General features: G+C 44.6%; 1 protein-coding gene across 2 annotated transcripts; it reads left to right on the top strand.

Annotated features, from left to right (window-relative positions):
* Window positions 1-26,553: 26,553 nt before the first annotated feature.
* mpped2a (metallophosphoesterase domain containing 2a) lies at window positions 26,554-103,784 on the top strand. Of its 2 annotated transcripts, none has more exons than XM_061737907.1 (7): window positions 26,554-26,899; window positions 28,826-29,111; window positions 53,780-53,961; window positions 63,547-63,772; window positions 98,665-98,780; window positions 100,411-100,524; window positions 102,037-103,784. In XM_061737907.1, the coding sequence occupies exons 2-7, from the start codon at window positions 28,999-29,001 to the stop codon at window positions 102,153-102,155; spliced, it is 870 nt and encodes a 289-aa protein (XP_061593891.1). In that variant the 5' UTR covers window positions 26,554-26,899; window positions 28,826-28,998; the 3' UTR covers window positions 102,156-103,784. The 2 variants fall into 2 exon arrangements, with proteins under 2 accessions (XP_061593891.1, XP_061593901.1); XM_061737917.1 differs by lacking the exon at window positions 26,554-26,899 and adding an exon at window positions 27,505-27,644.
* Window positions 103,785-105,301: the final 1,517 nt, after the last annotated feature.

Raw genomic sequence — 105,301 nt, 5'->3', positions numbered from 1 at the left:
GGGAAAGGCAGCCGTACACCCTGGAAGTCCATAGGACAGCCACTCATATAAACACCAACCGTGTACACTCCCATAGGTGATTTAAAATCACCAATCAGCCCTACATATACTAATCCCTGCTGGGATTTGGACCGGCAACCTTTTTCAATGCAAAACATTGTTAGATGCCCAGCCACCATCTACCTCCTCTCGAAACACTGACTTTGCAAATATTGCAAGTTGCAGTCGCATGTGCTGGCTGAGGTAATGTGAAAAAATTCCATATCGCAGATTCTTTAGCTCGCTCCATTTTGAAAAGTGTAGAATTCCGCACGGCGTGCTGACATTACGTGACTAGCGCGTGACGACACTCACAGAGCACACATAGAATTAGAATGGAATAGATCTGTTCATATGGATCGGCCCATTGTTACCGATACCCGATCTAGAGTTTTTTTCAATATCTGTGCCGATACAGATACCAAATATCGGATCGGTGCATCCCTAATAGTGATGTTTATTTTTCCATATGAAATTAAAATATATTCCATTAATTTCTTTTATAATCCTTGGTGGGATTGTAAGAGAGTATGCTGGATAGATTAACCTGGATAATGATTCAATTTTGGTTAACAATGTTCTACCAAACAACGTTAAGCCCCTTCGCAGCCAGTTATTTAAGGTTTTTTTTTTACATTTATCAATCGTTTTTTGAATATTCTTTTTTTGGGGCGCTGAAGGGCCATGAGTGTGCCCGATCAACGCTGCTTGCAGCTTTAACTGCTATATATATTTCACCCTCGTCCATCTTGGAGGATCTGCTAGTCTTTCTTTTAGTTTTTCCCACAACATATTTTGTTCTATTTCCAAGATGTCTCCAATGAGAAATGTGTTTTGGGTTGTGGGGTCTGACCATGGCTCAGCGGACACCGTTTAGTCTCCCAAATGGGTTTTTTTTGACACTTCAGGGAGGACTCTGTTATGAAGGCGGTCTGCAGACGGACTAAAGCTAAAAGAGTCGATGCCCTTTCACCGCTAAAGGTTCACGGGTCTGAGCTGCCAGTGCTGAAGTGGACGCTAACTGGTGTGTATGTGTGGGCATTTCAGTGCAAACATCAATGGAGCAGTGAGCAGAGTTGCTGACTCTCATCCTTTTTGTGCGCCGTCTCATCTAGCAAGATAAAAGGTCAATTCACTTTAATGCATGTCGTGTAAAAAAGGAAAAAAAAAAAAAGAAGAGGAGATAATCAATTTTACTGATAATCATGCCAAGATTAGCCTGCTCGGCCCTCCTAATTCCTCTCCTCTTCAATACAAGGAATCAGTCTGGTTGGTCTGGATTTGACTTCGATGACAAGAGGGCGGTACCAGCGGACGCAGAACAGACAACCAATCAGAGAAATGAAGCGTGTGACAGAGCAGAACGACTACCAGACTAGTATCAGGAACCAACATGGCTGCAGTGGTGTAGGAACAGTGATGAATGACTGTTGAAGGTTTTGCAGGGAAAACTTGATCCACTTGATCCAAAGTGTCATTAACAATCCTGCGGCTGCCCTGGATTTTTAACACTGCAGTTGTTACATAAATCCCTCTCCTGCCCTGCTGTGACTGGCTCGGTACGTCGAGGTGAGTCGAGGTGAATATCTAGAGTTACCAGAGATTCAATTTACAAAACACGAGCTTCACATAGCAGCTTTTTATGCCATTATGGTTATGAGGAATTGCAATTTTCCTTGAACTAAATATCAATAGAAAAATGCAGAAAACTGCAGAAAACTGCAGAAAACTGCAGAAAACTGCAAACACATTTCTGATTATTTTGCTGCACATGCTCGGTATTTTATCTACAAACACACTCAGGGTTTTAGATTTTACTTTGATGACCCAAATGCATGTTTCAAACATGCCAGGTCCACATTCATACCGGATATTATGATACTTGCAGTGTGGACGAAGGATGGAGAGCCTCAGTTTGTGCGGCTGACAAAAAGCATTAAGTCGTATTGGAATTGTGCCCACTGGAACTTTCTGAACGCGATATGAGACAGTTGAGTCTGGATAGAGAGGAGGTAGCGGAGGCTGGGTCCCTGTCAGGTGACGGATGGTCAAATAACATGTGAAGGATAACAAAACAACTGCCTGAGGGGTCGTGTCAGGTTAGCGGCGGACAAAAGACGCGATGACTGGTTAGCTGAGTGCACGGAGACTACAACCCTGATTGCATAACAGAGGCAAATGAGTTACGGGGAATCAGAGAAATCAAACTAACTAGACCCTAGTTGGCCTTTATGGGCAGACTGACAGATTAATGATGAGTGGACTACACCCTGCAGCAGGTTGGTGAGGAGTGATGAGTCCCAGGTGTGCAGGTGACTCCCTGCCCTGCTCTCTGACAGCACAGCCACATCCACGCCATGAGACAAATGGAGAGGGACGCAGGGCGAAGGGTTTGAAAGGACACGAGCCACAACACAGACTGAACCAGCTGCAACCCAGAAAGATCAAAATGTCCAGAAAAATACATTCCTCTACAGTCTGCCAGTAGTTCGGTTTCAGCGGTGCGGTGGATGTGCAGAACGTGCCCCAGTAGGCCCGCTACGGCTAGAAAGGCCCGTGAAAGATGAATAGCATGTGTTACGCCTCCTTTTGCACCAAATGTGTTGCACTCGCCACTGGGTTTGCAGCTGCTCAGCAAAACTGCAGAGTACAGAGCAGAATAACTGGAGTGTTTCCAAAACTTCAAGCTTGTCATTTTGTTGTTGACTGGCAGGAATCTCGGGGTTTCGTTTAACCCAGACTCTGTCGTGACTCGTGACCACCTGTGGTTTAATCTGCAGCTAAAGGTTGGCTTGATCTCAGCTTCTGTGTCCTAGAAATATGGGATCAAACACATGTGTCCTATCATGTGTGTTTGCTAAAACTCAACGTGGGAAAGTTTTAGCAAAAGTCATTTATGTACAGTAACAGAACTGAGCAGATATTTGGCCCGATACTAGACTTGTAGTTTGGTCTCGAGAACATTTTTTTGTGGTCTTGGTTTTGTCACGGCCTTGACAGTCTTTGGTCTTGGTCTTGTCTCGGTCTTGGGTCTCTCGGTCTCACCAGGTCTCGGACTCGGGTAATTGAGATGTCATTACACACACCAAGGTGACAGAATCTGGTGATCACCAGTTCTTCGGTGTAATTTGGCTACTATAATGGTAAATAAACCAATTTCAAGTCCATAATTATGTGTTTCTTTAATACTTAAAATTCCATCTACAAATTAAAATTAATTTAATTCAGTAACATTTACTATTCATTAGACTTGTCTTAGGTGGAGGGGGGTGTTGGAGGCTGGTTATTGTATTAGATGACTTTGGGACTAGTTAGTAGTCGTGTCAATCTTTAAAAGCCCTTGAGTCAATCCTCAAATAGTGCAGAAATAGCGGTAGTGCAGTTGCCACACATATTTGATCTCAGCTAATTGTTGAAAACATTTATAGTGAGTTCAACATCAGACGTCCACTTCTCTGTGTTATTGTACTGCACTTGAATACAACCTCATACAACTATAAGGACGCAACTAATTTCATGTAAAGCAAGTTTATGTAACCTGGCTTTACTCACAGAGCTGAAGTTGGGAGGGTTTGATGAGAACACACATGCAGGGTTGACTACTGACTACGACAGGTTAAACCTCTGCTACGAGCGACTGCAGGTCCAGCAGAGCTCAGCCGGGCCTCCTTTCAGCTCTGGCAGCACTTGCTTAACACGATGTTTCAAAGCACCTCCTTACATGAGGATGTTTGGACGGATTTGCATCCTCTGCCGGTGGCGAAGAGCATCTCTGAATGCAAAACACCGGATCCTGCAGCGTGGGAGTGAGAGGGGCAGGGTAACGGCCCGGGCAGGCAGGGGAGAGATTTGTCCGTCAAGACTGTGGTTGAAAAAAGGTAGGCGTGTTCCAGCAAGCTTGAGCGAACAACTCCAAAAGTCCCGCTGCATTGCTCTGGCGCATTCACACCAGGATAGTCCTGCGTACCTGTGGCGAGCCAGAGGCAGCTGTGGTCAGCTGACCACATATTGATAATCCCTGCAGCTCCTCACTACTCTACGTCTGCCCACGACACTTTTTGAATCTTTTTCTTTGTTTACCTCTGCGTCCCTCGTTGCAGCGCATTTTTTCTCTGCCCAGAATGCACTGCACTCGAGGTCACTTCTTTGGTTCACTGCATAGTCTGTTTATAAATCGAGCCGCGCCAGGGTTCACTCTCAAGTGAGCTGTAACCCTTGTTTCTGGCGGACCAGAGTTTCGCCTGTTTGCTCCATACCAGAGTTCGGATGAGCTTTCACACCTGCTCAAATGAATACAGGGAGACGAACGTCGGTCCTCTTAAGGTGGACTAAGCACCTCAACTTAATATGTTGCTGATGTTAAGGTGGATCTAAGTTAATCGACAGTGGAATCGGCCCGGTCTGTCCATTGCAAGAAACGGCAGCGTTAGCTGTGACATGGAGAAGAAGAAGCGCTCTCTAAAGAAAAGCTTCCTCCAGGCACAGCAGGGATCACCACCACGTTGTCACATACCGCTCTTGTTAATACACCGAGACACAATGTCAGCTTTGTGATATTTCCATCTGCGCCTGAATGGATGACTTGTTGTCTGAGTATTCATCCGCTTCAGCACATCTCCAGCTCAGAGCTACGTGCCGTGGATGTTTGTTGAGATGAATTAACTTCAGAAGGCAGCGGTGCAATCACCGCTTTTGTTGTGAAAGGGCCTTGTTACCACGAAAGAGCCATAGTGGAGAACAGAGGTGGTGTTGCCGGGTCCAGGTCATGGTTCCCGGTCCAGATGCCGTCACCCAGAGTGTCAGGTAAATATTTATAGCATTATTGATTAGCCAATGCAAGAAAAGCAACTGAAGATCGCATGATAATCCTGCAAAAACAAATCACAGCTTTTCACCACATCTCACATCTACCACGTCAATTGATGACATCCCGGATGGGGCGTATCTCTGCAATTCCAGCCATCGTACCAAAGCATAGACAGCTGCTGGTCACACGATGGCAGGGGAAGGACAGCTGACAGGACTCACGGGCAAGCAGCGGCATGAAATGACTTATAAATGCTTGTACATGATGGAAATGGTTACGTGGCGTGTTTTGTCTCCTTGTGGTTTGTGTTATGAGCGATGCACGCGTGTGCCATGATTAACCTCCGTATAAAAGCACAGATAAGTGAAGTGTGGTATTGATTGTGGCGGCCATCGCTGGAATCTTGGCAGACGTGAGCGATGAAGATACTTTTGGGAGCCGAACACAGTGTGACAAAACAGTCTATTAGTACATACTCGGGTCGAATTCCCCGACATCTGTCAGGGAGGCTGGAATCAGACTCCGGAACGGATGTCCAGCCGCGGAGCGATCGCCTATCACGCTGGAAAAAAGCAGCAGCAGTCGCTTCTCTTTTGCCAGAATGCTCTTTTTAATAGGAGCGCTGGATGTGGTTGGAGAGTTGGCAATTTTAATTCATTTAAATCTGTGTTTTGACCCGGAGCTGAGGGGATGAACTTTGGTTTGATTCAGACCAGTGTTAAGCAGTTAAAATAAAATAAAAAACATTTTCGGACATGCAAGTGAAATTACTGTGCTGTTTTTTTTTTTTGTTTTATGCTGTTTTTTTGTTTTATTTTGTTTTGTTTTGTAAAATTGTCTTGATCGGCCATTTTGTATTATTATTTCTGTTTTACTTGTTCATATTTACGTTATATATCATTTGCATGTTCGGAATAAATCACTAACTAACTAACTAACTAACTAACTAACTAACTAAAAAAGGCACCAGAATCAGTACAAATTATATTTACCCACCCAGTTCTAGTTTTACGTACGAAATAAAATTAAAATCGGCCCAATCCAGCTACAGCAAACGAAGGCGAATGTCAACGCTGCTCAATAACTCGGAGTCTGGGGTTCCTCCTCTGCTGGGTCATGTTATCCAGAGCGTGATTACCTCAGCAGCCAGGTCCATACCGGTCCTGCTCTCAGGTCTCGCTCCTCTCACGTTCTGCTTTGTTCTTCTAATTATTAAATGTGTTCCAGGTTAGTTTCGGGCAGGTTTTCCACGAGTGCTCTCGAGTTCAGGCCCAGAAACTATGAAATGAAGACCTTTTTCCCCAAATCAGATGAGATCACTTGGGTATGGGAGAGAGCTTAGAGAGCTGAGCCGCTGCAGTCGTGTAGGCCGTCTCAGTTGTTTCTGTCTCTCCATGTAATCCCAGACCGACTCCAAGAGGGTGAGATCAGGCCTCAGTGGGGGCCACGCCATCTGTTGCAGGACACTGAAGACCCTTCTTCGTGTTTGGGATCATTGTCTGAATATCAGAATAACATTTTCGGGCCTCATCTGACACCTTTTGAACAGCTGACAATTTAAGGCAGCGGTGTCGCTTATAAAAGTACGAATCATTTTAACCTGATGTTCAAACTAAAATTCAAAGAATACTCTCATTTACTTCATTTCCTCGGAGGGCGCTCGGCTCTCTCAGCCGGGCGACAGCGGCGAGATGAAGGATGTTTGAGCAGAAGGAGAGCGCAGAAAATTGACAGACACTGAAACGAGTCACACAGCAACAATCAAATGGGTTTTGAAGCAGTCGTGAGGTAAAATTGAGAGTCCCAGCATGAGACCTCATCGCCTGGGCTTTCAATCACGGTCGCTTCCTATCTGTCTTCTTCATGCACAAGACACACACACGCTCACACACACATGCACTACATAGAGAATGACACTGAAAAGCTTCTCTCTCACACAGACACACACACACACACACACACACACACACACACCATCCCCATCAACTTTCCCAGCAGGGAACAGGGCAATGAAACACATCCCAGACTGTCGTTCCTGGCTTTCACACACACAGACACACACACAGACACCTTCAATGCATCTGCTTGGAAAAGCTGCAGCTACATTCATGCACATGCATGCACATGCATGCCATACGGAGATGCAGCGTGCTGCAGGAGGACAAATACCGACAACTCGAGGTCTGAAACGAAAATTGCAAATGACTCGCTGAGGTCATTCAGTCTGCTGGAGAGCACGAGTGCACACGTGCTCTCAGTTTGCTGTAAAGCATGCAAAGATGAAGCTTATATGTTGATCGGTTTGTGTTTTGTAACTGTTTCTTGTAAGCAGCTAACAAAGTCTGATGATTAAAATAATCTGCTCCCCAGAAAGACTTGCAGGAGCCACAAATGGACGTGTGGTGTAAACTGGAATTACCTCTTTTAATGAAATGCTGCTGCTTCTCAGTTTTTACTGTGGGGCTAGAAAAAGAAAAGAAAAGAAACTGAATTATGTTTTTACTGAAAAAACAAACAAATACAGGGATGTTATGCACAATAACTCAAATATAACACAGCTGTAAAGCACTGGAGTGCAAATAATAAAAGTTCTACTTCATATCACTGTTACAATGTGGGGGGGAAAAGTCTGCCATTGATCCATTTTAGATACATTTTGAACAGTGTATTGTTACAGATTGACAAACACATTTTCTTTGAGCAAGCGACAGCAGAAAAGCTTCATCAGATGTGCTCAGTAAAAATAACACATAGATGAAAATGTGCATCTCCTCCAGTTATTGGAGTCCCTGCTGCTCTCTTTCCCCACATTTACTGAGTATTTCTTCTTTGCTACTTAAGCAAAAATAAAATCAGAATTCCTAAAATAGCTGTAAAAAACAGGGTTCGCCATCTTAAGCGCTGGTGGATGTTTTTCTTAAGGAAAAAAAGTCAAACTAGATCAAAGTATTTTATGTCTCATTTTCTCCACACGCTTACTTAACAGCCATGCATGACGTGGAAGGAGTAATAGTTTAACTGCAGAGTATCGTCAAAATTCCCTCAAGAGGAATCTGACAGATGGGGTCATGACATAAACAAATAGCTGCCCAAACTTTCCTGATTACTGAATTTTCTTTGTCATAATTAGTTGCCGACACTGAGTCAGAAGTCAGTGAGTCACATTTCACAATCTGAGACTTTCCATCGTCTCCACACTGCCAAGTTCATGTCTGTCCGACCCAAATGTTTCACACTTCATAAACTTTAGGCATTGTTTTTGCTTTGATTTGGTGTATTTATTTCCCCACTCAGGCCCCTAAGCTACATAGTTTACTTTAAAATATTAAACACTGACTTAGTTAAGGTCAGGAAAACATGGAAAATAAATCCTGTCACAACTTCAACCTGATGTAACTCCTGGATTTCCCCCTGTTTTTTCTGAAGTATAGAAATGTGATGCAGATGATGAAGAAAATGATCTATTGAGATGCACTTGTTTAAACATTCAGCAATAAAAAAGCATCTTATCGCATTTATTGACATCTTTATTGTGCAATAAGATGCTTTTTGATTGTCAGTGCAGTGATTTCCATCACGGGAGGCTCAAGGATGCTCCATAAGGTAATAATAATGATTTAGGATAATAAACAAACAAAAAAAAGAATATCCCCTGACATGTGGAGTTTGGGCCCAATACAGTTTCACTTTAAGCCAACAAAATATTTACACCCCTAAAAGCATCAATGAGTGCAGCACAGCCTTTTTGCCTCACAGTGAAAAGGTTCCCAGTACAATCCCAGCCGGGCCTCCGTCCAAAAACAACACATGCTGGGTTGACTGATGATTCTACGTAGTCTGTGGTTGCCTGTCTCGTCTGGCTCCACGGGGGCCTGGGATGAACCAGAAACCTGCCCAGGGTGTAGCCTGTCACCTATTCAGTGACAGCTGAACTCCAGCACTCCCCAAGACCATGAGAGGAAATGAGGGATCCCTGGAAATGAATGAATGATAGAGCCACAACAGTTTATTTATTTATCTGGTGGTTGTTAAGCAGTTTCTGTTCCTGTGCTGCTGGATCTAAGTTAATCTGTTTGGTTTAGATACTGTAGAACAAGATCCTTCTTGACAAACTGGAGAACTGGGTGGGGTTATCAGGTTCAGTTCAGATAATATCTTAAATGCAGGAACTTTGTTTCCATGGGTGAGAATAAATCTGAGCTTGTTCCATGACTTGTGGAGTCCCTCAAGGGTTGATTCTTGGACCACTGTTATTCACCCTCCTCATGTTTCCCCTGAGTCAGATCAGACATTACAACAATGTTGTCACCACAGCTTTGCAGATGACACCCAGGTTTACTTGGCTCTTCCACCAAATGACTCTGGTCCATTAGACTCAGTCTGTCGGTGCTTGCAGCGTGTGAAGAGCTGAATGCTTCAGTTAAACCACAACAAGAATAAGCTGTTAATAAGTCTAAGCTGCTGTCCAGCACGAGTCCAGAGGGCTTAAGATAAAAACCCAGGTTGGAAATCTTATGTTTTACGCTGGAGTTTACGTTTTATTTTTGTTTTGTTTTATTTTTAAGATTTTTTGGGCTCTGGTGGCCCTTTATTCAAAGTGTACAGACAGGAAGGCCGAGATTCAAACCGGCAACCGCTGCAGGAGGACTGTAGCCTCAGTATATGAGCCGCTTGCTTAACACACGGCGCCACCGAGCGACTCTGGAGTTTACGTTTTAATGGAGTCGGACCTGAGCTCCACATCAAAGCTGTAGCTAGAACATTGTTTTACACCTCAAACAAATATCCAGAGTCAGATCGGATGTTCAGAGCAGATTTAGGGCCAATCCCAATACACCCCCTACTTTCTACCACTAGCCCTAAAAAAGAAGCCACAGATTTTAGGGCACTTGAAATCTTCCCAGAGTGTCCCAATACTCTCCCTACTCCTACTTTCAGCACCACCCCTAAAATCAGGAAGCTGAGAGCCAAAAGCTTTTTTAATTTCAGCTGTAGCGCTGTTAATATGGCACTTTATTAAGTTTTAATATTTTTTCAGGCGTAAAAGTAACCATTAAGATCCCCAACTTGGGCTCAGTTTATCCAAATAACGCCTGTTAAGAAATTTGGTCTGATGTTTTCGGCGATGAGAAGAGCCGCCGGTCCGGGGCGCAGCAGCAGCAGCAGCTCACGTACAGACGTGATCGCCAGGTCAACCTGCACCGTCGTCCCGGGGGAGAAACCTGCAGCTCTGTGGAGAATTACCGCTGGCTGAAATAAATCATTTAGGAAGATAAATGTTGGTTTAATAGATGAAATCTAACAGTTGTAGCTACGCCTGTTTTGAAATTTGCTCCAAAAATGTCGGGATTTCTGCCTGCAGGCTCGGGAGCTGATTTATGGGTCCGCGTTAAATCGACGCAGAGCCTACGGCGTAGGGTACGGCGTAGGGTACGGCGTAGGGTACGGCGTAGGGTAGGCGTACGGCGCGTGTCGCCGCGTAACCTACGTCGTAGGCTCTGTGTAACGCAGAACCATAAATCAGCCTTTATTCTGCGAGGTTTGTAAAAGACAAACGAGTGATTATGTACATTCACTGAGTGAATATTATGAAAGTAAAATACATATTTCTCGCTAGAAATGTAATCAAAACGCATTTTTATGCAGAAACTAACTCAAAATATTGATTTTATTCACTAAAAAATAAGAAATGTCCGCCATGTTTTGTTTTTTTTTTCGGTCCGCAAATGACGATGAAAAGCATTCTGGGAAATTTTTCTGGCCCTAATTCACCTAGTGAGCATCCGAAAACCCTCGATCCGTAGGGACAGATTCATAGCCACTACCCTTGTTTTCTTCACTACCTCTAGGTGAAAAGAGGAATTGGGACACCACTACCCTCATGGGAACGCGCAAAATTTAGGGATGAAAGGTAGGGGGAGTATTGGGACAGGGCCTTAGAGAAGCTCATTCATGTATTATTTAATGCTCTTCTGTCAGCTCTTCCCAAAAAAACATCCAACAACTTGACGTCATCCAGATCGTTGCTGCCAGAGTTGTAACCAGAACCAGGAAAACTGAGCACATCACTCCTGTTCTGAGATCTGTACACGGGCTACCAGTTAGCTAATAGACTTTAACGTTGTGTTGTTAACGTACAAATCTTTAAACAATATGAGGCCAGAATACATTTCCGATCTTCTCGTAGTATCTAGACCAGGTAGGACTCTGAGATCAGCTAGTCAGCTGGCAGAACCACGAATTAGAACCTAACAGGGTGAAAATACATTTAGCTACTAGCTACTGCAAGCAGATGGAAAATCATGCCTTTTTCTAGTCTAATTTCACTGCACTGTTTTTACTCATCTATTATAAGCTCTGTTTTAGTCCTTTACTATCTAAATGTATTTTTTGTGATTTTTTTATAGAATAGAGAATATAGAATATCCTTTATTTTCTCCCTCAGTGGGGAAACTTATTTGTTGCAGCACACACATATAAGGGAGGGGTAAAAGGACTGAAAAGTCAGAAATAAAAAATATATAAAACATACAAAGATACGTATAAAATATGTATAAAATATGTATAAACAGGGTATGAACAGTATATACAGATGAACAGTGCAGAAAAGCAGGTGGAGTGTGAGGTAGATATTGCACATCTTAAGTTATTGCACATATTATTGTCTGTTGGTTCATTTAGGTATTTTTTGTGTTCTTATGTTCTTTTTTCATCTTTCCTTCATGTCAATGTTTTTGTAAAGCAATTTGAGCTGCCTTTGTGCATGAAGTGTGCTATACAAATAAAACTGTCCAAATTCTGAAACATCTGGTTAATGTATTTAGTTTCCACTAATAATCTAAAGGCTGAATTCATACAAAAGCATCAATGTGAACCTGAATTACCTGAACTGAATTCATTGGCATGCATGAAATTAGCCCAGAAATCAAAGTCAGCGCAGCGATGCTCAGTGCATATTAAAGATCTGAATTTTTCAGTCTGGATTGTTTATTTAATCTCATCTGTTCGGTCTCTTCTTTACAATTTTTTTTCTTTGCTGTTTCTCTCCACCGAGTGTCTTCCACTCACTTCCTTTGGCTCTCCTCCATCTCTGAGTTCATTGTCTTTGAACCGAAGCCTCTGCCCTCTTTCTGTCACTGCGTTTTCCGGGTGAGTCTCAGTGTTTGCAAATTCAGCCCTCACTGTCTGACCATCTGACCTGCTGACATGCTTTTATCCACTTTTTATTCCCTGCTACCGCTCTCGCTCTCTGCTTGAGTCTCAGAAACAAGTGTAGCGCTGTGCCGCGTGCACACATACGCTTCGGGAGGAGAAACAGTGTTTTCACCTTGCTTACATGCTGTACATCAAGCACATAGGATGTTAAGCCATTAACATTTTAGAGATACGGTTGCTAGAGGGGTCTGGGAAAAGCTACTAACGTCTTTCTGGAGAGAAATAGGTGCCTGCACACTGAATAAACCCTCCGAAATATGACACTACATGGTGCCGTGCTCTGGTCACGTTTTACTCTCATTTAAAATTTAAAAGACTTTATTTTTTGGTTAAAAGGTCAAACTTTTGAAACATTGTTCACATTGGTTCAGCTGCTCTGCCACTTACAGGATATACTTTTAGTAATTCTGGCACTTTTTAATTTCTGCTAAGCCTTTTTATCCATGGCACTGTTAGAGTTGTTTACATAGGCTGGGCTTTCTATGAACCGTATTTGTAACAAAAATCCAGATGAAGAGGAGATGTTGAGGCAGTTGAGCAGAAGCTAAATGGAGAGTGAATAAGTTTCTTCTCTGAATTTCCGTGGGAATAAAAGATCACCGGCACATAAAAAAGAACAGCTTGGAGACTGGTGAGGACAAACTGGGACTGTTAGAAGTGAGTACCGTGTTTTTATCTCAAGATGTGGCTGTAGTTGCATGTTTTGGAGTCCAAACAACAGACAGAGCAGCAAGACTAAAAGGAGGAGGGACTGTGGACATGTCACTGTGAAGGAGCTTCTCTGGGTTCCCATATATGGGGTCATAAGTGTTAGTTTACCTGCCAAAGCCCTGTGTAACCTCATTAGTTCAGGCTACAAAAAAACAAAACATCAAATGCATTCGTGGAGATGTAAACAGCTTTAAACCATGCTAGTGGGGCAGCATAGCTAAGCTATTGTGCATTTTGTGATACAAGCAACAAATTTGGCACAAATGTACATTGACATATGGCGAACATTTTCAGATATTGAGCCACTCGGAATTCTCTCTTCATGTCCGCCATATTGGAATTCAAAATGGCCGCCATTTAAAATCTAAATTTGCGCTTATCTGTGGATCTAAAATTGCTATTGACTCGATTCTGGTGCCAAAATGTATGTTTTGGGGGACAAGGAATCCAATGGTAACAATATGCATTGCATATTTTTTAACCACTGAGCCGCCATCTTGGATTTCAATATGGCCGCCATTTGAAATCTTCATTTTTGTTTATCAGCGGGTCTAATGCTGCTATTGACTTGATTCTGGTGTCTAAATGTATGTATTTGGGGGCAAGGAATTCAATGGTAACATTATGCATTGCGTATATTTTATAGATATAGATATATTTATAGATTATAGATATTGATGCAGTCCATCTTGCACGTGCTGCACACATTGTTCGCTGTCATATATTCGGAGAAGCCAAGACCTTTACAGGATTCCCTGAAGGGTGTCAAGAAGAATCTGTGCCACCGTTGCTGCTTGCACTAGTCAACATGATTCTCGAGGGACCCAGCATCAAGGACCAGACGAAAGACACTAACCCTGCAGTAATTACCGCAGCCCAGATACTGAAGTTCAACAGCGTCAAACACAAGCGAACTTGTGGCACGACATCGTCCACCTGTGTCAGACACAGTGTTGCACAAGAGACCTCACTTCCAACATACATAGGGATGATGTTGCATGCACATACACGCAAGAAATAATTAGTTGACAGACTTTCACACCTTGGCTTAAGCATCTCGTATGACAGAGTGCTCCAACTCTCATCACAGATGGGCAACCGTGTCTGCAAACAGTTTTACAGAGAACAAGTGGTCTGCCCTCTAAATTTGCGTGGCGAAGTGTTTACAACTGCCGCTGTAGACAACATAGACCATAACCCCAGTGCAACAACATCAAAAGACTCCTTCCATGGTACCGGTATTTCTTTAATACAACATCCTTCTTACACTGGTGAAGGTGTGAATCGGAGCATCGTCGTTGCCGGAGAATCTGGAGATGCACGGTCCAAGACTGTCGCCCCCTTGCCGCACTATTATACTGACGTACCCCCGTCTCTAGCAGCATCAAGGGGTCGCCTGTCACAGCTGCTAGAGTAGAGTCATTGGCCAGAGGAAACTTCCAACAGCAGACTCATGAAGAATACCAATGGCTAGGCAATGTAAAAAAGGTCATAGAAGATAAAACTGGTACAGTAGACAATGAAAACACATCTTGGGCTGCATTTCACGCTAGCTGACAGCAACCAAATGCTGGATGCATCTGCCCCACGTCACTGCTCCCACTCTTCATGGAGTGTGCTCACACTGTAGCCATGATCCGCCATTCAATGGACGTTGTGAAGAATGCTGTAGAACACATGAATCCTGGACAGACACCAGTGATCACCTTTGATCAGCCACTGTTTGCTTTGGCCAAGCAGATACAGTGGAAGTGGCAAGATAGTTATGGTGAAGACCACATAGTGGTGATGTTTGGTGGTCTCCACATCGAGATGGCGGCACTGAAGACACTTGGGGACTGGCTGAAAGGAAGTGGTTGGGTGCAAGCACTGGTGCAAGCTGAGATTGCGACAGCAGGGACAGCAGACTCATTCTTGTGAGCATCTCATGTCTTGCGCACTAGAAGAGCACATCAAGTGACTGCAGCAGCACTGTACATCCTGCAACACCATGCCTACAACCGCTTCTGTTTGGAAAAAACCAGAGAAGCAGAGGACCTTCCCGCGTTTGAAGACTGGTGTTGCCAGAGACGAGACAACATCCCCCAGTTTCGTTACTGGGCAACTGTCCTGGAACTAGAATTGTCGGTTCAAGTCTATGTGCGTTCTCTCAGGCAGGGATCGTTTATGATGTACATAGATGCTCTGACAGATTTGGTCCCCTGGTTTCACGCACTAGATCATACCCACTATGCTAGGTGGATACCAGTGCACCTGAAGGACATGGCCGAGCTAAATACCAAACACCCAAACGTAGCCAGCAAATTCAGCGAAGGTCACTTCACGGTTAAAAAAACGCAGAGGGTGTTCTCTTCAATCCCAACAGACCAAGCACATGAGCAGAGTAATGCCTGTATCAAAGGAGACGCGGGCGCAGTTGGGCTTACTGACAACCCTAGTGCCCTTCGTTGCTGGATGGTTGCAGGACCAGAAGTTGCTAGGGTGATCGAAGAATTCCAAGATGGGAACCAATACTGTAGACGGCAAACAGCAGACACACGCCATCATGATCAGACTCCAAGTGTACAGGCCTCATTTGTGAGAGATGTCTCATCTCTCGTTGGTCAGCCGTTTTCAAATTCAATATGTTGGCTGATTTATAAAGATACACAATGCAGAATGTAACCATCGGATTCCTTTCCTCCCAAAACATACATTTGGACACCAGAATCGAGTCAAAACCAGCATTAGGCCTAAAGATAATCGAAAATGTAGATTTCAAACAACGGCCATTTTGAAATTCAATATGGCGGCCTATTGATACAAAATATGCGATGCAGATTGTTACCATTATATTCCTTGCCCCCCAAACATACATTTAGACACCAGAATCGAGTCAATAGCAGTATTAGACCCAAAGATAATCGAAAATGTAAATTTCAATCAACGGCCATTTTGAAATCCAATATGGCGGCTCATTGGTGCAAAATATGCGATGCAGATTGTTTCCATTAGATTTCTTGCCCCCAAAAACATACATTTAGACACAAGAATCGAGTCAATAGCAGCATTAGACCCAAAGATAATTGAAAATATAGTTTTCAGATGGCGGCCATTTTGAATTCCAATATGGCGGACATGAAGGGAGAATTCCGAGTGGCTCAATATCTGAAAATGTTTGCCATATATCAATGTACATTTGTGCCAAATTTTATGCTTGTATCACAAAATGCACAATCCTTTTGAAATTTTGAGCTAAACCGCCCCACTATGCCTCTTTCTCTGACTTTCAACAGTTTATTAACAGCGTCTTGTTCTTCTAATGTTTTTTTTTCCCCTCTCTGGGGATAAGTATAAGTATAAGTAGTAAACATCTACCATTTAATTGTTTTTGTTCTTTTTTTTCCCATATAAAAGCGTTGAGACAGAATCTTTACTCCTTCTAATGTGATTTAGCCCACTACAAACTCATTAAACCATTAGGTTCAGGCGGTCAAAAGGAAAAAAGAACATAACATACTCAAAACTCAGCTGAATTTATCTGACAGCAACATTCTTTAATTAACTCTTCTACATTTTAATATTTCCATTATTGGGAGTTCTTTTGGCAACACTACTTGAGCACAGAAATATTCACATCTTTAGTGTAATCAGTTATATGTTCATGCGAACGTTCACCCTGGTTCATGGCCAAACGTGAGATAGACCCGAAGCCAGAAACATGGATCATTGTTCTCTTGCAGATTCAAAATGTACCGTTTTATCGTGATATCCAGGATGACTTTAAAGTAGGTTCAGTGTGAGGTTTTTTTGTGCCTCGTGAAACATGTTTCTCTTCTTCCAGCAGAGTATATGCTCCTTCACTGCTCAAAACATGGCAGCTTCACAATTAAGACTAAAAAAATAATTGTAAAATTAGAGGACACTTTCACAAAATTCCTATTTTTATCATTTTTAAAAGCCATAAACCACTTGAGGGACATGAGTTCAGATATAAATAAAAACCTGGTTGGGTTTGTGCTACGGTCAGTACGGTTACATGCACATCTAAGGGTGCTTTCACACCTGTCCCGTTTGGAGCAGTTGTTCCGGAACAGGGAGCGTTTCCCCCTAAAGATCGGATTGTTTTTTATATGTGAACACAGCAATCACGCTCGGATGCGACACAAAACAAGCGAGCCGAGATCACCTAGGAGAGGTGATCTCGGCTCGCTTCCATTCCAGACCTGGAGCGGTGCGTTTTTTTTATTTGGAGTGAGAACATAATCGACACAGCAACCAACACAACTCCATTCATGTGTATGTGCGGCCGCGGCGCAAGGAGAAGAGTCGGCGCAGCCTCCACCACCTTCTCTCCTATTGGACACAACTTTCTGTCTTCTCCCTTCTCTCTTATTGGACATGCCGAGATGTCGTCACAGCGCGGCACGGTGAAATTAAAAAAATGTTCAATTCGGGCAGGCAGGCAGGCAGGCAGGCAGGCGCCGCCGATGACACACAATGAACGGGATCGCCGGCGGCTTTGTGCCCTGTGAAAGGGGTTATAACCATTGCTGTTTTTCCCGGGGTACGGAAGAGGAAACTCCTTCCGCGTTCAGTTCTGACCATGGAGAGAACAGCTGGTTCACGCATGGCATTTGTTAACAGCTTTGAACCGCTACAGACACTTGACTTGTGAACACAAACCCCACAAACAAAAAACGAAGCAACTGTATCGATTTAGCCCCTGAATCGGAACAAAACAAACGAGCCACAGGTCTGAAAGAACCCTAAATAAGGATTAAGGATTAATAAATTAAGGATTTAACAAGCGTTTCCGACAAATCCGAGTATACATGCATTAGGAAGACAGACGAATCATTGAGTGAGGTGCGTTCGACCCCGCGACGCTAGGTGGCGCTACACGCTCTTACACGTCGGCATTCTTCTGGTTAGTTTGAACAATTATTAAACAAACCTCTTCCTACTAGGAGACCCTGCGTATACACTCACGATCCACTCAACACGTCCTCGTCCTCTTCTTCTACTGTGCTGTTGTCATGCCGTGACGGTTGTTATTCCCGACTCCGTGGAGTCCCAGGCCAGTCACTAGCTCTGCGTTATCTGGCTCTGATAGCACGATTTCAAGAGCTCCAGCTGGGTTCCACTACAGCCCCACTAAGGTGTATAGCTTTTAAAACTTTGATATCTGTCGGACTAAGGCAGTAACTCGACTTTCTCTTAGTGCACTTAAACGTACTGATTGATGTGTTAAGAAACTGAAATATACCTGGTGTGGGGTTTCTCATCCCATCTCGTTAAAACGACTTTGTTTTAGAGAAAAACTAAATACAGATGACAGAAATTGTTGCAATCTCACAATTTCTGAGTCATATTGAGAGATTTCTTGTTTTGAGGCAGTGTAGAAGTCTGTGCTGCACGGTAGGCAAGAAAAAGCAGAAACAATAAACCTCTATGGTTAAATTCAATTAAAGTTGCCAAATGACTGTAGAAATGTACAAGTATGTGAACGTATAAACTCAGTCAGTGCAAGATGTGAGAGATGCAAACTCCCTCTGCTTTGGTTAGACGAGGACACAACATAATTAACTTTAGAAATTTCCACTAAACTGTAAAATATGCAAATGACACACCATATGTTATAAATAAAACAATTACAACATGATATATGACCTTCATCATTAGCACTATGACACTGGGATATAACCGGTGCATGTTGAGGCTTTGAATAGTGATGTTGTTTATGGACTTCTTGGCAAGCAGCAGCGATAAAAAGGGAGGAGGATTAATGGAGAGTGTAGGTGCTGGGGTCGCCACCTGAGACGACCGCCAAAACGCTTGGACAGGGCGGCCGAGGCCCGGGTGCAATCCGCCGTCGTCCTCCCGTGAACTTCCTCTAATAAATTAGCATGATTGAATGTGCAGTCACTCCTCAAGGAAGGCAGTGTGACTCGGTCTTCCTATTTATACGGCGTTTCCCACACATGCACAGCTGGGGAAGCTGGGGCCCGCGGATCGTACCGAATGGTTGCAGGGATCTCAGGGGAAAGTGGAAGGATCGCTTTATTTTTACAGTTTATCATTGCAATGAGAGAGACAGGCTAAGGGAGCTCTCTCCTGTGAGCCTCGGTCTCGCCTTTGGCATAGAAAGTGAGTCTGCTTATTACTCAGTCCATCACAACACAGCAGGAGAATGGGAGGAGAATTAATACACTCGGCTTTCATGCCAGTGTGCGCTTTTCTGCGCCATTCTTCTGTCTCTGACTCCTGCTCTCCATTTGTCTTCAAGCTCCACTGGACAGGAGCATTTTATGTGCTAATACAATTAACCAGTATCTAGATTTGATTGTTTTCCTTGTTCCAAAGCCATAATAAGCTGGTTGGTGATGGTAAAGATAAAAGAAATGGGGGGAACTCCTTGAATCTTGAGGTAGTTTTCAGTTCTTTGTCCTCGTTGCAGCTCGAGCTTCAGAGTGCTGTTGAGGCTCAGGGGCAAACACTTGTTTGTGTGCACGTCGGTATCCACAGACGGTATCCACCCCACAAGACCCTCGGCAACAATCAATCTGCCTCACATAAATCTGAATGACATTAACATTTAACGAAAAAAAAAAAAAAAGGAAGAAAAGTCATCACTATGTTTGGTTTGGGCATCTCAGACGGGAAGGCCTCCCTTTTATTTATCCACATACCGGGCAGCCAAGACGGGCTTTGCCACAGACGGACATAAATCTGCGCAGGTTAGAGCCAGTGAACCGCCGCAGCCGCCAGGTTAAGTGAAAATCACCCCCCGCCTCCAGAAACGGCTCACACTCCTATTCCCCACTCCTATTAAATATGTGTCCCATTTTTACCTTATTTGGATGGAAAGTCATTTTACCCTCTTTTATAGAAGGTCATAAAATATATAGTGTTTTTGAGCGCTCTGCATAACATTTACATTTTCTATTGTATAAATGTGATCAATGCGACACGGAGTTGAATAAAACATTCATGGCAAAAGCCATTTCTTCTGTGACATTTGGTCCCGTATCTATCATCAGTTTTCTATAATGCAGCCAGGAGAACAAACGCTGGTCAAATGTTTAAATGTGCCCCCGCCACATAAAATTTAAAACCCCGCTTTCACATTAACACCCGCCGGCTACAAGATGGAAGTGCTTTTTTTTTTCCTTTTTTGTGCAGATAAGAAAACAGTCAAATGGGAAGGACTTGTGGGGCTGTTGTGGCAGTGGGGGGACGCGCTGATGGGTCCAGGAAATTGAAGCATGTCAGTAAAATTACAAAAAGGCAGCTCTGCTTCAACCCGGCAGACATGTAAATGTGGTCTAGCCCCTCAGACGAGTCCGTTATGGATCGTCCCACGCAGCCTTTTCTCATTAAAAAATCCCATCAGTATATTAAAAGGTATAGCCTTGGCACTAGATTTTTTTTTTCTTCTTTTCCTCCTGAATGATTTGATTTGCTGTTGAACTCAATGATGGGCTAACATTTCAGTTCTGTCATTAACCTTCAACAGAAAATGTTCTTTTCACTCCGAGTTCTGCAGAGCGATTTTCACGTGTGCAGTTGCCGTGGGAAGCAAACTCCTGCACACACTCGGCCAAGTCTGCAGAACTACTTAAGATGGAGATGCAATTTCTGGCCTCAACAATCACTCCACAAACAGGATAAGGAATTGTTATTATTTGTGTGTTTGTTGATTATTGTAACTTACTGTAGATGACGACCAGATCAGATTTAATGGAAAATTTATGAGAGGTGTTCTGAAACCAATACCAGCACCCGAAACACCCGCCGATACTGCTGAAAATAAGGACATTGGTATCAGAGATGTACACATGTAATTATTATAACAGAATCCCAGTTGTTCTTGGTTGCTCAAAAAGCCACTCCTGCAACTACTGCAACTACCTGTTGTGAGTTACCAGGACCTGAAGTGGCGGAATAAGGGATATATATATATATATATATATATATATATATATATAATAGTTGGACTGAGCTTGCTACCATCACATCAAAAAGAAACAATTTCATTAAGGTAAAGGGAAACTCTGGAGTTTTTTTCTGAAAAGAGAGAAATTCCCCAAAGAGAGACAGAAACTCAGAGGAAAATATTCCAAATTAAGGTGTTCATTTCTATGCTGATGATGCTGTGTTCTTTGTTGTGCAGCACCGAGTGGTGCAAAAACAACTCTGTTATCTGCAACCATGGTCTCAATGCACACAAAACAAAATCCATGTTTTTTACCTCTTAAAAGATTAGGACTGTCTGTAAACATTTAAACAAGAAATGGTCAATAAATTTAGTTGGTATCTACTTTTAAATACCGGGTGTGTAGGATTTTTTGTTGATGGTTGCTTGTCTGGAACATTCAGTTTGTTGTGTAAAAAAACACTCTTATTAGGGTTTTATTAAACAGACAAATATTGCTTTTCTTTTTTTGTGAAACTGGTGGAAACAACTTTTTTTTGCCTCTTCTTGACTACGGACGTGTGCTACATGTGAGTGATTCGAGTGTTTGATAGCTGCATGTCCTTGTCACATTAAATGAGAAATGAAGGGCTAAATTAAAAGAAAGATAATAAGAAAAAAGAATGAAAATAAAAAATATCACCCTGTACTGATGACCAAAGCCCAGGAACCAGAACTGTTCATCGTACCGATCAGGCAGGTTTAACATGTAAGTCATGTGATGATGACTGAGCTTGCTCCGTCCAATAAAGACGTCTATAAAACAGAAGGAACTGCAGCAGTGGTTGACCTCTGACCTTCTGCTATTTTGTTACACAAATTGAACCGTCTGAACCTCATTAGTGTCTGTTCTGCAAGCGGGACAAATGGTGTTTACTCTGAACAAGACGTTCAAAGAGCAAATAATCCTTCTTACATGTATTGCAGCAACACCTCTTGTCATCTTCCGTCTGAAGTGCTCTGTCCTGTCTCTTGGAAGCTCTTTCTGCTCTAAGTGGTCAGATAATTGGATAATTGGTTTTACAGAGGGAGGTTTCATTGTGACAACGTTGAGTAAAAGAAGAAAATGCCAGGCTACAAATTAAAGATTTCAGGCCCTTTAGGAGCAGTGTCTCCTGTAAGAGAGAATACTTTTGAGTTTAATATGTACAAGAAGCAAAGTGATTCACAAAATAACAGATAGAATGATTAAAAAATAAAGTATAGGACCTCTTTAAACAGACATAAATGGGTTCACCAATGATAAAATCATGCATTTGAGTAAGTTTGTTCATCTCAAGGACCTCAAGGCCAACTCTCTTCCTGTCTTAGTGTATAATTTGGTGATGATCAAGATCCTGTGTTTATACCCAGTAAGCCAAGTAGCAGGATTTTCCCAGTTTGGAAAATGCGCTGCCCCATTTCAGGTTTTGTGATGGACTCCCACAGGTACTCATTAGTATTGTTTACTTGTGAACCCAAAGGAGCCTTGCTGTCTTCTAATCACAGATTTTACAACACCGTCTCCACTCAGGAACCCGTTTCCCACACATCTGTGATCTTGATGGGAAATATTCCAGGTCAACATTTGGATTCCTTCACTGAGGACACGTGCATGTTCAAATAAACAGTAAAATTATCCACTCAGTTGCCTAATTTACTGTTTTTGCATCTACATCAGGGTTTTCCTGATGCTGTCTGTCCCGACCAAGATAATCAATTGGGTCAGCATGCGTTTCAGTTTACAAACAGGTTCAACGTGCAGCGATCAAAATATTGACAAGCACATTTGATTTCACGGAATAAAATCAAAAAAATTTTTTATCATGCCATACTTACTGTCAAAACAAAAAGAAAAAACATATGAGGACGCCGACAGAAGCTGCACATATCAGTTTCACCATCTCCGGGTTGCCGTGCTGCAGACGATCCTCTGGCTGGCCTTCATCTTCCTTTTAGTGAGTCAGTTATAATTACTAATCTTAATAAGGCATAAAGGATATTTAAGGTAACTTGCCACGTCTGATGTTAATTAATTTTCTTTTCCAGTGGGTACAGTAAATGATCAAATGACTGGATGCGATAGAGGAGCATTTTTCACATGAGCTTGTGAAATTGATTTCACAGGCGTGAAAGTGCGTCTGAAAAAGCTCTGCCACCTTTTTTTTTTTTCCCCCAACGACCATATCATGGCCCATGTATTGCAAGAGAGCCTTTCCTGAAGACCTAAGAGGCCGCGGTGTTACGTGATGGTGGGTGAGATTCATGACATAAGATGGGGGCTTCCCATTTAGGGCCTTAAAAACAAACAATAAAATCTTCATCTGAATTTAGACTGACTCAGACTGGAAGCCAGTGTAGAGAATCCAAGACCTCTGAAACGTGAGCAGTGCTTTTAGTTACTGTCAGTATTCCTGCTGCTGCATTTTGAATCACTTTCTTCTAGAAATGCATGGATGACTTTTTCAGGACCTCAGTGAGACGGTGAACATTTGAGTTGGGCAATAATCCTTAATTGGTAACAGCTGCTTTTGACTACAACCAAGCTTTTGGTGTGGGGTTTGAAATTGAAGGTACAGTAGTAGGTGACCTAACTTGGAGACTAGGAAACTGTGAGATTAAGAACGGCACCAAGGATGATAACCTTGGTTTTGTCTGAGTTTGGTTGCAGGAACTTACTGGTACTTGACATACAGCCTGTAATGTCTTCAATGCGGTCCAGCAGGAGCTGTATTATGAGATGTTGGTGGAAGATAGAGCCGTGTGTCATCAGCATAGAAGCAAAAACAGATGTTGGATCTTGGGAGCATATAAAAACAGAATAGTGGTCCTTGAATGGAGCCCTGAGGGACCCCATAAGAGACAAGCACAGAATATGTAGAAAACTGGCTTATGTGAAAATGATAACTGTATCAACAGAGACAACTGTAAAGACATAATACCTCTGTTTAATGACTTAAGTTGTTTCCAGGGTAACTCAGTCAAAAATGTATTACACATTGATAAAGCAAATAAGTCATTAATCACAATTTGGACACCAGCTGCAATTGCACTAAGTATTGTTTTTACATATTGTTCACATTTAATTTTTGCTGATTGCAAAACAGTGTTACTTTAGAAAAAGTGTTAACCATGAACAACTATTTTCACATTACCGGTATGTGTTTTTGTGTTTTTCTAACGTATCTACAATGAAATAATGATTAATCATAAGCAGGATATTGTTCAGGGGCTCATACCAAATAGGTGCACGTATGTTGTAGTAAATACTTTTTACGGAATGCACTAGAAATGGGATTTGTGAGGTCTTGTGGACCCTGGGTCGCGAGAACTTTGTGAGATTGCCTAATCTCAGCTAATCAGCTAATCAGAAGACACTTAAATGGCCTTTGCCTGCAGCAGAACGCTCTTGTTTTCCAGAACTATCACCCTTTGTATTTTTTTAATCTAAAATAATGAATGTCTTTTAAGGTTGTGCAGGGTACTGTGCTACTCTGGAATGTTTAAAGAGTAAGATGAAATGGCAGGAAGTTTGCAAATTGTGGCATCTTTAAATAAAGATAGTATTTAAAATATAAATGACTTTAAACTATCTAAAACAGTGGTCTTCAATCCTGGTCTACTGTCCTGCATGTTTTAGATGCTACCCTGCTTCAGCACACTGTGATACAAGGAGCTGTGTCAACAACAGGACTGTCCAGACCTTGATAACAAGCTAGAGGGCCAGGGTTGGTGACCACTGATCTAAAAGGTTTCTGGTTTGACTCCCAGCAGGAGTGTCTCCGTGTTGGGTTTGCATGTTCTTCCTGTACCCGCCTGGGTTTTCTCGGGTCACTCTGGCTTCCCTCCACAGTCCACATATATATTAGGTTCATTGATGACTCCAAACTGCCTGCAGGAATGGGTGTTACCATGTGAGTGTTAGCATGTGGCGTGTTTGTCCCTATGTGGCCCTGCCATGGGCTGGGGACTTGTTCAGGGTGTACCCTTGCCTTTTGCCCAAAGAGAGCTGGGATAGGCTCCAGCAGATCCCTGTAACCCTAAACTGGAATAAGCAAGTACAGATAATGAATGGGAGGATAAAACTACAATCACATTGTTAAAAAAGGGTAATGTTTTGTAGTTAATTGTTAATACCTCATGAGCCACGTTACATGATGTTTTTTAATTCGGAATTAATTATTCCGAATTAAATAATTCAGAATTAAACTATTTTCCTTCGAGTTTACATGGAAATAGTAATTCCGAATTGAAGTTTACATGGAAAACACATTTGATCGGCTTTATCCAATCCCGCTTAAGGTCAGGGGGTTGGGAAGGTTCTGATTGGATAGGGGGGCGGACGTCTTTACTTATTTACGTCTACCGGAAGAAAACAAACTTGCTCGATTAGCAACAACATGGAAGAGCACATTATTAGGATGGCTACAACTTTGAAAAGCTCACAATTTTTATGTTTTCTGCCATCTGTTCTTTTAATTATTTCCAGGTCCTCCAAGCTATTTATTAAATAAATGGTCTCTGCTCTTGACCACCTGCTGTCATCTTGAAACTTTGTTTGGAAAACAAGCCCAGCGCAGAATATAAGCGTCATGGCGACAGACGGGCGAGGGAACGAGCAGCGCAGAAAGACCGGAATTAATTTAAAGAGGAATGAGTTTATACATGATCGCGGAATTATTCTATTCAGATTTAAAATCAGAATAAACCAGCCATTTACTTCGGAATTAAGTTTAATTCGGAATGGCCATTTTCATTCGGAATTAGGTGTTTACATGGGCTGCGTCCGAAATTGCATACTTCCACCCTTATGAGTAGCAAGAACAGTATGTAAGATTTTTTAGTGCGTCTGAAGCATTAGTGCGTACACAATAGTATGCGATATCCATACTCATTCCGGAGAAATGTATTAGTATGGATTGATGGACACTAGCTAAGCAGAAACTTCCAACAATGCAATGCAGCGGCGTTTGGTTGCTAAGTGCTGCGCAGATACGTATATAATAAATATAATATTAAGTATAATATTATTGTATAATATTAATATTATTATATTCATATATAATAATATTATATAATGTCATCTTGTTTGGGCCAGGATAAACCGGAAAGAGCGGAGCGGTGCTGCTACTGCTGCTGTGACAGGAGTTGTTACCATGGTAACAACTCCCCCTCCCAATGGCAGGAAGTGCCGTGTGGCTCTGAGTAGTACGTCCCAATTAATGCATACTACTGATATTTACTCAAAGTGTGCCTAACTTAAGTATACATTGAGTATACTGTTTAGTATGGCATTTCAGACGCACCGATGGTAATTTTTACTCATATTAAATCGGATTTAATTTTTATTCTGAATTAAAGGGGAATTAAACTTCCCATGTAAACACGTTGATGGTGAACTTGTAATGTCAAGTCAGGACTTTCTCAATGTGTTCAATTTGTTATTTTCATTGTAAATAAAAATAGCCTTTTTTTTAACCCAGAAGAATACATTTACTTATATGCTCTGATATGCAGTTTTTGTTTTTTTTTGTAATATTAAAAAAGTCAATGCATGAATGCAATTATAATCTCCATTGTTTAGTTTTAGATTTATTAGAGATGTGGGTTAATTTCTAATTAATCATCCTGTGAACCATGTTATCTAATTACCTGTTACAAATGACCATGAAACGCGTTTATATAACTAATTATGCATTTGGACCATGAAACTACCACTGAATAGCTCATTTGTATTTCAAGGCTAATGAAAAAGTTGTAATTTCCGAGAGGAGACTGAACGCAGCAGCGGAGAGCGGGAGCGGGGCTGGGCGCGCTCCCGCGGCTCCTGCTGCGTGTGCCCGCCGGTAGGTGGAGGGGGCTGAGCTGCTGCTCTCTGACCCCAGCGGCCGCTCCGCTCACTGCACTCTCTCTCTGCCGCTCAACGCTGCCTGGCTCTCCCTCCTCCCAGGACCAGCCCTCCCGCTCTCCAAGAGGCTGCTGCTTCTCTTTCCGCAGGAGCCAGCCGAGGTCCCGCCGAGGTCCCGCCGGGTCGAAGGTTTCGCCCTGCCCGCCCCAGACCGCCTCTACACCGGGCTGCCTCTCCTCCGCTGCTCCGCCGCCGCCGCATGGACCCGCGGAGCTCCGCGTAGAGGGCGACCCCGACCCGCTCACCAAGCCCCGCCGTGAGAGGAGAGGACCGAGCCGCCAAGGTACAGCCGCCGCGGAGCCGCCTCTCCGCCGGCCGGGGGGAGGCGGGGACCGGAGCCCCGGGAGCACCGGGGCAGACACCGGGGCACAAACCCCTGACACAAAGCCGTCGGTGTGAAGGTGGAGGCGCGGGAGCGCGGCGCGGGGGCGCGCACCGCCTCCTGAGTGGGTCCATTATTTAAAGAGCAGAGTTCAGATCAGCACCTTGATCCTGGAGCTCTGCAGGCGGCGTGCATGTGCAGGAAGGGTCAGTCTGGTATATAGTATATGCATATATCTATACATATAGATATAGATATATACATATCTATATCATATATATATATATATATATATATAATATATAGTCTATGCACAGACTGCCCTGACTCTCTGTGCATGTGTGTGTGTGCAGCTACAGCGTGCTCAATAAAAATCCATTCCCAGCGCACGTTTAGCCGGCTAGGCTAGAGCTAGTGCAGCTACTGTATCCGGGAGGAGAGATAGAGACAGACCAGCAGGAGGAGGGTTGAGCTGCACACATGCACCCACAGCATGCAGGCACCGGCGCACACGCCGAGCAGGCTGCACGGCTGCACAGCCAAGCTCCCCGGTGTCTTCGGCCTACATTCACCAGGAAGAGAAGCTCATTTGCAGAAGTGCAGGCTGTTTTTATTATTTCCTCGTTTTTAGGAGCGTTGCAGGCGTCTGCTCCAACTTCTGCTTGATGGTTGTGCATCCATCCCGGGTTAAGGGGAATACATCTGAGTGAGTGTGCAGGGTGAAGTTTGGAGCTGCTCAGACTGGGTTTCTGCTTGTTTTATTGTAGGTATGAATGAAATCAGCCTCTTTTTTTCCTTGAATAAATTTCCCAGCATCACAGGAGAGCCACGCAGCTGACCCAGAAAACATCAATCAATGTGAAAATGGGGCAGTTTTCAGTTCAGATCAGGGTTTGTTTGTTTGTACTCAGCAACAGACCCCCCTCCTCACAAATCACAGCATCCCAGACTTTAACAATCACTTGAAGTGCATTGTGGTTGATTTCTACTCAAAACAGATGACAGACTTGTTTAATTGAGGGTTGTTTTTATTATTTATTTTTTGATTTCCGTCCCTGGCTGTGGCGTGCGGCTGCATCAGGGGGTCTGGTGTAAAACGCCCGTCAAAGCCGCAGCAGCCACTCGGCTACCGGTTAAGGAGGTCAGACAGGGAGGGAGGCTCCGGCTACGAGGACGGGGAGGCAGGGTGAGTGATGCCGAGCTGCCCTCGCCCTCCTCGCCCTGCAGCATCTCAGCAGCTCCTCCTGACATATTTTCAGAGGGTGCACGTCGTGCAAATGTGCCACAGCTTTTCGGCTGGAAGATTAATTGTTCCGAGTTCATTTCAGAATTGGAGCAGCAGGCGTGGAGTAAACAAGTCTGTTTGATTTTATTTTTTTTTATTTGTGTGTGTGTGTGTGTGTGTGTTAGGGCTGACTGTTGGGGGAAGCAGAGCTCTTTCATGTGTGCCTCGTGAAGAATTGCTTGTCTTGTTGAAGTCTTTGCAACAGTTCATCACCAGCTGAGTGATTTTTGCCTGCAGCCTCCAATTTTTTTATTTTTATTATTATTGTTATGCTTATTTAAAGTTTTCAGAGGTCATACTCACAGCATTTTTTTTTTTTTAACACCTGAACATATTACTTTGCAGAAATCCATCCAGAGTTACAGATGTCTTTAGTTTGTGAGGGAAAAGTTGCACGCAAACTTTTTTTTTTTTAATGATCTGAGAGGTTATTGTTAATTTATACTTTTGCATCTCTTGTCTACATGATGCAGTTTTTTTTTTCCGTGGATTTCTGTGTCTTTATAAAAACTCTGAAAGGCTTAATTTCATTTCATTTGACAGACGATGCGAGAGTGTTGGGTTTCGCTGACGTGTGTGTCTCCGTGTTCCCGTTGTTGCAGGCTGCACCGTCTTGAGTCGTGGTGACTCGGTCGGCTGGGTCGCCACCGCTGCCCCCCTGCCGCCGCTGGGAGACTTCTTGGGCTTTTCTGAGCGGCTCTGAAGGATGACCGCTGCACGGCTCGCTGCTGAATCCCGGTGAACGAACGGCGTCTCATGTCCAAGCGGTGGAAGGATGGCTCATGGCAAAGTGACCATCGCGGTGGACGAGTACAGCTCCAACCCCACACAGGCCTTCACGCATTACAACATCAACCAGAGCCGCTTCCAACCTCCGCACGTCCACATGTGAGTCCACGCTGATGCACGGGGGGGAAACTACACAGCTGACCTCAGCTGCACGCTCTTTTAGACGTAGCTTTCTTATATATAAAAATATAAATATATATATTCTAGCAGTGGCATGGCAGCATCTGTGTCCAACTGGACTCTCAGCAGTCTGACCAGCACTGATCCAGCTGGACCTCCTATGTTATTTTGTGCTTGTGTTCTCTCAGATGTAAGTTGCTTTGGATAAAAGCGTCTGCTAAATGACAGTAGTAGTAGCTGGTTCTTGTGTTCTGGTCCGGTTTCCTATCTAAGGTCCTGCCGTGTCGGGTGTTGTGTCTGCACCGCGGCGTTGTGTTTGCTTATCAGGCCGGTTTCTTTTGGCTTTCATGTGCTGGTGCTCCCGTTCTCATTAGTGGGTCAAGGCAGCGCGACCCCTCGACCTTTGTCACGCAGACACTCATCAGAGCGCCACGCCGCTTTCATCCATGCACAGATATGATCACGGATCCGCAACACGCCGCATGCTTTCTTTCAATTAGAGCGGTTTTGAGCCTTCACAAGTGTTTCCGCTGATTGTCTGTGGTGGTCTTCTGCATTTTTATAATTGCCGTTTGGCGTCAACCTGCGGCGGGGTCAGGAAGCGAGCTCTGTTTGTGTTTTCATCTTCGTTTCATCGTCTCTTCAGCTGAGCTTTGTCTGAGCCAGGCTCGTTGGATTTGATCGCCTTAGAAACACAATGTTTCTGGGAGAAAATACTTCAAGGTGGAGCGACTGATTGATCAGCTGTCCAGTCGATGGCGGCTCTGGGCCGACGCCTGAGGACGTCTGACAGATTAACAGAAAACAGCGTTTGAGGGCAGCTTTTCTTGGTGTATTTCCAGTGACGTACTTTTCCTGCAGATCCAGAGAAGTTTAATGGTTCTGACTTGTATTTCCTTCTGATCCTCAATAAAAAAAGAAAAGATTCAGTATTTATTTAAATCATATAAGCAACATATTTACACCAAAAACAGGTTCAGCAGATTAAAATGGAGCAGACTTGCAGTAATCTGATTACTTCCAGCAGATTCAGTCTTCACTAAGACCCCTTGATTAACCCATTAATTTATTTATTTAGATTTATTTATTTATTAATTATTCCCAAAACATGTCTTTAAAAAAGGGGCGGGGGGACGGCTTTGTCATATATACAGAATTTTATTTATGTATTTTTTTTAAATTAATATCCAAACTCTGTTTTGCTGCTTTTGTTTTAACTTTGTTAGACTTTAATGTTGAGTTTATACATCATTTTAATGTGCCAATACAAGCTGAGCGGTTAGTTATTATTGTAAGGAACAAAAAAAACAACAGGATCTGTCACAAATAATCAAAGCCAGGATTTAAAGATGAATCAAACAACTTGTGAAGCTCGTGTAGAGTTGTTCCTGCCTGTTGGTTTCTGCTGCTTTAAAGCGATGGTACGCTAGTTTACATGTTTAAGTTAACAGTCCAAACTGGTATCGATACGCAGCAATAACATCAAACAGTAAATGCAGATTTTCCGTTTTCAAGCATTTGAACAGAAAATTGTGGCGAAGCTCGAAGTTCAGTTTACAACTTTTTTATTTCCCGTCCGCTGTGCAAAAGTATCTTTATTTTTTTTATTCCGTTTTTCATTTTTTTGCAGACGTGTACTGGTACTTCTTGTTGCTCAGTTGCAGAAGCCAATAAAAATGAGCCTGAACTCTAATGGGACGAGCGCTGACGTCACACGTGAGGCGGCGTGACGATTATCCGGGCTGCCGTTTTTAACGTCCTAACAGCGCCAAAATGAGCCCAAGCAAATTTAGAGGCCCAATCTGGGAGAGAGACCTGGATAAACCAGATAAAAGAGGCGTTCTTGGGAAACCCCGACATAAACTGGAGCTCGGGGGAAGATTTGGACAACATTGTGAGAGTTCTGCAGACTGCAGGGCTGGAAAGTCTTTAAAAAACAGATAAAATCAGCTGTGCTGCGTCTCCTCTGGCAGCACTATTGTCTGGCTGTTTATGCCGTCCACCTGAAACACAAAGGTTCCCACAATTCAGTCTGTTACGCCTTCATGTAAACAGGCTGACTTCAGGGAGATGGAGCGGTGTGAACGGACACGCCGGCTCTGGCCTTCCTCTGGACTTGCAGGGGGCCGCGGCTCCGTGTTGCGATCCCTCGTCTCTGAGCAGCGCTGCCAGAGGCTCGGGTGCCAGATAGGAGACGACGTCACCTTTCAGCTTGTGCTATGTCAGTGCTTTTTTTTTATTTAACAGTTGACAGCGGCAGCTTTGAATCAAGCCAAATGTTTCAGTGTGAGTGGAGGCTGACGCCAGCCGAGCGCCGCGGGATTCAGCCGAGCGCGGCGGTTTGACGTTGGATGATCCCCTCTAAAGTTTTATATTTCTCTTCCTACAAGGCAAATAAAGCAGCACATTATTCTTTAGGCTCTAATTCCCAAAAGAAAAAAACGCCCTCAAAAATCTCCTTTTTTATTATTGCTATTATTATAATTATTTTTATTATTATTATTATTATTGTATCATTATATAGAAATAAACTTGCCCTGCCTAAAACAGACGAGCGAAGTGGAGAAAAACCCAGTGATCTTCATCTGGCCACGGTTTTGGTTTTATTGCGGATGAAATAAAAACAGATTACGGACGGTGTTACTTTAAGGTTGTGGCTGTGAAAATAGTCGCCGTTAAGAAAGGGATGTATTTAAACAGCAAGACAGAAGAAGCTTTAGTTGCACAGAACTGCTAAAGGAAACTTTAAAAGTCTGTAGTAAATGTGCAGAAATGTGGTTAAATCTTCCATAAACCTGCAACAAACAATCCCAGTGTTTACCTACTGAGTTATTGCAGAAGCATAGAGAACCGGCTCTCTCTGAGGTTTTATCAGGACCAGAGAGGCTCCGTCAGACTAGACTGTATAAGAAGAACTGGAGAAAACCGCTGTGATGTCACCGGTGATGCAAATGGGTCTGGACCACAGTTAGCTGCTTTAGCTGACTCAGTTCATGCTAATTTATGATGCCGATCAGTGTTGTCCAAACATCCCCATTTCAAACAGGGGGGGGGGTCTGTCAGAGCTTGAACGAGGATCAGCAGATGATCTGAGCTGTTCGGGGAACGGCGGCTGCTCCCAAGTCTCTAAATGTGGTCATTTATTATTATTTTTAAGTCGCCAAATAAATTAATACGCCGTCACATTTGTTCCTACCAAGGATTGTTTCCACTGGCAGACGAGTGAGTTTCCATCGAGCGCAACGGCGTCCCACACTCCCGTTTTATTTCCCTTGTACGGTTCCTGGCAGATGCGCACGTCGCAGTGACATCACCGATATCGGTGGTCGACGGTTGAACAGCAGGCTGTAATTTCTCCGCGGCAGAGAAACCCGGCTCAGTAAATCTCGGACTTCCTCGGGGCGCTCAAGTGGTCTGGTCGTGTCGGGTGGGGGGGTTATTTATGCTTTATTCCTGCTTCATTTATTCTGTACAGATAAATCGTCGTTGTCTTAGCTCATTTAAAAGAGTAGATCAAGTTCAGTTTTTGCACATTTCTCGGAAACATTTAATACGGAACCACATTTGTTTGCTGCCATCTGTTCAGTTCACGTTCTTTTGCACATTAGTGTGTGTGTGTGTGTGTATGTTTGTGTGTGTGTGTGTGTATACATACACATATGTACACACATATATATATATATATATATATATATATTTATAATTTTACTTTTTATGTTTTTTCCTATAATAATAATATTAATAATAATATGAAAATAGTAAAGGGAAAAAGACGTCTGTGCAGGGGTGCATGTCTGATGGCACATCTTTGCCCGTATCGTGCGTTCTCGCTGTGTTTCCTACTTTGATGGCGTTTTGGCGGTAAAGTCTAGTCGGACGTACCGGAGCTGCGGGGCCCCTCAGCAGATATGTGTTTGGATAAATACATTAGGCTGTTTCCTGGCCTCCACAGAGCCTGCAGTGTTTTACCCTGTCATTCTTAAACTCAGGCTGGGAACCCTGCACACACACACACACACACACACACACACACACACACACACACACACACACACACACACACACACACACACACACACACACACACACACACACACACACACACACACACACACACACACACACACACACACACACACTCGGCCCATCCCCCACCTACGTTTTAGTGCTTATAGAATACGAGCTCTGTTGGAGGAAAGTAAAGGCTTGTTTAGGTTTGGGAGATAATGATCCGACCCGCTCGTGGTTCCCCTCTGCATTTGCAGCATTTCGGACATAAATAAAACTGTCGTTTCTCTGGCGGCGGAGAGAAAAAGGTGATAGGGTTGCCCGCCTTTTGAAATATAATCCCTGCTCCAACGGTTTTTTGTGTGTGTTTTTCCTCCCCGTGAGACGGAATATTGAGATTCCTCAGATGGGGCACAGCGGCAGCTTTTGTGTAGCGCGGACGGTATCGGTCCCTGAACCGCAAACGAAAACATGCATGCCCAGCGCGCGCACACACACACACACACACTCGCACACGGTGGCAGAAGCGAGTGCTGTGGAACGTGACCCTGAAGTCAGTGGGCTTTCTTCGGACCGCGGGACGTCTCTGTCTGCAGCGAGCGACAGATTCAGCCCAGCTCTGTTTGTGTCTGGTTTATTTTTCTGCACCGTCTGTATTTTTTTTCCCTCCCTCTCTCTCTCTCTTACTCTCTTTCTTCGGCAGTGCTGGTGTCGCCTCGTGAAATGAAATGCTCAGCAACTTGGAGCATATGCTTCCAGTTGGGACACTAATGGCTTTGAGTCCAGCCGAGCGAGATTTGACCGAGACACGGGGACGAAGGCCCCGAGACGAGCGGGGAGCACTGAAACCGAAAGGACGCTCGAGTTTAAAGATCGCAGATGCATTTTAAAATGTCTCAAATCCTATTATGGACTACAGGAACAAAAAAAAAAAAAAAACTAGTTTGCAGCAGAGCACATCTGCAGCGTTATAACACAAGCGGTTGAGCTGAATTGTTATTAATATTTAATTTCTTCGGGGCGTGCTCCGTTAGTGTTTCCCCGCGGAGCTGAAATCTGAAAGTTGTGCATTTAACGCAGGCCGAGACATTAAGCTATAGGAGCCGTGTAAGCCACCGGCCTGCGGTGGATGGAAACTTTCATACATAAATATTTGAAAAGCACATATTTGACCATTAATTTAACCAGATTCATTTCTGAAACACAGTGTGGTGATGATGTTTTCTGGAAGTACGATGTGCTCATCTAACATTGGTACTTATAAAACCTGTATTTCTACAGAATGACCCAATAGTCAAAATGAAGTCCCTGCCACTTATGAATTCAATTATAAGAATGTTTCATACATTTCTGCTCGATTCTGGTGAAAAAAGAGAAAGAAAAAAGGTGGGGATCAGTACCAGCTGTGTGATCGGCACCAGCTGTGTGATTGGTACCGGTGAAGTATTAGTTTTCTGTGTGTGCCGGTGTGAGTTCTCAGGCTCGGTTCTGGTGATTCCCCTCAGCGGCTGTCAGGCGTTCTTGGTTTCCACTTTCATTTCATTTGCATTGTGCAACCAGTCTGGAAAAAGGCGAAACCTGCGGGAGACAGAAGCCGAGCGACTCGCCGCGGCACGTTGATGTAAGGCCGTAATCAGAATAATGTTGGGTCGTAAGGTTTAGTGGGAATGTTGGACTGTAAACAGCAAGTTTAAAGGATTTAAGTTGAGGATTTTCTGAAGCAAAATGTGAAGCTTTAGCTCCTCCCTCCGGTGAAGACACGCCCCCTTTTTATGTGCACAAGCAGAGCGCTTTCCCCTACTGGCGATTCCTGATTTTAGGGGGGCGTTGTGGGTTGTGTCGGCTATTCTTCAGGTGGAAGGGTGGAGGCTGGATCCCCAGCTCTGCCAGATATTGATCCCCACGTTCCCTCAGCACCGCTCACACGGCAACTCGCACCAGCTCCCTCGCGGGCTGCGTCTGCTTTACCTCCAGCGATCTCGGCACATGACGTGTCATCTGTGTCCGTCACGTTGATGTCGGTGCTGGTATTTTAAATGCGGTGGAGGCGATCTCTTCCTTCTCGGTAGCGTAGGCAGAGTTGCCAGTATGGGCAGAAATATGTGCCACTAGAAACTGAATTTGAATAATTTATATTTGAATTTGAATTGATCAACTTGAATAATTGCATTAAAAAACTGAATCTGAATCACATAATCTGAATTTGTATTGTTTAATTTGAATCATTGCATTGAAAAACTGAATCTACATTCAGTTCTCACAATTCAAATTCAGTTCTTGCAATTCAATTTCAACTTTACTGTGCCAGACATCCTGGTAACAGCAATCGAGTGCAGATACAAAGAACTCCTTTTCACATCTATTTTCTTTCAATGATATAAACGACTAATGGGAGCTAGATATTTCGAAACCTATTGTGTTTTCTCCATTCTGTGTAAAAAGTGTAGATTTATATTTTGCCGTTTTGTAGAAAAATGTCTGCTGAGGAGTGTGTGAAGATTTGCGGCAGTTCAGTTCAGTTTCTAGTGGCACATATTTCTGCCCATATGCCAGCAGCAAACAGGAGAGGGAGGGCATTAGTTACCCTCCCTTTTTAATATGTCTAGTTTGTCTAGTTTTTCCTTTTGAGGTTATCAGTAAAGTCATTCCCACTCCTTCCTGTGTCTGGTTGTGGGTGGGAATGCCACAGGACCAGGAGTCCTTGTATACGCTCTTGTGGTCAGATTAGCGTCATGTTTCTGGACCGTGGGACCTGCAGAAGAACCCACACAGAAACGCCATGGGTTTTCCACAGGTACTCCAGCCCCTAGTGTGACAATCTCAACCACAACAGTTCCTAGTTCCCCCTCGTTTGATATATCAATAGCACATTTTGCTCTATATAAAACAAACAAAATCTTTCACTCGTGACATTAGCTCATCACATTAATGTATAATGAGGTGACACACACACCACCTCCCAGTTTTCTAAAATAATCCACATTTAACAAACTCCCCCTCCTCCAGATGCCTTGTTAATTATTCCTGCCCTCTGAATAATTGAGCAGCTCGTAAGTATGAATCATTTAATAGTGGCTCCGCCAGCGTCCAGTCCTGGTTTTTATTAATGAACTCACATTTTGTTTTCGTGGCATAGTCCGCCGCATTTTCAGATGTGTTTTCAAGTCCGTCTCTGCACAGTGGCGGCAACTTTGACCGCCGAACTCAACCCGCCGTACACGGACGCGATAGATGAGTTTGTTTATGGGGGGGGTGGACGTTCAGCGCGTCGGATCACATGACGGGGACCCTTGTGTGGTGACGGGATAATAATTAGACAGGACTTTCCATCTCCGTGTTGGTGTTCGCAGCTGTTTCTTCACTCATGTGACTCCATTTTCAAGACAAAACGGACTGTGTCTCCTCCGGGGAGGGACCCCGCTCTATTTCTATCACGTTGTGGGAACAAGTTGAACCTTGTTTAAACAAACCTCTGGCCAGTGCTGGTGGTTTTCAGGGAGAAAATGCTCCTCGGGGCACCGAGGGCGATCGCAGAGCAGCACTTTAGCCGGCTTCGTGTTTTCCTCTTTGAACCTTTCTCTAATTAATTGATAAATGCTAAATGTTGTTAAAAACATGTATATTTGCTGTTTAGATTTCTAATCTCCTCCTTTAAAGGGGACGTACTTTGAGAAATACTGTTCTGTCCTTAAGTGTGAGGCTGCAGCATAAGATAAGTGGATCCCAGAATCATCAATCACGGCGTAACGCTGCGAAGGTCCCGGTACGGGCCGAGCCCGTCTCTGACCATCGCCGCGTACTGCCGTCATGTTAGCTGGAAGCCGGTGGATGTTAATCAGCCTGATTATCCTCTCTGATAACGTTGGCTGCTCCAGCGGCCGGTGGTTGGCACGGTTACCTCGCCGCCAGAAGGTCCCCGGTCCGGTCCTGGCTGTGAGAGGCCGGCTTGCTCTCCCCGTGCGTACCGGTCCTGATCAGGAAGGGCGTCCGGCTTCAAACGCCTCGCCAAGTCTGTGTGTGGGCTGCAGAGCGCCGTTGTGGCAACGGTCGAGACGTGATTAGTTTTATCTGTCCATCCATCCACGAACTCCCTCTTATCTGAGAGATCTGGTCTCCGGGGCAGCAGCCCGAGCAGCAGGGGTCAGACCTCCCTCCCCCCGCCCCACTAGTTCCTCTGGGGCCTCTTCTCCTCAGTGCAGGGCATGACTTACAGGAATCCTCCCGCTTGTACCAGTTTGACTTGTTTTGAGGAAACAGTGGCACTTTCTTTTTCACGGTTGTGAAAGCACGACTTTTTTTGATATACGGGTACGATCCTGCAGAAACGCCTTCCTCCTCCATCATCTCCGTCGTTCACACGTCGAGCTACACGTTGTGATGGCAAACACCCCCCTCGGAGCAGCAAAGACCGGTTTGACTGTGAACAGAGTTGTGTTTTTATACGATGCTCCGACTCTGAAAACGGGTGTGATCGATTATGTAAGCTTACCACTCGCTGGGGAAACATATTCGGTTGTCTGAATTAAATACCAAATGAACTACTCTGCATTAATACAATCACGTTGCTTTGGTCGCAGCCGCCAGTCTTTGTTCAGACTTGCAGGGTCACGTGACATAAACAGTGGACTTATCCGGCCTCACCGCCTTTATTGCCGCTCGTGTTCACACCATCCTGCGTTAGCTTTATCTTCTGAAGTCGGTTAAGTTGTAGCTGTCATTTCCCCCCTTCGCTGTTAATACAAACTGCAAAAACAGCCCTGCTACAAATAAGCCAAATTCCTAAATCTAGTTAAATTTACTATGAGCAAAAATATCTGCCAACGGAGTAAAACCACCAAAATAGTCTTACAGAAAACGGTCTTATTTTTTTCTTTCTTTTTAACTTTCTAAGAAATCAGTTTTTGCAGTGCAGGAGGAAAGGTTGTAGTTGGACCCGGGGTGGGAGATTATCAAAACATATCGATTTAATTATAAAAATGATTGGCTCGGGAAATGGTGTTAAATAAAGACATGGTATGAGTCTGGTGGAACGAGGCTGCGAACGCTGCGTTTCAAGGGCGACGCAAACTCGTATTATTGATCTCCTCTTCTTGAGGATCACTTTCTCGTTCCAATATTTCATCATGAATCACGCCAATGTTAGAGAAGGCCTCTGCATAGAGTCACAGGTTGGAACCGCTGGGGAAGGTGGAGGTTCAGATGCAGGTTCAGGGTTACCGGTCCTACTCTGAATGAGGGACAGGGACTCGAGCCACGCCCACGAATTTAGTTTTATTTCATCGTCAAACCCGAAGAGCGTGTTTTCAGGGTTGATCGCCGCTGGAGCGGAGCAACAGCCAGCCGCCATGTTGGACCCTCTGAGGGCTAAATGACTTTTCTACCATTTACTGTAAACATCTAATATAAAGAAGGTTTCATCTTAAAAAAAATTGAACCAAGATCAAGGTGATAATGAACTTTAAAGGTGACGCCAGCCAGCGTTTTGCGGCGTTCGTGACGCCCCGAGAGCTTCATGTCACCGCTGCCAGCACACACGGACCCCTGATCTCTCTCGTTTTTAGTCTTTCTGGTTTAGTTTTTTAGTAACAGGAGCCGCGGTCGGGCTTCAGCCCCGTCTGGAACAAAGAGCCAGTCCCCGTTGCGTGGACTTTAGTTCCCGTCGGCCTGCCGCCGCTTGCCGGCGGGAGCGGAGGGGCTCTTGTAACAGGAGAACCCTTGATTAAGTCCCCCGTCCACCCCTGACCTGCTGCTGGAGCCTGGCGGGACGGAGGTGCTGGAGCTGATGGCGGCGGCGGTCTGGGTTAAGCGATAGTTGACATTGGACAGGTCTCCCTCCTTTTTTTTTTTTTTCTTTTCTTTTTTCTGTCTTTAAGAGTAGCTTTTGATGTCTTTGAGATTTTGGCGCCTGGAGCCGGGCATAGCGGGGCACAATCCCCTGATGATGTCACTTCCTCTTCCAGATGAATCAAGTACAGCACGCCGAGCCTGCAGCTTCTCAAGATGACAAGTCCTTTGTTTATGCAGCTTAAAGAGCGTTCGGTTGGCTTTCACTGGTGACTGATTGCTGAAGTCACTTTTTTTCTCTTACATTCTTCTCTCGGCGGCAATTGTTGTGATTCGTGTCTAGTGGCCGTTTGTCTAAATCATTTTTTTTAATTCTGGTTGGAGACGCACCAACTGCTCGGCCGGTGGTTCCTCTGACGGCTCAGACAAGACGGCACTGAGAAAGTCGTTCATTTGCATCGGCGCAGGATAACGTACAGCCAGTGCGAGAGCGAATCAGAGCGCCTGTCATGCGTCCAGAAACGTAAAAAGCTTCTCCGGTATCGTGTCACCAGATGTCGTTAACCCGGTTTTCGTCCCACGCTCCACCAGCGTTGTAATTGGCTCTGAAACGGACGGCTGTTCGTCTGATGTCGGCTCGGTGTCCACGTTACGTGGGATCACTCGGTTTTTATTAGCGTTGCATCAAAAGTACAAGGATGACCCTTTATTTTAAGATCAAGGTTCCTGCTGTCCTTTGATGCACTTTGGTGTTCGGAGCCGAGTGAAAAAGATGAGGGCTGAGGGCCTTTAATCGTACCAGGGATTTATTGTAATTTCTTCTCATATTTGTAGTGACAAAGAAGAGGATGGGGGAGGGGGGGCTGTAAGCTTCTGCAGAACTGGAGAAAAAGTTCTTCATGGTCAACGTTTTTAATACGGTTGAACGTGCATTTTTGTACCAGTTCATTCAACTAAAATGCCTCAAAGGTTCAATGTTACCAAAATAAAAGCATGAAGGATCTCTATTCTGTGGTGAGAATAAAGGCTCGCCTGCATTCCTCGGTAGTTTTGGGCGCCATAGAAACGGCGTCTTAACTTTACCTCCAAATACCTTCATACCTGAAAACATCACTTTTGATTATTTTATGTATTTTTTAAGCGTGCTTTGTGAGTGTCCAGGTAAACACCACGGCGCTCCGGTTTGCTCTGCGGGGAGAGGGGGGGGGGTCGCCTCCGCAGCCTCTCTCCCATCAGCCCTGCAGCCAGGCTGACTGTCAGCAGCACAATTAAGGGCTGTGCCATAATGAAAGGGGCATTAGCAGAAGCAATTTATTTCCCAGCGCAGCGCCGGAAGGTTCCCCCGGCGCTGATATTCCAGCGCCGCCTTTGTGTGCCGCCACGGCCCGGACGGGGAGGACACACAAGCTGCAGGAATGGAGTAAAAGGAGAAGGGGGGAGGAAGGGGGGGGGCGCATCTATGCACAAGGCCATCTTTTAACACACTTGGAAATTAATTTAATAAAGAAAAAAAAAAGTATTTCTGTCGATTTGCTTTTTCCTGCGTTGGAATTCTGTAAATCTGCTTCAGCGTTGTCATTTTCTTTGTGCTTTTGTTCCATTTTCCCTGTCGGCTATTCTTGCTTGCGTGTTGGTGCATCCACCTTTGCCTTCGCTTGTGCACCAGCACCACCAGCAGCTGCAGCACCACCACCTGCAGCACTAACATCACCAGCACCACCAGCAGCTGCAGCACCACCACCTGCAGCACTAGCACCACCAGCATCACTAACATCACCAGCAGCAGCAGCAGCAGCAGCAACCCCCTCTCTGTTATTCCTGTGTTCATTCTGTTCCTCTGAAGTTTATTGAATTAGCGCAGACAGCTGAAACGCACCAGATAAGAGAGGCGCTCTGTGCTTCTCTGGGAGAAACGCTTTTGCAGCGTGGAAGTGAGTGCACGCGTGTGCGAGCGAGAGACTTCATAAAGAAGGAAGGGGGGCAGATGCAGAGGTTATGGACGGAGGAAATGGGGGGGGCGCAGTTTGTGTTCTGATGATTCTCATGAAGCGGCGATAACGACGGCGTGCGTCTTGTGAAAATGATTAACTGCTTTGACTCAGGTTCAGCTGTGATTGTTTTAAAATTTCCATTCCTCCAGCGTCCTCGCCACGTAAATGTCAGACTCAGTCAGGCTGATAAAAAGGGATGAAGCGCAGATGTGCGTTTACAGTCATCTCTGAGCCGGACTGTTCTTAGGTCCGATAATCAGATGGTTCAGTTTCCTGAGGCCGGTCACATCCTGAACTTAGGGTCACTACTCTTTACTCTGTTCAGTCCATCACAGAGAGGAACACAGTGGTGAAATCATTACATGATGATTCATGTATTTGGAAACCTTACAAGCAAGATTTTACCAGTTTATCTGTTATTAGAAACAGAAAAAAGCTTAAATAAACATTAAACGAGACCCTTCTTAACTAGAGAAGCATGTTCCTTCATCAAGGGCCGAAGCAGCTTATCGGGTTTGTTTTTTTTATTGTTGTTTTGCTAACAAACGTAACATGAGGGCGCCGTTGTTCAGATGTAGAGGCTGTGCTTCATCCAGCAAACGTGTTTTTGTGATCATGTCTGGAAAGTCCTTCAGCCGGTAATTAACTGACCCCTGTGACGTCGTCCGGAGCCAAAAACCTGCTCCACACACAGAAGGATCACATCCATGAAATGAAGCGTCCCAACGGTTTGCTGGATGTTAATTTTCCTGGACACGTTCAGCTGCTGGCAACAGTGAACTTGAGAGTGCAGTATTTTGTGAATTTGTCCTCCAGCGTGTGAAATGTGGGAATTAGTCATCTTACAAAGATAAATTCAGTTCAGCAGCTTCCTTCCGACCCTGGAGGTTTCAGGTGGCTGGCTCCTCCGCCGCTGATTGACAGGACAACTCCTTTAACAATGGAGGAACATGAGGGAGGAACACGAGGGAGGAACACGAGGGAGGGCTGAGGAGCAGCAGCTGGAGCCAGGTCCTTCAGCAGGAGGTGCAGCCAGATCCTTGTCTTCAAGTTGTCTCTCCAGGGTTTGTCTCAGCGGATCATCCGTTTCCATCTCATCCAGTCTTCTGCATCTTCCTCCGTCACACCAACCAAATGCATCCTTTTACACAACCTCCACATGTTCTCCTGCCTGAAGGCTCCACATCCACCTCCTGAAGCACCACCTTACACCTTAAAGTACCACCCTGTACCTCCCTACCCCCTAAAGTACCACCCTGTACCTCCCTACCCCCTAAAGTACCACCCTACCCCTTAAAGTACCACCCTGTACCTCCCTACCCCCTAAAGTACCACCCTACCCCTTAAAGTACCACCCTGTACCTCCCTACCCCCTAAAGTACCACCTTACACCTTAAAGTACCACCCTGTACCTCCCTACCCCCTAAAGTACCACCCTGTACCTCCCTACCCCCTAAAGTACCACCCTACCCCTTAAAGTACCACCCTGTACCTCCCTACCCCCTAAAGTACCACCCTACCCCTTAAAGTACCACCCTGTACCTCCCTACCCCCTAAAGTACCACCCTACCCCTTAAAGTACCACCCTGTACCTCCCTACCCCCTAAAGTACCACCTTACCCCTTAAAGTACCACTCTGTACCACCCTACCCCTTAAAGTATCACTCTGTACCACCCTACCCCCTAAAGTACCACCCTACCCCTTAAAGTACCACCCTGTACCTCCCTACCCCCTAAAGTACCACCCTACCCCTTAAAGTACCACCCTGTACCTCCCTACCCCCTAAAGTACCACCCTACCCCTTAAAGTACCACTCTGTACCACCCTACCCCTTAAAGTATCACCCTGTACCTCCCTACCCCCTAAAGTACCACCCTACCCCTTAAAGTACCACTCTGTACCTCCCTACCCCCTAAAGTACCACCCTGTACCTCCCTACCCCCTAAAGTACCACCCTACCCCTTAAAGTACCACTCTGTACCTCCCTACCCCCTAAAGTACCACCCTGTACCTCCCTACCCCCTAAAGTACCACCCTACCCTTTAAAGTACCACCCTGTACCTCCCTACCCCCTAAAGTACCACCCTACCCCTTAAAGTACCACTCTGTACCTCCCTACCCCCTAAAGTACCACCCTGTACCTCCCTACCCCCTAAAGTACCACCCTACCCTTTAAAGTACCACCCTGTACCTCCCTACCCCCTAAAGTACCACCCTACCCCTTAAAGTACCACTCTGTACCTCCCTACCCCCTAAAGTACCACCCTGTACCTCCCTACCCCCTAAAGTACCACCCTGTACCTCCCTACCCCCTAAAGTACCACCCTGTACCTCCCTACCCCCTAAAGTACCACCCTACCCCCTAAAGTACCACCCTGTACCTCCCTACCCCCTAAAGTACCACCCTGTACCTCCCTACCCCCTAAAGTACCACCCTACCCCTTAAAGTACCACTCTGTACCTCCCTACCCCCTAAAGTACCACCCTGTACCTCCCTACCCCCTAAAGTACCACCCTGTACCTCCCTACCCCCTAAAGTACCACCCTGTACCTCCCTACCCCCTAAAGTACCACCCTACCCCTTAAAGTACCACCCTGTACCTCCCTACCCCCTAAAGTACCACCCTACCCCTTAAAGTACCACCCTACACCTAAAATGTCACCGTACTTTCAAGGTACCATCGCACCCCTTAAAGTACCACCATGCACCTTCCTAACCTTCAAAGTACCACCCTACCCTTAAAGTACCACCCTGTACCTCCCTACCCCCTAAAGTACCACCCTGTACCACCCTACCCCCTAAAGTACCACCCTGTACCTCCCTACCCCATAAAGTACCACCCTGTACCTCCCTACCCCCTAAAGTACCACCCTACCCTTTAAAGTACCACCCTGTACCTCCCTACCCCCTAAAGTACCACCCTGTACCTCCCTACCCCCTAAAGTACCACCCTACCCCTTAAAGTACCACTCTGTACCTCCCTACCCCCTAAAGTACCACCCTGTACCTCCCTACCCCCTAAAGTACCACCCTGTACCTCCCTACCCCCTAAAGTACCACCCTGTACCTCCCTACCCCCTAAAGTACCACCCTACCCCTTAAAGTACCACCCTGTACCTCCCTACCCCCTAAAGTACCACCCTACCCCTTAAAGTACCACCCTACACCTAAAATGTCACCGTACTTTCAAGGTACCATCGCACCCCTTAAAGTACCACCATGCACCTTCCTAACCTTCAAAGTACCACCCTACCCTTAAAGTACCACCCTACCCTTTAAAGTACCACCCTGTACCTCCCTACCCCCTAAAGTACCACCCTACCCCTTAAAGTACCACTCTGTACCTCCCTACCCCCTAAAGTACCACCCTGTACCTCCCTACCCCCTAAAGTACCACCCTGTACCTCCCTACCCCCTAAAGTACCACCCTACCCTTTAAAGTACCACCCTGTACCTCCCTACCCCCTAAAGTACCACCCTACCCCTTAAAGTACCACTCTGTACCTCCCTACCCCCTAAAGTACCACCCTGTACCTCCCTACCCCCTAAAGTACCACCCTACCCCTTAAAGTACCACTCTGCACCTCCCTACCCGCTAAAGTACCACCCTACCCCTTAAAGTACCACTCTGTACCTCCCTACCCCCTAAAGTACCACCCTGTACCTCCCTACCCCCTAAAGTACCACCCTACCCCTTAAAGTACCACTCTGTACCTCCCTACCCCCTAAAGTACCACCCTGTACCACCCTACCCCCTAAAGTACCACTCTGTACCTCCCTACCCCCTAAAGTACCACCCTGTACCTCCCTACCCCCTAAAGTACCACCCTACCCCTTAAAGTACCACTCTGTACCTCCCTACCCCCTAAAGTACCACCCTGTACCACCCTACCCCCTAAAGTACCACCCTACACCTAAAATGTCACCCTACTTTCAAGGTACCATCGCACCCCTTAAAGTACCACCATGCACCTTCCTAACCTTCAAAGTACCACCCTACCCTTAAAGTACCACCCTACCCTTAAAGTACCACCCTACCCTTAAAGTACCACCCTACCCTTAAAGTACCACCCTACCCTTAAAGTACCACCCTACACCTCATCCCTGCTGCCATTCGTCATCACGTGCTGCCTCCAGACTAGAGCTCAGTTTTTGATGCAGATGCTGAATTTTTAGTAATTGGTGGACTTAATGGACAATTTAAGTTATGCTGATGGTTTAAATTTTTTTTTTTTTTTTTGCTGGTAGGGCGGGTTAGTCTTTGCTTCTTCCTCTCTCTATATGATTAGATGAAACCTTAAAATAACAAACCGTAAATACAATCTCATCCATCCATCCTTCATCTTTACTTCTATTCATCCCAATTTTTACATGAAAGGATGCAGAAATAAGCATTTATCAAGTAAAAAAGTGTAAATAACCATTAAACTTTACTACATAACATCATGAAGCGATCTGAGTAATCGACTCTGTGAACAGATATTTAAAACTTTACGCCCACCAGTAGTATTTTATGGATGCTCTTAGTGGATCCTCGTATTTCATTTTAAGGAACTTATTTATTAACTTATTTGTTTGGGCTTTTTTTGGACGGTTTTTGTCCAGAAATACTTGTTTCCACCAGGTTTTAGGCTAAAACAGCACGTGAACAGCTTCATTGTTGCCGTCCGCACTCAGTGTAGCAGCTGGAGACAAATGTAAAGCGGTTAAAATCATTTATGTCCGACTAGAGCGGTCATGTCCTCTCTGAGAGCTCTGTTTGTGGAGGGACGTTGTGCTTTATCCTGCCTCCGTGTAACGAGGCTGGAGGTTCTGCTTCACGCCGAGGACCTTTTGTATCAGTTCAATGTAGCCACGAAACGGTGCTGCAAAAGTTAATTGTGGCTTCGTCGTCCTTGTGTGAGGCAGACGGGAGAGACCGCCGCCCGCCACGACACCAAAACACCACAAACAACTCTTTGTTTAAGCAAAAAAACTAGAGGACGACCTACTTTACCTGCTGCACCGCAGCTGACCCCATCAAATGTCCCCTCTCCGCTTTATAAACCCCCCCACAACCCCGGGTAACACCTGGCGACAGTGATGAAATGAGCGGAGACGTCGACCGGGCCGCGGTGCGTTTTATCGCTGGACAGTTCAGAGGAGGGCGACCCCGTTGACCCCGTCAGCTCAGGTGAGAACAGGAGCTCTTAGCGCCCTCCGAACACTCAGGTCTGGATTTCTAGGTCTTTTAGATCAGACAAGTGGAGAGTTTGAGGCTCCTCGGGCCTCACACCCTTCTGGCCCGTTGTGGTTTGGTCTGACACAAAGCTGGCCTCAGCTCTTCCTGAAAATAGATAAAATAAAATACTCAAAGTTTGCATAAAAGCATTCCTCCGGGAGAAAGATGTTAATAAACGGGGTTGCGTGGCTTTATTTTGACTTTTCTTTTGTTTCCTCTCTATAATTTCAAAGTTAAACAGATGCTTTGATTTGTTTTGGTTTTCCCGTTTCTGCTCGAGTTGATGAAATACTTCTATAAAAGCTTCAGTGACACAAGTGTTTTTATTTTTGGACGATGTGAAGATTCGAGAGGTTTTGAGGGGGGGGAGTGAGTCTGAGAGCGGCGGAGACGAGTTAAGTGTGCCTCAGCCTGACCTCTGACCCTGTTTGCTCGTGCGTTTTTCTAAAAGGCCACGGAGCCAAGTTTCTCTTCCGACCGCCTTCAGAGAGAAACGACTCTGTCTCTCTGTCTCCCACAGCCGGAGTTTGACTAACGATAGCTATACTGCCAAATATTCACTCCAATTTTACACAGTTTTGCTTTATTTTCCTGTAAAATCTCCGCAGGCAAGTTTTTATACACACACACACACACACACACACACACACACACACACACACGTTTATTAATTTACTTCTTTTACATGAATACAGATGGAAATTTTGTTGAAGTGCATAACTTTGTAGTCTCTTGGGAATGACAACCTCAACTCTTGAAGCCCTTTTTTCCCCTCCCAAATAGAAGAAACACAAAAACTAAACAAATTAAGTGAGTTATTGGGAGCGGGGGTGTCTTTAGCTGCAGATGTGTCTTTTTAGGTAACAAGTACACAAACGGAGCAAGTAGGAACAAAAAAAAAAAAAAAGGACTGAGCCGTAGAGAAATGGAAGTGGTTAAGTTTGGAAGTGAGACGTTTTCCTTAAATGTCCGACACCGAGGTTTGTGGGGGGGTGGGTCCCCTCTGGAGGTAAATTTCTGCTGTGATATTTGCAGCGTACAGCTGTGGAGACGTTAAAGCCTGCAGGTTTTTCTGCGCTGAAAGATCACAGGCTCCCCTTCACGGAGCAGATACCTCTGCAGCCGCAGACCTCGGTTTTGTGTCAGCTCCGATGTCACGGCGGATTTCACAGTGTGCTCCTGCCCTCCCCGAGCGCATTAGCATTCCCCCCTCTCCCCGGCTCCTTCCCCTCCGCAGTCTTCCCTCTGATGTCACGCCGGAGCTCAGACATGTTAACACGAAACTTCATGCTAACACAGTTCAGTCGGCCGCCGGAGAATATTCTCTTACCTGCGGTGGGGGGGGGGCGACTCCTCGTCGTCCTGGTCGTCTCCGTTTGCAGCAGATCAGAGGCCTGCGCTGCCCCGCCGAACTGCTGAACTCCTGTATGCATTACTAATGAAGCTCTGCATGATTATACAGTCATACGTGAGCAGGAAAAACCACTCTGTGCGGTGTGTGTGTGTGTGTGTGTGTGTGTGTGTGTGCATGTGTGTGTGTGTGTGTGTGAGAGAGAGCGAGACCCATGCATTACCATCCTGAAGGGTTCTTGGCCTGAGCCCGCTATAACTGATAGCGGCTGCCGGTGTTTACTTACGTTCTGCGGGTGGATTAAATCTCCAAGGGAAGCAAAGAGATGGAGGTTGTTTTTCTGCTGGCTTTGTTTTAATATGTGTGTGTGTAATGTTTTTTTTTTTCTTCATTTCAAACACACACACGAGTGTGTTTGTGCCTGTCTCACTGTCCCTCGTGGTTCAGCCTTCATCGTTTCTCCATGACGAAAACTGTTGAATCCTGTAAAGCTGCATGGCGTCCAGGCACCGCCGAGCACCAAATCTAATCAGCAGCTGCACTGCAATGCATGCACCACTCTGCCGGTTTCCAGGAGTGCACGTGTGCGTGCGTGTACGTAGGAGCAGGGACTTATTTACTGCTCGCAGTCAATAGTAAATGCCATTATCTCCGTGGCTAGTTTTTCATTTTGCCCGCCGTGTTTGATATGTGGCGCAGGCCGTCTCTGCTGCAGCGCCGAGCTAAATGTAGGAGGTTGTAGAGGTAAGAAACTGGCGACAGCACGCGATGCAGAAACGAGGAAGACTCTGTACCGTGTTCTCGCCAGGCTCCAGCTCTGATTGGAGGCTGGAGACCGGTATTTATTAGACATTTCTCCCCTGAAAGAAGAGCACTTTTGTGTGGTTTTACAGCTGCTCCACATGTTTCATTTGTGCAGAGCGTAAGTGGGCATTCACACGGAGATGACAGCTGCTTTCAGGGGTCCATCATCACGTCCTCCGTCTGAGTGGCACGGCGCCTTCTTTGAAAGGGGCGCATTTAAATTTCGGAGCCATTTACATCGACATTACCGATGCATTTCCCTACAGACGTGCCGTTTTCACACTCAGTGCGTGTTTTCTGAGAAGTTTTGAGCAGAATTGTGACTGTAGTCTTAACCACAAAACGAGATCTGAGCGCCCGGCAGGCGAGGTGAAGAAAACGCTGCACGTATTCTCACGTGAACTTGATCCTGCCTGGTTCGGTTTATCTGAGCATCTGTTTTCAAAACCACGAATCACTGCATTGCATGTCTGTGTAAATGTGACTGAATTATTTGATTGAAATTAGATGTAATCAAAGGTATACATGTTTAAGGTGAACAAATACCTTTCTAACTTCATGGCCTTTTTCATTGAGATCATGTTTTTTTAATTTGGGAGTCTTTTTATCACTTGGATATTATGCTGTTCTATCTCAAAACTCACAGAAATGTATTTACATTTGGTTAAGTTAAAGTCACGAATCATCCCGTCTGATGAATCAAACTCTTGAGTCTTCAAATAATAAATGATGGTGACATATCACAAAATAATGGAAGTCCATAGTGGCTGAAACTTTCCAGTTGATAACCAGAGCCACTTGTACAGGGTGGTTCTGGGAATTTGAGAGCAGAAGTCTGAGAAAACGTTTTTTTTTCCCCCCCTTTATTTCATTGTTATAAACGCTCACATGTAGGCAAAGTCGGGCGTAGGTGCGTGCAGTGGGGCTGATGTGAAATAAATGCTGTGGCGTCTCAAACGTCGCTGCAGGTTACGACACGATCGGAGATGTTGGAGATATTTATGAGTTCACGATGGATGGAGTTGAGCGTGGGACGGAAATGAGTCGCGTGAGCAAAGAGCGCCGTGTGATTTGTGATGGAATTTATAGATATATGGATTCATTTCAGACTCTTCAGTCCACATCAAATAAATAAATAATCATCACCACTTCATAAATTCACAAGAATTGAATGTACATCTTTTCCAGAGTCTCCAGAATCATGAATAATATCTTGTCACTGCCAGATCACTTGAAACCTTTATAATTAGATCATTTGACTTCATTGTCCGACACCTAAATCTGTGCCTGACAGGTAGGTATGTTACGAGACACGGACGTGTCGCTGCCGCTCGTCCGTCTCAGTAACTTCAGCACAACTTTGAGTGCATCGTTAAAGGCCCCCTTTACTCATTTTTGCGTCACTGTAAATGAGCCGAGTGGACTGGAGTACAACGTGCTTCAAAAAGGGCCGTTTTAACATCTGCACACATGAAGTGTGTGTGTGCCAGCTTATTGGATTGAGTATCCAGGTTGTAGCACCGGCCCTGTGCATCATCGTCATCGTCATGGATGTGACAAAAATGGGAAAGGCTAGTTTATTTGAATAAAACATTTCATGTATAAGACAATTCAAAGAGCTTTACATGAAAAGATTTTAAGAATTTAAAAAAAAGTAAACAAATGAGATGCAAGTAATAAAGGTTGTAGTGCATTGTGGGAGCAGTGGCAGCAGTAAATACTGGAAAACAGTTTTCAACATTGACTTAAAGCAACAGATGTCGTAAATCAGCCCTGCAACCAAATCATCTGCAGACATTTAATTTTGATTAATTGCAGTATTTCCCAGCATGCATCCTGTTTTACATTCTTGCAGTTGTCTGTAAAGATCATCTGGACTCAGATTAAATGGTCCAGGTGAGAGATTTCCTCCTCGTTGAACCCCCATAGTCACATTACGAGTGAGCGTGCATGCTCCTAGTCCGTTGAAGCGGCACGGTTTGACCGGAGAACCAAAACTGTAACATCCTTATCAAATGTGGAGGAACCGCTCGTACTTGAAGTCTGCCAAACATTCGTTTTTTCTTCCGAGAAATAAATTTGGTCTCTTAGGTGTGGCTTCTGCATTGGTTTGGGTTGCCGTGGAGACGCTCTGGCCCGCTTCTTACACTTCTGTCCCATTTCAGATGCACGCGTACATAAGTCCCAATAAACAAGGCCGAGTTCTTTAATATTGTACCGTGTGAGGTTGCATGAGGCTGTACGATACTGAGTCAAAACACATCTGTGTCAAGTTTAAAGGAGCTTGAGGCCGGATTGTGGCAAGATTTATGAAAAAAATCCGTATACATTTTAAGTTTTCTAGTAATAATGTCAGATGAAGCGTTCCAAACCCAAAAGAATGAGCCCTCTAGTGTATCTCTCCTTTGCCTTGAACAGGCTGTGTGCTGCAAAATGTGCTGCAATTCGGTCCTGAATTTCCCGCGCTGGGCTGCGGATGTGACGTCACATGACGCTGCATGTGCGTTCTCCCCGTTCTCCCGTGCCGGCTTCGCTGTTGGCTGCAGTACCCCCAACGGCCGTCGTGGTGAAGGGTGGCGCTAGAGAGTCTCATTTCTTAAAAGGAGCCTCAAGCTCCTTTAAATTTATTCCAAGCAGCACCAACTATAACATTTGAAAAAGTGACTCTTTTAAATAAAGGTCCCAGACCAGTAACTAGAAATGTTCGTTTGTTGGGTGTTTGTTGAGTTATTGCACGAGCGAGGATATAAACAAATGTCTACATAGCTAATATCACAAACTATAACGATTCTGCTTTGTTTTTTTTTCTTCTTCTTTCTAATTCACTCAAACGATGTCAGGATCAGCCCCCGAGTTTCATAATTATCATGGTGATAACAATATTTTATTTGTTGGAGCTTTCCTGCACCTCCCATAAGATTAAGAAATAACAAAACACTGAACAGAAAGAATAATTAAGATTAAAATCAAATGGGTTTCAGGCCGGTTTGAACAGGTGAGTTTTGAGTTTGAATAATGGACGAGGGAAGGTATTGATTCTGGATCAGATCAGTCCGATCTGCACGTACGCTCCTGAGTGATACCTGGAAGCCAGTTAAAGCCCTTGCTGTCTGGAGGAGACGTTGTTGAGGAAGACGAGCTCACCTGTAGGAGAGAGAGGGTTGATGTTCAACTTCAACAAGGTTCCTCACGGAAGTAGAAGATTTGCTCGTGGTTCTCCTCCACATGTCCGCACCACCACGGAGGATTTTACCCGTACGGAGATCTGGACCAGGCCTGACTCCCCTCAGACGGACGCCAGCGTCAGAGGTGCTGCAGATGGATCTGCTATTCCATCGTTGTTTCAACGTTATCAACGTTAAATCGCACTGGCACGGGTTCCTGCTCGCCCGTCTTCCCAACATGGCGCACAAATGTGCGCGCTCCTTTTCAAAATGGAAACCTTTCAGTTCCACAGTTGCTGCAAGATCTTGCTTTTGTGCAGAAGAGTGGCTGTTTTCTTTCCGTTAATGGTGCTCTCCGCTCTCAAACCTTTTTTTTATTTTTCCTCTCTTCTCCTCCTGATTTCCGGACCGCTCTTGTGCACGGGTGCGAGGAGATCCCGTGTGTCTGTGGTGCACGGCAGGTTGGAGATTGCAGGGTTGATTATGTGTGCGATGCTGTCGACAGAGTGACATCCTTTCTAATGAAATAATGGTGTCGTGGCAGAGTGCTGCAGGATTGCACGTTGTAGACTTCAATTACAGACAAGATGATTTTTTTTTTTTCTTCTCCTCTTTCCTTTCAGCCAGGAGAAAAAGCGCAGGCTTTTCCCGTTTTTAACAGACGTGCTTACTGCAAACAAAAAAGCTAAATAAAGGGGCCAGACTGACTTCTCTCTAAGTGATTTTTTTTTTCCTTTTCAATAATGGACTGAAAAACAGCATCCGTGCGCATAATTCAGTGTCTGATCAGCCAACCCGCCTCCGCCGAAAACACTGACCTTCTTGTGCGCATAGATCAACCCGAGGACCGATGGAAACGTCTCGTCCTATTGTTTTTTAAGATGCATTTTCACTCTGTTTTTCCACTCTGTGTTATTCTGCAGAGCGTTAAATTTATTGGACACAATAACCAGCCCGGCGGGATTTCCGCGGCCCGCCTTGATTGCCGCGCCGTACATTTACTAAACATATGCATCTTGTATAAAGAAAAAAAAAAACGTATTTGCACCATCACAAAGGACGTGAGAAACATGTCGAGGCTCTTTCGAATGATCTTTTAGAAAAGCTTGCATTCAAAGTGGAGAAAAAAAACCCTGACATAAAGCCGGGCAAGAAATCAAATATGAGCGGAGGCCTTTTCTTCACTAAATGTGTGATGTTTTTTGTCGGGGATTCAAATGTACTCAGCAGATGATGGATAGAAATGTTTCTCAGAGCTTTTGTAGCACCATTTAAGTAAACGGCATGAAGTCGCGCATTCGCAGCTGCTGCAGCCGGTAATGGCTGGGAAATGGTCAATGGGTGGTGTCTAGGGGAAACGAGACCGGGGAAACGGGCACCTTTTCAGGGTCCTTGAAAAGTCTTAGTCTTAAAATCCATTAACATTTAAAGTCCTAAAGACCTTTAAATGTCTTAATTTGTCTTAAATCTCAATCCAGGGGTCTTATATTTCGAATCTTAGTTTTTGAGGAAATGTATCCAGTCATCATTAAAAAGTTTTCTTACACTTTGAAAAATATCTTTTCAAAGTGTAAGAAGTGTAAGTTTATTTAATCGTTTTGAGTAGAAATAAATCTGTTCACCATTTGTTAGACTCCACAACGCCTCAGTCAGCGTTGCCAGGTTGAGCGGGTTTCAGCCCAATTGGGCTGAAAAATACAGGACTGGGCGGGTTGATAGAGTTTGGGCTGCTTTTCCTGGTTTTTACAAAATATTTGGGAGAAATTATTAACAAAAAAGTTTCCATTATGGCAGAGAAAAAGTGAAAACTTGATGTTTTTATTTGCTTTAATCTACTCAAATGAGTGTAGTCTTTGTTTGGAGCCTGAACTTTTTTTGGCTATTTAGTGGTGTTGTGAAGCTTAATTTGCTTATGACTTATGAAATGTATTACGCATTTAATAATTTACCGTTTTAACATAGAGAATGTAAGATTTGGGTGGGTTTTTCGTCGTGTTTGGGCTGGAACCTGTCAGCCAGATCTGGCAACCTTGACCTCAGCTTTGGATTTCTTAGTCGGCGTAGAATCGAGACAAGACGAGCAAATAATAATTTGGGTTCAAAGTGTGTGACTGTCTTTTTGGTCTTAAATTTTGATTGAAAATGGTATTAAAAATTCTATAAATTGAACTTGGTCAAACCTGTAGACACCCTGCTTTTAATCTGAGGACATTTATTAAACTTGAATGTGTGTGTGGTTTGTAATTTTGGATGCATCCTGTTTTAAACGGCTCAGTCAGACCCGTCATTTATTTCTTGTCTTTCCCCTCCTTCTCCTTTCAGGGTGGACCCCATTCCTTACGACACTCCCAAGCCGACCGGCCACACCAGGTTCGTGTGCGTGTCGGACACGCACTCGCGTACAGATGGCATCCAGATGCCCTACGGCGACGTGCTGCTCCACATGGGCGACTTCACCGAGCTCGGCCTGCCGTCTGAAGTCAAGAAGTTCAACGACTGGCTAGGTACGAAACCGCCCGGTGCCGTATCGCTTTCACGAGCCCCCTTACCGGTTTACGGAGTAGCCGGACCACACAGAGGAGCCCCCCCCTCCTCCCGTCCCCTGTTGACCCTCCAGCTGCCGCGCTAAAGTGTCCAGTTTAACCCCGCTGACCTGACACCCTAGTTCAGTTAACCTTTGACCTCTCCCTCCGGCCCCATGCTGTGTTTGTGAGTGTGTGGCTTCAGTCCCGCCAGCCGGTGATGCAATCTCTGGATCCTGATGACTTTCAAGCATTTTCATCTCCTATGCTGTCACGTTTAACACTCCACTGAACAAAATGCTGATATTATTTCTCACCGCAGCGGTCTGTGGCGTTCAGGACGGTTGAATTCTCTGTTTACTGGCTTTCATTTCTCTGTCGGCTGCTTAGTACCACGGGCAGCGTGATATCTCAAAGTCACTTTTGAAGGCCGGAGGCTGCATCTCGATTGCATGAGCACCAAATGAAAAGAGAAAATACACATTTAATGTAATTCAAACACACAGTCACTGTTTGATAAAACGTACCCTTGGAAACGCCAAAGCGCGGCCGGAAGCACGGCTGCCTGACATAAAGATGCTCAAGCAAAGAATATTGATACACAACCTCAAGCTTGAATATGAAAAAGTAAATAAATAGATGAAATAACTGGAGTTCCTCGTGAGTTCAAAGACGCAGCTGTCATTCAAACGCCTTCCCTCTAAAGGAGAGGGAAAAAAAACAGGATTTGTTAGACATTAACAGGTTTTATGGGAACTTTCTGACCGATCGACGAATCTTCCTTTAAGATGATCAAACGTATTAAAGATTCCTTTTTAAGATTACATACTACTGCAAAATTCTCCAATTAAACCTCTGGGGTGGTGTATCTTTCTGTTTTTCTATCCGGACCGAAGCAACAAACCAAACGCTCTACAGATGTCGGTGATTGTGAGGGAATTTCTTGTTACTCCGTTCAATCCTTCTCATACGTCACTAATAAGGCACCTTACACCAAAGTCCGATGTAGTCCAGTCAAAGGTAGTCTAGTTTAGTTCGCTTATCTCATCTCATGCTGTTTTGTAAAAACCACACAAATCGGATGTCCAGAGGAAGCAGAGGGGATTTTTCTCATGGATCATAAAAGCGGTACACGAGCTGCAAGAGTGATGTTACTGCAACGAAGCTGCCGCATGAATTTAGAAATGAAGCTGCACACAACTTGAAACCAGAGAGAGGTCTCACTCAGCGCAACAATCTGCAGGTTTGGGCTGAACACTGATTGATGGAAATGTGATCTGCAGACACTGCATTTATTTTTTACAACGTAGCATAGATGTGAAGATACCACATCTGACATCACAGCTCTGTTTCATCAGCGTTTGGTTACTATGGCAGCTTAAACTGAGTTTATGCTCTTTTTTCGTACGTCGGTGCAACTGTCTGACCAACAAATCCAGCAGGGGGCAGTGAGGAGTCAGATACTGGTATCGGATCATTTTAGTTCATAATTCTGAGTTGGATGAAGCAAAAGCAGCGTTGCAATGACCACTGAATAAAAGTCGATAAATTAAAGAATATAATTTTTTTATATACCCATGTGGGAAATTAAATGTAATTTTTAATATTTTAGTATCTCCACCCGTTTACTTTTTGTCATTGCCCTGTTTTTAACAACAGACTCAACAGTGCCTCCCTGTGTCTTGTGGTGGTATTGCTCCATTTCGTCCGTAAGCGCAACGCAGACGTGCAAAAATAAGGACAAAATTAACGCAGCGTAAAGATGCTGCAAACCAGTCCAGATGCCTTTTATTTGTCTCAAAAAAGGCACATAAAACACGTTTTAGAGCCTACTTTTGTTTTGTGATCTAAAGTGAGGTTTTTTTTTCGGAACACGGACTAAAAGTATAATAATAATTATACCCAAACACAGTAATTAAAAGACAGTAATAATTGTGGATTGTAATTCCTTTTTTTCCATTTAGTTTAGTTTAATTTAGTTTTTGTAAAGGCGACGGATGGAAACATTTTTCTTCCTCTGTTTTTGAAAATGAAACTTTTTTTTTTAATTTTATTTTAAAGACGAACTGAATCGGAGAAAACTGCATCATTACAAAGAGCATTTCAGATATATTGATGACAGTTGAAGTGTTTGTCCTCGACTCTGAAGGATCTTCTGATGACTCACTTTTCCAATAATTGCCGAGTAGTTTCTTTTTAAAGCTTCTTTTTAAAGTTTTTGATGCATTCATTACCTCCTGCAGTTAGAAATGGACATTTTTTTTCATGAGTGTAATCGAAAGGCGTTTTAAAACCGAATACAACAAGTGCATCCACAAACAAACGTCTGCGCTGATGTTTTGGACAAAAACTGATCGCAGCCATTTATATTAACTTGCCTTATTGTTGTTTCCAGGATTTATTCATGTGACCTCAACAGGATTTTAAACTTTTATAGCTTAGAATAAAAATATAATTTGTAAATGTCAAAAACTTGAAAAAAGAGGTTTACGCGGCGGCCCCCAATGTCCCACGGCTTCTTGTGTCACAGTAGACACGAGCACTTATGTGTCAAAATCTGTGTTTTCACTGTCAAACACTGACACACTGAGTTTAAAGGTGTCAAAATTTGCTCCTCAGATGACATCCGGGGCTGAAATCAGTCCCTGTTGGATCCGTGGATGACCCAGTTTTCACAGGGAAGGAAACAACATCTTACACTATTTAATGCAATATTCCAATAAACAGAGATCCTGTGAGAGAAGGAAATACTCATTTAATGGACATATCTTAAGCTTGATTATATAAATCTTAGCACCCCTCTGTACTAATACTTTTAACTTTATTACAACATTACAGCTTTACAAAACCAGCTCTCGTCAACTTCACAAATCCAGACTTTGGAGTTTTATCCCATTTTTGTGCAAAAAAAAAAAAAAAGTTCTTGTGTACAGCTTTTTTTTTTGTTCTTCCAGGGGTTATTAATGGTACTGAGGTCTGGGCTCCGACTAGGTCGTTTCAGAACGATGGGTTTTTATATCCTTCTCTGAACATCTTGGTTGGTTTTTATGTATATTTTGGATTGATGTCATGTGACATTCCTCTTCATTTTTCAGGTTTTTCTCGGGGCAGGTGGTTTCCACAGCGTAATATCACCTCCACCATGCCTCTCTGTCGCTGGGTTGTTCATTTGATGATCGTCTATATTGGTTTTGAACCAAAATGGTTTTGACGGCATTCCATGGTGCATTCAGGGTCTTTGATCCATGTCCTGATTACTACTTAGTCTCACTGTGTCTTTCTCTTTAAATGTTGGAGACTGGCCTAACTTCGGATGTGCCTCGAAAGTGTGTATAAGCATCATGCAATGACGTTGCTGGATTTTTTTTTTTTTTTTTTTTACATAAAATTTCCCTAATTATTTAATATTCCTTCTTTTTTCTGGATCTTCATTTATTGAACGATTACGTTTATGCTATTTAGGATCACCCGATGACGTATCTAATGATCTGAATGAGGAAAAAGTCGTGACAAAGTAAATTACTCTCCGATGATTAAGGTATAAAATCTAGAATTCGGATCCTTCTTTTAAATGTCAAAAGCTGGTTGTTCAGTTGTCAAACATGGACGGACTGGGCCATCATCGCAGCTCCAACCTGAGAGCTCTGAGTGCCGTCTACTGCAGGGAAGACCCCGACTGCTCAGAAATCCTTAAAAAAGCTGAATATCTCTTAAAAAGCACCAGATGCTGTGGTGTTACAGCACATATTGATGTCCTGTTTCTTTGTTTTACAAAGTCACCCCCAAAACAATGTCTGGCACCAACAGGAGGTCATCCATTACAGCCCATCATGCACCAGCGTACGTGCGAGAGCGTGCTTTGTCTAGCCAGTTTGAAGAAGAGATATCAGCCATAATGGGGAATCAATGCAGAATAAAGTGGAGAATGTCTTTGTGCAGGCGGAAGACTTAATGTCCCCTGGAAGTCCGCGCGTCTTTAGACGGCACAACTGTTAATGTCCGACACAAAGTGAGGGAAACCAAGACGATTTCAGTTTTATCCTTTTGGATATTTTTCTCTCATTATCAAGATAAAGACGATGCCTGAGTTAAAAAAGTCTGTGATATTTACAGCAATGAGAATCCAAACTGTAAATAAATGGAAAAAAGATTCCTACAGACAATGCCGTCATGCGTTTTAATTTTTTTTTTAATGGAGGAAAAAGAAAGAAAGTATGTGAAGTATTTTCAGAAAAAAAATCTTTTAAATAAGTGTATAATGTCAGGCAGAACCTTGAGGTTTTAGAAAAAGCCTTTTTGGTGCAATGAGCTCAGTTTACATTCTTGTAAAAGTAAAATGCTTTTGAAACCCGTTTCTATCAAGTCTAGACCAGACAATCACAATTAAAGATCTAATGTGTCAAAAAATCTCCAAATGGGAACATCAGTCGACTAATTCGTAACCTATGTCGACTCTATAATCAAAGGAAGGTCTTTTTTTTGTCTTGCTTCAAGAATGAAAACATTTTGGCCATGAGATTTTTTTCAGGTCATGGTGTTTTTAAAGTCTGCAAGACAAGAACTTGGATCATTTAATCTTTGCTTTTAACATTGCTGCTGTTGGCTTTGCAATGAATTGATTATAACAAAAAAAGGTTAATTTAAATCTATTCGTATTGCACCAGTTCTCAACAAAAGTTGAGAAAGAAACAAGTCCAATGCAGTCAAGTCAATTTTGAAAGCTGCACCTTTTCTGTCACCAATGGGTATCATTTTTATTGTTGCAGTGTGGTTTAACTTTAAATATTGCTTAAATTCTCGTTGAAAAATTCCCTTAAAAGTACAAGTAACAGTTTGTTGGGAGTTAAAAGTCTGGCACTCAGACACAGATAACACGACAAAACCTTTATTTTCCTCCACTAATTGCCCTGCTGTGACTTGTTTGAAAATTTGTGAGAGTTGAATAACGAGGGCATAATGTACGTCTAAAAGAAAAAAGAATAAATATCTACAGACGTGCTGTAATCTTTACTGAGAATTTTCTACAAAAGAGAAAAGAGTCAAAAACAGCAGCCGACGGCATCAGCAGGAAACTCTCTGGGACGAGGAACTTTAGCCTGACCCGGAGAAATGTAAATGGCATTATTGATGGTCTTTTAAAGTGGATGGATTTGCAGACTTCAGTCTTCTTTTGAAACTTGGCGGTGGGTTTGTGATCCTGGGCTGCAACCTCGTTTGCTCCTCTCACACTCCAGAGGAGACGGCAGTTTGTCCGGGCCATTGACTCCCGCTTGGCCTCTTGGAGGAGATCATCGGAGATCGATGCGGAGGACTGAGCTTTCCCTGACCCAGCATATCTGATGGTGTGGCGCTGACTCTGATCTCACTCTTTAAGCTACTCCCAGAGGCCCGAGCAGCGTCCGTGCATGTGTGCGGGTCGTAACGCGGTCTGAACCACTCTGATAGTTATTTCTTAAGACTGCGTTGTTGGAGTCCGGCCTAAATCAGCGGAGCAACATCCAGATTTATCCGGCCTGTTCTTCTTAATTACGAACATGCTTTTGTGTTTTGGTCTTAAACAGTCACAGGTAATTTTGGAGTAACATTTCAAACTTTTTCAAGAAACAATTAGCATTTAATTCTTGGCAGTTTTTCAAACTTGAGTTAATTACGTCGGCTTTGAACATTTTCCTTTTGCAAGTTTTGTTTTTGTGAGTTTGACAAAGTCAATTTGTGATTCGTGTTTTTACCTCCAGGCTGTTTTGACTTTGTCTGAATAAATATGGACGGATATTGACAGATAAGAGCCGGCTTACTTTAGAAAGCTTAAGTGTATTTCTTGCTTCCGCTCTAATTGGAAAAGGTGTTTTTCAACTTTGTCGTTTCCTGAAGGATTAATTTGGACAGACGTGAGGAGAGATGACAGATTCATTTTCTTAGATCATCAACCCTTTGATTTAAAAGATTTCGTGGTTTGTTTGTTTTCTTCTTTCTCCCATCAGCTCCTGTTTGGTCTGATTGAAAAGAGTATTTTTAGTCCTTTGATGTGAAAGAAGCAGTTTCTAATTAAAACATTTTGAATGTCGGGATGTTTGCCGGCTTGTTTGAAGGACGTTAAACGTTCCAACAGATCAAGTCCTGCAGTTTTGTTTTTTGTTTTTTTTTCTGCTCTCTTTCATACCTTTTTGTCTGAAGAAAAATAAAGAAAAATCTATCCCCATCACTCCATCAAGGCTCTATAAAATAAATCACGGTGGCAATAAAAAGCAGCAGATACCCCCGGTGGAGTGATGGAGATGGAATTGTTGGATGGTAATTTTGTTTTCTGCAGCATTTCCCCGCCCGGCCGTGCCGAGGACGGCTCGCCCATGCTTGTGTGTGAGCGTGTAAGTGGATGCGTGATCCAGTTAGTGTTGTGCTCGGGGACTGGGAGACGGCGCTTTCATTTAAGGTTAGACTGCAATTTATGATCCCGAGATGTGACGAGAGCTAATTTAGAGCAGCAGGAATGGAACCTGCAGACCGGGGAGCCATGATTCTTTCATTTCCATCACCGGAGAGCACACCCTCTTTCAGGACTTCATCTTTATTGAGCCGGTGTGTTCTGATGGAATTTGCACTCCCTTGTATCCTTCACTTTTATTAGCTCTTCTTCAAATGATCAGACTGCAAAACTGAGGATTGCCTTTTGTTTCATCCCGAACAAGCGAGTGAGAAGCCAACACATTTGTTTCCTCGGCCCGTTTTATTGAGCGTTGCCCCTCTGGCTTGCACCACGACCCGCTATTGCTGAGCACTACGAGGTGGTGGTCTACCAAATGACATGGTGTGGGTGAAATAGACCAATAATTTGGCAATGTGTAGCGTAATATTATTTTTTTAAATGATTTGTGTCTTCATGCTGTTTTTTCCAAAAAGAGTATCAAAGAGTTAAATGATTACAAAAAACTGCATGAATGCAAATCTACACCCGAGTAACTGAGCTAACACGGCTGCAAGGCGTCTGTAACTAGGTTGGATACGAGTCTATTATTAGATGGTAAAGAGCGCAAACTTTCATTAGGGACCAGAATAATGTGATTATGGAGGTTTGTGGCAGTCAGCCCCTCACATGAACTCTTCCAGACGCCGTCGCAGCGCTGTGCAAGTTGCCCACCAAATGCAAGCTACTGTCAATAGACGCAGGAGCAGGAGAGATCAGGGCCTCGTCCTCTGCAGAACTGGATCAGAACTTGACAGTCATAGGAAGTCCTTTTCTGCATTTATTGTCCGTTGAAATCCTCAAGTCCACAGCAACAAACCTCTACAGTGACTCTTTGACCAGACTTAACTCAAGACTACTATAACTATTCATTTCCCTTCTGGGATTAATAAAGTATTTTGAATTGAAATTTGTGTCTGGGTGACAAAAGATGCAGAAGAGACTGGCGCACTAAAAACAGTGCAGTACATGTAAATATTTCCCACCTCTGATCAGCGTCCACGCAGGCTCATTTCGAATGGGACAGTGGTGTGTGTGAACCTTTGTTGTCACTGAGTTGTGGGTTTTAAACAATGCATTCCTGGCCAAACAAGCTTGTATTTAAGCTACAGAAATGTTTAACATTATTGAGTGAAGTTTCTTTATATTTTATCAATGAAACAATGGAAAAAATAACTAGCAGGTGAATCAGTTTATAGAAAAACCCCATGAGTTGCAGCAGTGTGGTAGTTGTGGGTTCTCTGCTGAAGCTGCACCTCCACTCCCCCTGTGTTAAATTATTCTGCTAATGATGAGCGCAGGAAAGGTGGGCAGAAAAGACAGGACGGGCAGGAGGAAGGAGGGAAACGACATCAACTGAAACCTCGAGAAAAAGCTGAATCCAGGGAATCCAGAATGAGAGGACAGGGAGAAATATAAAGTGAAGGGAAGGGTGATGAAGGCCAGAACCTCTGGTTGAGTGTTCAGTCGGCTGGAATAAAGTAGCAAGTCAGTTTCTTGATAGCGGAGGGGAACCAGGACAAATCACCTCGACAGAGGAGAGAGAAAAGGGCACCGCCGAAGTTGAAAGATGAGGGATGAGAGTTGTAATAGAGGTTCTTCTCCGTTTAGTTCAAGTTCATGCTTCTTTTTTTTTCTCCAGCTGCGTGACATCCACAGAGATGGATGGTGGTTTGTTGAGGTCAAGCTGAACTGTCCACTGTGGTTGTAACCTCTGTGACTGTGTGAACCGAAGGTATTTCTCTCCTTCAATTATCTCCCTCTCTTCCCGGGCGTGATCTGTGGCCCCCGGGTTGGCCGCTCGGGGAGTGTGTGCTTCACAAACGAAAAAAAAAAAACATTTGGACAGGCTGCTGCTTCTGTGAAAGCAGACTCTCCAGGTGGAAAATATGTGCGGCCATTTTTATACAGTACCGATCTGCCCAGCTGCCCTTTGTTGATCAAACGGGTGCTTTGGGGATTAAAGGATGCAAAGAAATGATCTGCAGTACAATAAAGTAAAACCTCTTTTTCCATTCGGGACTTTAGTGTACCGCCCTATGAAGCGTATATTCACCAGATTCAGGTATTAAGGTACCAAAAAGTATTTGAATCACTTCAAAGCTCACCAACCATGGTGCTTTTGGTATCTTTGTGTTTTTAGTTGGTTTGAACTTCATAAGAAACTCTAACGGACCACATTGACGAGCCGGTGGCGATCCGTTCACTGGAATCGATTCCGATTCTTAAGATTCAGAATCGATTATCAAGATTTGATTCGATCCGATTCGATTCCGATATTGATTTGGGTTAGTGTTATTAAAACAGTTTTTTCAGCTGTTGCATGAATTATATGACTGTAGTTATGCAACATATGAATACTAGTATTATATTGAGATTAAACAGCAAGTATTGCAGCTAATGATGCTGTAAGGACCAATCAGCTCCCAGAATGCTGATAGAACTGCTTTCAGAAACATCATGTGGGTCAGAATAACCAAACAGATCCAGGGAGGAAACAGAGACGGATGAAATCGGTTTTATTTTTTCCCACATTCCGTTTTTATTTGTTCCATTTTCGGTCTATTTTGGTTTTTAATTTTTGAGCATTTGGTTTTTAGCATTTTTTGCAAATGTAACCCCAAGACAGTATATAAAGTAATGAAATATAGACAATTTATGCAATTATAACCTAACATTTTTATGTTTTCATACCTTTAAACATATTTAAAGGCAAAAACATGGCACCAGTTATTCTCGTGTCCAACAAAACATTCCTTTTTTGGGGATAAACAAAAAAAATAACAAAGTTGTAATGTAATGATGAAAAAAAAAAAAACAAATAAATAAAAGAAACTCCAAAAAATAAAAATCGATCTTTAGACATATGAATCAATTTTTAGGAATTAATATGAGAATCGATTTAGAAATGGGAAATCGATTTTTTTTAACACAGGCCTAGATGTAACGGATATGTTTAGGATCATCTACCATTTGTTTCTTCATCAATACATCAATTTATTGACGAAGGAGCCTCTGGCACCCATCATCATGTGTGTCATGAGGCGGTCAGATTTGTATGGTATTCAACTCGGTATTCACTCTCATGTTGTCTTGGTCTCCTCCAGGTGGCCTCCCGTACGAGTTTAAGGTGGTGATCGCCGGGAACCACGAGCTCACCTTCGATAAGGACTTTATGGCTGAGCTGATCAAGCAGGATTACTACAGATTCCCTTCGGTTTCCAAGCTCAAACCAGAGGACTTTGACAATGTCCAGTCGCTCCTGACGAACTGTGTGTACCTGCAGGACTCGGACGTCACCATAAAGGGATTCCGGATATACGGGACACCGTGGTAAGAGCACGCTCCTCTCATTTTCACTGTTTATCCACGACCCAAACTACTGTCCGTTATTGCTGAGTCCCCGGGGCGAAGGTGCGTCCTCTCCTCTCGTCGACATCTGCCGGTTTTTCCCGGCGAAGGGGGCCTCCCTTACATGCCGGGTGCTATTCCCAGCTCGCACACGGCTTTGTGAGCCCGGGACCTCTGCCTGCTCCGCAGACTTGTGTTACACCTGTGTTTTGACACGGGGGTTAAGTGATACGCGTGGTACCGGGACGCCTTGTCAATGGCCTCTCAGGTGTGAAAGGAATGCCGGGAGAGAGACGCCGGCCTGTTGACGGGCGGCGTGAACGCCTCGCCTTTGACAAACGGGGGCAGATGGGAGACGGGATGGGAGATGTGTGAGAAGTTATGACAGGAAAGAACTCTCCCGGGAGCCGTGCTGCATTCACGGACGTACCAGCTCTCATGCTCGGCTGACTTTAATGTCAGGAATGATGACATTAAACTTCGTCGGTTTGATGATGCCAGACTAGTTTAATTCATTTTAATCCGTTTTCACTCATCGGTTCTATTAATGTTGTCAAATGAAGACAATTTTTTCATCTATTCATGTGTTTCGTGGGTTTGAGGAAGTTATATTTGGTTCTTAGCGGCGTAACAGGAACCCTGGAAGTAACCGGATCCTTCCAGCTCTCTGTCAGCATTCGTTCCGGTATCTTCGGCCTCCTGCGCGAGGTCCCCAGATGCCCCCGGGACCGGGTCCCTTAGAAAGGCCAAAAGGCCGACAGTCCCCCGTCTGGCAGCAGACGAACGTTTCCATCTCCCACTGTGAGACAACCCAGTCGTGTTGGGACCAGGGGGAGTTTCTTGAGTTTTACTGCTGGCGGCGTCTGTATAAGTCAATCGTGCATCAGCCATTTAATGAGGAGTCAACCGAAATGTCAACAGTGGCTCGTGATATGAGTAGTGTGTCTTTGCTGGATGGCAGCTCGGCCCGGACTCCCTCTCTGCAGGATGACCTTGGCTCGCTGCGGGTTTTGTTGTGACGCTGTGGTCAAAGCTGCCGCCGTCCTGCTGCGACTCTTTCTGCTCCTTCTGCACGGTGGCCCTAAAATAACTATTTAGGTCACACTTTCATCCTTTAGCAGCTATATTTAGCGGGTTTGCAGCCTGGCGTCAGAGGTGGCAGGGAGGAGGCTGGGGCACTTGTTTTTTTTTTTTTTTTACCCCCGTCTCTTTTCCATCCTTCTGTTTAAAAGAGGAAGGACGCTACCCCCCCCCCCCCCCCCCCTGTCCCTGGTGAGTGTTTAGTGTGAGGGCTGGTAAGTGTCTGTTGTGACAGCTGGGGGTCTCACGAGAGGCAGAGCAGACAGCTTGGCCGCTCCCCCACCCTTCCTCTGCTTTCTCACCTCCTTCACACCCATATGCCACCGTGGCCCGGGGTCTGGTCAGCTTGTCCAGTGTGAGGTCTCACTTAGCCTCGTCGTGACCCCGCGCTTCATCGGCAGCACGCCGCCTGTGCGGCCGAGCTCCTCCAACACCTGCAGCGGCTGCAGCGGCCGGCCGGACGCAGCAGGGTCGCTCAGGAAACGTAGCGTGTTAAAGCGGCAGACGAACGCGCCCGTAGCTGCAGCGGCTGCTCCGCTGCTGCTTTTTAAACTTGCCGGCTCTCTCGTCCAATCACATCTGCCACAACATGAAGCCGTTTTTTATGTTTGCATTAGTGAGAATATTTCAGAAGCTTATTACAGGGTTTGTACGTTTTGAAAAAACCTGGAGAAGTCTTGGAATTTGAAAATGTAATTTTCAAGGCCTGGAAAAGTTTTGGAAAAGTAATGGAATTTATTTTTCTCACTTAATGATAACATTTAGTAATAACAGCCTATAAGGTAGATTTAAAATTGATCAATAAATATTTTGTATCTCTTCGTACCTGCCTAGCATCTTGGGCATCATGCAGATCGGATCCAGTGACCACATTCTCCAACAGTTATGACAGTTATTACAGTTATATTAGATTACTATAAAACATATACTACAACATATTGCTGGTATATCAGTGTTAGTTTAAACAAATGTTTATTTTGTATAAAACCATAGATCTCCACTGTGGTGAGTTTTTACATAGTTTTATTCCTATATTTCATTCTTACATTAATTTTTTAGAGGTCATGTATAGTCATGGAAACTTGCTGCCAAGTCATGGAAAAGTCATAGAAATGTGTATGAACCCTGTTATTATATTGTATATTATATATAGGAAAAGGTTTCTTAGTGAATCCATCCCCTGCTCTGCATGTAAGACGAGATTGTTTCTACATTGATTGAAAACCACAGAGTGGATGTGGAGATGAGCATCTGAAAGAGCACGAGGACACCATGCCCTCACCTGTCACTCAGAGTGACGCCGCCTGTAACGCATGAACTCGAGGCCTAGCGCAGGCGGCAGAGCTGCGCAACAATCGCTGCACGTGTTGTTGATGAATGAGCACATTTGCTGCTGGTTTTTGTTTTTGTTGACAGTGTTGTCTGCGGCAGTGGTTCTCAACCGGTCCAGCTCCGGGCAGCACCATCACCCATAAAACTAACAGCCGCAATCTAAACAGGGGAAAATGTTCAACTTGTCAAAGATGGTGCAGTTTAAACCTCAGATTCCCTTTGGGGAGCTAGCATAAACTCCACTGAGGTTTTTGGTGGATTGTGACCTTCTCAGTGTGTAAAAGTGTATTATTCTCTTTACAGATGCTTAAAGGTCGGCGGCATCCATAAAGTGTTTTTATATTTATTAGCAGGTTCACTCCTAATGAATTCCCAGCGTTCCACCCGTCTGTCATCAGGGCATTTGGTTATTGTACACATCATTCCATCATTTAAGTATCTGTTTAAACTTACATAGTTTCAAATTCAGTCTGAACTTTTCCACGGCAAGAGAAGTCAGAGGTTTATTCCCTTAAAGGGCCCAAAGTGCGCGGTGAAGAGAACTCATCTGGGATGGAGTGGATCCGAACAAACCCAGGCTTTCTGACAGCTTCTCAGTTTAATATTTGCTCACGTTGAAATCGAGCCAAGAAGATTCCTCGGTTAATTAACCTCACGAGGAATAAACAGATACCCCCCCGAAAAAAATAAAATTATGATGATAACACAAAACCTCTACCCCAGATGTATAAAATGTGAGTGTATCTTAATCTCTGGGTTTATTTCCTTGAAAAATATGGAAACTTTGTCGAAATGAAAGGTTGTCGAAGAACTGCTAGGAATGCTTTTCATCTTTTTCTCAGCGATTAACCCTCTCGGGCTGGAGATAAGTTAGAATAAGGTCCAGATTACTGGGAACAACAACATACAGCTGCTAAAATGAAAGAGAGGGCATGTATTTGATGAGCAAACAAGCGTGAGCCTTCAGCAGCGTGATTTAGGCCGACAGCTTGTTATGAGCCTAAGTAGTTATTTTCTTTTTTTAATGTTTGACCATAACAGCTCTTGTCTGGCCTCATATTTGATGAAATGAAACTAAGAATAGTTTGACTTTATGCTCCCGCGTGACTTTAAAGATGTCCATCTGTACATTTTCTCCGATATTTGTCCGTTAAGATAATCCAGACTCCGGACATTTGAATTCCTCTGAGCTCGTGGTGCCGGTCCTTTGTGGGAACGTGCGCTGACCTGGTCCACTCCCGTCTGGAGAGGCGAGCTGACGGAGTGAAAGCAGCGTACCATGAAAGACGCGCAACCCGCTCTGGTTTAATGACAGATGCTGAACAGGCCGAATGCCTGAACTCCGACACCCCCGCGCCGCCGAGGGATGAGCGGGTTTCTGCACCCTGTCAGTCAAAGCTCTGGGAGAGCAGCCGAAGGTCTCGGAGCTGAAGCAGGTTTAGGTTTTACACGCATCGTTAACTCCCTCTGCTCCAGGCACGGTCTTAACCAGTAAAAACCTGCCGGGCCCGTGAACTTTAACCCGTATCGTGCACGTACCGGCCCGCTCGTTAATGTGCTGCCGCAGTGCAGGGGATCTTTCTGTGAGGGTTTGACCTTTATAAAAGGGAAAGCTCTCGCTTTTTCAGATAATTAGTAGTTCAGAAGATTTAGATTTCAGACCTAAACACTGTCCGGCTCCTTCATCTGTGTTCTCCATCGTCATCGTCACTTCCACCAGCCTGAATGATCAGAAATCACTTGATTTCGCCTAATGCACAAAATACACAGGAATTTAACCTGGTGAAAATAGCACCACTGAGCAATAAAATAACAATTAGAAATAAAAAAAAATATATATACCGTATTTTCTGGACTATAAGCCGCTACTTTTTTCATAGGTTTTGAACCGTGCAGCTTATACAAAGGTTTCTATTCTGTGGATTTTTCTTCCACCACTCGGGGCGCTCTAACCGGAATTAGAATCAAAACTAAGACAAAATAAATGCAAAGAAGAATACGCTACTTCTTCTTTAGCAGATAGAAGTAGGTAGAAGCAGATTTCAAACAGATAAATAGATAAATAAATACCAGTTATTTTCTCTTGGTTCTGTCCCGTTTTAATCAGCAAAGTTGCTGACGTGTTGAAAGACACTGTTAGGAAAGGATCTATTTAGGTACAAACATGTACATCATTTATAGTTCAAAATCATAATTTACATGTAGTAAATATCTAATCTAACAACATAAATGTCTGCGGCTTGCATATCTTTTTTTTAAATAGAGCGGATGCAGCTTGTATGCAGGTGCGGCTTATAGTCCAGAAAATAAGAGTATATATATATATATATATATATATATATATATATATATATATATATAATAAGTAAGTAAAAAAATATAATATGTATGTAATATGTACAATAACCAAGAGTATTTACAGGATGGCAGGAATGAAAATTATAATCAAGTGCCTTTAGAAGCGGCAGGGCTGAGATGCCTTTATTTAAGAGGTTGGTGGTAAAACCTGAACCTGCGACCTGATGGGAGGGAGTGAACAGGGAGTGAGATGGGTGAGACGGTTCCCCCACTATGATTCTGTCAATCAGCTTATCACTTTAAATATCTCGAAACTGAGCACAAAGGTTGCAGTGTGAATACAGATATTTTTCACGTCTTTATACATAAAACCTAAATGCTGGAAAGATTTATTAATACATCTGTCAGTTTTGGTCTTTTCTGTCTCAGACGTTTCTTTTTTTCTCCCATTTTTCACTATTTATCAGGTAAAACAACGACACACTGTTTGAAACCTTATGAGCCTGCAGTATTTATTTTATTACTGATACAGGGTGATAAATTGGTTTGCAAAGTAGAGGAATAAAAGCTAACCATGTAGCTCTCTCTCTCACACACACACACACACACACACACACACACACACACACACACACACACACACACACACACACACACACACACACACACACAGCAACAGGCTGGCCTCAGATTAGCCGGGATCCTGCTGCTTTTACCGACTCTGATAAGCTCTGCTGACTGATTCAGAACAGAGACGTGTGGGCAGGAAGAGAGAGACCCCCATCCCTCTCTTTGTCTGGACAGATTAACCTGTTTGGGGATTCTGGTCGTGACCACGACTTAACTCCCTGCTCGCAGGTTAAACTGTTGCCGCTGCCGCGCCTCCCTCCTCCAGCCCTCCTCGTTGCCTCCCTGCCGCCCGTGGGGGAGTCTCCTCTCCTCCGGCTCGCTCTCGTGACATATATTTTGATTCCCATCCTCTTTTTCTACTCTCCAGTTCAGTTCGGTGCTGTTTGAGGGATTCGTATTGATCCGTCTTTGTTCTTCACACAGCGTGCTCGGCGATGTATATAGCCGATGCACCAGTGATGCACACTTTAGTGAATCTGATACCAAATCAGGCCGTGTGTGTGTGTGTGTGTGTGTGTGTGTGTGTGTGTGTGTGTGTGTGGGTGTGGGTGTGTGTCCGAAAGAAGGCAGATTAAAGTCCCATTTAACTGTCTGAACAGCACCTCATGGGAAACCCAGAGGGCCGAATGCAGATTTGTCATTTGCAGATTTTACTTTTATTCATGTATTCCTTTTTCACTGCAAAGGTCAGCCGTGTGTGCGTGTGTGTGAGAGTGTGTGTGTGTGTGTGTGTGTGTCTGTGTCTGTGTGTGGAGTACAGGCATATTTCTCCTAAGTTGTTTTCATTGTGAGGGGGCAGAGATCTGTGCTGTTTGCTTTCCCATCTGGACTCCGTTTAGCCTCCTCTCATCTCTCAGCAGCTCTGTGCAGACACCTTATCCATGTTCTGACAACAGATGGGTTTCCACCCACGATTTTCTGCTCACTATGTCTTTTTCTGGATTGAAAAATAAAAGAGTAAAAAAAAAAGACCAGTAAAAACAAGGCAACAAAACAAAAACCACGGCTAAGGTGGGAAAGCAGGTGCGTATGTCAAATTAAGCGTGACAATGTGCGATCCAGGCAGTTTAAGAGGAAAACAGAAACGACATGCCAGAAACGTGTACGGTCAAAACGTGCGTTCATGTTTTTGAATTTTCTCCGCTCCTGGATAAACGTCCACCTTCACGGGTTTCTCCCCGTGTCCAATCCCATGTTTAAGGGGAGATTGAGCTGATATTTCCATTTTTCTCTCTCCATGCAGTTTAAATGCACAAATTTGCTTCACCTAAAGAAACATGTCTGTGTTAAACTTTAGAATAGAATTTAACATTTTTTAAATGAAACATTCATTTTTATTACCCATTAATCCAGGTTGATTATCAAAGTACAAAAAAGGACATTAGCTGGTCTGTTACTGTGATAAAGTGCCTCATCTTTAAAATAAGAGTGGCAGTGCTCCGAGGTTTCACACAGAATACATAGTGTAAAGTAGATCAAATTCTCACGGCTACATAAATGTGTCACCTTGCGCAGTTTTAGCTGATCATGTAGACAAAACTTCACCACCAAACGGCTGTCAAAGATGTGAAATCTGTTCATGGTTTTTTTGTTTTTTTTTTTCAAATAGGCTGTAAAAAAGTTTGATTATTTTGTAACATTGGACATTTTAACTTGCGATTGATGGAGAGATAAGCCTGGGATATACAGAACTTGCTGTTGGTGCTTGCGTTCGTGTCCGTTCACGTCCGTCCGCCTGCACCACCAACCGTAACGTCGCTCGTGTAGTACGCGAGGAGAGCGCGTCGTACCGGCGGTCACCGATAGGGGGCAGTAAGCAGAGCAACAGTTTGAAAAGTGATTAAATATTTAGTAGTAGCGGCAGTAGCAGTAACAGATTAGAGCAACAAACAAGTTTACATGACACCATTGGATGATGTAGGAGATTATAACATTGCTTTGGTTGCGATCTCGGCAAAGGAAACGGCGCCAGCGACCTCTGCGTTGTCACTTGTGGCCAGCTGGTATCTGACCGGGACCAGAGCGAGAACTGCAGGTCGCGTACGTGTTCAGTGTCTTTTTGAGGACGTGCACGTCGACTCATCAAATGAATGCAGGATACGCGTGGCGGCCATGATGCGTACGCTGTCTGAACTGCAAGTATATCCCAGGCTTTACATCCTTTTGAGTGGTCAGATAAGGAACTGCAGCTCTCCTGACCTCCACGTTGAAGCCGTGAAACCCAGACGTTGCTCACGGGGTCCCACTTCTACTTTTTAGACACTTAATGGCCACCAAACAAGAACATTACTTCCACCATCAACACGTTTTTCTCTCACACGCAGAGCTTCTCTTCTCAACTACATCCCTCCTAAAGTCAGTCAAACTTCACACTTCATTCACAAGGAAACCAAACCAAGTCCCTACGCAAAAACACGGGTTTCCTAGAGAACTGTTTGAAGGTTCAGGCTTCACAAAATCAGTTCTGCATTTAAGCGGGAGATAAATCCCTGCAGCAGAACGTAGAAGATTGAGATCTGGAACCACATGTGGGTGGACCGGTTCAGGTATCAACACACTTGACCGTGCAGTCGTGAATACCTCCGCCCTTTCCCCTGATAAGGAAGTGGTCTTTTGTTAAGCTAACACTCCTCTGCTGCAGAAGTACAATCAGCCCCGACCCCTTAACAAGTGCACATTACTCATGCATGCATGTTCTCTCAGGGGGAAAGGCAGTTTGCAGATACGACTCGGGGGAGAGAACGTGAAATCTGCTTAATTATTGTTCAATTATTGTCCATGTTAATTCAGACCCCGACTATAAACAGCATTAACAAAAGCGTGCACAACACATAAAAACCCCAGAACGACAAGAAAAGACCCTCGACTGCAAGAAAAAAAACAGAATTAATGCTTTAAAGGACTTCAGCACAGGACAAGTGGGTGTAAAAGTCATCCTTTTTTCTTTTTGAGGAACGTAACTAAGACGAAGGTTCATCTGCTCAGTTACCAGAGAGGCAGGTTGGCCTGAGCTCTGCTGATTTACCTCTTTAGTCTCCAGTAACGGACATTTTTTACCTTCAGTCATTGAAATGAAGGCATCAGATCTTATTTAGCTTGTTTTGTGGCTTCGAAACAGCCGACTTTAATAATAGTAGAGGTTTAATTCTATGTTATGTATTTGCTTTAGGTGTGTCCGGACGGCTCCGTGACGCGAGTGAGCGAGAAACGGAGGCGTGTTTCACTCCGTTTGTCTACAGCGCTGAGGTCTGGCATGTGCCGGCTGCTTTTAGCTTAATCACCCCTAAGTCACCTCTTCGGCGGCGCCAGGCTCTGTCAGTTTGTGTTGGACAAATGCCCACCACTGTCACACACACACACACACACACACACACACACACACACACACACACAAACACACACACACACACACTGAGAGGGTGGTCACATGGCAGCTCTACGTCTGATGATGCAACGGGCTGGACAGACGTCCGTCACCCAGAGGTCGAGGGCTTCCTGGTCACTACGTCCTCTCACTCTTCATGGAGTTAGCTTTGTGAAACTTTCTGAATCTCTGAAATGTCATGATCAGAGCTGCAACGACGCAATCGATTACATAAATACATCTAGCATAGAGCGCGTCGCATGCTGCATGTACACAACGTGTTGTTTGAGTCTGAAAGGAGGAGACTTGGATTTAATCCATAATGACTTCGTTCTCAAACTTTAATTTAAGAACGAACATCATCCAGCAAACCTGGCCTCAGTAAAATCTAAATAGCGTATCACAACTGCCATGCGTGAGTATTAGGGCTGGGCGTAAACGATTACTTTTAAAACGATTAATCGGGAGATTATTTAATCGATTAGTCGACTAATCTAACAAGTAATTGGACAATTATTCGAACAATTATTTTTCTGTTGTTTATTTAATAAAAACCATAATGTATCAAATAAATATAAAAATAATCCTTAAAAATATAGTTTATTAAACAGTTTTGCACAGCAAAATAAAAATATAGAATAAATGTATACAAAATAAAAAGGCCAGCCTGTTTACTCTTACGTCCATCACAAATCTCTCCTGTACAAAATCCCAAAAGATTTAAAAAATGCATTGAAATGCAAAACACTGCCGTGCACAATGTTTTGCATTGTATTGCATATTATCCAAAAGTGTTAAAAAATAACCTATTTGGATAAAACAGGATCCTGTTTCACACTAAATTAAATATTTTTATTACATAAAAAAAAGTCTAATCACGAAAAGAACCTTTCTATGGCAGATGGAACTAAAAACAAAAAACAAGTTGTTACGGTAGGAATCATGTTCCGGTGGCACTTTAGCTTCTGCTAACTGATTTGAGGGGGGAAAAAAGTTTTTCATGCCAGTAAATGGGGTTATGACCAGAAAACATCAAAGGCAGGAGCTGATGTTTAGCATAATTTGATCATGTGACATAAGTTTGTGCAATTATTGTGTGTGTGTGTGTGTGTGTGTGTGTGTGTGTGTGTGTGTGTGTGTGTGTGTGTGTGTGTGTGTGTGTGTGTGTGTGTGTGTGTGTGTGTGTGTGTGTGTGTGTGTGTGTGTGTGTGTGTGTGTGTGTGTGTGTGTGTGTGTGTGTGTGTGTGTGTGTGTGTGTAAAATGTGTGTGTGTGTATATATATATATATATATATATATATATATATATATATATATATATATATAGGATGATTTATTTATACTTGAACAATTTCAGCACTTAGATGAGGATGACAACGATAATAATAATGATAAAAATAATAACATGGTAATATTTCAGACCTAATGAGAAAATGATTCATTGTTGTTAAAATGTGACACCTTTGCTTAATGGCACGTAAAATAGAAATGGTCAAGCATCTGTTACCGGACTAAATTGGGATCCACGGTCCAGCTGTTTGTGTGTTTTGTGGCGTGTGCATGTTGTTGGCCGGTAAACGCGGCTGCGGCTGCAGGTGTTTGTCAGGTTGCAGATGCAGTGAGGTTCAGGCTCCTGCAGCTGATGGTGCAGACTCGGGGGGAGGAGGAGGAGGGGGGTGTAGGTGGAGGTTTGCTCCTGCGGGCCGTGCAGGTCAGCAGCTGCAGGCGAGATGTCTCCCAGTGTGTGTCAGGGGAGGGAGTGAGGGGGTTAACTGATGGATTTGTTATTGCAGCCTCGCTCTCCGTGTTATGATGGCTCGCAGCATTTCCTGCTGAATAACTCGAGCTGTGCGCTCTCTGACGCGTGCAGCCAAATGTGCACACACACACACACACACAGGTGTGTTTGTCAGCCAGTCGTTATGATGCGGGGGATATAAAATGTGCTGGAGCCCTGCAGATATGTACTGTACATCCTCACGAAGGCGTGCAGAAGCAGGCAGCAGAAGTGTTTCACGTCCCCCCCGACTCCCGGCGCTCCTCGGATTCCCAGCCCAAGGTGAGCCGCGCACATGTCAGAGCGAGACTGATGGGTCCTCATTTCATAAAACACTCCTCTGCAGCGACGTGCACATCAGTCAGCAGCTGGCCGGGCGGAGGTCTGGCAAACTGCAGCCAGCAGCTCAATCAAACATTGATGAGCCTTGAAAAAACGGCTGATGCAGCCAAATTCCTGCAGAGGATCCACAACACAAAGGAGTCGTTGGAAGAAAGAAGAAAGAAGGAGGCACAAAATGATCCAGTTCAAGTCATTTATTCTGCCCGTCACACGGGGAGCATCTCATTCTTCCTGTAAGTGCGGCCCAGATCGGTTTCATTCGAGGTGTCAGGTGATTTACCTCAACAATGCACGACTTCATAACGCCATGCACCGTCGGAGGAAAGTACTGCAAAGAGGAGACAGACAGACAGGTGGGGCTGGGCCTTAAAAACAATATGTTTAGGCCCAGTCGGGATGCACCTTGAATACTCCGGTACTTTCCTGTGTGGGATCACAGGAGTGATTGACAGGAGAGATTTATGAGTAAGAAATGTGGAGCATAGGTGTGTTTATCTTGTTTTAAGACAATGAGTCAAGCAAATGTTAAATTACTGTTGTCAATTAAAAACCAGATGAATTACCTTTTAAAAGACGGAAGACCACAGTTTTTACAATATTATTGCAATGTCAAAAAAAAGAAAGAAAAAAGGAATAAGATAAGAATAATCTGTACAAATAAATGCCCCCTTTAAAAGAGATGACTAGAATAAAAGGAAAGTCTCTGAAACTCTTCTAACGACGTAGAGACAACACTCACTGATCTGTTTTAGACGTTATCAAGGTTTAAGTCTGACTTATTTTCCTCCATAGCAGCTTCTTACCTACCGTAGGCTACTACGCACGACGCCAGCGCCGTCCCTGGATGTGGCTCAGACATGACTAGCGCAAAAAAAAAATATTTACATTTATATTTATATATTTTACGAACTGGAGCTGATAAAAGCCAAACGTTAGCCGGTTTTACAGACTTTGGAGCATTCTACCCGACTTGAAACCGGCAAACAAGAAGCAGCGTTTGGAAGAGCAGATCTACTGATAAAAATGCAGTATGAGCGGTACCATGTGATGTAGCGCCAGGTACGTGAATGAGCAGGGTTTCACTGTCTGTCCTGGATGAACTTTCACCTTTATTCTGATGCAGCAGAATCTTCACTAACGTCTTTAAAAGACATTATTTTTATGAACAGAACCAAAACAAAATAAATCGTTGTTTTAGTCTTAGAAAAAAGGACATTCTTGCATTTGTGTCGATTTTAATTTGGATTCTTGGCATCATCTTTCTTTTCTTTTCTTTTTTTTTCACAAGATTGGTGACCTAAAACTGCCTGACAGAAATGCGGAACAATATCGCCGAGAAGGACACTGAAATATTTATCATAAACTGTCGAAAATACTGTCGAACGAAAAGAGAGGATGAAGAAACATCCTGACACGGAGATTTATCCCAATTCTTCTCCGTTTAGGGATTTCTGATTATTTCAAATCCGGCCGGATTAAAGTAACTGATCTGGTTTTGGGTAGAATTTATATATTTAATTATCTTAATGACATATGTGTCGTCTTTGTTGGCATTTGTCTGCTTTGACTACAATGTAGGTTCAATTTAGAGATGCTGGAATTGATCAGCTGATGAAAATGAATAGATTTATTGATTTATTTTTTATTTTTTCCCCTCGTTGAGAGTATTTCCCATCACTCAGCACGTCATTATGTCCAGGCATCGGGGAGCACGTCATCAATTACTGGAACTTTTAGCCCAAACAAAATTGTTCCCTTTTGTGTCCATTTTTTCACATAAATGTAGACATTTGGCAACTCTCTCCACCCGACGTGGTCGTCACCCCGTCTGCTGGGTGACGCCGATGCTCCACACGGGTGTGATGCCACCCATCTGGGGCCTAACAGGCGCTGTATGGGAGAAAAACAAAAGCATCTCAATCTAAGCTCATTTCGGTCACCGCGTGAACAGTTGTTGACGTCTTTTTTTTGTTTTGCTCCCGAATGATTTTTGTCGCAGAAAGCTGTTATGAGAGAGAAAAGGAAAAGGGGGTAGTTTTATTTGTTCTTTCTTCCTCTTTGCACTCTTAGCACGTTAATAACCGTCGCGCTCGGCTGTGAATGTGAGCACAAAAAAAAAGCCTGATTGCTTTTACTTTTGCTGGATAATCAAATTGTGCAGCAAACGCGAGGCGTCTGGGCCGGAGCAGGTGGATGGAAACCAAGCGTGTGCTCAGAGAGCTGAGAGAGAGAGAGAAACTAAAGAGCCTGGCCACGCTGCAGATGAAGCTGCAGTGATTACACTGCTGACCTCCCTCCTCTGCAGCCCGCGCTGCCCGACCTCCGGGGTCGGCGCGCCGCCGCAACTCTGACCGGCAAACGAGACCTCTGAGCCGGGCTCGCTTCTGTTTACAACTGTTTTCCTCGCGCTTGATCAGGTCGGGCCGAGAGAGCCGAGCAGGGGCAGGATAAATGCCCTCCGTCAGGACTGTTTTCACTCGCTCCACTCGCGCCCTTAAAGACCTATTTCTGTCTCTCTGTCTGACGAAAAAGCACCGAAGTCCGGTTCCACTTCCCTCTCGCAGGGCCAGCATGTAAAGGTCAACAGCGTGGCTTTGTTCTGGGGAGCAGATAGGAACATTCATATGAGGCGTATGCAGAGAAGCTCCTTTTGTCGGCCTGCAGCACTTCTCCTTCTTCACGCGGCGTGTTTTGGCCCTCAGCTGATGGCCTTCGGAGCGCCGTCCCCGCTCTTTTCTTCAGCTGAAAGGTCTCACAAGTGTGAATATCCTATAGCTGTTCTGTCTTTGTCTGAGAGCCTTTCCTCTTCCTCCCCTCCCTCCTTCCTCTTTTTGTCCCCTGTCTATTCTCTCTCTCGCATGTCATTCAGGGGATCAATGCACGGAGGCGGGCTTTTAGTCATTTCTTTTATGAAGACCAAACTTGGGATGGATAAGTGCGGTGGAAGGGACGAGGAGGAAGAAAGGGAGACGCAGGAACCGGAGGGGGGAGGATGACAGACGAAGCCAGCGGGGGGAGGGACGGGAGGCCGACCGGGGGGGGGGGGGGTCCCGCCTTTCAGGCCGTGTCACAGTGACTGGGTACCTGCTCGTTTCGGGGCCTGCGTGGCGACCTTTGACCCGGGACTGGCGGGCTTCAGGGGCAGCGTCAGCTTTAATTAGAAAGCCACACGACTGGACGCTCTGCAAAGCCTCTGATCCTCCACTGCAAACGCTCAGATTCAGGCCTGGCGGAGGAGACGGCAGATGCACGTAATGACCGACAAACACGCGCAGACCATGAGATCATCGACTCCCCAAGACCAGGACTCCCCGGGGAAAAGCCCCCAGTCTTCACCACACCATCAAAACCGCTTCAACTCAGCAAACCCAGATAGTTCACTCGATAACAGCGTTTGTCTTTTGCTTTTAATTATCTGTGAAGTAAATTATGGCAGAAACCTGCCGAGCCACAAACCATTGAACTAAGTAGAGATGTGGATGTGGATGCGACGTCTTTAAGGGCTTAAAGTGGGACATCTTCCTTGTTAGAGGAGATACCTTCAAACAGATCTATACTCTTTGAGCATACACTCAATTAGAGCTTTTTATTCCTCTAATCATAAAGTTGAAAGCTGTTTTTTATGGTTTGTGATTTGGAGGGAGCTTTACCGGCGCTGCTGGGCATGCTCAGTCGGAGCAGAACCATCACCAGGCTTCAGATGTTTTCAGCCGGGCTCGGCTCAACTTCGTCTGGCTTCTGGTCAGTCGTCCGTAACGTCTGACAAAAGGGGCCACGTTCTCACGAGTGGTGCAATGGTGGGACAAAAATCTATAATGGAAATAGTCGTGAACAAATTTCATTGTCAGCACAAAAAAAAAAAGATTTTTCAGCCGAGTGAGGCATCTCCTTCCTCCCCATCCCTGCTGAGAACTGCACGTGTGCAGGAGTAGACTACAGCGGCAGGTGAACAATATGGCAGAGGTTGATGCAACACCACGGCAACTGAATGAAATTAACATCTTTCTTGTCTTTTATAGTTAAATAACACTTCATTTAAACAACCTCATGGACAGCTGAGAGCAAATAAGAGCTATTATGAGATTCAAAATCCGATTAGTCGACGAATTGTTTCAATATTCGATGACTAATCGACTGTCAGAGTAGAAATATGCAGCCCTGGTTCTCACAAGGCTGTCGCTTTGTAAAACTAGAGGGTTAGCAACAGTAAGCGAGGGGGGCAGGACCTTTCAGTAGGTCAGAGTTTATGTATTGATCTATAGGTCGTCCTACTTTTCTCCTCCAGCACTGTGGATGCTACATGGATGTGTTCGGTAAAGAAACATGAACTCATCCCACCTGAGGTACCCAATTAGGAGTGATGTCAAACAATTAGACCACCAGGATCAAACTTTGGTTTCATTTCTCACTGCAGTTCCTCTGTTAACATTTAGCTGCCGACTCGGCGGGGTCGGTCCGTTCATACTCCGGTTGTCACGCATCAATCCTCTGAATCAATCAGCTTCTCGTCGCTGCAGAATTGAAAAAGGTAAAATTGGCAAAAGAAGAATGACACATTATGAATGTTCAATCTGAAGCACAAACATTTGGTCCAAACTAAAATATTTGCCAAGGTCTTTAGTTAAAATGATTTGCTTAATTCGTTTGCAGGGTTAAAAGAGAAGACTGAAGCAGAACCCGGAGACCCTGGCCCGGTCATTTTAATTAAACCAGGAGAAAAGATATTTATCAAGCAAATGCTCGGAGATGTGAGCGAGGGAGAACGGCTGCAGGATGAAAAGAGCCGGTGTTGGGAATACAGCGGGGGATTAAAGACAGTGAGCGAGTGTTACAGACCCCTGGCCAGCTTGCCGCTGTAATGAACATTAGGGCTGCGGCATAAATTTAATGACCTGTGAAACAAACAGCGAGGCTGAGACCAGTGCCTCTGAATGCTAAGTGGCTCTATTATTAATACCAGCTCAGAGATGCCGCGATGTAAACACACTGTTGGTCTGTTTGTCCTGCGAGGCCCGTTAAGCACACCGCAGTCGGGTGATGTCAGCACGCCGGCCCGTCGCCGCGCTCTCCAACAGGGTCACGTCTCTTTGTATCCGCAGAATTGATGGCACATCGCTCATTAACATCGTTCCCGCTCTAACTAACAGGATATGAATAGCGCCGCAACTAATGGCCGCGCGGGTTTAGTCATCTCGATAATAAATCGCTTAGCAGTGGGGCTGGTGAAGAAAGTGGTAATAAATGGATCCTGGTTAACGGATGCAAATGAATCGCACAGTTCATCCTACACTGTTGGACATGTCATCAATTTAAGCACAATGCGGTTTCGGAAAAATCCATAATGCTAGCAGGAAGCAGTCAATGAAATTTGGTTTTATCCCAGAAACTTACAGATAAAAGTGCACCACTTGAAAATGAAGTGGGCTGAGAGGAAAGAATCATGACCTTGGAACAATAGAGGATGCTTGGATTAACTGTCGATCAACCGGTTGATCAGAAGTGATCAAAAGTGGTCTGGACTGAAGTATCTGATCTGGGAGAAATTCACACTCGTTGGAGTAATTGATTAAAATATGCGGAAAGTTTAATGTTGCGTAATTCAAAGATGCGTCCGGTGAGGGAAGACGCTGATCATTGACTGGGTTTGTGTTGGTTTTTTTACGGGGCTCGGATCATCATGAGCACTTACTTGGTTTAAAAAGGATATTCACGTTTTAACCGTCACCAGTAAAACTAGTAGTGTTAATAGGTGAGTGGTGGATTAGATGGCACAGCTCCTCATTTTAAAATATGAAATGTTGCTGTGCAGGGCGAAAAGGTCAACAATGCTTTTTCTGCAGGCGGCAACTAGAGGCGCATTTCCACTAGCGGGAGTTCTAGGTAGATTTTTTTGGGGACCAGGGCGTTTGCACGTGTTTCCATTACCAGGAACAGCCCTGTAACGTGGCCTTCAGGAACCTTTATTGGGGGCAAAAAAAGACCTGTAGTAGGAGAGGGACATTTTTTGGCCTAAAGCGGCTACTTGGTGGGTGGTCTCTGCTGATTGGGTATTCCTAAAGCAGGCAATCACGTTCAGCCCTTTCACGTGAGCTTAAACCATGTGACCACAAATCATTTAAGCATTTTGACCAGAGACATTTTGCCACAAGTACATTTGATGCGGGTAGATGGCCGGACTGATGAGTCTGTTCAGGTCTTGCTGTCATATTACACCAATATAGAGGTCCAGTGGGGGGTTTCTTTTAATCTCAATCACTATGACCACGATTTATGTTTAAAAAAAAAAAAAACAAGTATCCCTTGTTTATGTTTCTTCTTCTCTTCATTTTTCTGCTCACCGTTTGTGAACTGCAAAAATATGCATTACCACCACCTGGTGGTCGGAAGCGTTATTTTTTTTTGTTCTGTGGCGCTACAATGTAGTGGAAACCTACTGTTTATAAAGTATAAGCATAAGGCTACTGTAAGTGGTAAGTGTCCCTGAACTCCTGCTAGTGGAAACGTGCCTTACGTCACTCAATCAGCAATCTGCAGCGCCAACGCCGGTTAGTGCCAAAGATCCCGACTGGAGGATCACAGCCTGGAAAACGGAAGTGTGCAAAACAGTATTAAGAAGTTATTTTGACCCAATGAGAACCTTTTTTTTAAATCCTGAGTGTGAAGTTGAATCGTGTGTGTGTGTGTGTGTGTGTGTGTGTGTGTGTGTGTGTGTGTGTGTGTGTGTGTGTGTGTGTGTGTGTGTGTGTGTGTGTGTGTATATATATATATATATATATATATATATATATATATATATATATATATATATATATATATATATATATATATATATATATATCTATATATATATATATTAGTGGTTGTTGCCCTCTGGAGGGCAGATGTAAGACGCTGAGACCATAGATGTGTTTCGCTCCACATTAGAAAGAAGGTCTGCGTTTAGTTAGTTTCCGAGTTGTTTACCCTGTAAATCACGTTTCCGTGGCGACCTCTTCGGCTGTTAAGGAGCAGGTCTGCAGACACGGCCAAGGTTTTGGGCCTGATTATGAACGGCTCAGGTTTAATCAAAAGATGGAGCGCAGCATGGAGGCACGGGGGAGACTTGAAGCCTAGAGCATGCCAGATGTTTGCAGCATGAAGGGGGATGCATGACAGGAGGAGGCTGCTCCAGGCTATGAAATGCAATCACGGTTCCCCTGGAAGGAAGCCCAAGATGGCCGAGCAACCGGTCGGAGAATAAACGCGATCTGTCAGCAGACGGTCCCCTGGTCTCCCCCCGAATCAGACCGCGGGACATCTGCTCATTCAGCTGACAGGTTGCTAAAGAACGGGCCAGGAACGGCCTCCGTCAATATCGGTTCAGTCGTCGCGGCTAAGAGAATATCCACGCGTGTCTCTGACATCCGGATGTTCCCATCTGTTGGTCTTCCTCCGTGGTGTTTGTCCTGATGCGTGCATGTGTGTTTGCTGGGCTCAGCAGGACTCGGGCTTGTTTTCCTTCTCATGCTGTGTGTCCCGCTACGAGGGGATAAATATTTGAAAAGCGGAGGAAGCCCCCGCGTCCCCGGCTCTCGTGGCCAGAGGTGTCGCAGCCAGCCCGGGTTTTTCCTTCCCAAACATGGATTTCATCTGAAAGTGCGCCTTACTGCCGGAGCCGTCGTTCTCCGCAGCGCTCGGGGTGAAAGGTCCCAAAACCTAAGTGCCTGCAGGACTGAATTCAGCAGACATAAAAAGCTGACATGAATAAATGATACCATCAACAACTCTGGACACGACTCTGAAGATGCTAAGTGCTGCAAGGTTTCTGATAGAGGAGGTGCAAGCCCCACCGAGTTTTGTTGTAACTTTGGGAGGAAACATGGCATCAATTATGTAGGAGGGAGGGAATGGCCTCAGAGAGGCTGACCATGTCGTATTTATTTGGTTTATTCTGTCCTTATTATTCATTACGGTTGTGTAAGTATTTGTTTTAATTTGGCACCTTCTGAAAGTTGTCATGCTGCAGGTTTTTGGTACAGAAAAGATCCCCATCGATGAGGATGAAAACATTATTACAGTGAACCAGATACACGTTGTTGTTTTCACCTCAGGCTTTTCATCGCGGTTGGTTCAGGTTAGGATAAACCTTGCAGCCGCGAGCCTCCATTTTTAATGACGGCGTGTGTTTGGAGCGGCCGTCTTCTTTTCAGGAGGCTCGCTGAGTGCACAAAGCCAGGACTAGAAATAATGAATAGCATGAAACTGGAGTTATTTTTCCCCGGCCTGATGTGGAGGAGCCGGCCCGGACTGACCTCAGCCCCGTGAAACGCTTTGCAGATCAACTGGAGCACGGACGCCGGGCCTGGCCGGCCAACTCTTCCTTGGATCTCAGATGTGTGCTGGATGAAAGCAAATTCCTGCAAGTGGGCTGTTAGATTTGTAGAGCGTACCAATTCCCATGGGTTTCATATGATGATCAGAATCGGCTGATCAGTTATTGCTAAATTCATGACATGTACGCTAGTGATAAATCCAGGATGGGTGGAGCTCTGACATCCTCACCATGATGCTGGCAGTTCAGAATACCCAAGGATAAATATTTAGACAGCGTCAAGGGAAGCAATAACAGACAGGGAAACAAGCAACATGTACGGGGAAAACAAACTTATCCAGCTCTTCAGGCTCACACGAGTGCGGTCAGTGTCACGAACCTCGCAGAGGCTCAGAGACTCAGAATAATGTAGTCGAGCCCTCAGTTATCTCTCACTGCTCAGCTGCGTCACTGTGAGCAGCTGTTTTTAAGTCACAAGCTGAAGGCCGGATCTGGGAGAAAATCCTGCAACTCTAGATCTGAACGTTAAACGGACCACATTCGGTGCTTTCTCTGTCAGGGGACTTTCTTTTCCTGCTCTCTTTCTTCTTTCTCTGTCTGCACCATGTGAACCGATGAAGTGAATAGTTTGTAGATCTACAGTACCGAGCAGGTTTGATGAATGCAAACAGGAAAAAAGAAACGACCCTTGAAGTTAAGTACTGTATTTTCCGCACTATGAGGTTCACTTAAAATCCTTAACTTTTCTCAAAAAAAGCAGTGCACCTTATAATCTGGGGCACCTTATATATGAATTTTGTCGTGCTTACTGACCTCAAACCAGTTCTATGTGGTACACTGCGCTCAAAAATCTGTCAAAATGACTTTGGTAGCAACAACGCTGCTCCACTTGATTGATGGTCGGACCGTTCAGCTGACACATTAAATTCGGTCCTTGGTTGGAAACCATCATCCAACATTTAGTCAATGTTACCTTACTGTATTAGATGTCAAGCCAACGGTAGGTTTTTAGCATAAACCCACTTTTCAAATCTGTATCATAATCCACTTATAATCAAATGTTGGAATACAATGTTGTTCCAACTTCACACTAACTTCAGGTGTCTGCTATCGCTGGCAACGATGAACCAATCAGAGAACAGGACGTAGTACGACACTTACCACCTCCACTTTTTATTGGTGGATTAGTTGAAGACGAATTTATTTAAAATGTGAAAGTATTTTTCATAGTTACAACTGAACAATATTCTGAGTTATTGTGAATCTGTTGAATAAAGTTCGACTTACCGAACTGTTTTGTTTCGCTTTATATATGTTTTATCATGCGCCTTAAAACCCGGTGCGCCTTGTGTATGAAAATATACCCGTTCATTGATATTGCGACTTATAACGCGATGTGCCTAATGGTCTGTAAAATACGGTAGATGTCGGAGGAGCTTCCCATCTACGCCTGGTTCACGCTGCTGCGTAGCAGCTGCCCGTGCAGGCGACGCACAGCTGGCGTTTATACGCCTGCGTTATCGATCGGTAATTACACCGCCAACCACTAGGCGGCAGTGTAGGTTTCTCTGCAGCGGCGTAGCGACAGAGTAAATAAATTGGTCCAGCCAAGTTGGAAACACTATTTAGTTAAAATTAATGAATCACTCTCAAATTTCTTTGAATGACATTTGTTATTACCAGACTTGTGTTCGATCACCAAGTAGCAGAACTCTCCATGAAATCAACTTTTACTTGTTTCACACACGAGGGCTTCTCCCAGTCCAGCTCCCACCTTGCTGTGTGGCCCGGGGCTGGATGTGGCTGTCTGCAGCGAGCCATCCATCACAGCCGCAGCGACAGCTCCGTAAACAGAAGGGCAGCCTGCCTACTGGTATCTGCTCCCCGGCAATAGCATTCACATCGCCCCGTAGCACTTCCCTTCCTTCCTGCTGACCCCAGCACAACTTCGGTGGCAAGGACAGGACTCTGCTTATCTTCACCCGCTGAATTTAGACCCCTGATGGTGCTGGTGGGATCTCACACATGTCAGCGGGCCCGAGGTGACGTAAATAGGAACAGGGAGCGAACTGGCACCCTGTCAGCCATCTGTGTCAGACTAATGAGTCACTAAATTAATATTTACGGCAGCTTTTTAAAGGAATATAACAATTTTGTTCCAGATTCATGGAGCATCCTCTCTTCAAAGAGTAAAGTTGACTCTTGATATTCTTTAAATTATGTGAGTCTGGTTCTTGCACCTGTAAGCTCTGGAGTTGGACTTTAAATCTTGCTCAGCTCTTAGATTCCTAAGAGTCCTGAGAGTCAATCCTGCAGCGTTGGGCGAGGGTTCAAGTCCCAGCGTGTGGCCTTGGCTGGCACATCCTCCTCTTATGTGCCAACAGGCTGCTAGTGCCCTTAAAAAAACACAAAAAGGTGGTGAACTTCTCAATACTTCATAGTGGTTCTGTCCTGCAAAAGCGTTGCATCTGCACTAACTTTGTTTTTTGCAGAACTTTTTGTGCTCCGTTGTCAACCGGCCCCGTTCAGCTTTGCAGACTTTTGTTTTGTCAGTGTTCCGGCTCTTTCTTATACAAACCCACGGGACTAACAATGCCAGTTTGTGTGCCTTCCTGTGCCTTTGTCGCCCCTGCGTCTCCGTGCCCTCCGCAACATCCATTGGTTGGGAGGTCGAGACAATGGCAGCGGACAGACCGCCAGGGATCTGTTCCGTCTTGACCCTGTCTGTCCCTTCCTGTTGCCTCTAATGTCCCTCCCCGTCCTCCCCCTCTTTGACCTCTGACCTCCGGGGCAAAGGCTGGTGGACCTGTCATGTCAGGACAAGGCAGGGTGTGATCTGGGCTTCTTTTCTTTATGACAAGGTCCTGTGAGAAAATGCTGCTGTCTTTTTCTCGTAATCCTCAGAAGGAAAGTGATGCACAAAAGAAAATTATCAGAGCCGGCTGCGATGTGATGGGAAAAAAAATCAGCGTTCTCTAAAGGTCGACATAAAAACCCGCAAAATCATCCTCCACGTACTTTTTGACAGATTTGTTTCATGAACAATATCAAAGAGGTTTCCTTCTGCTGAATTTTAGATTTATGTGTCACAGCTGCCCCCATTTAGTGGGCTCTGTTGTGTAATTGCTGATTGAACTATGGCGTAAACTAAAAATACGTGTGAAACGAGGTGTTTTCTTGCCATAAATTTGATGTTTCTCTCTGATCAAGGCGGTTGCTGCTAGAGGTTTCCCACTGGTGGAAGGGACTTTCTCTTCCCAAACCATGATCATGCTCATGAGGACTTGAAGAGTTTCTCTATAACATACTAAGAAGGTCTTAATGTTGTTATCTAAAGTGGCCCGAGGTGGTTTGTAATTCTTCAATTAGCCTGGTTTCTGTGGATTTGAGTTTGATATTCGGGGGAAAGCACCAAGAGGTGCAGAAGACACCTCCTCTGGATACCGTTGGACAGACATACGTCTGATTTAGACAGCAACTAGACCATAGACTGTAAATATAATTAACCAAGCATCAGCCACGTTTCTGAAGACCCGTTTTTTCAAGCCCCTTTTCCTCTTGTACTGGTCGCAGCCATGTTGCCCAGGATGCTCAAGGGGGACGTTTCCTCTGCATGTCAAGCAAAGTTAGCTGGGGCTTCCAGCTCCCCCTTTTGGCCGATTCCCACCGAAATAGGCTGCAGAGCTGCCGGCAGACGTTTAACAGCAGAATATCCCATTTCAGATGTTGTTTCTGTGGTGAATTAAAAAAAATGACTGCCGTGTTTAGGCGACACTGGGTTCGTACAAGCTGGCAATGGCTTTCATAAGCTTGCTAACACGAGGATGACTGATGGGGAAGTGATGAAGGCTAGCCACTGGCTGAGCCAACTGGCAAATCAAAAGCCACACCTCATATCAGAAATAAATGTATTGCTTTATGTAAATTGCCCTTATGCCGCCCTCTGAGTAGTCATGGGTGTGAAATCAAACGATTGAGACCAAAATGGTTTATTGAACCAGGCTGTAAATATGCGTATTTCTGCTCTAAAGTTGGACATTTTAACATGGAGGTCAGTCTAGGAGCTGCAACAAATCGAACTTCCACATCAACCTTTAACCGGTCGTTGGATGGTTGACCAACCAAAGACTTCCAAAGTGGCTGCAGTGGAGTAGAAACACCAGTCAATGTCGGAGGATGTTATTAGCAACCCTGCAGCCATCTCAGTGGGCTTGGACCATCCTGTATGAGTGGTCTGGTAAAGCCCATCCCTGCCCTGCTGTGATTGGTCAGGAAGGTTTGTACTGGTGGAAGTGGGAGAGCTACCAGAACCTAACCAGGCTGGGGTTTTGCCGTAATTTGGTTGAATCCACATTGAACTGAAGGGAGCCGGGGTCTGCGTGCAGCCACCGCCGGTTTCAGAGCTCTTTGAGGACATGAATGAAAACGTGAGCACCAGTGAAGCCGACTGGATGGCACCTCGTCAGTGTCGCCTCGCTGTTAATGAGAGACGTGCAGAGATTTGAAGGAAATGAAAGCTAGCATTGTAATAAAGCTGCTTCAGTCTCTTTAAAAATGTGCAAAGTCAAGGTCAAATCTACTTGACCTGATCATTTTAAGCGTAAATGAGTTTGGACTGAATGGTTTTTCATTCATTACGGCGTCAGGGACCTTCTGTTAATTTCATGTTTTGAGGCTAATGCATGTCAACGTTTCTGTTATTCTCTCCTTCTTTCTTTCTCCGTCTTTGTTAGGATTCACTTTGTGCCTGAGGAGAGACGGACCTTCAGTTCTGGGCCTGAATCTGCACAATGATTGGCAGAGGCCACAGCCCACAATGGTCCCTTTTGAGGATTTTCCTTTCATCCCTTATTTGCTCTCCGTATTGTATGTCTAAATTGAAAGTTTAAGATTTCAAAAATACCCTTTTCAGTTCTTTTTTTCTTTTCACAATTAACGTTGAGGCGTTCAGATGTTTTCTTTGTGCCCTCGGAGACACGCAACGAGAGGTCGGCGGCTTTGAAGCGGCCAAAAACACGCACCTGTGTGAAGAACTGTGTTCGCTCCATTTTCGTATCACCTCATTTCCTTTTGAAACATTTAGAAATAAATATTCTGTCGCCCCGGTCCTTGGACTGGAACCTGGAAATGAAACCTTGGCTGTTGGTTATTGTAACAGAAGAAAGCTCACTTATTTCCCACAGATGTAATCCTCCCCCTTCCTCCCGTCACTCCTTTCTCTCTCCCCCCTTGCACACACATTGTTCTTCAGGATCAAGTTCACGAGGGTCGGGGCTGGAGGAGGGTAATGGGACCCTTGTCCCTGTGTCTCGGGGCAGGTTGAATGGGTCTTGGCTCCTGCCCCCAGCCCCCTTACAGCCTCTCTGAATAGAGCCCAGATCCCCCCACCCTTTCTCTAGCAGACTGGTCTCTGGTTTCTCCAGACATGAATTACTTCCTGGCAGATCTATACTTCAAAGATTACATGTTTGTGTTCCTACACCGCATCGCTGCTCCTCCCGACGCTGCAGCCACATGCAGCAGACAAAACCTTGAACAACCAACAGTTAATCATTAAAAATTAAAGTCCTTTTGAGCATGTTGAATAAAAACTACGATGCACAATTTTTAGCTGTTTTCTAACATGATCTCAACATGATTACTGAAACACGGTCATGTGAATTATTTACGAAGCAGCTGAAACATGTGGATAAAGATCTGTGGCGTGACCTGCAGATGTTTGTTTAGACACTGCGGCTCTTATCTGTGTTTTGTCACCCGCCGGTCCTTTAAACCACACTGGTGATTGTATGTTCAGTGTATCCATGACACTCGACCGAAAGCAGGGAAAGGGATTAAAACGGTGAATTACTGCTTGTTTTTAGTGTGTCTTGGAATTTGCACATTGATATATCACTTGCACATGATGGTGTGTGTATAGTCATGAAAAAGATGATGCACCTTCTCTTAATTTTAAGTTTATACAAACCAAGCCAAAACGCATTAGTAAGTTAAAAGTGCATGATGTGATCAGTCTCTCGTATGACTGTGGAGGAATTATCGACGACCTTTGGGTGTGCACGGCTCTCTCTGAGGTGCCACTGCAGCCTGACATGTCGTTCTCGAGGTTTTTTGCAGGTTCTCTGAATGTCGCAGTGTGAGAACTGAGACATGTTTAAGCGCCTGACCTGAGACACACAGAGAATTATGAATAATCTGTCTTAATGTTGAATAATGGCCAATACACAGTGATGGCAGCTGCAGTTGCTGATGTCTTTCCTTCTTGGCAATGTGTTTTCACATACCTTGAATGCTTCATACAAGCATCTGTTGTTTTTTTTCCCCTGATTAATTCATCACATCCATGTGTTTAACATCAGCTGCTGCTACTGACAGTAAACCAGAATGTAAATGATAATTAGATGATGTCATATCTGATTTGTTTTTGTTAATCTGGAATTCTGTTCACGTCAAGATGGGATGGTTTTGATTTTAGATCCTGGCCCCTGCGAGGAAACCATTAGGATGGGGAAGAGGCTGCGGCTTGTTTTGTACGTTCACTGTTTGCACACTCGGCTCGGGTTGCTGCAGTCTTTGATGACTTTGAGGAGTGCGATGATCCGACTTCATCCCCAGCTGCTCAGAGATTGCATGTTTGTGGAGGTTCAGGTAGAAGCGCCCGAGATCTAATGATAGCATGAACTCCTCTGCTCGCACTTGATTTCCTGCAACTGTGTGAGGTAGCTGTCTTTTTTTTAGTGTTTTTGTTTCACACCCTCGGACCTGTGCGTCTGCCGGCCCGTTCGGAGCAGCTGTGTTTGCTCTGAACTGTCGGCTGCAGTGGTTTTATAATAGCAGGTTGCAGGTCAAACTGCAGCTGGCTGCATCTCGGTGTGGAGATGAGCTCTGGGGAGATAGTGTGTGAGTGTGTGTGTGTGTGAGTGTGAGTGTGTGTGGGTGTGAACCAACCCGTCCCCACGGCTGTAGCCTTTGACAAGCGGGCTAAGTCTTGAGGCTAACCCTTAGCGCCTCTGCGTTTGGCAGCATGACTGCAGCGAGATTAATCCATTCCACACTCCATCAGTCACCAGGCACAGGTTATTAGTCCTGGAGCAGAGCGCACGCACACACACACACACACACACACACACACACACACACACACACACACACACACAGTCCAACAAGCCCCCTTCGCCCCCGTGACTGCGCCTTCTACCTCGCTCCCAAAGTTTGTAAAGGTGGCCTTGGTGTTGAGAGGCTATTCGTCAAAACCCAACAGAGTCTCCACTTGGCTCCCTTTTAATAAGACTAGCTGGGCTCTGGGACACACACACACACACACACACACACACACACACACACACACAGTCTCTTTTGCACATAGTCATGCAGCCTTGAGTGTCAGGTGGCGCGTCCCGCGGGGCTTATAAAAGTCCCATTAACATGGCCCTCCTCATTGGCTCTGACAGGTTGATCAATTAGACCCCTCCCCCCGCTGACCCCAGGGCCGCTCCGGCTCGGAGGTCAGGCGCGATGGATCGCCGGACCAGCACACGCTCCCACCTCTCCCTCCCTCGCCCTCCCGTTATCTCCGGGCCGGGCTCAGCCCTGCATCATCGGGCCGATATATCCCAGGATGCATCTGTTCTCCACCCCGTCGGTGGAGGATCATACGTTATCCGAGACGCGTCCCGATGTTTATCTCGGCTCTCAGCGCAAACAAAACACGTGGTGAAGGCAGTCCTCTGTCTCAGCCTGTGTGAATGTCCTGTAACGTCAACGTCCCTTGACTTCGGGACGAGTTGAACAAAGATGACCTGGTTTCAAGTCCTGAGAGATAAAAGGTTTCCGGTTTCAGTTTCCAGAGAGGTCTCAGGTTTCATAATGGACTAAAGTAAAAGATCAGTTGGGTATCGCTGGTCTTGCTGAGGGATCCACTCGTGTCCGGTCATTGACCACATTTATCCAACCGGAGACTGATGTCACTCAACACACGTTGTGTCTTTAACGTGGATCTTGTGGGCGCCATGAGCTTATTTTAAAGTGTTTGTCAGGCCACCTCTGCTCCGTTTTTTTTTTTTTTGGTTAAAGGAATGAAGTCAAGGTCTCCGTGGGTGAAACTATGTAAACAGTTTGAGCCTGATCTTGACAGCCTTGGTGTTTGTTGTCGTGTCTGAACCGTCGTCGGCCAGACAGAGACGCAACCAGGGGAGGCTGCATGTCTGCGTTGTGTTTAGTAAACAGTCGGCTCTGCACAGGGGGAATGACGGTACGGTGTGTCTGTGTGTGTGGGGGGGCTCAGAAACTGGATGAAAGGTTGCTCAGATGCAGGTGGACCAGGACAGAAAAGGACAATCTGGAGCTTGAGGAGGTATTGCTGTGTTAAACAATGCTCAGGGGCCCTAAAGTGTGCCGGGAAGGTATTGCCCACCGATACTGGACCACTGATACAAAGTAGTATCCTTGCTTCCATTAATTTGAATGTGAAATCAGGACCGATCAGGTCCAAGAATCTGGGTTTCCTGTTTCCTGCTGGAGCTCTCTGCTTCCAGGTTTCATGCCAGTTGGTTTCTGTCTGTGTTTATTGTAAGAAAAGGTTATTTGAGTTCCTGCAGCCTTTCATATCATCTCAAACCAGACTGGCCGTTGACCCCTGACATCTACAACACATCCCAGGGAAATGCCACCCACTCAATAGTTTTAGTGTTTTTTTTAAATCATATTTTCATCAGCAGACTAAATGCCTGCAGATTCGTGTCCCTTTCGGTGACGCCATTTGAATCAAAATGTCATTCACATGAGTCGCGTATCAAAGTGTCTTCGCAACAACACACTTAGGGAGTGTTTGGGCCGAACACAGTCAAGATAAGGGCCTCTCTTTGTTCTTGTTACTTGGTCAAATGAAGACACTTTTTCATGCTACAATAATGTAAGTCTTTTTCGAATATTATTTGCTTCCTAACTTGATGTCGCTTGAAGTCGCTAAGAAGTTGCTACATCTCTGGCTTGCGCGTGTTGGGTTCCTCCAAAGATATGTTATCGCAAAGATGCACAATTCCCATGAACCACAGTTTGATGCCGCTGAAAAGCAAGGTTTGCAGTCGGGACCCAGGATCAGTTGTACCTTGACGCCAAATAGCATTTGTCGAATATTTCAAACTGGGGCTGGGGATGGACTCAAATGTCAAGAATCGATTTGATTCAGATTTTTAAGTTTCAGAATCGATTATCATGATTCGATTCAATCCGATATCGATTTGGGTTAGTGTTATTAAAAATGTTACCTGATTTACGTTACTGTGTAGTTATACTAGTACTAAAGGAGCATGAGGCAGGATTTATGAAAAAAATGCGTATACGTTTTAAGTTTTTTAGTAATAATGTCAGCTGCAAAATGTGCTGCAATTCGGTCCCGAATTTCCCCCGCTGTCCTGCGGATGTGACGTCACATGACGCTGCATGCGCGTTCTCCCCGTTCTCCCGTGCCGGCTTCGCTGTTGGCTGCAGTACCCCCAACAGCCGTCGTGGCGCTAATGAGTCTCATTTCTTATTCTTGCCTCATGCTCCTTTAAATACTAATACTAGTATTCCCTAGTATTAAACTTGACCATGTTTAATGTTTGATAGTAGTCACACCACATGCATACGTGAATTAAATGACGTGACTACTGGGATTAAAGTTCACCGGGCGAAAATATAATAATAATAATAAAAAAAGGACCTTTAGACATACTAATCAATTTTTAGGAATTAATATGATAATCAATTTAGAATCGAAGAATCGATTTTTTTCAACACAGGCCTACAGTGGCAGTGCCACTGAAATGAGAAGCTACATTTCACACTTTCAGGAAGTCAGGAAGAAAATCAGAGGGAAAAATAGTATCATAATACCTATAACCAGTAATCTGGGCTTTTAACTCTAAATCCTGGAGGGAGGGCTGGAATAGCTGCGATGTTCTGCTCCCCCGTATCTTAGCTGGACATTTCAGTTATTAAGAATGAGGTGGAGCATGAGATTATTGTTATCCACATGGACGTAGACCTGGAACCTGTTATCGCCTGTAAATCTGCTGTTTTCACGTGACGGTTGATGCTTCAGCAGCAGGTGACGGAAACCTGATATTCTCTAAATATTCTCTTTCTGACATCCGTTTCTGGAGGTTAGGGGGGACTGCTGTTCATATCACATTATACGCACGCACGCACGCACGCGCGCGCGCGCGTGCGTGCATATATATATATATATATGTATATATATATATCATTGTCAGGTTGGTTTCAGTTTAAATCTCACATATGCTCTTTGATTCAGCCTCTGCACGCAGTTGCTTTCCCGCCTGTAGACTTTTATCAAGTGCACTCGTAAAAAGCCGATTAGAAATCTGTCCGCGTTTATACGTAGCTGAAAAATCTGTATTCTCCAGGACAGATCTGCCTGAGGGAATCTTGTTTTCTAATCCCACCACCCTCATTACAGAAACAGGGGTTGTGATCTACATTTCAGTTAAGAAATCGGCTTACTTGAGTAATCCAGTCACTTAAGTGTATGTCACTGGCCTTTTAATTAACTGTGCTAAACTGCTGAGTTGGACTGAGCCCGAGGAAAATAAATAAATAAATAAATACAACTGCAAAGATATAGTTTGAGACAAGGCTTTAGCAGTCACCGCAATTGGTTTCCAGGGCAGGAAACCTTTTCGTTATCAATGAATTTATCACTAGCTGCAAAGAAATGTCAAAATAGTGCAGAACTTCCCCTCGAGGTGAAATGTGACCTGCATAGATTCACAGCTAATTTATGAGGAATCCTGATTAGCTGTGTGGCTTCAGTGTGGTTGTAGTTTCGGGGAGGGGGGGGGGGGTGATGGCACGAAAACATGAAGCGAGCCTCTGCTTTTAAACAGCCGTTCCAATGAGGGGTTTTAAGAAAAAAAAATGGCTTAAAATGATCCATTAAATGAGGGAGGAGTCCAATTAAAAGGCGTAATGAGAGGAATGAAGCGTTCAGTTAGTGTGTGTGTGGTTGGAGGGGTTTCCCGCGGGCCGCCTGGGGATCCAGGGAGAGCAGCTGGGGGGGTTAAGAGCGGTGACACGCCCCGGAGAGCCGCCGCCGCCACCGCCGTCCTAATGATGTCCACCGGCCTAATTGAATATTGACGTCCTGCACAGGCGGACTAAATGGCCTCCGTCTGCTGAACCCCCCCCCCCCCCCCCGTCTCTCTGGCCAGCGGCTGCAAAAGAATTTCTACTCGTTTGCATTATTTGATTTCTGTTTTTTTTTTCTTTCCTCTTTTTTGGGAGGGGGGTTTCAGTGTTCCTGTTGCCATGGTAACCGGGTTTTTGTTTGTTCCATGCAGTGCATCGGTTACGTGAGCTGCAGATGTTTGATTTAAACCGTTAAAGTTTCCTGTAGTTTCCTGCATGAACTCCCCCTCCATTCCTCCCTCTCTTCTTTCTCTAATCAGCACCTCCTTCCTTCCCTTCCTTTCTTCCCCCCCTCTATCTGCTTCTATTTCTGTGATGGGTGCCTCGCCTGCCTCCAGACGCTTCTCCTTTGTTGCCAAGGCGACGCTCCACAGATGGCGGCTGCCGAGGCGACACACGCCGGTCCACGTTGTAGCTCGGGGAGCGGGCCGAGGAACCATCGCTCACGGTTCTCGTGCGGCGCCGGCGCGAGCATGCTGGCGCTGGCGCTCGGCGGCACGGTGTAATAAAAGCCGTGCCGCGGCCGCACAGGAAACAATCCCTCCTTTATGCGGCCGGGCCGCCATCCATCCGTCCAGGCGGAGGTGAACAAATGCACTTGCATGGAAGGTGTATTTCACAGGCCGGCGGATGACAATGGGCCCATTGTGGCGCGGAGCCGTTGTGCCCCGCGCCGCAGTCAGGCACGACCTCTCGCTGGCTCCGGGTCCGGGGCTCATGTCAGGGGTCGAGTTTCACCTCGCAGATGAACGAGCTGCAGGAGGAAACTCGTGCAGCGCCCAGCAGCATCCCGGCGCCGCCTGCTTGCTACTCGCTTATTTGCTGCAAGAAGTTGGGATTTATTTCTCAGAAGCGGGGGTTGGGCAGGTTTGTCTGGGGAACGGCTTTGGTCATTTTTCAAAGTTTGGCCTTGTTGCCATCCGTCAAAGGCAGGAGCAGACAAACACCCTGCCGGTGGTGTCTGTGACGAAGGCCAGCTCTGCTCTGATTCACTGCTTCCTGCGTTTCTTCGCACCGCCGCCACAGCAGCAGCACACCGATCTCCGTCTGAGGAGCGGCGAGTCTTCTCAGTAATCCATTAGACTTCCATTAGCTCCGATTTGTGTGATTAGTTCTAATTAATCAGTTCAGTCTGTGGCCTTCACTACCCCGCGCGCCCCTCACATTTCATTTTTAACCTCATTTCTCAGCTCTCCACTGAGCGGGAGAGCGAGGCGACGACTCAGTGAGCAAATCAAAGCGCGGGCTCCAGGTCCAGCGCACGAGCGCCTCTCGCTGAATTAATGGCATTGTTTTTAGGGCTGTGTTCCTCAGATGCACCTCGGATGTTGGGTGGTGTTTTAAAAGGAACCGGGGGGGTTGGGATCTCATGTTTTACACATCCCGAGCCCTGCCCTGCCTCTGGTCCGGCCCTCTGCCGGAGCACTCGCTATTGATTAGCGCTGGTGCATCCATCCTTCACTGTAACAAAGCCTATTGATGTTTTTGGAGCTCTGATTTCCCCTCGGTCAGATACCATCTGCAGCACCATCGCTAAGTGACTGGAAGCTGCTGGAAACTCTGCAGCCGTCTCAGAGCCACCCCAGCATAAAAGGCTCTGCCGCACCGCGCTGCAAACTCAAATTAAAACTGTACTTTTTATGGGCTTGTAGCTTATATACTGAGGTATGATGTGATGATAATCTGTCTTCCTTCCCTCTCTTGTCAGCCTTCTTCAGCTTTTACCACGATTGTGATAAATGAGAGCTCAATTCATCAACCGGCCTGCACTCGCTTTCGACAGCTCGGCTCCCATATCTAACTTCTGCACAGTTCACTTTATTTCTTCTTCCGTTTTACCCACCCTGAATCCGTCCTTCCGTCCGTCCGTCTCCTCCGCATTCCCCACTCAGCCAGATCGCTGCTTCTCTTTGTGTCTGCAGGGGAAGGCTGTGAAGCCGCCTGTCACCCCGGAGATGCAAACTCCCATCCAGGCTGCTGGAGGTGGTCCTGCTGCTGTCAGTCAATCTTTAGAGGGCTGGCAGAGGGAGTGGGGGCCGACACATGATGGGGCTCCCTGCTGTTTAGAAATGCAGTTTTCTTCTCTGGGACTGCGCCTGCACAGTCAGTGGTTTAGTTTTAGCGTGTAGAATTGATTCATCTCGACTGTGAGTCCTGGAATGTGAAGCACCTGCTCCGAGCTCATCAGTCTGACGCGGCGGTGGCGAAGCTGCCGCCATCATACCTCCTATTCCCCTGCACGTGTAGCCGTCTTGGACGTATTACTAGCTCACCCCAGCTCTGACCGGGTCCACGGTGCGTCGCTGCGCCACACGGGGACAAACGACACAACTCACACCTCACTGCAAACTGACAGTTGCATCTACAGACAATTTAACAAAAACTAACCTATGTTTTTTTTTATTATTATCTAATTATAAAAGTGTGTATTGGCACTAATAATCAGCCTTGCTGGTAATTGATCCCTAATCAATATAACCTGTGATACGGCTGTTTCTATAAGTAACTCTGACCTTGAATGACCTTTACACTTGAAATATGAATCTGTCAAAGTTCCCGTCCGGATGTGAAGCCCATGTGGGAGTAAAACATGATTATTATAAACATGTGAAGCGGCTCCTGAGACGAGACGTTCACCCGATCCTCATCTTCAGCACCGTCTTCTTCCTTGTGGTTAAAATTAATGAATCAATACACTTTGAAGGCCTTTCTAGCGTTTGATTTACCGTCATCACTTTGTTGTCAGGTCCATAAATTAAAGAGGTCGATTTGATTACTCCACCAGCCCCACTACTCCCTGCAAAAGTATTTTCACTCCACAGCGGCTTTCTTACGGCACAAACTGGTTAAAGCCGCTCTGTGTAGCAGTACAGCTCCTGACCACATGGGGGCGCATAGCTTAGCTGTGTTGACAAAAGTGCTTTAATTAAGGAGCTTTCTGTTCATACCTGCCAACACTCCCGATTTTCAACCATTTCTCCCGCCCTGCTCCCGATTTTTAATTTCTCCCGCTTATCTCCCGATTTTAAAGTGAAATGAGTCAATGGTGTTTAATGTGTCATGGTACCGCGTGGTACCTGACAAACCTGGCAACCCAACCCAAAAGCACCGCCCTACGTGCCTTGCGTGTCATACGTCACTGCCTACGTCCAAGCTACGTAGACGCCCCATCGAGCGCTGAGCCGTACGTCGACGACGCCGCCATATTAGATGTGGCAAGACTGCGCTGTAAACTAATACAAGTAAATGGACTTGTTTTCATAAAGCGCCTTTCTACAAAGAATTTTACGTTTTACGTCTCATTTATTCATTCACACACGCACTAATATACTTGGGAAACAGTTAGGCACCAAATATAATATATTCAATTTTAATTTAATTTTCTCAGATGGCAAAAATAAGAAGTTTATTGATCCCACATAGGAGTAATTCATGTTATATCAGCTATAGAGAACAAGGTAGTGCCGAAAAACAATATATATTCCCCCTCACAAAAATAAGAAAAATAGAGAAACATATTTTCTCATCAGCAAAGCATATTTTACATAAACATATTTAAAAAATTTCAAGTTAAAAAATAACATATTTGAACAATTTTTCAGATTTTTTCAGTTATTTCATTGTCTGGAAAATGGTTCAAATATGTTATTTGTTGATTTAAAGCTCATTAAAAGTCGTCTTGTTTATATCAAGGCGGGGATGTTGTGAGTGGAGCATTCCAACCGCTACCCCAGAAAATCTCCCTCTTTTTCACAGCCCAATGTTGGCAGGTATGTTTCTGTTGTATCTGAACTTTCTTGTGATAATCTACCCCCTCCTGGTCAGGAGAGGTGTTGCTACATAGAGTGTCTTTAATCAAATATTTTAGCGGTCCAGGGAGCAGTAGTTGCAGAGAAACAGTCTTGTACACAGTTTACATGTGAGATAAAGGAGGTGTATCTTTTTGAAATTGCAGCCAGTTTGGAGAAACTAGCAACACTGATCACCTCAGCAGGCGACACCTTTGCCCCCCACAGTTTACTTTAGGAACATTTTGTGACTCTACAGCCAAATATTCACGACTTTAAAGTTGTCTCACCACAAACGATACAACAGCAGGACTTGAGGCTGTATTTATTGTAGAAGATGGATCCTAATCAGCATCCCGTCCTGCAGTCTGCTGCAACATCATGCAACTATTTATCATGTTTGACTTCATTTCAGTTTCCAAACTTTCCTTGGGCCCGCTGGATGTGTAAATGAGCAACTATCTCAACGTGTTAACTGTGGGTTGCATCAGCGGCGTCTGCATGTATGTGCTGAACAACCTGCTGGTAACATTCACCACGTGTTTGAAGATGCAGCCCTTTATCTTTGTGGGCGATTGATCCGTGGAGAGAAAACACGTTAATGGGCATTTAAAATGAGACTTTCTGCATTTGTTTTTTGTTTCTTTAAAACATGAAATGATGACAAGAAAAGAGTTGAAATCCGGTCAGTGCTGCCTCTGGATGTCACCGTTGCTTTATGGTGATGTTAATGTGACCCCCCTCTCCTCTCCGTCTCTGCAGGACTCCGTGGTTTAACGGCTGGGGGTTCAACCTGCCTCGGGGTCAGTCTCTGCTGGATAAGTGGAACCTCGTCCCAGAGGGCATCGACATCCTGATGACCCACGGGCCTCCACTGGGTGAGTCCAATTAACCAATCACAGGCCCCCACATCAGCGTTCCTGATGAAGTCGTGCCTCATTATTCTAAGCTGGCGTGAAGCGGCCGGAGGAGGCGAAGCTCCGAGCATCGTGACCGTCGTCAGCCGACGGTGCGTGCAGCATCGCCACGACAAAGAGGAGCACGTGTCATTTGGTTTTCTGCTATTTTCCACTGCAGAATGATTAGCTTTTCCTCCTAGTTGTTTGGGTGCTGGTTTTGTTTTCTTCTCCTCCGTGCACTCTCCATCCAGCCTTATTGAGTGATTTCCTTCCATTTCGCCTACGGAGAGCTGTTGCGGCCGCCGCAGCGGCAGCCACTGTGGCTGTTTGATTGCATGAAACTCGATTTCGCAGCAGCGTGACAGATGCTGCAAACGACTGGAGAGGGACCGTATGAAGGGAGGGAGCGGGGCTGCAGGGAGGAGGCAGAGAGATGTGGGAGGGGAGAAAACGGGGGGGTGAAGGGCTGCAGAGGAGGGGAAGAAACCTAAAGAAAGGGCATGAATTTACTGTGGAAACGAACACTTGGACTTAAAGTGGCGGCAGATTTATTACAGCCGAGAAGAAAAAAATGTTTTCCAAAAGTAAGCTGTCTGTGAATATTTATAAGCACAGTCGCCGTGTGGTGATGCTTTTATTTATGCTGCTTGTGGACTAAAGTGTCAGCTCTGAATCTGAAATGACACTAAAATAAATGTGTCACAGGAAAGAGATGATCTTCACACTTGTTTTGGGGGGTTTGTGTTGGATGTTGCTCAGCATCACTGATGTTTATGGTTTTAAGGGCTTTACTCCCCCCCCCCTACTATGGGTGCAGTTTCTGTAGTTAGTCAAACTGAGTGCAGAAAATATTGTTAAGGGAAAAAAAGGATCAAGAAGCAGCAAATCGCTGTGGTCTTTTTGAGGAGACGCGGTTGGAGTACGAGACGATGCACGGGCTCCTTCTGAAACTTAATTCTGCAAACTGAACTGAACTTTGTTGGTGGTCGTACGTCGCTGTGAAAGCACTGCAATGCATCATTGACCCATTTATAAAACAGAAATGTCAGGACCTTGTTTAATCAACAGTGGAGCAGACGAGTTTGGAGCCAGAACAGTCTCAATATTCACAAATGCGTAGGACAAGGTTTACAAATGTATTTCTGATGCACACACAAATATAACCTGATCTACAAACAGCTTGTGGTCTGTGGACTTTGCTGCATTTTTGAGACTCCCCTGACTCAACGCACAAATGTCTTTTTTAAAATACGAAATGATCCTCAACCAATCAGATATCTTTCTTGTTTCAGCCAATCATAATTACGTTTTACTCATAAGCCAATCGCATGAAGCCATTCACACCGCACTATATGCATGTGAACTTCAGTCAGTTCAACATGGCTTCAAGCTTGGACAGCGGGGAAACATGTAATTTTACATGTTTGGCTACTTAATCCCCTTGTTGTGAGAAGTTATTAGTTATTAATCTGAATCACTTTAATTGTGCAGCTACCAATTTGTGAATCTTGTCCTGTGCATTTGTGAATCTTGACACTGTTGTAGCTCCATAGACGAGTGACACTGCAACACAGCTGCTAAACAAACATCCATGTGGTCGTCTCTGCAGGTTTCCGAGACTGGGTTCCCAAGGAGCTGCAGCGAGTCGGCTGCGTGGAGCTTCTCAACACGGTCCAGAAAAGGGTGCGACCCAAACTTCACGCCTTCGGAGGCATACATGAAGGTACTGTGGACTTTAAAACCCGGTTAGAGAGGCGGCATTTTTAAGTGCAGATGTTTTTCCAGTATGTGTGATTGAATGTTTATCTTTACACTCGGATCTTGAAATGTCGGTGAGATAAAGAGAAGTGCAAATGTCGCAGTTTTCAACTCGTCTCGTGACATCACGGTTTATCAAAGTCGGATGCATGTTGAGGCACCAGTAGAGACACGTGCACGTGAGACGACACGTAAACCAGACCATGTATGCAGAGCCGTCTGGGAGATTTGTGAGGCCCTGTGAGAAATGGCCGGGGGGGGGGCCCTCACGCGCTCGCTACGCTCACGCGCGCAACATTTTGGGGTTTTTCAGGTCGGATCGGGTGTCTATATGCGCAATTTTAACTCTCCAATTAGCAAAATACTGGATACCTTCCCCTGCCTCATCATTATCATCTCTTGCCTCGACGTGGGGCCCCGCGGCTGCTTGAGACCCGGTCGGATCAGTGATTTTTGTAACAAATTTATCAAACGAGCCTTTCAGAGACATTAAACTCTTCCATTTTCTTTAGTTTTTTTCTTTTTTCATTCCCTGATGGAAATTTCCTGAATCTGTCTCGTTCTCTCGACATTGTGTGACAGTTTGTTCCAACTCCACCCGTCACGATCAGAGCAGCTTGTGTCTGCGCTTGGTCTGACGCAGTTGTATTGAGGTCTGTAATGGAACGTGACTGTTGATATTTATAAGGGAAAAAACGAAATAAATTTGATTTAAAATTTTTTTTTTTTAAACGGCCCATAGCGCGAGGCCCCGTGCGGTCGCACGGTTCGCACACCCCTTGCGGCGGCGCTGCATGTATGGCTTCATGCAGTCGCAGTTTGATTGGCTGACGCTTCCGCCGACACAAGAGTTGAATTTTTCTCGGCTTTTGAAGGGAGCAGCTTCCTTGATGTTTTCAGGAGTTGAAACACCCCGACCTGTTTCCTGTCTCTGCACTCTCGATCAGGGATCTCGTCAAACATCAGAAGCTTTGACAGGATCCACGTTGTTGTGGTCAGAGAAGTGGGCAGCACCTCTGCTGCAGGACTTACTGTCAGGGCATGAAGCGTGTCGGAGCATCAGCCGGACTTGAACGGTCCGGTCCACTGGTCCTCCGACTGGAACTTCTCCTCAAGGTCCGACTCGACTCGAGGGTTTTTTGGCCTTAGGCAGCGGCGGAAATCCTTCGGCACGAGCGCCGGTCGGTTGCGGTCACAATGTTTGGGCTCATATTTCACCTCTGAACACGGTTTCAGCTGCATTAAACCGAAGCCGTTTAGAGCAATTAGTGCCAAGATGAAAAGTCAGAATAAAAGGTGATAAATGGCCGCGATGGATTCACCAGAATAATGCCGGGAAACTCAAGCGCGCAAATTGCTAAACCGAGTGAACGAAATGGGTTTATTGAGTGCAGGAGTTATTTTGGACGGATTTATTATTGATTAGGAGCTTCCTCACTGAGTCCACGGTGTAACCCTGATCCCTCCTCCCCACCAGGGTACGGCATCATGACAGACGGCTACACGACGTTCATAAACGCGTCGACCTGCACGGTGAGCTTCCAGCCCACCAACCCCCCCATCGTGTTCGACCTGCCCAACCCCTCCAGCTCCTGAGACCAGAGGGACCCGAGGACCTGGGGACCTGGGGACCTGGGGGGGGGCCCACGGGCCCACGGGCTGGATTAAACTACTTCTTTTCTATGAATATGTCAAGTTTAAAAACAAAATAAAAAAAATCTAAGTGTTTCTTTGCAGACTTTTGTCGCTCCTCTCCGAGGCGTGGAGCCGGAGCGGAGCTGAAGTTAGGGGGGGGGGGGGGGGGTTTAAAGGAGAACACCGGTGTTTGACCTGTTTTTAAAGCTTGTGCCAACTGTCCGGTCCCCTGCCATCCGCCAGCACAGCTGAAGACATGGAGCCTTATTTTTTCGCTCACCGTTCACGTGCAGAAACTTGCTTTTGGCCGCGTTTCACTCGGTAGAGATGAGTTTTTATTTCGGCGACGCTTCTCCTCACGCTCCCCGTCCTGTCAGCCGCAGGAAGGAACAGACGTAATCCCTTAAAAACCTGCTGCCTTAGTGCAAAACGCCAGATGAAAGCGGCAACGTTTCCACACCAAACGGACAGATTTAGTGATCACAGAGAAGCAAAGTGGAGGAATGTTTTCTTCCCTCTTCAGGACTGTTTGTCAGCCGGCACCGGTGTTCTCCTTTTGTTTGAAGGGCGGGGCGGGGCGGGGGGGGTTTGTGGTTAAACAATCTTGCTCTTGATAAATATTGGTCAGATCTGTAAAATAAATGATGCTTTGTGAATTTGTACAATTTCTTTGTTTGGTTTGCATTGGCGAGACGATGGGTGCCGATGTTTTTTTTTTTTTTTTTTTTTGGATGTGTCATGAAATGTTTTTGTGTTCAGGCTTTTTTTTTTTTGTTCTGTTTGATTTCTCGTCAGTTCTTCTTTTGTTGTAGGCTGACAGGGACGCTGCCTTAAACTAGCTTTAATGTTCTCAGCTAGAGCCCACTCTCTGCAAGCTCAGAGAAAAGTCCTTATTTATTACCCATCATCCCCGCCGAGCAACACCCGACTAACGCAGGGACAGAAAGTCATCCGATTACAGCCTGAAAAATTTCACTTTGTATCATCCCATTATTATTATTATTATTATTATGGATTTCTGATCTAATTTGGAAAATGTATGTATAAAATATATATATTATATATCCATGTTGTAAAACATCTGTACTAAAACCTGTTTGACAAAAAAAAACAACAAAAAAAAACTAAACATCGGGTGCATTTTTTTCCCCGTGCACCTGTATGATTGCCATGTTTCTTGAAGCTCCCATCAAACACTCGTTAACAGCTTCTTCAATGTTTTATTTTTCGTTAAAAACTTTTGAATCAGTCACAATCCAACAGGTGTTGATTGTTCCTAACAACACACCTGCCTAAACATGGTTGAGTTGTCTTTTAAAAGTGTAAAATCTGATAGTATTTGTGTTTATTGCTTTTTTTTTTCTAATTTTGCACTGTGTGTAAATGCAATCTTGCTAGCACAAAAAAAAAGTTGCCAATAGTTGTCTCAACTTGTCTCAACAGCTGTAAATGCTCTTTCCGTGCTCTGTTCTTCTCTCGCTCTTTCTCTGATTGTATCCTTCTTCATGGAAATGTTAGTTCTCTCTTTCAGTTCATTGTGATATATTTAGCTGCCTTTATATGCAAATAAAATTGCAAGATTTTTACTTATCAACTGTTTGGAGTCAGTTGTTCAAGTCCAGGTTCGGTACTGAAGTGTTTTAGTCCCAAGTTTGAGTCTCGTATGTCACGAAGGTTTTCTCTGTGCAAATCTGGCCCACATCACTTTTACCTGTCTGTTTTTGCACCACATGCTCTAAACTTTAATTTTATTAACTTAAAGAATTAGTCTCAGCTACGTATGTTCAGTCTTTTGTGAAGCTCACAAGCTACGCCTCAACTTAAACGGGGGCTCGTCCGGTATTTGACTCTAGTCACAAACTTTTAATTTCAACAAATTAACATTAATATCAATATCCTTTTGATTAGTTAAATTTCCTTCAGTCCTTCCTTCAAATCATATATTTGATTTGAATTCAATCCAATATCTAATATGGATTAAGGAAATTGTGTAAATAATGATTTTTATATCTGAGACATACAGTACAAAAACATTTAAGCGCACCCAGATATTCTTCATTGCCGACTGTCAATTTGATTTTTTTATTTAAATTTTTGTCCTAGCACCAGTTTTCTGCTCGTGTGCTGCTCATGTTCCCATTTTTAAAAAAAATCCATGGTAGGTTTCATTTCTCTTGCGTTCAGATAAAAATAAGGCAAAACTGTATGACAATTTGTATCTCGTTAACTTCAGTCAAGAGTAGAAAATACTAGGATTTTAACCGTTAAGGAAAAACAAACTTTAGCAACATATCAAGTTTTAAAAGAAAATTTGTAAATTAATATTTTTACTCAATTTTGTTAAATTCAGCTTTATTTATATGACGAAAAATCACGACAAATGCCATCTCAAGACACTTCAACATTTCAAGTTATTCCAAGTTAGGGCAACTGATATAAAGCTAATAAAATACAATTAATAATTATTGCTTCGCTAAGGAAACCCACAGATTGATTGAGTTTTGATTCAATCAATCAATGCATCCAGTATTCTGAGACCAGGATGTGAACTCAACATTTGTCCTTACGTCTGGAAGTGGAGTTATGAGTAACATCTTATTCATCTTTTTAAATTCCCTTCTTTGTTTATGTCAAATTTTTAGAAATTATAGAAAACTCCCATCTCAAAAATGATTTCATGAAATGAATCATTGTTAATTATGAAGAAGTCTCATAAGTTACTGGTTTTCTGATAGTAATGCTACACTCAAACGGATCTGATATCGGGACAAAGTACAGAAACATCCAGAACGGTACAAAGCTGCTTGGTAATCAAGACAAGGCAGCTCCAAGAGACAACTTAATTTACTTTCATATTTCACCACGTAGGTCGTCGGCACAGATTCATCTGGTTCAGCGTTAAATGAAGGCCATGTGCACTTATTAACAGTCGATATAAATGTTTACTGACTGACAGAAGACTTTGGACGGTGGCAAAGCTTTTATAATTTTGCTTTGATACAAAACCACAATGAATAAGAAATACAATAGAAACGAGGTTAACAAAGGGCAGATTTGAAGTTTTAATGTAAAAGGTTTACAGAAACATGCTTTGTACCGTTCAGGAC

This window comes from Cololabis saira, chromosome 2 (genome assembly GCF_033807715.1).
Source record: "Cololabis saira isolate AMF1-May2022 chromosome 2, fColSai1.1, whole genome shotgun sequence".
Taxonomy (NCBI): Eukaryota; Metazoa; Chordata; class Actinopteri; order Beloniformes; family Belonidae; genus Cololabis; species Cololabis saira.
This window is presented reverse-complemented; position numbering and strand designations above follow the sequence as displayed.

Bases quoted from the DNA above. Each gene is read 5' to 3' on its own strand.
- mpped2a (XM_061737907.1), top strand. From the start codon at position 28,999: ATGGCTCATGGCAAAGTGACCATCGCGGTGGACGAGTACAGCTCCAAC. The intron at 63,773-98,664 runs GTAAGAGCACGC...CCGTCTCTGCAG, and splicing joins CGGATATACGGGACACCGTG to GACTCCGTGGTTTAACGGCT. The intron at 98,781-100,410 runs GTGAGTCCAATT...TCGTCTCTGCAG, and splicing joins GACCCACGGGCCTCCACTGG to GTTTCCGAGACTGGGTTCCC.